Source organism: Macaca fascicularis, chromosome 6, assembly GCF_037993035.2.
Source record: "Macaca fascicularis isolate 582-1 chromosome 6, T2T-MFA8v1.1".
NCBI classification, from domain to species: domain Eukaryota; kingdom Metazoa; phylum Chordata; class Mammalia; order Primates; family Cercopithecidae; genus Macaca; species Macaca fascicularis.
The window spans coordinates 103,262,465-103,406,643 of record NC_088380.1 but is presented as its reverse complement, the minus strand read 5'-3'; the positions used below and the strand labels follow the sequence as shown (position 1 = coordinate 103,406,643).

At 49.0% G+C, this 144,179-nt stretch overlaps 2 protein-coding genes, 1 long non-coding RNA gene and 1 pseudogene across 9 annotated transcripts; 1 reads left to right on the top strand and 3 right to left on the bottom strand.

Annotated features, from left to right (window-relative positions):
- Nucleotides 1–23,550: 23,550 nt before the first annotated feature.
- Nucleotides 23,551–26,128, bottom strand: LOC102124348 (uncharacterized). The gene is made up of 2 exons (XR_010587535.2): nt 25,953–26,128; nt 23,551–24,580 (listed from the first exon to the last, which is right to left on the bottom strand). It is a non-coding gene; the product is annotated as an uncharacterized lncRNA (long non-coding RNA).
- A 45,445-nt stretch (nt 26,129–71,573) lies between these two features.
- On the bottom strand, nt 71,574–77,112 carry LOC141406874 (SH3 domain and tetratricopeptide repeat-containing protein 1-like). Of its 2 annotated transcripts, XM_065546573.2 has the most exons (4): nt 76,807–77,112; nt 75,945–76,101; nt 74,787–74,983; nt 71,574–71,973 (listed from the first exon to the last, which is right to left on the bottom strand). In XM_065546573.2, exons 1-3 carry the CDS (start codon nt 76,978–76,980, stop codon nt 74,880–74,882), a joined length of 435 nt encoding a protein of 144 aa, XP_065402645.1. In that variant the 5' UTR covers nt 76,981–77,112; the 3' UTR covers nt 71,574–71,973; nt 74,787–74,879. The 2 variants fall into 2 exon arrangements, with proteins under 2 accessions (XP_065402645.1, XP_073850074.1); XM_073993973.1 differs by having other exon boundaries at nt 74,787–76,101; nt 76,807–77,105.
- A 3,964-nt stretch (nt 77,113–81,076) lies between these two features.
- On the bottom strand, nt 81,077–123,663 carry LOC135971385 (SH3 domain and tetratricopeptide repeat-containing protein 1-like). 6 transcript variants are annotated; one of them, XM_073993975.1, is made up of 4 exons: nt 123,611–123,663; nt 97,212–97,422; nt 82,355–82,535; nt 81,077–81,178 (listed from the first exon to the last, which is right to left on the bottom strand). In XM_073993975.1, the coding sequence occupies exons 2-4, from the start codon at nt 97,258–97,260 to the stop codon at nt 81,145–81,147; spliced, it is 264 nt and encodes an 87-aa protein (XP_073850076.1). In that variant the 5' UTR covers nt 97,261–97,422; nt 123,611–123,663; the 3' UTR covers nt 81,077–81,144. The 6 variants fall into 6 exon arrangements, 5 of the variants coding, with proteins under 5 accessions (XP_073850076.1, XP_065402644.1, XP_065402647.1 ...); XM_065546572.2 differs by lacking the exon at nt 123,611–123,663 and adding an exon at nt 97,559–97,606; XM_065546575.2 differs by lacking the exon at nt 123,611–123,663 and adding an exon at nt 97,559–97,606 and having other exon boundaries at nt 97,305–97,422.
- On the top strand, nt 122,980–124,418 carry LOC135971384 (uncharacterized; annotated as a pseudogene).
- Nucleotides 124,419–144,179: the final 19,761 nt, after the last annotated feature.

Sequence of the window (144,179 nt, the reverse complement as noted above, 5' to 3'; positions counted from 1 at the left end):
AGCGAGCAGGCCAGGGTGCACTCAAAGTGCATCTCTTTCCAGAGGGCCGCCACAGAAAGTTACACATTTATTCCACGGTTTAGCGGCGCTGCACCAAACATTTCTGTAAGATTCTCTAAGCAAGCCTTTCCTTCTGCCTAAAATGGCCCAACAAACTGAAAAAGCTCTTGGAGCTGGCAAAGACTTCAGTATCTCCTTAACTACTGTCATGCGCGTCCATGTGAAGAGAGCACCAAACAGGCTTTGTGAGCGCAACATGGCTGTTTATTTCACCTGGGTGCAGGCGGGCTGAGTCTGAAAAGAGTCAGCGAAGGGACGTAAGTGTGGGGCCGTTTTATAGGATTTGGATAGGTAAAGGAAAATTACAGTCAAAGGGGGGTTGTTCTCTGGCGGGCAGGAGTGGGGGTCACAAGGTGCTCAGTGGGGGAGCTTTTTGAGCCAGGATGAGCCAGGAAAAGGAATTTCACAAAATATCATCGCTTAAGGCAAGGACTGGCCATTTTCACTTCCTTTGTGGTGGAATGTCATCAGTTGAGTCGAGGCTGGGCATTTGCACTTCTTTTGTGATTCTTCAGTTACTTCAGGCCATCTGGGCACATATACGTGCAAGTCACAGGGGATGCGATGGCTTGGCTTGGGCTCAGAGGCCTGACAATTAGAGTCTTCAGTTTTAAGGTGTGGGGTAAGATCATATAATCCCCAACTAGGCTCCTGATGTTGTGTGTGGCATCCAGCAACAGCACGTTCCATTCCTGGATTAAATTTGAGTCAAGAGTCCACAGTGAGAACGATTTCTGGTGAATGAAACACCAGGAAGGAGGGCGATTCCGCTGGGCAGCTCTTCACACACAGCCCAGGAGCTGGGGGGAGACGAAGAGGCCGACTCGCGTCCACCGTGCTCATGCCCCCTTCGAATGACCCCAACTCCTAGAGGCCAGGACCCAAGGGAAATCTGACCTGAAAATGGGCAAACCCTCACTTTGGCAGAGGGACAGGGATTCGGGGCCACACCTTGACCTCAGAGCAACACAAGTGCAGACACAGCACCCCAGAACACCCTCCCCACCCAAATTCAAGGAAGAAAACCATCGCCCCGCCCCCTTGCGGAAACCCCCAGCTGCTTGAGCAGACGCCTGCCGCGCACCGTGTGCAGCCTCTCCCGTCCACGTTCCGGTCTCAGCACCTGTGCCTCAGCCCTGGCACTGCTCGCCACACCCACAGGTGTGTCAGGAGAGGCAGGTCCGAAGGTCTCCACTACACCAAAGCCTGCAAAGCCAGGGGACCGCTCCCTCCAGCAGGAGTCCAGAAGCAGTGACTGCAATAGCATCACGGCATGAGAATTCTCCCCTCGGTCTCCGAGTCTCCAGTCTGTTGCCCACCAGGGTCTTCTGCCAACGGCGAGGCCCAAGCTGGGCGTCACATTTGGTTCTGACCATTTCCCTTGTCAAGATCAATACTGCAAATATATCCAATTCATCCTGTCACTAAAAACGAAATAATCCGCTATCTCCATCACAGATGACACAGTCAGGTTTCCATCACTGGGGTGGTTTTTTTGTTTTTTGTTTTTTTTGACATGGAGTTTCTGCTCTGTCACCCAGGGTGGAGTGCAGTGGTGCGATCTGGGCTCACTGCAACCTCTGCCTCCCGGGTACAAGTGATTCTCCTGCCTCAGCCTCCCAAGTAGCTGGGATTATAGGTGCCTGTCACCATGCCCGGCTAATTTTCATATTTTCAGTACAGACGGGGTTTCACCATGTTGTCCAGGCTGGTCTCGAACTCCTGACCTCAGGTGATCCACCTGCCTCATCCTCTCAAAGTGCTGGAATTACAGGCCTAAGCCACCATGGCCTGCCGTTACTGGTGTAATTTCTAAGCCGCTCTCTCACACCCACTCCCTTTTTTTTTTTTTTTTAAACCAGCTCTATGGCTATATTTTTTCCAAGAGAACCCGTTACCCATTTGAAGTACAAATAAGACACCATGTTTAAAAACCAAAAATGCCAATTTACGTAGAAGTCTCCAAATACCCAGTCTATTTGAGCCTTGAGAATAAGATCAAGCTGTTGGCTGAATACAACTTCCCTTTCCATCTGTCTGCCTGTTAGACACAAGGACAAAGCCACGAGCTAGGGACATAAAGGCAGCAACCACCAAGGCAGCCGAGACTCCAAATAATAGCTCGAAGGACCAACACAAAGGTACCACACCCTGCACGCCCTCCTCTCCTTCCTTTTCAGAACTTCCAGAGGATGAAACAGGGACCTCCTCAGACGTCCCACGGTGCAGGCGGCCAGAGGGGAAGGCGGCGGCAGCCTGAATGAGGCCACCGGGAAATCACATTCCACAAACAGAAATTCTCCATGTGCTTTACATCCTCTGTCTCTGAAGAACTATGCCAGTCTAACAGTCGCTAGAAAACCTTATTCAAGTGTCATTTCACATTTCAAGCAAAGAAAACAGTGGTGGGGCATGAGGGAAAAACATAGCCATGTGTTCTGGGGTATTAAAAATAAGTTTTCTTCTGTTATAAATGTATAATTATACATTCTCAGATTTCTGTATAATTGATATGCTTCCTAATTAGCAGACATAGTAATAAAAAGTGAATTCCCGAGTGTAAGATCGGAGGACCCATTCACATGGCTTCAGGTTCTGCTACTGTGTTTCAACTTAAGAAAATGGTTCTGTGTATTGGTAACAAGGTGTGAGTGTCTGTGTGGCTGTAATCAGGGTTCATGTTGGCTCCCTAGCAGAGGATGTTATACTGTTACATTATCTTCTACAAAAAATCCTGAAAAAATGAAGGCTGAATAGACATACACACCCTCCCAAAATAATCCAAATGTCCATCGATATGACAAACAGATGAATTACAGTTTCCATCATGGAATATTCCTCAGCAGTCAAAACAAAGTATAGCCACAGGTTCCAACTAGGATAAAGAAAACCTTTTAAACACGTTTAAAGTGAACTGACGAGGCGGAATTCCTCGATTACAGACATCGGCTCCAAAAGGGTACAGTTCTGAATCCTGTGATGTAGAATTAGTTAGCAACCCTGTTTAGGGACACATCTAGAAAAAAGCAAAATAATGACTACACAATTTTACATTCTTTGTAAATTATAACTACCATGAAAATTCTAAAAATGTGAAAATCTTCCCAACTTTCCTTTGACAAGCTTCAAAATAAATACCCTGGCATTGCTTGCGACACTCACAGGTGTGCCAAAATAATTGAAAATATACCCAAGTTAATAGAATCAAAACTTGAAGATGTATGAGTGGTCCCTGCCTCGCTATCTCTACATCGTGTAGAAATTTAAGAGCAGGTAGTGGCACTGCAATGCAAGGCTCAAACCAACTGGGTATTTGGAAACTTCTGTGCAAAATGACCTTTTTTGGTTTTTAAACATCGTGTTATTTGTACTTCAAACAGGTAACTGTTTGGTTCCCTTGCAAAAAATACAGCCATAAACCTGGTTTAAAAAAAAAAATACGGGAGTGGGTATGAGAGACAGTAGCTTAGAAATTTTACCAGTAACGGTAGGGAGCAGTGGTTCATGCCTGTAATCCCAGCACTTTGAGAGGCAGGACCCACAGGGTCTTTGAGGGCACCAGTCTCCTCTGTTGCCTTCCTGCCCGACTGAGCCCAGGATATTCACTGGGTTTCCATCCCTGTCTCATTCAACATCCCCCCCAAGGGTAGCCTTCATCCTCATCTGGGGCTCAACTCTGCCCAATTTCCTAAATCTCTGCCTTCAGAGCCTGAAAACACCCACGCCCAAGGTAACCCTAGGTCCACTTTTACCCTAGAGAGTCCTGATTTTATCTGTTTCCCCAGCATCACTTTAGTGATAATTTATCCTGTAAATTCCAACTGCCTTCACACCTCACTCCCGCTGTCTCCCAGCAGACCCCACTCAGACGCACCTGCCCCAGACCCCACACCCACGTCTGTGCATGCTGCCCTGCTCTGCCCCTGTGGGAACCACCTCTCTTTCTTGAGGAATCAGCTGGCGATCATCTCCTTGTGGAGGACTTCCCTGACTCCAACCCTCTCCAGCAAAGGCAGAAGCCATCCTCAGTACTTCCCCCAAAATTCAGGTCAAGTACGAAGATGGTGCAGATGCTAGCTGCGCCTGGGATGCCATGGGCAGGGTCCCCAGATGCTCTGCACATGGACCGGGGCACAGCCTGAACACAGCAAGTGCTACAGAAATAAAACCGACATGCGCTGACCTCGATAGGGCCTCCTTCACCATCTACATCTGTCTCCCCTCTGGACAGTAAAATCCACAAGACAGGGAGGGCTTGTCTCACTCATCTTCAAACTCCCAGGGTCACCCTGGCAGGTAAAGGGGACTCAAATGTCTTCTGAAGGAAGCCGCTGGTTAGCTGCCAAGTTAAAGGGCCTCTGAAAATCAGAGCTCTGCATAGGAGTCCAGCACACTTTATGATGAATGACTCCAACCACGGCAGAACTCGCCGTGGAACCAGTGCTGACCAATTCAGGGTTTGTTCACTGTTTCTCAGTTCATTAGCATAACTCACTCTAACAGAGCAGCCACGCACAGATCCTCGGACATCTACACAGAGTGGGATGATGGAGCCGAGTCACGTGAACGTCCCGTTGTAGACTGGGAGACACCGGTCAGACACGGACCCAGGGAGAGCGCAGACCTCGCGTTAAATGGGCTCCGTGTAAACAGCACTCCCTGCCAGGTCCTTTCCTATCTGCACAGCTTCTACAAATTCAACTCTCGCACCTGACACCTAAGAATACTGCATACCCCCATGTGAACCCCCCACTTACCTCCCAAAATGACCCGGCATGGCCGAGTACAAACCATTTCAACATAAGGGAACTGGAGGGCATGTGGGGCTTTCCCGAGTCCCTGCTGCCTCCTGACTGGAGGGTCCAATGCTTCAGTGAAGGGGGGGTCTCTTCGGCCCCCTCAGCGTCAAGAAAACCCATGTTCACTTTCTCAAGACCACACACAACCGAGTCACAAAGCAGGGCGGAACCTCGACTATCCGGATTCAGGTCATGTCGAGTTTACGAGCTGCTGCTGTGAACACTGCAGGAAATGATGAGCCTGATTCCGGCTTTGACCTCGAGAAAGTGAAACTAATTTCACTTTCCGGGCCCAACTTCAAAGGCCCGCAAAGCCAGAGAAGGCAGAGGAGATGGAACACACTCTCACCCCAGACCTGCTGCAAGGACGCACTTCTCAGATGTGTTCCAAGGTGCACAGCGTGTCCGGTGCCTGTTCAACTCCACTGACCTGCAGGTCTTCTATGTGGCATCAGCCTCCTGGGCACTGGGGGCAAGAGGTATAATGGCAAGTCCCCTCTGCAGCAAAGATGAGGTCCAGGAACCCAACACAATAGAACTGACCTTTTTCTGACAGTCTTAAAACAGAAGGAAAATACTGTACAGCCAACGTCCCCTCAGGCAGGTTTATTTACCTGTGACTCACAGGCCATGACAGACAATTTCAGGTTCTTACCGATTCCTATTTTCCCCATCCAGGAAGCCTTTCTTTTTCAGCTGAGGCTTGTGGCTACGGACACTAACGACACCAAAATCAGAGTACGCAGGTGCAGTCAAGTCATATGAATTCTCCACTAGAATATGCACAAATGTTCATCAGCAAATCTGATCTTTGCTTTACCTCCTCCTCCCATGATCTAAAAAGGAGTTCACCACACACACCCCACTTCGAAAACATAATTCATACTCGCATTCAGTTCTGGGCATTCGGAATAGACCTAATGGGGAATTAAACCTCTCCTCCAACCCATTACTTAGTCTTCTTAGAGGATGAAGGATTTTGCATAACACAAGGCAGCATATAAAATATCTTGTATAGAAACATACTTTCAAGTGGTCCTCATTATAATAATTCAACTAATATACAAAGGACCCAACACACAGCACAATGTCTATTAGAAGAATGATTAATTTGTTTCCCTAAAAATCCTAATATCTACACAGAGAAAATGCCCTATACACATTTTATCATTCTTTACAAGTATAGTCATACAAACAAAGGAGTATCACAAAAGCAAAAGAACACATTTGGTTTGACTTGCAGTTCTAAATTTAATATAAAATTGCTAAAACCACCAAGACAAACATGACTATGAAATATTTAACGATCTTCACCTAAATTCAAGTCATCATTCAACCACCAATACCTCTGCTCTCCTTACAGGAACTTTCCAAAAGTAAATTCTGGAATTAACAGGACAAATTTTTCTGGTGATAGAAATTAGGAATAAATTGGTTGAAGGCTGTTTCCTTGGCTGTCAAACTTTTCCTCAATATTTTGTAAAATAAAAGCATCAAACCAATCTTTACTTTAACTTACAATCTATCAAGCAATACTGGAGCAAGCTTTAAATATTAGCCACATTCTGTCAGGGCTGACTAACGTTAAATCAGCATCAGTCTCATGTTTTGCAGCATCCGCAGCTCGTCTTCTCAAAACCACTTAAGATTTCATAATTAACTCAATTAAACAATGGAATTCATCCCCTTGATCTTTGACATGAAGGGACAATTTTCCCCCAAAATAGTACCTCTTTCCTTGACATGATTTAATCTGTGGTTAGAGTATTTAACAGGATTTCTTTCCTTCTTAGAAAATAAAATATACACCTTTCCAATAGGAAAAACACTAAATTATAATGCTATATCTTAATCAGGTCCATAGTTTTGTTTTTTTTTTTTTTTCTTTTTTTTTTTTTAAGTTAAAAAAAGAACCTAACAGCATCTTTGGACCTTATGTGAGGTAGTGTCCAGGGTCACTGGGACCCCTGCTTGGTCAGTGCAGCCGGGTACCAATTAAAGACAGAAACCAAGCGTTCAAATCCACTTTCCAACGGTTCATCCTAGTGGAAGCCAAGGGCACAAAGGAATGCGGCATTCCACAGAGGGCTTTGGGGATAGGCTGCTTGAGAACATCAAAGTGGCTCATGTCCCCTGAATATGAAGCCAGTGACTGCTCCCAGCTTCAATGCAGCACCATCCACAGAAGCCAAGGTCCGGAATCACCATGGATGGAGCTGGAGGACACTGCGTTAAGCAAACGAGCCAAGCAAAGAAACGGCGCATGTTCTCACTCATAAGCAGGAGTTGAGAGCAGATCTCATGGAGGCCAAGAGTAGGTGGTCAACAGGGCCCAGCAGAGCTCACTCATAAGCAGGATGGGCAGAGGCTGGCAACGGGCACAAACACACAGCCTAATGGGAGCACAAGACCTACTATTGGTAAATCAGCAGGGGGATGGCAGTGGGTCATCTACTGTGTATTATCAAAACAGCTAGGAGAGAATAACTTGAACATTACCAGCACAAGGAAAAGAAAATATTTCAAGTGAAAGACATCCCAAGTACCCAGATTTGATTAATATAGGGATGAATCAAGATATCACATACACTCAGAAAATACGTACATATATTATGTATCAACAAAAACAAAAACCAATGACAGAACCATTTGGGAAGCACATGCAGGAGAAGAATGGGAAGCCTGACGTGGTGTGGCTGTGTGTCCCCACCCAAATCTCATGCTGAACTCTAACCCTGTGTTGGAGGTGGGCCCTGGTGGGAGGTGATTGACTTATGGGGGTGGTTTCTTATGGTTGAACACAATCCCCCAAGTGTTGTCCTCATGATAGTTCTCCTGAGATCTGGTTGTTTGGAGGTGCATGGCACCTTCCCCTTCACTCTCTCTCCTCTTCCAGCCATGTGAAGACATGCCTGCCTCCCCTTCACCTTCCACCATGATTGTAAGTTTCCCCAGATGTAGAAGCCTGTACAGCCCACAGAACTGTATGCCGATTAAACCTTTTTTCCTTATTACCCAGCCTCAGGTAGTTCTTTATAGCAGTGGAAGAACGGTACAGTCCTCAGGACCAGCAATGTTTTCCTTCTACCCAGTGGCCAACAAGGGTCCCACACCCTAGCGGGTTTTCCAACGCCTTTGCCAGAATGCTGAGGCTGTTTTGGGGATACTAACTTTCCCCATCTCTGGCAAACCAGATGGGCCATCCTATTTGCCTCTTACCTTTCTCAGAGAAACCCCACCTCTGAAACAGCCTCCGCCAGGGGCCTCCTTCAGCAGCAGCAAAGCTGAGTATTCCTTGCACTTCCCTTCTTCTGAACAACTAAACATCTTAAGCTTGTTTTTCCATCTTTCCAGCTCATTGAAAAAAAAAATATTCTTGTGCTTTCTATTTTCCTCACACACACACACATAGAAGAGAAGAGGTGTGAAGTCAGGGGCTCTTGTTTTCCCGGATCTGAGCCTGGCCCTCAAACACTAGTCGAATTCATACTAACACGATAACCAGAGGCAGAAATGCAAATATCCCCACCACTTCAAATACCCTAAGGATCTAACAGGCCGAATGGCCCATGTAAATATGGTTTGTGCTGGGCCATTCAACTGGTGTCCAAATGCCTGTCCAAGCGGGCTCTTTAATTTCGGGACTTTTCAGACAGCTGTTTTGTTGTTGTTGTTGTTCTGTTTTGTTTTTATTAAAGGGATCTATTACAGTTACAATCAAGAATATCCCAGGCCGAGTGTGGCGGCTCATGCCTGTAATCCCAGCACATTGGGAGGCCAAGGTGAGCAAATCACCTGAGGTGAGGAGTTCAAGACCAGCCTGGTCAACATGTTGAAACCCTGTCTCTACTAATAGAAAAATGAACAAGCCATGGTGGCAGGCACTTATAATCCCAGCTACTCAGGAGGCTGAGGCAGGAGAATGGTGTGAACCAGGAGGTGAGGCTGTAGTGAGCCAAGATCGTGCCACTGCATTCCAGCCTGGACAACACAGCAAGACTGTCTCAAAAAAATAAAAGTAAACCAACACGCCCACTTAGTTCTTCACCAATGTCAGATACATCAGTTAAAAGAAAAATAGTATGAAAGCATGTTTTTAAATTTCAGTGTTCAATTTAACCATATCTTTTAAGAAGATATGAAGACAGAATTTCCCCAAGGATCTGTGGAGAAAAAAGGAGTTAAGAAAATTTTAAAACCTCAGGAGAAAAACAAGTATGGGGTAAGACCTCGAGGCAAAACTTTTTCTTTGCACTTTGATTTCAAAAGAACAGAGACACCCAAAATATGAACTCTCTCATCTGCATTTTATATTCCTCTATGTCCTCTGAAAGGCTGGAGATGGGATCCCAGGTTCCAAAGTGCCTGTCCACGGCTCACATCAGGCGGCATCTTTCACAGCCTTTTACCCCCCGACTGTGTCTGGAGAGCTCTGTGGCCCAATTTACACAAATAGGTCCTAATTTACACACGTTCATCACTTTGAACAAAGTCTCAAGAAATGAGACAAATATTGACACTCCACAGAAGCAAGTATTCTCTTCCAAAAAGTCAATTGTCAGGTTCCCATGAGCCAGAAAACTTGGTTACAGAAAGCACTGGCTGATTACTGGTTTAGTGTTAAATGCGTTTAAAATGTTAAGTGATCCGGCGCCCCTCCCAGTGGGTGGGCGCGTTGAGCTGGCTGCAGTAGTGATGCACACTGACCACGTTCTTTCCTTTGGTTTTACTTCAAGCAGCGCACCCTACACTCAGGAAGAAATCATAGGATGGCATCGAGGTCTAGGACAGTTCTAAGGAGAGCTGCAGGCCAACCTCCTTGTCTGCAAATAGTCTCTCATTTCAGAGGAAATCACTCAACAGAGTTCATAACACGTGAATTTCAAAAATTTGTGTTTCCAATTTCATCCCATTAGAACTTTTGAAGAACAGATGTGCACCTGCTCCAAGTCAATGAGAGGACACTCGGACAGTCCCTCACAGGTCCCAAGGCCTCCGCCTCCCACCTAGAAAACGTCAGCTCAAGCCGATCACAGCACAGTGCGATTTTCGGTAAATAATGTGCACGCCTGCATCTGAGCTGAGATGTGAATGTCTGGAATGTACCTGCCAGACCCAGGAGAAACTGCAGCAGCTGTGGGGACACAAGCCTCTAAGCATCCGATTTGGATGGAACTCAAGGCAACTAAAACTAGTTCCACTGGTTTTTCTTGGCAAGGCTTGACCAGGCAAACTGTTGTCACTGTTGCTAATTCATGGTAATTGGGATGGGGACTTAACAGGAAGTAATTAGAGCAATTACAGAATTTGCTACTCAATTACAATGGCACAGATTCCTGAGAATGGAAGAACTGTTGCCCAGGAATAGAGCTCAACAGGTCCTCCCCATGCCCCGGGAAACATGGCATTTCCACCCACCCCCGCTTTGGTCCCCTGGCCACCACCCTCCTGATCTTGGCCATCTGATGGCATCACTCCCCACAGCTGGAAACACCTGACTTCTTGTCACCCTCCCATCTGCCCTGCCTTCCTCCAGCCCAGCACACTCAGGGATGCCCACATACAGGACCAGGAAACCAGGGTTACCCTAAACCAGTGCCTGCATTCAAAGTCCTCCACAGCAGGACAATCAGCAACGGCCAATACTCCCAGAACCTTCCACCTCAAAACGGGAGCACATTTGGATTCAAGTTGACAACACTGCATTCTCTTTGCAATGTACACACGGAGGCATGTCGGGTTCCACCTAAAGCTATCATCAGGTTCCACGCTGGCCAGGAGCCCAAGCCTAGTCACTCTGCATGATCTCAATTCACCACCCACAGAGAAGCCTGCAGTTTTCTTCTGGTGCACGGTGTGGATGGTGGATGCATTTCCCCTGAAGACTTGGAGACGGGAGCCTGGCCAAGGAGGCCAGTCAGCAAGGCCCGGACGTGCCCCTCTGCTGTCTACACACAGTACCCAAGTCTAGCAGTACTGACTCTGTGGTGGGATCCATCTGGGCCTGCAGAGGACCCGGGGCACAGAAACCATGCAGCCTGGCTGCCACCAGAGGCCTAAGGCATCCCCACAAGGCTCTCCAGCCAAGGTGTCCTCACCACAGGCAGAACCATGCAAGAGAACTGCCTGCTGAACCGGAAACGTCCCAATCTGCTCAGCCAACACAGAAAGACAACAGCCACCTACAGCTGCTGAGCCCCAAAATGTGGCCACTGGGCCTGAAGGGCTGAATCTGGAATTCAATCTGTGATGTTCTTTTCAAATGTGTTTAGCTATGTAATCAAATCTTTATTCTAATTAAATTTAAAGGATCCACTGGCTATGGGCTCCCTTGTTGGGCATCACAGCTCCAGGGAGTAAGAATGGGAAGGAGAGGCCCAGAGCCTCTCTACATTCTCCACGCTAATTCAACACGTCATCATAAGGAAAGGCACTCCAGCAGGAGAGGTGTACACGGGAAGAACTGGGTTGGCCCCGACACAAGTATGACCCCCATGGCATCACAGCTGCCTCAGCCAACAGGCAAAAGGCAATGATGCCCACCTGGACAGGCCACCGGATGTGATGACGCACCCCAAGCCCTAGTCCCACAGCAGCCAGAGACCACCCGCTGCTCATCCCAGGTAAAACAGGCAGAGCTGCCCGAGCCCTCAAAATGTGGATTAAGGGAATTCCCGTGATTCCCATGACACACATGACACTCCTCGCAGACAGACACAGGCTTTGCTGTGAAAATGCAGAGGACGGTGCAGTCCCTAGGTAGGCTGCTTCTTCCAATGATCGGGGAAGAAACCAGATCCATTTCCTTGTAGGAGAATCATTTGTACCATGATTAGACAGAAGACAGAAGGTGGCTGATGTTATCAAATCACCAAGCACCACACGGCTGCTTCTTCAAGGAGGACCTGGAAACTTGCAGCCACCCGTGTAGAGGCCGCCGTGTTTATAATGGAGACACGGGTGACTGAGGTCTGGCTTCCTCAGGGAAGCTAAATTTGAACTTTCACCACTGAGGAATCGGTTATTTACAGTCATTCATCCTCAATGCAGAAGAGGGCTCAAGAAACTGTGCCACACTTCAACACTCAGGGTTAGGGTCAGGGTCAAATTCACAAGTTTTACAAAATGTATTTACTTGGGATGTCAGAAGAGATGTAGCTTCACAAACCCCCCCAACCAAGGGATTGCTTAGCCCCTTCACCAGTGGATCTCACCAACGGATGACACATCCACACCTCGTCCATGGCAGCACAGAAAACCACTTGGAAGACAGCCACTCCCACCAAGCTTCCTGGCTTTGGTGTTTTAAATCTACATCTCATACATGAGATTACACTCCTCCAAACAACAGACATTGCGACTGTCATTTCACCCAAAAGGGCTTCAGGAAATGACACGTGGCCCAGGCGCCAGAGGTCGCCGGCCGCCTTACTCTAGCCTAATTTCTTTGTGCCTGTATGGAGGCTTCACAGATACAGCCCAGTCACATTAATGAGCCTATGAGAAGCTCAGGGCATAGACGAACTCAGTGCTGAATTTTTCCACATTTATCACTCTTTTGTTTTATCCAGAAGACAGCTGAGAAAAGCTGGGGCAGATCATCTCCTCGAGTGTAATGACTCCAGCCACTTTTCTTCACCCCAGGTCACCTCTGTCACACGCTTTTGAGAAACCAAAGCAATTCTGTTCTCTTCACTCTGGGTTCCAAGAACCAAATTCCTCCGTTTTATCAATCAGATTATCAAGCAGCCATTTGTAATCTGGAATGCAATCTGATACAAAATTTAAAATTAATTTAGGTTGCCGTAATAGCTCCTATTTACGTTATAGACAAGGCATGAATGAAAACTAATCTGTTTGTTCATAGGACCAATTTTGTAAACAAACCAATTACTCAAGCAATGATTGTCTTCAGTCAGATGCAAATTTGCTCATAAAAGATTTTCCAGTAGGAATTTTTAAATCCATGGTCTGTATTTCCTGAGCGTGTCTCTGTACCTCCCTGAGTGCACAGCAGGACTTCCCAGGGCATCCCATCAGCAGGCCCATTGAACAGAGTAAGCCCGCAGCCCCCAGCCCAGGAATCAAGTCCGAGCCCCAGCAGCCCCTCATCCAGGCGGGGCTTCCTCACCCAGCACAGCACCCAGAGGTCTTCCAGGTTTAATGCCACATGTGCATGGAAAATAGAGTCCTGGAAGGAGCACAGTGGACATTCTACAAATGCAAATTCCCTCCTGGAACAGCCCAGCAACCCTCTGTACCTTCCTCAAAGTACCCACACCAGGCAGGCGTAGAGTCTAATGAAGTGCCTAGGAATCAGCTTTTAACATGATTCTGATGAATAAAAAAGTTTGAGAGGCCGGTCAGCTAGAGGCTGCCATGGCCTCCACTCATTTGCAGGCTCTGAAGAGACACAGATTCAGGTAACAGGCCAGACAGGACAAGGATGGGGGTGGAGGGCAAATTCCATGGACCACCAACCACCCCACCATCCCCACTGAAACTGATTTAAGGAGAGGCAAAGCCACGGAGAAAAGATGGCCGCACCACGCGAGGAACTGAGATTTCACCTAAAGCGCGCAGTATGTGGCTGAGGGTGAAGGTTGGACAAGCCAGGAGCACAGAACGGGGTTCACAGGCCCAGAGGCGCCCCCCACACACAGACCCCGCGCAGATCTCCCAAGCACTGCCTGTGTCTCCTGCCTGGTTTATTTCCTGCCCCCCTTCTACTGTGTTGGTTTCTCAGCCGTCCCCTGAAATGCACGACTTCCACCCCCCACCACCACACACCCCTCTCTACAAACTTGGTGGACTGAAAACAGCAGGGGTGGGTTAAGAGGTGGGCTCTGGGGCCAATGTCCTGCCTGAGACATTAGTTCCACCCCACCCAGCTGCGATGTGAGCCCCGGAGATTTCTCAAATGAGATGGGAAGGTAACTGAACCCACTTCCCAGGGCGGCTGTGGAGACTGAGATCACATATAGCCACACCTCAGCGTCCAGCACACGTGGGACCCCAGCCGTGTTGCTCCTGATGGGACTCCCTCTATGCCCCCTCTGCTACCAGAGCCAACTCCCAGCAGTAGCTGTGGAGGGTGCGTCCTCTATTCCCACTCCACTCACCTCCCATCGCTCCACGCAGTGACCTGTCACGCAGCGGCCACCAGCAAACCTGGCCCCACTGGAAAACCGACCCCCACCCCCCCACACTTTTGGAGTCTTCCACTTGCAGTTCCAAAGCAGGCAGAGAAACTGCCCTCAAGGGCGCTCACCTGTTCCTTATTGCACGTAATGACCTGCCACGCAGGACCACCAGCAAACCTAGCTCCACCATCCAGGCTCCAGTGGATAACCGAACCCCTACCCCCCACCTTGGGGTGTCTTCCACTTGCGGTTCTGAAGGGAGCTGAGAAACCGCCCTCAAGGGCAGTCACCTATTCCTTATTGCACGTAATGACCTGCCACCCAGGGCCACCAGCAATCCTGGCTCCACCATCCAGGTTCTGGTGGGTAACTGCCCCCCTCCCCCGCTTCTTCCTGCGATGTCTGGGAGGCTCAAACTGCCCTCCAAGGGCACTCATCTGTTCCTTATTGCACTAATACCTCGTTTACAGAAATCCACTTTGACTTCCAGCACTGCAGGTGTGACAATTTAGGAATCCTGCTTGCTTGCAAGCTCCAAGAACTTGAGGTCACGTCCACCCCACCAGCATCCCAGAGACCCAGCACTGTCCCACTGTGTTTAAAATTCCAAAATACTCCTTCAAAATGCTGTTGGCATTTGGTTTGCACATAAATTGCTAAAATCCATCAAGTGAAATATCTTCAACGGTTTGATTCAATCCTAACATGTGAGTTACACATCTGTCAAGTTGTAAAGCCTCGTGCATTTATAACATTTTACGTATGGTCAAATGGTTCATTAATATAAGTTATGAGAATCTCTAAGAAACAGGTTTTTTTTCTGGCATTAGATGACCAAAGGAAAACTGGGTTCTGGCTGGCTTGCGGGCCTGTAGGGGCAGACATATCTGCTGACACAACCAAGCTCCTTCCCACTGATGTGGCCTCATCCCAGGCCCCTGACCCACATCCCCACAGCCCCCTGGAGGAGCAAGCTGACCTGCCCACATTTCTCAAATGCACAGCTGTTGCTCACGCTGCAGATGGAGCTCAAGGCACGAGCAGGCCACCACGCTAAAAATACCACGCAGCGTCCACGCCAGGTGACGGTGGTTTTCACTCCATCCCAAAGCCCCATGTATGAGTTTACAGCCGTGACTACTAAATGGATTTTTAGAACCTTAACATACTTTGTTTGCTTTTATGCAACAAAGTTAAAAGACTATCACTCAGATATAAGCTCTGAAACTGTGGAATAATTATTTGGGAACAGAGCCTCTGCCACATCAGGATAAGTACTTGGGACAACACCCTGTGACCTTGGTCCACACAAACCCATCCAGACCAGAGGCCTCCCGCACTGCTCTGGAATTTCTGGAATTTCTGTAAAGGAGGTATTAGTGCAGAAAGGAACAGATGGGTGCCCTTGGAGGGCAGTTTCTGAGCCTCCCAGCCACACGGCCACATTAAGGCTGAAGCCGCCCCACCTCCAGAAACACTGTCACTCACTGAGGTGTGCCTGGCTTCTCCCTTTTTCCAGAACTCAACAAAATCTGAAAGGACAGGTCTGTGTAGAAAAACACAAACTACTTGCGATTCCTCTTCCCAGTTCAGGCTTCAGGAAGCTCATTTCAGCTCTCACCGTGTTCTGACTGTGGCTTGGTTGACATAATAAAGTCAGAATTCTAGTCCCCGTGTCCTGGGCGGTGTGGCAGGCATACATACCTTCAGTCACATGAGGAAAGGCGAGGTGAGCTCCCTTCCTTCAGTAAAACTGCACAGTTCCCCGAACCCTGATATCATCCCCCTCACGCCACTGTGAACACCTGGACAGAGCACATTTCAATGCGTGCACCTTCCTGGGCTAGTTTTCTATTTCTCCACTAAATCACCCCAAATTTAGCGCCCTAAACACTGACTTATTTTGTCCCATTTCTGGAAGCTGGAGTCCAAAACAGGTCCCACCAGCTAACTTCGAGGTGTCGACAGGGCTGGCTCTGGGGGAGCGACTGTCTCTTTGCCTCCCATAGCCTCTAGAGTCTTCTTCATCCCCTTGTCCATAGGGCATCCACTGTCTTCAGGACCCACAGGGGCCCTGGTGACCCCTCAACAGGAAGACGCAGAAATGTCAGGAGCCCGGGCTCCAGTGCTAGGGCCAAGCCTCCCCCACCCTCCCAGCTCCTCACGCACTCCCATGCGAGCTAATATAGATTCCACTTTAGTGTCACCAGTGTAAGTGCCCAGCTGTGAACTGGTTAACCTTGCCCACACAGACCCCGGGAATAAACTCACAGGCCATGGACCATTCCACAAGCAATGACTGACCACCTGCTCGGGGACAGCCATGGCCCAGCAGAGCCCTCTGGTGCCTCCCCGTGGGCTCAAGGACCGGCGGCCAGTGTCTGCAGCACCAGAGGGCCCTGGATAAAAAAGACAGCTCCCATGTCGGGAGGCACCCGCCCGCAGTTGGGTTCCCGGTACTTTAAGTAGGCCAGGTGGACAAGCCGCGCCGCGTGCAACTCCATCACCAGAATAACGACTGCACGTGGTGAGTGCACGGGTGGCCACCCTTCAGTCCAGCTGGCCGTTCTAAGCACATCACCGCCATGATGCCCAATCAGACTCAGCTGCTGGCACAGTCCAGGCATTGGCCCCCCAAGAACATTCTGGATCACAATTCACAGTAGTGATTGTGATCAGGGCCACACGTGGCTGAATGTATTTACAAGAGGACGCCATACCAATCTGGCTGGACTAAGAGCATTTCCCACTGTATATTCTTACAACACCATTTTATTTGTACTTTATTAAATTGTTGTGGTTTTTTCTGCCTATCTACTTTATGGGAGTGTTTCTTGTTCTTATGACTGCAGTGATACTTCAAGCTACAACTCTGAATGTGTAAAATTAGTTTGGAAGGCACCTTATCGTTAAACATTTCACAAGCAAGCAGTCAGGGGCACCTAACCCGGAGGTCTGTTTTCTTCTCTGAGCCAAACCTACATTGGACTCACAGAAAATGGCAAACAGAGAGCGGCTGGATCTCCAGTACCCATTCCTAGGGGGCCTCCTGGGGAGCAGATATGGAAGGAGAAGCCCTGGGCAATGGCATCGTCATACTAAAGAAAAGTGCCTTTGGGTAAACGTAAGCACCAGACTTAAGAGATTAAGCAAACCATGAAAAGAAACCACTAACCACAGCTTCTCCAAAACAGAACTAAACTCCCTTTAGTTTCAATTGGAAAAGCAGAAGTGATGATCAGGATACAAAAAAAATGACAAAGTATGTGAACACAGGAGAATGAACAAGGAAGGGCCACTGTCTCTTCCTGTGTCAGTGGGAGCATCGAATCTAAGCTGGATTTAGAAGGTTGTTACTTTGGACTGAAAGTTATCTCCAACCCTAGTTAGTAAGCAAGTGGAGCAGAACGCTTCAATTATTTCAAAGTTTAGCAGCAAAGCTCTGCAACTCTCAAAACCTTTTTAATCGGTGTGAATTTTAAAGTGACTCAATCTGTTGGCTGGAGTATCTAATGGCTTAGCCACGGGGTCATGTTGGAAAATTATTCCAATTGCTTTTGTTTTTCCTACTGAAGATGGATTTGAACGTTCTTGTAGTTTGCAGTTGGCTCGTTCTGATGTTTGGTCCTGAGGAGGCCCAAGTACCTGGAGAAGAAGAATCTGAAACCTCAAGACACTCGAGTGCTGTCTGGGGAGATGGAGACCCCAACCCGAGGTCCACTGACAGACTCAGCACGGGCGCAGGGCCACCCGACGCAAGGGCTACGTATTTGCCACTTACAAAACAACATAAGCACCCACCCTCAGGTGTGCACACACGTTCTGTACACGCTCACGTCTGTCCGTGCCAACACCAGCACACACCCCCAGGTGTGCACACACGCTCTGTACACGCTCACGTCTGTCCGTGCCAATACCAACACACAACCCCGAGGTGTACACACACGCTCTGTACACATCTGTCCCAGCCAACACCAGCACACATCCCCAGGGGTACATACATGCTCTGTACACGCTCACGTCTGTCCATGTCAACAACAGCACACACCCCCGATGTGTGCACACATGCTCTGTACACATCTGTCCCTGCCAATGCCAGCACACACTCTGTATGCACTCACATCTATCCCTACCAATGCCAGCATACACCACCGAGGTGTGCACACACGCTCTGTACACGCTCACATCCCTCCCTGCCAATATGAGCACACACCCCCAGGGGAGCACACACGCTCTGCACATACTCATGTCTGTCCCTGCAGCCTGAGTCAAATAGTCACAGAGAGGCAGAAGAGGAGGAAGAAGGATGCGATGCGCACTGAGGTCCTGGGCCGGTTCCCCTCCCTACCTCGGGAGACACCCCTCACGTGATCCTGCCATCACTCACCCTTCCGCCTCCATCATCCCACATGGATCAGGAGGACGCCCACTGCACAGAGCTGTGATGAGCATGAACAGAAGATGGCAAGAGCTCATGCCAAGGTGCTGAGCACGGGGCCTATGGAGTGCTTCTTTCTGCTGTGGCTGACATCATCAAACAAGAGGCTGATACGGCTTCCAGACAGAAAGACACTCGCTGAGACACTGAAACGTGTGACCTAGGAGCCTGTGAAGGTCGAAGAACAAACTAACAAACCAAACGGTTTTGTTTGTTTTTCAAACACCACAGCCTGTTTTTTCTTTTTTTTTCTTTTTCTTTTTTTTTTTTTTTAGACGGAGTCTCGCTCTGTGGCCCGGGCTGGAGTGCAGTGGTCGGATCTCAGCTCACTGCAAGCCCCGCCTCCTGGGTTTACGCCATTCTCTTGCCTCAGTCTCCAGAGTAGCTGGGACTACAGTCACCCGCCACTTGCCCGGCTAGTTTTTTTTGTATTTTTTAGTAAAGGCGTGGTTTCACCGTGTTAGCCAGGATGGTCTCGATCTCCTGACCTCATGATCCGCCTGTCACGGCCTCCCAAAGTGCTGGGATTACAGGATGTAGCCACCGTGCCCGGCCCTTTTTTCTTCCAAGAGGAGGGGCTGCGCTGCCGGGAGGCAGTGCTTTGAGCTCTAATGGATGGAACACTGCTAACCAGCGAAGGTGGAGAGAGGGCACCCGTCTGAGAGGATGAAGAGGCAGCAAAGCACAGCTGGCCTCGGGGAACCGGAAGCCACAGAGACATCAGGCTGGGTGCTGCTGTCTGCGGGCCACTGTCTGGGGGACTGTACTGGGCCTGGAGGGACATCCCTGACACTCTCCACCGGATGCCAGGGGCACCCCCAGCCCCAGGTGAGAACCACGGATCCCATGGTGAATGAGGCCAGCCTGTGGGAAGTGGGGCTGGGACAGCTCTGCACAGCTTAATAGAAAAGTTGGGTTCTATTTTGTGGGGCTTTGGTGACACCAATGGCTGGTCAGTGCTGTCCGTCAGGAAGTGATTTGATGACAGGCTAGAGAAGCGGCTGCCAAGGCCAGCGGGGCACTCGCTGCCTGGGTCCAAGGAAAAGGAAATAAAGGCTGGCGATGTGACAGAGTGGGGAACACAGAGGGAAGGAACTGGTGGAGACACAGGGCTGGCCCTGCACAGGGCTACGAGCAGTTACCCGGGGGTTGTCCTATTAATTCTTCTCACGGCACCACGAGGCAGCTGTGAGGATCCCTCTCCTGAGGACAGAACTGCTCCAGAACCACACAGAGAGGATCCACAGAACCAAGATCCGGGCCAGCTCCACAGCGGGCGATCTTGACCCCTCACCCGTGGTCCTGAGGCAGGGATCAGAGCCCCCTGGACACACAGACCCTCCCAGGAATTGCAGGAAGGGGAAGCAGAAGCCCTGGACCAGCGGCAGGACCCAGGGTTTCTGCCCTCCAGGTCACATGGGGACCAGCCACTGCACAGGTGGACACACGGTGCTTTAACCTGCGCTGGGGAAAGGAGCCCTCGCTCTCAGGGTGAAGACCGCAGCTCGATCGGGCCGCCCTCCCTGCTGGGCACAGCCTGAGCCACAGGACCAAGGCCAGAGAGGATTACCAAGGTTCACCTGGCCAGCTTCCAGCAGCCCCCGACGAGGCCACTACCCTCACCTGAACAGCCCTGTCCATCACCAAGCCCCACCCTCTTCTGCCAGCCCTGCCCCCACAAGGCCCCGCCTCTCGCATGCAAGCCCCGCCCCCAAGACCCAGCTTGCCTGCAGCACCACCCCACTGGCTCCACCCCATCTCCTGCAAGCCCCGTCCCCAAGCCCCAGCTCACCTGCATCCCCACCTACTAGGCTCCACTCCTCACCTGCAAAGAGCCACCCCTCACTAAGCTCCTCCCATCACTTGCACAGCCCCGCCCAACATAGCACGCCCTTCTAGAAACCCTAGACACACTAGGGTTTCTGCGGCCAAACCTGATGATTCGCTGAGTGTGAGCACGAAGACTCAGTGCCCTGATCTGTTCAGTCAGGTTTTGCCATCAAATAGTTTGCTGTAAACTTCTGCAGAATCATTCAGTTTTCTGAGCCACTTGGGTTTCAAAATTATAAAGAAGAAATTGTGGACCTATACTTACTTGGGTTTATATTAAAATGGATTCATTTGTTTTTTGTTTTGTTATTTGCTTAAACCTTTTCCTTTTTTTTTTTTTTTTTTTTTTTTTAGCATAGTAACTAAAATGACAACACTTCACATATTTGGCCAGCTGTTGGCTCTGTGCTATGCTTGATGTTGTAGCAAGTGTAAAAGACAAACAGCTTACTGTCTAGAAAGACTGACGTCGGTGTGACTGGAGGCACATGGTGGATGCCATGCGGAGGGCCAAGGACAAGGGCGGGAGGAGGAGTGGGAGCTGCTGCTGCTGGGGGGAGAGGGAAGAGCTGGACAGGGTGGTGTGAGAAAGCAGCTGCCTCTGGGCAGGGCTCCAGAAAGGGAGCCAGGCAAGTGACTAGGGGGTTCCAGGCAAGGTCCAGGCATGGGAGTCCTGACAACAGACTTAGTGCATTTGTGAAATCCTGCAAAGGTCAGGCAAACAGACACCTGAGTTTATAGTACTGGCTACTATTAATAAGGGCCTCACCCAGAGTGGTAGATTCTTCTCCTTTATTTTTCAAATTTTATAGAAATGTACTTATTTTTGAGACTGGGACTCACCCTGTCGCCCAGGCTGGAGTGCAGTGGTGTGATCTTGGCTCACTGCAGCCTCGAACTCCTGGGCTCAAGCGATCCTCTCACCTCAGTCTCCCAAGCAACTGGGACAAGGTGCCAGCACGCCTGGCTCATTTTGTGTGTGTGTGTGTGTGTGTGTGTGTGTGTGTAGGTGTAGGCGTAGGTGTAGGTGTAGGTGTAGGTGGAAACTTTGTTGTCTAGGCTGGTCTCAAACTCCTGAGTTCAAGCAATCCTCTTGTCTTGTGTATTAGTCTAATCTCACACTGCTATGAAGAAATACCTAAGACTGGGTAATTTATAATGAATGAGCCAAAAAGTAAGGAATTTTTATTGACTCACAGTTCTGCATGGCTGGGGAAGCCTCAGGAAACTTACAATCATGGTGGAAGGCAGCTCTTCACAGGGTGGTATGGAAGAGAATGACAAGTGAAGGGGGAAGCCCCTTATAAAACCATCAGATCTCGTGAGAACATATTCACTGTCATGAGAATAACATGGGGGAACTGCCCTCATGATTCAATTACCTCCTACCAAGTCCCTCCCACAACATGTGGGGATTATGGGAACTACAATTCAAGATGAGATTTGGGTGGGGACGAGGCCAAACCATATCACCTTGGCCTTCCAAAGTGCTGGGATTAAAGGTGTGAGCCACTGTGTCCAGCCATAGAAACTTACGATAAGTCATGTTTCTTGTTTGAGAAATAGCTACCATGAACGCTATTATTATTAAAGCTATATATTATTAGAAAGCAGACATCTCACTGTATCTGCTGATTTTAAATGCATTGATCATCTGATACAAAGTACGGTAAGCTTGGAAACAAGTAATTTAACAGCGGTAGATGATGCAGGTCGTAGTGGGCCGCTTTATGCATGACTGTTGGATGGCAGACTCCCTAGATTGGGCTGAGGAGACCCGAGGTCTCACCTCTGCCAGCGACTTGCTGTGTGCGCTTGGCCAGGTGACTCATGGTACCTGGACGGAGGGGGTGGCAAGTGATGTGGTGATCACAGGGACGTGGTATGTGATTGAGGGAGAGGGCTGGGTCGGCTGGCATGACTGGAAGAGAAGACAGTTTCTTTCATACCGAGGAGTATGGACACTTACCAGGAGGCTTGCCTAAGGTAGGAGAAGACCTTCCACCCTGCCCCAGGAGTGGGGAGCCTTTCATCTTTTTGGGGGGCATTTCTATCCTCCCAGCCCCTCCAGCTGTTCTGGAAGCCCCAGCTTTGTGCTTACAGCTACCATCGAGAATCCATCCCAAACTAGGAGAAGCAAAGACTGATCCCGGACCCTCTCCCCACTGTCGCCGACTAGCCCACTCCAGCATTGCCCCTCCTGCAGGCCTGTGCTTCGCACTACAGGAGATTATATGCACAGAAACAGGAGACACACAGCTGATGTTGGAAGGGGTGCTGTGTTACTGAGGTGCAGTACACAAAAGCAGGAGGCACTCAGCAGGCGTTGGAAAGGGTGCTGTGTTATTTAGGTGCAGCACAGTACCGTGGGAAGGGCAGACACCAGGGTGAATCCTGTCTCTGATTCGGGCAGCTTGTTTCATCACCCTGAGCCTCAGTTTTTTCATCTGTAAATGAGGATGAGAATACCTCCCTCACAGGATTCTATGTGACATGATTAGAAAATGCCTAGCCAAAACAGAATAAAAAATTTAAAAATAAAAAAATGGAAAATACCTAGTCAGTAATAAGCACTCAAAAATATACATAAATACGCACACATTCTCATTTGCCTTCTTTAGGTCTTACTTTCCTTGTTTGTAGGATAAGGGACTTGGGCAGGACAGTTCTGTTCTCTCCAGCTCTGAAATACTGGCTTCCCGGTATCATCTAACTTCAGGCAGAAAAGCCAGCTTTCTCAGTGTGTCGAAGATCACCATTTCACAGGCTATTTTGTCTGCATTTAACTGCTCGTGTTTTTCTGGTTAACTCAGGTGACATCTGTTCCCGAGCTGTTCCTGACGGCCATGAAGCTCAGCCACGATGATAGAGGAGACAGGTATTTACACCTGGCCAGAGAAGACACGAATAATCTGTTCAGGTACGTGGTGCATTGTAAGAACATGGTCTTGAATGTTTTATTTAAATCAAGGATGTCCAATCTTTCGGCTTCCCTGTGCCACATTAGAAGAACAACTGTCTTAGGCCACACACTAAATACACTAACACTAAGGACAGTTGACGAGCTAAAAAAAAATAAATAGAAGACCTCAATGTTTTAAGAAAGTGTAGGGATTGTGTTGGGATGCATTCCAAGCCATCCTGAGCATGCGGACTGCAGGCTGTGGGTTAGACAAGCTTGGTTTAAAGCACTGACTGTATGTTACGTGGTTTAAATATCATCTCACTAGTATTTTTATTGACAGAACATCTTGAAAAATAAGGAAAAGCTTACACGGACTTACAATCTCATCAAAATATAATTTTATATTCTGAATCAATGATTTACATTAAAGTTGGGAAACCCTGGGTTGGAGGATTGTGGTGTCAGAATGATTTCTAGTAGCCCGAGGTGATGATGCGTCTGGGAACTGTGTCCACAGCACTAAGATGAACGTTTTGTATTCTAGTCATTCTCCTTCCCTAGCGTTCTGTTTCTCCCCGTCGCTGGCCTTCTGTTCCTTGTTCCTCCCCCTTCCTGGCGTGCCGTTCCTTCTTCCCTAGCGTGCAGTTCCGGACCACTCCCATGGACAGTACCGATGTTCCTCACATTCTTGAGCATACCATCCTTTGTGGGTCTCGGAAGTATCCGTGCAGAGACCCTTTCTTCAAAATGTTGAACCGGTCCCTCTCCACGTTCATGAACGCCTTCACAGGTAAGACCAGCATCCTGAACGGAAAACCGTGTTTGGGTTTGCCAGGCACACACACTGGAATTCAGTTAGTTTCTGAGAAGGGATGAGAGGAGTGGGCAATTAATGTTCTAGAATACTTTTTACCTCTCTCTACCTGAAGGACATTAGAAATTTCATCCTTCAGGAAAGCCACACGGTAGCGAGATTATAAAAACTAGCGTTTGAATAAAAGGTACATGAACTTTTCCCAGAAAGGTTCAAAACAATTTTCTCTTGGGATATCGCTACAATGCCAGGCCTCCAGAGTTACCACTAACATTGATGTTTGACTTTTAGTAAGACTGACGCTAATGGATGGGGTGACGATGAACAGTGCACTCTGTGAAGGAGTGACATCGAAGAGCAAGTTAAATCCATGCTGCTACAGAATGAGGTCATCTTTGTAGACCTGTGAAAGTCTCTGGAGACACTTGAGAGAGTTTAGATGTTCACTGAAGAAAGACCTGGTGCCCGTCCAGTGCAGATCCTGAGATGAGATGGGAAAGCTGGCACTCAGGGTGATGAGCTGGGACAGCTGCTGAGGTCGGGGGCCAGAGCATGGAGCCACTGCCCCATCTCAAGAATAGCTACAACTTGCTGTCCTAGGACAAAGGGGAAATGAGCCTTGAGATTCAATAATTTTAGTAGAAATCTGTTAAATTTTACAATTTCACTTTTCATTTGTAACCCAGCTAGTGATTATACTCTGTATGCATTTTCCACACAAAATCCCAAGGACTTTCAGGATCTCCTCTCAGTGTATTTGGATGCCACTTTTTCCCAGGTTTAGGTGAGCTGGATTTCTGGTATGTCATAAGTGATTAACTAGTTGATACAGACTTTAGTGTTTGAGTCACTGTCAGCTTATAATTATTTGTCCTCAGGCAAGAAGGATGGCGGCTGGAACATGAGAATCCTAGCGACCCCCAGATGCCCCTTAATGGAGTCATCTTTAATGAGTCTTTAAAGGAGACATCTTTAATGAGATGAAGGGAGCGTTTGTAAGTTTTCTTTTTTATGTTGTGTTCAGTTTACCTTACCCATGTACCGTATCATGATATAGACACATCTGGAAGATGGTTGATTTTTCTTCAATATTCTCATTATAGGTGACATGTTCTTGGATTAGCTGGGGTCAGTGCTGTGAGCAGAAGCCAGGGGGTAGCAGGGCCAGGCTGCTGTCCTTCCCAGCAAGTCTCAGACCATGTCTGACGACCCCCGTGTATGATCTACAGTGAGAGAAAAGCTATTTTCACACCACTATCAACACATTGTCTTTTTCACTCATTCTTGCCCAAGTACATGGTGTACTTTCTAGAGGCTGCGTGGTGACGTGTGTGATACACAGCAAGCTGGATACAGAGCAGATGGGGGAGTCCAGCTTCACCTCTGAGCCAGACACTACAGAGATTCGCAAAAAAGGCAACACAGCATCACTCTAAGTAGTCAGTGTTTTACTTTGTTATGAGAAGTATTTTTCAAACATATTTATATTAACATGTAATGATGGCTTACCTTAATGCATAAGTATTTTTTAATACTTTAATTTTTTAATCAACTTTAATTTAGAATATAGAAAAATTATATAAACACACACAGGTACCTACACAGGCAAAAAAAAAGCCCACATAATCAAAAGCTATTTGGGTCCTCATTAAAACCCAACTGTGCCTAGTGTTCCATTATCGGAATCCTAAGCTTGTGGGAGTCATTTATATCCTACAGCTCAAGGTTATTGCCAAGGTCTGATTTTTACAAAAAAAATTGCAACCTCAGGCATAAATGGGTTAATTTTTCAGGGTGTAAAGGAGTCTTGAGACCATTTTGGATTAAGAGCTGCTGTCCTGCGTCTGTGTCTTCATGTCCCCTTGTGACTTTGACAACCTGCCTGTGCTGGTGTCCTTGAGGCTCATGGGTGGCCTGCTCTCTGAATTCCGTAGCCCCCCTCAGCTGGTGAACTATTTCTTACCTTTTCATTCTCAATTTGGTGGTCTTTTCTTCCAAGGAGTCTTCTTGAAACTCAAGTTGGGGTGACAGCTTCTCACCACTTCCCTCGTGGCTGGTAGGCAGACCTGGTGATCCCTCCGATTTACAGCCCTCGGCTATGAGTTTGTTGCAACACACATCAAAAAGTCCATTGTTCTCAATCCTTGCGTCCTGTGCATGGGTGATGGTGATTGAATACAGTGTTAAACAATGCCTGCAGGGTGTCTTTTTTTTAAATTTTAATACCATTAGAACAGTTTTATTTGCAAAGTATTACAGGCATATGCAACAGAATGTGATCAATTGGCTATATTGTAAGTAATGTAGCGTGTGTGTATTATTCTATATGTATATATTCTTATTTATTTACTTCACATTTCAAGACAAACAATGAGAGGATATTCTCCCAGCACCTTCAAAACAGACTTCTTCCCCTCCACACGTACTCAGTGGTCTCTGGGGATGACCCACTCTGCATCCCGGAGCTTACGTGGGAGCAGCTTAAGCAATTTCATGTCACTCATTATCACCCAAGCAATGCTAGGTAATATTTTGTTGGAAAAGTTTGATGGTGGATTGTGAAAAGTTGACTTGTTTGTGTTCTTACATTTTCATGACATGGCTTCTCTCACATTTAGCGATGCTTAAGAAATGTCTAAGTGTAGGTAAAATTCTTGGCCTAAGTTTGCCTATCTTACTTGGACATTGATTTTGGACATTTACAATGATAGTCTTCAGTGGGCTCAGCATGGTGGTTACAAACACGGTGTTTAGAGAACCCCAGAGAAGGGTCCTGGTCCCCAGCTTCTTGCCTCACTTCCAGCTTTGTTGCATGGAGAGTGGGGGTGCATGGATAGTGCCCACCCCGACCCAGGGTGTGTGAAGCTTCGAGTCTGTCCTTGGCACGGAGAAGTGCTCTTCCGATAGTGGATGCAGTCACAGAACCTTAATTACATCCTCACTTTCTGATACATCGCTTGTTTCTTATGTCACTAATATAAGGTCATTATCATAATAATATAGTAATATGTATTATATAAAATACTAATAATTTCCATATAAATGCTAATGTAAAAACATATTTGCAAGATTATTTTACGTAAAAAGAATTATGAAAACTTTCAAGCATACAGAAAATTAGACTAGGATAATGAGCCCCTAAACACTTATCACATAATAGATATCCTTTTCCTTGTGAAGTTTTTGGAAGTAAATTATAAACGTCATCATCTACCCCTAAATATTTGAATTTGTGACCCTAAAACATGAGGATTATTTCTTACATGAGCTAATGCCATTTTCAGTTTTAATAGAATAAAACATACTTTCTTAAAACTGCCTATTTCTTATTCCATATTCAAATCTTCTAGTTCGCCTCAAAGTGTTTGTGGCACAGGGTCCCACAGATCGCAGCTGGTCAGCCCGGGTCTCTCCTGGGCACCCTCTCGGACGGCAGCGGAGTGTGCAGGCCGGGTTTCCTCCGGGCGCTCTCACTTTCCAGGTGACCTGGCTGCTTCTGTGTGGTGTTGGGTGCCATGTTCCTGTGTTTCCTGAGAACTGGAACTTAGATCCAAAGACTTAGTTTGAGTCAGGCTGTGCCTTTTGAAGCAGAGTCCCTCGTGGGGAGTTCTGCATAGATGGCCACATTCTACCATCCTGTGAGGCCTGCTTGCCTCCACTGGGGGGGTCTCACGCCAGCGGGGTGCATGCTGAGAGTCGGCCACTGTCTTGTGAAGATCTGCTTTCTCCCTTCAGCCACGGAGCAGCTGGTGCACTTGAGTTTCTGGTGTCCTGTGATAATGAGTTTCTCATCAACCTATTAATGGTTTTCATATTCATTGAGGATTATTGTCTGAATCATTTATTAGAGTTTGTGAAGTTTTCAAATTCTGTAATTCTTCATTCGTTTGCTGGACTTCTTCAAAGAAGAGCTCCACATCAGCTGGGGCTGTCGGGTTATCTTGAAATATGGTTCTGTGGAAAAGGCAGGGGCGGCTGCTCTCCCTGGGAAGTCCAGTTTGAGGAGGAGGGGGGTGCAGGAACTACCTCTAATGATGACAGAAGAGGCTGTCTTTTTTTTTTTTTTTTTAAAGACAGGGTCTGGTTCTGTCCCCCAGGCTGGAGTACAGTGGCATGGTCTTAGCTTACTGCAGCCTCAGCCTCCTGGGCCACCTCAGCCTCCTGAGTAGCTGGGACTACAGGTGTGCACCACCATGCCCAGCTAGTGCTTATATTTTTTTTGTAGAGACAGAGTCTCGCCGTGGTGCCCAGGCTGGTGTCGATCTCCTGAGTTCAAACAATCTGCCCACCTTGACCTCCCAAAGTGCTGAGATTACAGGCGTGAGTCATTGCGCCCAACATGGAGAAGAGAGTTCTTTCTTTTCTTCTTTTCCCCCCCCCAGTCTTTGTTTTGTTTTTTAGTACCCCTGTGACCTCACAGAAATATTTCTGTATATGTACATATTTGAGACTATGCGATCAGATGGAATTTAGTTTTATTCCCACATTTGCCACAGCTGTTGGCCCATTTTGGTCTCACTTCTTTGGTTTCTAAGCCCCCACTCCCACCTCCCTAAAGCATGCACAGCCAGGCCCTCCCTGCTCCAGAGGCTCAACTGTCTGTTTCCCAGGGAGCTCTGATTTCTGTGGCTAGTGGGGAAGGGCCTTTGGAGAGTAGCATCTGGAAACTAGGGGTGGTGATTGCTTCTGGATTCTGTCAACCCCGAGAGTGTAAAGTTTGTTTCTAAATTCTAGAATGGGAAATTTCTGAAGGTTCTTTAAGATACCAGTTCCCCAAACCTTAACCATAGCTCAGGCAACATAGTAAAGAAAAAGATAAATTCTATCATTGTAACCTTTTTCCTCTGGTTGAATAAATGTTATCTTTATTAACATGTATAACCTTGAACTTGTTGCCAAAAATTGAGTTTTGTGAAATTGTCAGTTGGATTACTCTATTACTGTACAAGGGTTATAAAGTATTTCAACAAATACCCCATTTGGTTTTTGTCACATCTCTAGATGAAGTTTAAAATGAAAGATCAATTTTTGTCTAGGTGTGGTAGCTCATGCTTGCAAATCCAAGCACTTTGGGACACCAATATGGGAGGATTGCTTGAGGCCAGGAGTTTGAGACTAGCATGGGTAACAGTGAGAACCCATCTCTAAAACTTAAAAATTAGCCCAGTGGGCATGGTAGCTCATGCCTTTAATTTCAACACTTTCGGAGGCCGAGGTGGGGAGATCATCTGAGGTTAGGAGTTCAAGACCAGCTTAACCAACATGGTGAAACTCTACCTCTACTAAAAATACAAAATTAGCTGGGCATGGTGGCAGGCACCTGCAGTCCCAGCTACTCAGGAGGCTGAGGCAGGAGAATGGAGTGAACCCGGGAGGAGGAGCTTGCAGTGAGTGGAGATTGCACCACCCGCACTTCAGCCTGGGTGACAGAGCGAGACACTGTCTCAGAAAAAAAAAAAAAAAAAAAGGCTGGACATGATACACAAGGTGACCCCAGGAGACTCCTGTGCAGAGTAAAAATGAACCCCAGCACTAAACTCAGTCCCTGAAGTCCCTGTGGGATTCGCCCCACCTCCCACCCCTGGGTCCACCTGCACCCTCCCGGAAAGAACAGTGACATCACCCCACAGCAGGAGATCACCAGCAGTGGCCACCGCACCCTGGGTAGCTGGGCCACCCCCAGGGTTTCACAGGTGGAGAGGGAGCCTGGGAACTTGCATTTCTAGCAATTTCCAGGTGACAGGGCACCACACTTAAAAATACACAATACTGGGTCCTGAAAGGACTTCTATTCACTTGCACATTGGTGGGATGGAGCCCTACATTGCGAAGGGCTTTTCTTCACGTGTCATCCTTGAGCTCAGGGGCTGGCAGCACTTGGTGGGACCTAGTAGGGCGTCCCTTGCTGACTGCACACCCACAGCCAGAGCCCTCACCGGGATAATTCTCACAGGAAGCCCGCAGAGCTCCTGACACCTCGCTGGAGGGATGAGAAAGCTGAGGCTCTGAGGGGGATAAACTGATTACTGGAAGGTAACGACCTTAGTGAAGTGGTGAAGCTGCAGTGTAAACCATAGTCTTATTTCATTTTAACTTTCAAGACTTCCTGATTTCCTCTATTACAATGCCTGTGCCTTAGAGTCACCAATGGGAACTTGAAGGAAAATAATGCCTGCTGAGGCCAGATGCTCACTTAATTGCCTGGGGGTGGAGCCTGTGTGGTTCTAAGCCCTCCTTCTGAAATTCTGAATGGTGAGGACTGCAAATCAGCTGCCTCCTGCTGGGCCCTGCAGGGTGAAACCTGAGGAAGCCCCAGGAACATTCAGTGAGGGGTTAGGTTGGAGGAGAACATGGTTGGATGAAAAGTAAGAAGGAAATGCACCAACATTTACTGGCAGGCTCTGTCACCCACAGGACAGGGAGGAAGACATGCACACTTGCAGTGCGGGCTTTCACAGCCTGGCAATGAGTGCTTTCAGCCTCACAGGTAAACGTCACCTGTTTCACCATCTCCTTAGGGCTCTCTAGAGCCCCAGCACACAGCTATTTGGGACAAAGGGCAGTTTCAGTGTCTTTCACTCCACACTCAAGCTACAGATTGTCCTTATAGCTCAGGTATCCTGGGGATAATCCATCTCGTTTCGTTTTGGCCGAATAACTTTCCTAAGGATTTCCAGGAGAAAACATCTTCCCACCAAAGAAGAACCTTACCATTTGGAAAAACACCTCTTCGTCATTTGCAAAAACCCCAGTTTTCAGGGAAGTGATAATCTTGTCATGAGAACCAAAGATAAAGTTGGAGATAACGAGGGAGTGGTTACATAGGAAATACGTGGTCATTACTCTGACCAATTATTAAATCACTTTCTTCACATGACACACTTTTTAACAGCTTCTTACTAAACCACAGTGAGGGTAAGAGAGTCACAAGACCGCTTCTTCCTTGAGTCAGAGTCATTCACGGCCCACACCAGGGTCTAGCAAGAATGACTGACGTCACCCTTATTTCCTGGCTACTTGGAGGAGCTGGATATCCCAGTTTACAAATCTCAGTTTCCTGGGATTCGGCTCTGATAAAATCTAAACTGTATTTAAAAAAAAAAAAAAAAAAAAAAAAAGGAAGAATAGGCTGGCTGCGATGGTTCATGCCTGTAATCCCAGGGCTTTGGGAGGCCAAGGCAGGCAGATCACGAGGTCAGGAGATTGAGACCATCCTGGATAACAGGGTGAAACTCATCTCTACTAAAAATACAAAGAAAATTGAGCCAGGCGTGGTGGCATGCGCCTGTAGTCCCAGCTACTTGGGAGGCTTAGGCAAGAGAATCGCTTGAACCCAGGAGGCGGAGGTTACAGTGAGCCGAGATTCCACCACTGCACTCCAGCTTGGGTAACACAGCGAGATTCCGTCTAAAAAAAAAAAAAAACCGAATAGATGAAATCTAATGAAATAATCCAGTTCTATCCTTTTACCTCCTCCGTTGTCTGGAGTAATAAAGCTCCGTGCCTCGCCCTCTCTCACAGCACTGAACTGCTTTTCCTGAATTTTCCCACACTGCTGATCACTCACTTGTTAATTTCGATGATACATTCTTTTTGAGAAATAAAGTCAGTTTGCCGACTGCTGCCACTGGTTTGTCAGAAAATTAGCTTACACTGCGCTGATCTCACTCCTGCTGCCAAAGCTCCTTCTAAGGGTCTCTCCTTTGACAATATAGGGATTATGTAGGCATGGGGAGGTGGGATACCAAGGGGGGATTCTGTCAACGTGCTCTTCCCCCCTCCCCAGCCCCACCGGTTCAAAGTTACCGAGCCGGGGGCCTCTCTGACTATCTGGACTGTGCAGACCACCGTGTCTTCCGGTAGGGTCAGGGGAAGGCTTGAGATAAATCTGTAGGGCTCTTCACTCAACCACCGGCCCACTGTCGACCTCAGGTGCTCCAAGTGCCATCGCTGCCGGGCGCTATGTGGATGCGTCGGTGACAAAATGGAAAGTTTCTGGTCTGGGCAGAGCTTGTTCTGATCAGGAGAGACCCGAAAGCAAGAAACACAGTGAACAAATGCATGATGCCCAGGGGTGGATGGCAATAAGCACTAAGGAGAAAAATAACAAGTGGGGTGGGGGTGTTAAGAGGGTGGGGAGGGGAAGGGCTGCCATTGACAAGCGGAGAGCCTGCAGACCTGCCTGAGAGTGACGTTTGGGGAAAGAAGGAAAGGGAAGAAGGGGAGGGAGGTTAGCTAAATGGACATCTGGGAAAGAGCTCAGGCAGCAGAGGGTCTGGGGCGTGGGCGCGGTGGCAGCGTGCTGCATTCCAGGGTCCTCTGCATGGCTGGGACGGAGTCGGCCCTCCCCTGCACATCCCTCAGGGCCTTCGCAGAAACACCCACACGGGGACCTTCTACATACAGGCAGGACACGCCACCCATCGCCGTGACCACACTGTCCCTCAGAGGAGCCGCTGGCCACGTGCATCCCGTCCACATGGAGATGTACTTTAAGATTCTTTACACAATGGATTTCAAAGACTTAGTATGGAAAACAGTGTAAAATATTAATAATCAACATAATAACTGATTGTTATCAAATAATGGGCTGAATATAAAAGTTTTTTTTGTTTTACTTTTTTTTTTTTTTTTAGATAGGGTCTCACTCTATTGCCCAGGCTGGAGTGAACCTGTGCAGTCACAGCTCACTGCAGCCTCCAACTCCTGGGCTCAGGCAATCCTCCCACCTCAATCTCCCATGGGGCTGGGACTGTAGGTGTGCAACGCCATATCTGACTAATTGTTTTGTATTTTTTGTAGAGACTGGATCTCTCCATGTTCCCCAGGCTGGCCTCAAACTCCTGGGCTCAAGTGATCCACTTGCCTTGGGCTCCCGAAGTGCTGGGATTACAGGCGTGAGTCATGGCACCCAGTGTCCCCCCGTCCCGGCCCGCCTTTCTTTAATGTGGCAACTAGTTCATTTAAAATTGCATATATAACACAAGCCACCCACGCAGGCCCCAATCCTGGGAGATGCTCCCGTTGGAGAAACCTCCAAGAAGGGGATCTGCTTGGATTTGCAAATGGCCCCTCTGGCCCCAGGGGGATCTACTGTGCAGAGCTGCTCTGGATTCGGCTCTTCAATACTGCCCTTGAGTGTACTGTGCACCTCTTGACTTTCGACCAGCACAAAGCTCCTTATTAAACGCTGACAATAATTCCTTCCATTCCAGGTGCCATAATGGATTCATTAATCTCCTGTTGATAGTTTTTTGCTGGTTTTCCCACTTTCTATTATTCTAAGCACTGCTATGAAGACTCTCCTTTTACCCCACCAGCCTGTGTCTGCCGCAGCTCACACGCTCTGCCTTCCGGCTGTAATAGCTGAGTGGCCATTTACCCCACGCCCTGACACACTCAAGTCCCTGGATCTCCTCGGCAGGGTGTGTCTGTGGGCACAGGGCTGCCCTGCCACATGCCCCACCCCATAAGCTTCCATCTATGGCCACTTCTTGTGCGACCCTAAACTCACTACCTCTCCTCCTGTCCTCTCCTCTCCACAGAGCCACCTTTAATCGGAGACAGTCAGTCTGCTTCCCAGTCAGTCGGCTTCCCTCCACCTGCTTCCCAGTTCCCCTAAGACAAATCCAAAGTCCTCCTCTGGGCCACCCTCCTCTACCGACTCCTCCCTCACCGTAGGGTCAGGTCAAAGGGCCCCAACCAGAGGCTCCCCTGGGCCCTTTCATAAGACTGGAGCTTTTCTTCTCAGGTCCAGCTACAGGCACATTGTACCCACGCCTCACCGCAGGAGTGAGAGCTCCAGGGGCATAAAGGACTTGGTTCTTTTGCCTAAAGCCTGCCCTGACTCACCGAAGTCGGTCGGTTAATGTGCGAAATGATTACAGAAACACAGAAATAAGGTTAGGTGTGGCGCCTCAAGCCTGTAATCCCAGCATTTTGGGAGGCCAAGGCGGGTGGATCACTTGAGGTCAGGAGTTCGAGACCAGCCTGACCAATACAGTGAAACCCCATCTCTACTGAAGATACACACACACACACACACACACACACACACACACACACAAAACCCAGGTGGGCATGGCGGCGCAAGTCTGTAATCCCAACTACTTGGGAGGCTGGGACAGGAAAATCGCTTGAACCCGGGAGGTAGAGGTTGCAGTGAGCCCAGACCAAGCCACTGCACTCCAGGCTGGGCAACAGAGGGAGACTCCATCTGAAAAAAACCCACACACACAGAAACAAAATCTTAATTGTAGTAAGACACAGCTGAAAAGATATGAAGGAAGTCCCCAAGTCTACTGCATGCCAACCTTTCAATCATTTTCCATTCAGAAAACTTCACATCAGATCATTTACATATGTACGTTAAGACAAGCGGTCCTATATTAATGAATCTTCTCCGTCAAAATCCTGGTCAAAGTCAGAAAACAATCCCACAGGACTCCTGGGAGCATCTCACGTTGGAGAAACCTGGAGAAGTGGAGAAGCTGATCTGCAGGATTTGCAAACCGCCTCACTGACCCCAGGGGGACCCGCAGCACCGGCGCCCTCCCCCTATCGGTGAGAGTCGGAGCCTCACTCAGACCCACACAGTCAGGATCTGAACCTCCGAAGGCTCCCCCAGGCAGCTCTGGGCACATGGAAGCTGGGAAGACAGCAAATGGGCCCTGGGGTTGGGGGACCCAGCACAGTCCAGCCTTTTCTCTTTTGCCTCCTGAAGACTTTCACTGTGGATGTGTGTTAGGGAAGAGGGGAGTGAAGAAAGAGACAGGGAGAGAAGACAGAGACCGAGTGATGCCTCCATTCTGCAGAGGAAAACACCGAGACCCTATCTCAGCACTCCAGACTGCAGGGCCAGGGCAGGACTTATAAGTCTCTGCCTCTCAGTGCTCTGGTCTGCCATGTGTCTGGCTCCCTCTTCCATCCTGACAAGCACAATGACTGTAATTCCAAACAAAGGACTGGGAATTGGGGGTGAAGATGGAGAGAACCGAGGAGTGGGGAGGGAAATGGCAGCCTCTGGGCAGCTACTCTCTAATATACACAAACACACCAGAAAGGGCTTGTAGAAAAGAAACACAAAACGCAACCCAACTACTGACACATGGCCCTCTGTTCCATATTCACCCGCACGTTCTTAGCAGAAAGGCAACTGTGAACGTGCAATCTGGTATCGTGACGTTTGCCCTGACCACGTTGTTACCGTATCTTCATCTTTCTAATTTTAATTGTTTCTGATGGCCCATCCGATTGGTAGAACTTATTTAAAGAGCCCTGATTCTCCCTGATAAAAGGTTGGAGTCCTGTATCAAAAGCTTTTAGTTTCTGTAACCAAGAAGGAAAACATGCTTCTTTTGAAAGATGACAAAATGTCTAGCTTCGAAGGGTCCTCCGAGTATGGCACACAAAGCGGTCTGCATTCATAGAAAATGATGCCATCACATAAATCTCCCACTGTGCCACGGGGTGACACCATCACTCATCGTCTGCCTCCCAGACCCAGTAATTTCTGCAAAATCAATTACTGCACTTTACACTGAAAAGATCCCATCAAAGAATGTGTGTGCACAGGATGGTGAGGGGCGCCGGAGCTGTGTGAGGCGAAACGGCACTGTTCTCAGTTTCCCCTTCCATCCGACTGCGCTCCGAAGCGTTGCTTCAGAGATTTCCATTTTATCTTATAATTAAATAATATGAACTCTACTGGGGGAAGAAAAGCAGCCCATCACATTGGTACTAAGCCTTGATATCATTTTTGCCATCTTGACTCCTATCGCTATAAAAAGTCATTTTCCGTTGCCCTCACAAAACCACCCAAGGAATATTGCTTCAGACACCAAAGGTGCCCATGTGGGGATCAAGCCTGGTGTCCAATAAATATGTATGTCATTGACCTAATGCATGTCCAGTCAATTGAAACCTCACACTTCTGACTTCGGTTTTAAGGTACTAATCTTGAAGTCTTAACAGTGTATATATATTGACCTGAGGATGTTGGGTACTTTTGATTAGAGAGGGTTGAATTCCTCTAAAGGACTTCATGAATGAAGAAGACAGCTAGAAGCCCTGGTTTCCTGCTCCTCACTGGAGATTCCAGGCGGGAGGCAGGCAGCAAACATTTGTGTTCCTGTCAAGCGCCAGGCGTGGTGCTGGGCACGGGAAAGTCACAGCGAAGACACAGCTACACGCAGCACTGAACATCCCTGCTGCAGCCACAGGGCCTGGCCACACCACGGAGCTCTGTGAACTCAGGGAAGCTGGAACACCTCGGGCATCCCTTGCTCATGTGTAAAGTGGGGATAAGTCAGTGCCCAGCATCACTGAGGGCCTGCCACATAACAGAGAGTCACTAAACGCTAGCTATTCTCACTAGGATTGGAAAGGTTGATACTCAATTTATATGAACTTTCTATAAATACTGTATTGATGTTCCTGTCACCACAGGCAAAAAGGACGCTGCTTTCGCATCCAGCCCACCCTAAGGATGCACCTGGACTTCCCAGTACACTCAGCTCCACCAGGCATCAGGCCCTGCAGAAGCCACAACCTGTGACTAAGACAGTGAGTCACTCTTGGTGTGTGGCACAGCGTGACGTGGCGGTGGGCACTTAGTCATGATCAGTCTGCGATCAAGAGCTGCGGAGCTTGTTTTAGGTTGAGTGAAAATCAATTTAATTTTCCAGACATGTCTTGGGACAACAGAAGATACCCAAAGAAGCAGGGGGAAACAAAAAACAAAAAATCCCACAGCCTGAGACAGAAGATACCCAAAGAAGTAGGGGGAAAAAAAAAAAAACAACAACAACAACAACCAAGCCTGAGAAATACTTTCTTCATTCAAGGCCTGGGGAGTCAGGAATACAGGAAAGAGATTTTCAATTTTATCTTATAATTAAATAATATGAACTCTACTGGGGGAAGGAAAGCAGCCCATCGCGTTGGTATTAAGCCTTAATATGATTTTTTGCCACCTTGACTCCTATCGCTATAAAAAGTTATTTTCCATTCCCCTCACAAAACCACCCAAAGAGTATCTGTGTAATTTTGAGCAAGTTGGGTTTTCTTCACTTTTGAGCATTAACTAGATTAAGGAGCTTCACCAAGAAAGTCCCATGAAAATTATGGTGGAGGCCTGACATGATGGCTCATGTCTGTAATTCCAGCTCTTTGGGAGGCCAAGGCAGGAGGCTCACTAGAGGAGGCCAGGAGTTCAAGGCCAGTCTCAGCAGCATAGTGAGATCCTGTCTCTACAGAAATCATCATCATCATCATCATCATCATAACAATTAGCTGGTCATGATGGTGCATTCCTGTCTTCCCTGCTACTCAGAAGGCTGAGGCAGGAGGATCACTTGAGCCCAGGAGTTTGAGGCTGCAGTGAGCTATGATGGCACCACTACACTCCAGCCTGGGTGACAGAGCCAGACATAAGCACTCTTCATGGTCTAAGAGAGAGTACAATATTTGGAATTAGGATCTGTTTTGCTCCTACCACAATCACGTATGCCCCTCATGCCCTTACCTAAGTTATTTTTCTTTGTGAGTCTTTCTCCCCACTTCCAAAATGAGGGCATGCCTCTCTTGGGATCATGTATCTAGGCTTGGAGATGAGAATTGTAAAGCTCCTAGTATACAAAATATTTTCAACAAATGGTAGCTATGGTCATTTTAATATATGGAATTTTACCATAATTTCACATCTGACAGATAATTCCCCTGAAATTAATACTTGAATGTGAATATGTTCTCTGATCTCTAGCTACAGGCAATAGTCTTCTATGTCAGGGAAAATCAAGTACTAATATAGAATCAGAATAAAATGGCAAAAAGAATGGGGGCACAACAGATAAATTCTCGAGGAATAACCTACTTACTGTAAGAATTTGTAAATCTGTGGCAGCTAAGACCAGGCCCTCTGAGCACATCTGGAGGTGAACTTCCTTAAAAGAAATGCGTCCAAATGCTCCAACAGGTTCAAGATCATATCTCGGAAGGGTAAAGCTCTTTAGAGTCTACAAAAAAATTGTGACTTCGGCTCTGCCAGGGAAAGAATGCCCAGGTGACCCGCCGTGGCGGGCTTCCCCAGGGACAGCCCAGGTGTGACCCATGTGGGCTCGAGGCCACCGTATTTGATGCCACCTGCAGAGCTGAGGGCAGCTGTCTCCCATTAAGCCAAGGCTGTACCAACCAAGCCACGTTCCCACATAATATTGGTTTCCAAAATACCTTTTTCCCCAGAAGAGAAGAGGCGTGGACTTACTAACCTTCAATATGTGTAACTCCTCCCGGGTGGCAAAACCAGGATGACAGAGAACACCGCGATTCTGCCAATGTATCCTAATCTCACATGCCTGTACACAAACTCCCAAGCATTTTAGCAAGCTTTTGGACATGAAGCTCAAAAGAATGACCCATCAATATTTTCCAATACATACAGCATCTTAATGTGTTTTTCTTTCGTGTTTTTTTTTTTTTTTTTTTTTGTAGACACAGAGTCTCACTATGTTGTCCAGGCTGCTCTGGAACTCCTGGGCTCAAGCGATCCTCCTGCCTTGGCCTCCCAATGCACTGGAATGACAAGCATGAGCCACCGTGCAGGAACCACAGCACCTAAATTCCAAAATAACCTTGAACCCCTGACCTTCCACCCGCCCTGGTGACTTCCAGAGATCGGTTCCTCTTCCCGTGCCAAAGGTTTCTTGTCTTTCGCGGCCCGGGTAAAGTCACTCAAGATGTTCCCTCTGCTTCTGAAGGCCTTTGACTGAGAAGCCACTCTGGGTCCTATCCCGACCCCAGGCGGTTCCACTGGTACTTGCACATCTCCGGGCCGGTTTAAGTCACGCTGGCCAGACTATTTCCACTTCACTCTGGTAATTTCTCCAATCCCAGCGTCTGCTGCATCACCTTTTCTTTCTCTGAGAATCCAACCCTACAGGAGGAATGCTGAGGCTGGGGGTCCTTTTACTAGAACGCTAACGCCAGAGCACTTCCCAGGGGCGCTGGGGGTCGGGCTGCAGGGCGGAGTCTGGCGCTGCCACTGGGGTCTCCCGCGGGGGGTGCTGGGCCTGGGGAGGCTACGCTGCGGGCTCGGGGAGTGCGTGGCAGACGGATGTCCCGGCCTGGGCGCAAGGAGACTACGGGCCCGGCATCACGTAGGCGCTCGCGGCGGGCGGGGCGGGGCCCACAGCGCCCCAACCTGCAGCACCCGCGCCCGCCCCGCGCGCTCAAGGGCGAAGGGAAGGTCACCGGGGCCGTGGGCTGGGGGCCCATCCCGGCTCCATCCTTGTTCAGTGCGCGGTCCCGAAACGGGAGGAAATCCGCCATCCGGGCCTTTCCACGCATCTGCTGCAGGAGGAACCGGGAAAATAAAAATCAAAACCCAGCTCCGGGCGCGTCGCGTCTCCAGCCCGCGCGATCGCTAAGGCTCCCAGGTAGCGTTCGCCTGGGAAGCGCGGATCTACCATCCAGCGGCTGCAAGGATCGGGACGCTCCACCGTCGGGGCACTGGCGCCCCCACGTGCACCCGGGGCCTGAGGCGCACAGTCTCCACCACCTCCGGCTCGTCAATGTTAAATGTCCTCCCGGCGCGCCCGCGTCGTGGGCCCAGACTCGGGCCCCTCCTGGAGAGCCGCTTCTACATTGCAGGGAAGGGGAAGCCCAGAGCCCGCGCCCCGGCTCCGCTGACGTCCCCGAGTCCCCGCTTCCTGGTCCTTCCCGTCCGCAGAGGCTGGCGGGGAGGGCCTGGGACCCATTTTAGTTTTCGGTATCGTCACTAGCCGAAAAGCAACTAGTGCAGGAAACCCTTTTTTTTTTTTTTTTTTTTTTTAAATCCTTTTAGGAAACCCTTTTTTAAACTCTTCCAACGGAAAAGCGACATGCTGGGGGGTGACGTGGGGCGGAGTTAGGGGGCGGGGGGCCACTTAGCAAGTGATCGCGCTGTACTCACGCTTCGGAGGGGAAGCCCGGCCCTGTCCTACAGCTCTGATGGAGAACGTCCCCCAAGGGCGCTCCAGGCGACCCCCTCTGCCAGGCTCAATTTAAAACATAAACCGGAGGGGGTGGAAACCTCACTCTCTTCCGGACGGAGGTTCCTACCGCCGTGTCCCTTCCTCCTCCGCCCCACCCGGCAAGGACCCCGGGGCTGCCTTGCCGGCTCACGCCGCCCCGCAGGTACCCCTGCCGCTCCGGGTCACGGGCTTCTCTCCAGTTCTCCCCATCGCTTCCCCGCTCGTCTCCCCGGTTCTTCCCATCGCTTCCCCACCTTTCCCCGGGTCCTCCCATCGCTTCCCTCTCTTCTGCCCCGTCGCCCCATCCACTTCGCCCTGTTCTCCCTCCTCCGTCCGTCACTCCCTCGCCGCCGGGAGGGGGGCGCGCACCTTGAGCATCCCCGCCGCTGGTCAGCACGCCGATGGCCTTGCGGGCCCCGAAGAGGTGCTCCAGGAACTTCCGCAAGGAGCCCTTGGGGGCCCGGGAGTCGTCCGCGTCCATGGCGAGAAGGCGGAGGGCAGCCCCTAGTCTGGCTGCGCCGCTGGCAATGGGAACCCTGCCGGCGCGCGCCCGACTCGGAACCGCCGCCAGGCCGGCGCCCCTGAGCGGACCCAGGGCCAATGGGCGGTGACGGGATGGACCCGAGCGCACGGGAGGGGCTGCGGGGCGGGGGCGGGGGCGCGGCTAGGGGCGGGGTCACGGCTAGGGGCTGGGGCAGGGGCTGGCGAGGGGGCGGGTGTGGGCAGGAGGACCTACGCGGGGGTCGTCCTAGGTGGGGGCCGCGCTAGCGGTGGGGGAGGCCGCAGAGGCGAGGGTAGAGCCACAGGTGGGCGGGGTCCCTGCGGGCGGGGCCGCGTTGCTGGTGCGCGAGCCTCGCGGGTGGGTTGGAGGACTCTGGTTGGGGGCTTTAGAGATGCCCCGAGCACCACAAGTGGGGACGGGGGCAGTGTCCTGGGGAGGGGAGACCGCAGCGGGGCGGGGTCACATCGTTTACCGGGCGCGCCAGAGCGGGGCGGGATAGAAAGCGGGGAGCATCTCCCGGGGGGTCGAGGGAGACCCTGAGTGTGCGGGAACGCCGGGGCGTGTGGAAACCCCTCACTTGCGGGGAGCGCCGATGCGGGGCGGGGTGGAATTGGGGCGCGGAGACCCCACCTGGACGCGGAGGCTCGCGCCCGGCCGCGCGCACAGCTTTTTGTTGCCGGCAGGATTCCTCTTGGGGCTGTGCTGGGAGCCTCGGGGCGCGGCTTCCTCGACCGCCGCCCCCAAGTTTTCTCTGCAGCCTGAGGTCGGGAAGGACGGACGGAGAGTGGATCCCCAAGGTGGTGAGAAAAGCTGATCGCGGCAGGCTTAGCTTTGCCCAAGTTGCGATTTCCGGGGCCCACGGAGGCTGTGACGCTCCTGGGCCCCCAGCCCGGCCCTTGGGGAGAAGAAGCCTTGGGGTAGAGGAGGGTATCGGGCGCGACCCTCAGAGACCCCTGGGCGCGCGAAAGTCAGAGTGGGGCAGGAGGAGGCGCAACAGGACTGGCCTGGAGGGGAGGCGGGACGACCCTTCCTCCCCACGGACAGGCGCGCTGCTGTACGCTGTGCCGACATCGGCCGGCTTCACTGGCCAACTCCACGTGCTGAAATACGCACACCCAATGGGATGTGCGGTTGCCTATCCACAGCTTAACAGCCTGGTGCCAGGTACCCTGAGATGGGAGAGGGGGCAGCCCCGACAAAAGCACGGGCTTATGGGGCCCCGGTTCCTTCAGTGCTCACCCCACGAAGAAGGGCTCCCAAACGGCCCCACTGGACGGCTTACTGGAGGATGGTCCTGCGCAGTGGGTGTTTGTTGAACAGATAAGAGACAACTAAAGAGACTAAGAAGAGGTTTGTTCTGTGAACCGGGGAAAGTGAAGCAGTCGCAAAAGAGAGTCTCACCAAAGGGCAATCCTGGGGAAAAGATGGAGAGGCATGGATTTTTCTTTCATGTGTGCCTCATCCTGGGGCTCATCCCGCTGAGCATCAAATATTCATTGCAAAAGAGGAAAAAGAAATATGCTGCAGACAATGCTGAATGGTCTGATCTCTCCATTGGCCGGAATTAACGGGGCAGTCCCTAACCCCTCGTGGTCCTCAGAATCACCTGGCCTATGCACACCCCCACTAAACCACTGAAGTCCAGTTTCTTCGAGCGCAGCCAGGGAATGTGTATTTTTAAACAAGCCATCTAGGTTACTCTGATGAATGCAAAGTCGAAGAGCGCTGCTCTCATGCACTGAGCCTGAGCTTTATTCTATTAATAAAAAAGAAGAGGAGAATCCTGGGTGTCTTAAGGTGGCAGTTGAGTGGCCTTTGCCTTTTGGCGGGTAGGAGAGCAGACCGGGGCTCTAAGCACCCGCACCCACCGCTGGGCTCAGGATCTGTGCTGGAGAATAGAAGGGCTAATTTAATTATTCATGCCTTTTTAGAGCATATTACATGTGGAGAAGGTGGGGCACGCTGAATTGTATTTTAGCCAAATACCCCTTATCTCCTTATACACTAGATATTTGTATATTGAACATTAGGGGATGGGTCATTTGTCGTCAAATTGCCTGTAATACAGAAAACGAGAGATACAACCGAACAGTTCAACCATGACGAGTTAAATAAATGATGATAAAAATAGATGCTGCAATAATATTTAATTGCTGTTACCGCTACGAGGATAAGTGTCTACTGACATGGAAATATGTTCAGGACATACAAATAAGTGAAAAGGCAGTCCTAGACACAGTGCGACCCTGTGCGTGTGTGTGTGTGTGTGTGAGTGTGTGTGAGTCTGGATACATATGTAAATGTTTCTGAGCATTTTATTTCCTTTCTTTTGCTTAGTATAGGTAATGCTATTTTTTCCTCCAATGAACAGGTATTGTTTAGGGAAAAGAAATAGTTAATTAAAAACAATAAAATTTAGAGTGTCAACACCCCCAAGGTTACGGATTATGTTGAAAAGTTTGTCTGTATGTAAGGGCTGGGGTCAGGGTGGTCACTGACAGTCCTCACACATCTGTTTTCATGAGTTTGGCCCATTGCTCAGTCAGTCAAGGAATTAGCATATATTAATATATGCCTGTAGCTAAGATGGAAGAGAATAGCTATAGCTCTTTTTTTTTTTTCTTTTTTTTTTTTTTTTTTTTTTTTTTTTTGCACGTCATGTATTTTAATGGTGCTACAACTAGAGGTATTTTTTTTTTAATCGTTAGCCTTAGCAATGAATCTTCTAATTCAAGAGGAAGATATTACATGCCGTGCTGACCGTACAGCTTCCACCCAGTAGGACCTGAGGTGTGTGTTTGTTCTTTATTGTCCCTTAACAGGTTAGTCCAAACTGTGGCCCACACCAGCACACAGTTAAACCACAGGTATGATTACTCCTTGGGCCAGGAGTGCAGGCTTCACTGGGCCCTCTGCCCCAGGGGATCTCCGCGGCTGCAGCAGGTGTCTGCCCAGGGCTGCCGTGTCTTCTGAAGGCTCAGGCTCATCAGGGGAGGAGCTGCTTCCATGCTCGCTTCTGTGTTGCTGGCAGGATTCTGTTGCTTACAAACTTGGACTGAAGGCCCCAGTCTCTCCGTGGCATCAGCTTCAGGCCGCCCTCTGCCCTGGGCAGGTGACTGGCTTTGCCAGAACTAGCACCTATCAAGAGCCAGGGGGAGAGTTCCAGTGGACGGAACCTGCAGCCCCTCCCAATCCAATCTCCGGAGAGACCGCCACCTCTTTTGCCTGGTTCTATTCATTAGAAGTGAGCCACTGAGTCCAGCCCTCTTCGAGGGTCTGGCTGTGAACACTAGGGGCAGGGGCCAAGGGGAGCCACTTGGGAGGGGAGGTGCTGCCTGGGACCTGCCTAGGACAAAGTGAAAGAGAACATGCATAGGGACAGATGCCCTTCCCACTTCCCCTCTGTGGTGAGCGCAGGAGCTGCCGATGTGCCCTAAAGGAGTTGTGGCATCCCAGGAGGGAAGCATCCTCCCAGCCATGAGGGCGCCATGACCCAGTGCCCCAGCATGTGGGGCTGCACATTCCAGGGCTACCTGAGCTGCAACCTCTTCCCCTTCCCTGCCGTCTCTGCCTGTGCATGGAGTGGGCGTCTCAAATCTGCAGGGACCGAACTGAGCTCAGGCCTCTGCACCCCCGCACAACCCCCCACCACTCAGTCTTCCTCACCTCAGCTCCTGGTGACTCCATCCTCCCAGGGACTCAGGCTGAAACCTTGCAGTGCTCCTCCACCCCGGCATCTAAGTCCCTCAGGAAAGTCCCTCTTGGCTCTTCATTGCATCTGGAGCCACAGGGGCCAAGCCACCACCTCTGACCTGGACTGGCACAGGCTCCCTCCCCATGCCCTGCTCTGCCCCCACATCCACCCCACTTCCATGCCTCGGGTGTCCTCAGCTTCAAAGTCAGGGTGCACCTATCAGGATGTAATTCAGGCATATTCTCTGCTGACTCGGAGTCACAGGCCCCACACATGGCCCACTGGCCTGTCCTTTGGTGCCATCAGATCCTGGTGCTGCCCAGAGGCCCATGCGGGTACCCAACAACCTCAGGCCCAGCCTGCTCTTTCTTGAGGCCACGCCCTCCTCTCCCTACCCATTCTGCCCACCTTCCTCAGGTCTGTCCTGAAAGGTCTCCTGCATGGTGAGGCCTCCCCCGATCACCCTCGCAGAAATTTTGGGCTCCATGCACACTCCTGTTCCCTCCCTGCTTCTCTTAAAACATCCTCCTCAGTGTCACACATGGGGCATTTCACCTATCTGCTGAGCTTCTCGACAGGTCCCCCTGCTGAACTCTGAATGCCGTGGATTCAGAGCTCTTTGACTATTCCCTGCTGCAGGCCCAGGGCAACAGCAGAGCCCAGGACAGAGTGAACCTGTCATGGGTGCTGCTGAATGAATGAATGAAGGAGTGAGTGAGTGAGTAAAGGAGTAAATGAGTGAGTAATAGACTGAATGGGTGAGTGAGTGAGTCAGTGAATGAGTGAGTGGATAAGTGAAGGAGTAAATGAGTTAGTGAGTGGGTAAATGAATGAATGAGAGAAGGTTAGTGAGTGAGTGAATTGCTGAGTGAGGGAATGAGTGAATGAATGAATGAGTGAGTGAGTGAATGGGTGAGTGAATGAGTGAGTGAATGAGTGAGTGAATGAGTGAGTGAATGAGTGAATGGCTGAGTGAGTGAATAAGGGAGTGAATGAGTGAGTGAATGGGTGAGTGAATGAGTGAGTGAATGGCTTAGTGAATGAGTGAATGAGTAAGTGAGTGAGTGAGTGAATGGGTGAGTGAATGAGTGAGTGTGTGAGTGAGTGAATGTGTTAGTGAATGAGTGAGTGAATGAGTAAATGAATGAGTGAGTGAGTAAAAGGGTGAGTGAATGAGTAAACGACTGAGTGAATGAGTGAGTGAGCGAGTGACGGAGTGAATGAGTAAGTGAGTGAATGAGTTAACGAGTGAGTGAATGAGTGAGTGAATGACTGAGTGGGTCTCTCAGAGGAGATGAGGACCGGAGCTGCCCTCTGACTGCTACAGTAGACAGGAGCTGAGGGAGGAGTCTGAAGGGTGGGATGTGCCCACTCGGTACATATACCCTGCTCGACACATCCCCAAAGAAACCTAATCTCACCAGAGTGGTCTCTTGAGAATTATTAGTAACAACCTTTTTTTCCAATATTTCACATATGCAGGATGATTTCTTACTTTCCTTTAAAACGCCAATCGTTTTTTGACTTGGAATTCTCCACTGCTGGTCCACGCCACTGTATTATCCCATAGGGGCATCCCCCGAGTTGGAGAAAGAGTCATTCCCAGGAATGGATAAAAGCCAGAAGGGCATCATCAGGTGGGGAAGCTTCTCCTATCATCCTCCCCTTCCTGCTTGGGTTACCCTGAGTGACTTTGTTTAGAGGTCTACAAAATGTGGACGCATCAAATTTGGATAAAAACCTAAGCAGTTTAAGAGGTTGCAGTGCTAGCAGGAAGGTCTTTGGCTCCCAGCACCCTCCTCCCCTCCAGTCTCTGCTGGACCCAGTACTCTGACTCCACCTTCGTCCTTGGGGGTTTCCTTCCTTCCTTCCCAGCCACTGAGCCGCCTTGGGCTAATCTGCAACCTCAGAGGCGCAGCCCTCCCCCTTTCCTCCTGCCTCTTCCTCCCTTCTCACTTTCCTTCTGCTTCTTTCGGGACTTTGGAAAGTCCAAGAATAAGCAAAACCGTAGACCAGAAAACGCTGCCTTCAGCCCATTCCCCTCCCACCAGCTTCCCTTCAGACTCCTTGATCTTTCAAAATTATTTTGCTTTGTATCTAGATGCTAAACTTTATATAGAAAACAGGTGGGGTTGGTTTCTTGGCCGGGTACAGTGGCTCACACCTATAATCCCAGCGCTTTGGAGGCCAAGGCGGAAGGATTGCTTGAGGTTACATGTTTGAGACTAGCCTGAGCAACACGGGGAGACCTCGTCTCTACAAAATTCCAAAAAAAAAATTAGCCTGGAGCGATGGCACATCTGTAGTCCCAGCTACTTGGGAGGCTGAGGCAGGAGGATCACTTGAACTCAGGAGTTTGAGATTACAGCGAGATACGATTATATCACTGCACTCCATTTCGAGCAAGAGAGTGAGACACTATCTCTTAAAAAAATAAAAATAAAAAGGGCTGGAGTCCATATCCAAGCCCACCGCCAATTGCGACATGCGGATCTTTTATTTTTATCATCCGCCTCTCTTGTCTAAGTGCCAAATGACACTCACATCGTGTGTAACTCCTTCCACCTTTGTCTGGCTTCTCTTTCCTTATGTATTAAGAATCAGGTTGCATAGAGTTCTGAGAAAATAAAATAATAAATCAGCTGTGTGCCATGCTCATGTGTATAATCTCAGTGCTTTAGGAGGCTGACACAAGGACAGCTTGAGACCAGGAGTTTGAGACCGGCTTTGGCCACATAGCGAGATCCTGTCTCTACAAAAAATAAGAAAATAAAAATAAAACACTTGCAGGACATGGTGGCACACCTGTAGTCTCTATATACACTATACAACACATATAACACAAAAAATGTGCGTTAACCGACTCTCTGCGTGATCACTGAGGCTTCCACCCAAGAATAGGCTATTAGTAAATTCTTTTTAGCGTAGTCAAAAGTTATTGTACGAATTTCAACTGTGTGGCGAGTTGGTGCCCCTAATATCTGCATTGTTCATGGGTCAATTGTATTGCTTAAGAGGTGGCCATTGGAACACTCCTTAGGGGCTTTTTTTTTTTTTTTTTTCTTTTGAGATGGAGTCTCGCTCTGTCGCCCAGGTTGGAGTGCAGTGGCCGGATCTCAGCTCACTGCAAGCTCCGCCTCCCGGGTTTACGCCATTCTCCTGGCTCAGCCTCCCGAGTAGCTGCGACTACAGTCGCCCGCCACCTCACCCAGCTAGTTTTTTGAATTTTTTTAGTAGAGACGGGGTTTGACCGTGTTAGGCAGCATGGTCTCGATCTTTTGACCTCGTGATCTGGCCGTCTCGTCCTCCCAAAGTGCTGGGATTAGAGGCTTGAGCCACCACGCCCGGCCCAAGGGGCTATTTTTTTGTTAAAAATTTTTTGCCACAATGGGCGACTCATTTAAGGCCCTAGGATTCCTCACTTCTGAGCTCCTGCTGCCATAGACCAAGTGCTGATCATTTTTGGTGCTCAACATACTTGTGGCTTCCATCCATCACAGGCCTCACTCTGACCTTCCAGGAGCTGCTCCTTCCACTGCCTGTGATCCTGAGGGTCAGCACGTCCAGCCAGGCCAAGTAGCGAGATCAGTCCTCTCCTCTGCCCCAGTTCATGGATGGGCACAGGATGCGGGTGGGGGGGGTAGTCCACCCGGTTCCTGCTAATCCCACTGGATCATCAGGTGGGGAGAGTCAGCTTGCATAGTGAAACCAAAGAGAGCTGCGAGATGGAGAGTGAGAGTGAGATGCCAAGAAAGTGGGACACACACACACACACACACACACACACACACACAAAGAAAAAAAGAAAAAGAAAGAAAGAAAGAAAGAAAGAAAGAAAGAAAGAAAGAAAGAAAGAGGGAGAGTGAGAGAGACAGAGAGAGAGACAGAAAAAGTCAGAGAAGCAGAGACACAGAGAGACATAGAAAGATGGAGAAAGAGATGAGGGGAAGAGAGAGACAGAGACACACACAGAGTCTTAAAAAGAGACAGAGAGAGACAGAGCAACCAGGAGAGAGACACAGAGAGGGAGAAACAGAGACAGACAAAGTCAGAGGCAGAGAGAGATGGAAAGAGAGATGGGGAGAGGGACAGAAAGAGAGAAGCAAAACACAACATTCCTTGAATTGCTTCTCCCTGAAGTCACCATTCTATTTCTGCACTTCCAGTTGCCACCAAGAATCTTTCTAAGTCACCTGTCCTCCTTCCTTCCCCATCTTCCTCATGCACTCTTACTGAAGCCTCCTGAAATCTGCCTTCCCAATGACAACTCCTCCTTGAAATGTCACCACTGACTTCCAAACAACCAGCAAATAAAAAAGATTTTTAAAACAATTACTTCCACCAGTTTCTCAGTTTCACTAAAAGTTATGGTGCTCTTTCTTAATACCTCTCTCGAAAATCTTTCTCTTTGTTTTTTATTTCTTTGCATGAATTAACATGAAAATAGAGCACAACATATTATAGTGAATATAGACTATAAATGATGTTTTGTGCATACCTTATTATCAGTGATAAACACTGTATAAGTAATTTATTTTTGCCATTGTTTTCTTACTATGGTTTGAAATTGTCCCCCAAATTTCAAGTGTTGGAAACTGAATCCCCCATGCAGTAGTGCTGAGGGGAGGGATCTTTAAGGAGTGATCAGGTCATGAGGGTTTCGCCCTGGTGAGTGGACTAATGTTGTTATTGGGGGAGTGGGTTCCTTATCACAAGAGTTGGTCTGTTACAAAAGTGAGTAACAATGTAGTCCAGCTCAAGACACTCTCCTGGAAAAGTTTTCAGAACACAGCCATTCCTGGGGAGCATCACAGCTTTTAGACTTCACAACAGGCACCAGAGAGCAGTCAGAAGACCATGGAATATTTTGCCTGAATTCCTTCCAGCATTGTGTTCCAGGAACCTTGAAACTCCCACCCCTGCACGCGGGTCTTAGGTTTCTCTTTCCAAACCCAAACAGACTTGTTTTTAAACAATCCCCAAGGAGACGATGTCTTACCATTACATATAATTGAATTGTAAATCTTCTAAATTCAGAAAGAAAAAGTATGGAAATAATTCAGAAGCCCTTGAGTTTTTAGCCAGAAGAATCTGCAGTGAGGGGGAGACTCTCTTTATGCTGCGAATTCCCAGCATGCTTCTTCCACACACGATCCTTGCTTGTGTCTCTCTCCAAGCCTGTCTGTAAATAACCCACTCATCCTTCCAAGCTCAACTAACACGCCATGTGAGAGAAACAGTTGCTTCAACATCCATTTCCTCCTCCGCTTCTGACCAAGGCTCTGCACTAAATGCTTCATTCCCCAGCTGTCTTTGTGCACCCACGTGGCCATGTGGGTCCATTCTGGCCTATGTGATATAAGTAGAATTGTTGAGCAGGACGTCCAAAAGGACTCCTTAAAAGGAGCCAAACTACTGAGTATGGGGTTGTTTTATTTTTTCTTTTTCCTGCTGCTTTGAATGCAGCGGTGATTGCAGGAACAAAGCTGCTATCTTGGGGCATGAGGTGATCTAGAAGATACAACCACCTTCAGTCAAAGTGCCTGAGGCAATGATAAGAGAAGCTGGGCTCTCTGATAAGATCACAGATCCAGTGCACAGGGGAGGATTGCCTGCCTTCAGATTCCTTTCATGTGAAAAGACAGACCTTTATATGTGTGAGCCTCTGTTAGCTTGAATCTTCTGTTTTATGAAGCCAAACTTAACCCTAACTGCCATACACCGTCTACTTCTATTTTATGATGCTCTCTCTAATCTCTTAGGTAATTGTGTCCCCCCAGAAACCTATGGAGAGCTGAAGGGGTTTTAGGATCATGGAATTCACCCTCCTCCTTTGGTAAAAGAAGACAAAGGCCAGAGACCTGTGTGATGGCTGAGGCATGCGATTGTAAACCAAAAGGTACCTGAGACCCATCTCAATCCATTTAAAAGTTAATTCTGCCAAGGTTAAGGACGTGCTTGGAAGGAAAAAACACAGGATCGTGAAACACTCTGTGGTCTATGCCTTCCTCCCAAGATGATTTTGAGGGCTTCAGTAGTTAAAGGGGAAGGGTGGGCTGAAGAGGAAGGGTGGGCTGGAGGGAAGGGTGGGCTGGAGGGGAAGGGTGGGCTGGAGAGGAAGGGTGGGCTGGAGGGGAAAGAGGGAATCTGTGGTGGTCCTCAGGTTGCAAGAGAAAGAGAGCAGATGGGGAATGATCAGTTATGTCTTCATCTCGCATGCGGTAAATCAGTCCTTTACATAAGATAAGGTGAACATAGACCAGCTTCCTGTGGAGGTATGTAACCCTTTATCTGAGCTATCTGCTTAGGAACAAAAGGAAAGGCAGTTTCTTGCATGATTCAGCTTCAGTTTAATGTTTTTTCCTTTTTGGCTGTAAATTGGGGTCCTGAGGCTTTATTTTTCCCTGCACACTATATTGTATGTGAAAATTGTTGTTCAGGACCTAAAGTTGTTTACTTACTCCAGCTACGTCCCTTAGCTCAATTTCCATTTAGAGTGGCTTCTGGAAGGCTGGAATTGAAATCCACCAGTGCCCATTTCAAGGTGTTCCCAACATCACCTAGGAAAAAGGAGCCCGGATATGCTTCCCTATGGATGCAGGTCAGTCATCATAATGCGCAGAAACAGCATGGACCTCAGCCTGGAGCCATTGTCCTGAAAGGGGATTCTTCCCAGCTTCGGCCTGCGACTGATCCCTGAGAAGCGACCGCTCCATCCCTGAACCCTTCCTGCTTGTGTCTCCTCACTTCCTAGTGATCACGGCATTCAGCCTCAGAATGCCGCAGGCCTATCCCACTGGAAGCTGCCGAGGTGCCTCCTGCCACACAGGACGCCCGGCACAGCAGCAGGATCAAGGGACCAGCAGGGAAGAAGCTGCAGTGATTTGGGGGAACAGCCTGAAAATCACCTGGAGCCTGGTGGCAGGTGGTCCCACCTCCTCCCCAATATTAGGTACCAGAGAAAATGACAATATGAGCAGCTCATGTCACCATTATTAGTAGAGTCTTTTTATTCTTTCCTTAATTTTTTGCCATGAAATTGAGCTCTATAGGCCCATTTCCTTTTTTCTTTTTTTTTTTTCTTTTTTTTCTTTTTTCTTTTTTTAGACAGAGTCTTGCTCTGCTGCCAGGCTGGAGTGCAGTGACGCAATCTCGGCTCACTGCAAGCTCCGCATCCCAGGTTCACGCCATTCTCCTGCCTCAGCCTCCTGAATACCTGGGACTGCAGGCGCCCTTCACTATGCCTGGCTAATTTTTTGTATTTTTAGTAGAGACGGGGTTTCACCGTGTTAGCCAGGATGGTCTCGATCTCCTGACCCCGTGATCTGCCCGCCTCGGCCTCCCAAAGTGATGAGATTACTGGCGTGAGCCTCCCCACCAGGCCTATAGGCTCATTTTCTGCTTTTAATGCCACCAATACATGAAATTCCAGAGCTGCTTCAGTAAAAAAGTTTCATTTTCATTATTCTATTATTCATTACATTAATTCTATTATTTTATTCTCTTTGTTTTTTTTAGAGGAACTTCAGCATGAGAGGGGCTATCCCTGCTGCCTTGTGGCTGCAGAAGGAGAGAGAAGGAGCCTCTCCAAAAAGGGGTTTCATGAAAGCCCTGAGGTGAGATACTCACTTCAGAAGGTTCAGGACAAGGACACTCACTTTGTTCTGTGCGGTGTGGAGACATGGGTGAGCGTTCCTCAGTGGCACCAACTGTTTCCCTCTTGTCCTCAGCTGCCAGTGCCCTGGGATATGTCATTTGGACAGAACACTTTTCCATGTCCTGCCATCCATTCCACGGAGGCAGGAGAAAGGGGTCTGGAGGCAGGAACATAAGGCCGATTCACCCTGACTTCGGAGAACTAATCAAATGGAAACTCTTGGGCTATGACAGGAAATATCCTCTCCATTTACACAGGGCGTACACTGAGTACATGACTTTGTAATTGTACTTCCTCCTCTTCATTTACATAGGGTGCACACCAAGTAACCAATGGAAACCTCTAGAGGGGATTTAAACCCCAGAAACTTCAGTAACGGGCTCCCTCTGCTCAGGCGTTCCCACCCTGTAGAGTGTGCTTTCATTTTCCATCAATCTCTGCTTTGCTGCTTCATTCTTTCCTTGCTCCATTTTTGCATTGTGTCCAAGTCTTGGTTCAAGGCACCAAGAAGCTGGACACCTTTAACCAGTAACATTATCTTAATATCTTGTTTCAAAACTGAATTCAGTTTTTCATCTGTTCACCTAGCTTTTAGAAAATTAAAGTGAAATACAAATTGGAACTTCCACAGCTTAATACGAGGGTCACTATGAGCTATACAACAGGTTTGATGTTTAAAAGTTTGTAACATTTTTTGTTGCTCTTTCATTTACAAACTACAGTAAATATTTTATTTCTTATGTTTAATTATGAAATATATGACACGTAAGAGTCTATAAAATTTGGGTGGGCACGGTGGTTCATGCCTGTAATCCCAGCACTTTCGGAGGCTGAGGCAGGTGGATCATTTGAGGTCAGGTGTTCAAGACCAGCCTGGCCAACATGGTGAAAACCGTCTCTACGAAAAAAATACAAAAAGTTGTCTGAGCATCATGGCAGACACCTGTGATCCCAGCTACTCGGGAGGCTGAGGTGAGAGAGTTGTTTGAACCCGGGAGACAGAAGTTGCAGTGAGCCGAGATCATGCCATTACACTCTAGCCTGGGCTACATGAGCAAAACTCTGCCTCAAAAACAAACAAACAAACAAAATTGAATGTATAATCCGATAGATTAATAATTGCACTGATGTCATCATCCATTAGCATCGAGTGTCTTGAAAGGCTACAATATGCCCTTCCTTGATCACCTGGGTCTCCCTTCTTCACCCAGACATAGGACTGATGTGTTAATGTTTGTCTTGCTTTTCATAAGGTTTATCATTTCTGTGTATATTATTAAGCAATGTCATACGTTATGGTTTGTGAACTGTATATGGAATAGCAGCGTATTTTTCAGTAATTTCCTTTGTTCACTGTAATTTTTCATTGTTGATACTTCTAACTGCAGTTCATTTTCACAGCTGTATCATATTCCACAATGTGACTGTGCCAGCTTTTTTCCTTGATAGAGGTGTGTTCGGATGGCTTTCAGGTGTTTTCTATTTCTTCAATCACTGCCTAAATATTCTTGCCCCGTATGTGTCTCTTGAAGACAGTGCAAGGGCATTTCTGGGGCAGACATGCCTGAGAAGGCAAGTGTGAGGCCACAGAGGGGCGTGTCTAGCTTTTTGTGAAATACAGTCTCTTAACAGGAGCAACAGCAGTGCATACTTTGCCAGCAGTTGATCTTTTCCACCTTTTGGATTTTTGTGGCTCTACTGAATGTGTTTCTTGAATTATTGGATGTATCCGCAGTACTTTGTTTACTTAAGTTTTGTAACTTTTTGCACGTGGACTTATCTTCCTTGGAATTTTATGTGGGGAGATATTTTGAGGACAGGGTTGCATTGTTTCAGCAAAGATGTTCACTCACATGGGGTAGAGGTGAAGTGAGCAGCCGCGTGGTGCCACGTCGATTTCACCCATGCTCTCAAGGTCTTCCAGCACAAACTCCTGGAGGACTGTTTCTCATCGGTTCCCAGGGTCAGTGGTTTTCCCTCCACCCAGCACCAATGCAGGGACAGCTGCTCTCCTTGCTGCTCCTGCTCTGAGGTGGGCTTTTATTTTAAGTCTAAGATGTCAGATTTTTGGCCTCATTTTGGAGAGACACACAGTTTTGTTTCTGATGCCCCATCCTCTGTGCAACTGTCTAAACCGAAAAAAAAATTCCACTTTTGTTCCCGCCAATTCTTTATTGACTGCTGTGGATTCCATCCTTCAATGCGAGCTCAGTAATGCACTTACAAAGATGCATTTTTGTAGGTTTTACCCAACATCTCAGTTTTTGTTGGGAAAGCTATTTAGTGTCCCTTATGTTGAAAGTTGGAAGTGCCTGGCTGACACCATAGGTGAGAGAGCGGCTCTTATCCCTTTTCATCATCTTCCTGCTGGGTCCAGGCCTTCTTTTCCTCTGTGATTAAGCTGCCACAATGGGCCGGGTACGGTGGCTCATGCCTGTAATCTTAGCACTTTAGGAGGGCAAGGTGGGTGAATCATCCGAGGCCAGAGGTTCAGGACCAACCTTGCCATCATTGTGAAACTCCGTCTCTACTAAAAGTACAAAAAATTAGCCCAGCATGGTGGTGCATGCCTGTAATCTCAGCTATTCGGGAGGCTGAGGCAGGAGAATTTCTTGAACCAGGACCCGGCAGCTGGAGGTTGCAGTGAGCCGAGATCATGCCACTGTACTCCAGTGCGGGCTACAGAGTGAGACTTCGTCTCAAAAAAAATAAATAAAATTTATATATACATATATATATATGTATATGTATATGTATATTTGAAGTATTATCCAATGAGAGCAGGTGTTCCGGAAGACCTTATCTAAATACAGAATCTGAATGGGGGTCCATGTCACACCTGCCATTTTTTCATCTTCGCAGCTGGGCTTTTCTCCTCTTCTCTGCTGGACTGTGCTGTTTCCCACAAGGTGTTCAGAGAGTCTGCCCTGAATCGTACAACCAGGAGATGAGAAGCACAGAGTGACACCAGCAGGAGAACATAAAGATGCGGTGACAGTTATCCTCCTCCTGCAGAGTCCAGAGCAGTGCACTCCTACCGCTGGTGCCCTAGCTAAGCCTGGGGGCCAGCATGCCCGATGATAGTCTGGGAGTGCTGCAGTCAGGGTCCCCACAATGGGCACCCAGCCTGTGCCCTTGCAGTCTGCATGAGCGTGGCCATTGTCACCTCAGAGCCCCTGGGTACAGATCAATGCATCCTACCAGAGCTGCATGTGAGGAAGGACCATGTGAGTCCCGGGAAAGAGCTGAGGCCCTGCAGGGGGAGGTGGCCATGACTGAGACCTGATGCCTGTCTGGAGAATTGTCTGTGGGTGTGAGTGGCACTGTGGGGTCAGTGCCCAGGTTCTGCTGCTCCCCCTTCTCAAAGATCAGGGCCTGAGCAGGGGCTGGGGTGTGTGTGGCACCCGGAACTGCAGGGCCACCACCCATGTGTGAGGCTGTCATGGGGACCTGAACACGGTGTCGTGTGCAGACCCCACCCATCGATTGGCCCCAATTCCTGGCCAGCTTCTGCCAAGGTGAGAGGGTGGAATTTGGAAGGTGGGTGTAAGCTGAAGCCTGTCCCCCAGTGGCTGACATACAGTGGTGACACTCTGTGTGGGGGAAAGAAAGAGAGATCAGACTGTTATTGTGTCTGTGGAGAAAGACGAAGACATAAGAAAGTCCATTTTGATCTCTGTACTAGGAAAAATTCTTCTGCCTTGAGATGCTGTTAATCTGTAACCCCAGCCCCAACCCTGTGCTCACAGAGCATGTGCTGTATTGCCTCAAGTTTTAATGGATTTAGGGCTGTGCAGGATGTGTCTTAGTAAAAATGTGTTTGCACCTCCTGGGCTCCAGGCTGCCAGCTGCCTGCCCAGGGTCTGAATGTCCTATTGTGACCTGTTTCCTCACCTGGCCCAGAGGACAGATAGGGAAGGTTTGTTTTGAGGATTGGGCAGGGTAATCCCAGTCAGCCCTCATTAGCTTGCCTATCCTCCAGGTCTTTTTGATTTCTTTTTACTCTTCTTTGTTATGAAACTCTGGAGAACTGTCCTCCAGCATGTCTTCAGCTGGGGAGGTGGAAAGGCTGGACCATGCCCTTGGCTTCAGGGCCCCTTCTGGGTGCCCTCTCCTCCTAGGGTTTTTAAAAGCATATACTTAGCAACATACCCTGTACCTTAGGGAGCTGCAGAGAATGTCCTGCGTGTCATAACCAGTTCCCTGACCCCAGGCCATCATCACACCCCAAAGCCCAAATAATTTCAGGTGGCCAGCTTCAGACGAGAGTCTGAACTCAATGCTTGTTTTCTGGGGTCTACACAGCCCCGTAAGATGGGGCTACCTCCATTCTACCCCGTGGCTGCCCCAATCCATTAGGGGCCTCAACTCCAGTGATTCCTAACTGGGAGTAAGGTTCCCCAGGCAAGGAATGCAGCCCTCCCCAGGATGCTGGCCTGGCCATGTCCCAATGGACATCAGTCCTGGAGCAAGAGGTCCAAGGCAGGGAGTTTCACCCACCATTTCAGCAGGTGTGGTGATCTTCCTGGGTTCCTAGCCTTCAAGATGGAATTTTTACACTGTGCCACAGTGGGGGTAACAGAGGCACAGGGCCGGTGAGCAGTAAAGAAAGAAAACCTCTGTGACTAGGAAACGTGTCCCTTGCCCAGCACAGCCACTCCAGGATAGCACCCTTTGGGATGTACCGCTGAGCTGTTCCTGGCACATGGCATGGCACTGGGGTGGAGGTCAGCAGCTTGTGGAGTTGGGGGAGGGGGTGCTGGCAGGAGCGGGTAATTTTGGTCCCACCATGGGGAGGAAGGGGACATTGCCCCTTTCCCCATACCTTGGGCACAGCAGCAATTTTCTTCTCTGATGTGTGTGGGCACCAATGCCTATGTGGGTGTGGGTGCGTCCTCCCGTTTTGTTGATGAAGAACCTTCTTGCAGCCATCGGTGTGGGTATGGGCACCACACGTGCCTGGCAGCAGGGTGGTGTCTGCGGAGGCTTGGCTACTATATGTCTCACTGCCACCTCCCCAGGGGAAGCAGACCCTGTGCCCTAGTGCCCCTCATAGCCAGTCCCTCACATTCTTCACTTGGCATCTCCCTGCCAGATTCTCCTAACTCAGCCCCTGCCAGGTTTCTCCAGGCCCTGTGGGCCCTGGGATGGGCTCAAAGGAGGCATCAACTGTGCTGTCTGCCTCTGCCTGAAGTCAGGGATCCCTGGCCACTACTGGCCTCTGGTGAGCAGGGTAGGTGGGGAGGTCAGGGGTCAGCTTTTCCACTCCCTAGTCTGCACTGGTGAAGTCACCACGTGTAACTGGCCTGGAGGCTGCTCTGTGTCCTCCACAGTCCCTTGATGCATTATATTGAAGCCAATCCTTGTGTGAATGACTTGACCTGTTGTTACTGCCCAGATCAAACCAGAACCGAAAGACTCTTGCACTCGGGCCCAGAGCCTGGGGCTGAGGCCGCCATGACCACCCTGTTCTCTTCCTTCTGGGGTCCCTAGGAAGCTCCCAGGACTGAATGATCCCCACAGAACACAGTGTCCAGGATGGGAGGGCTGGAGGTCAACTCCCCCCCACCTCTACCACCACAACCAAGAGGCCCCATGGAGGTTGGCCCTGAGCTGTGGGTCCCTGTCGGATGCAGGTTTCCACGGATACTTCAGGGGGTGAGCATGGGTCCTCCTGGCTGACGGGAGTCTGGTGGGCACTGGGTGTGTGGGGCCTGTGTAGGTGGGTTGGACAGCACTGGGCCTAGCCAGGGAGCCGGGGACTGGTGTGGCCAAAGTGGGCGGCAATATGTTGCCAGAACAAAACTACAGTGCAACCAGCACAGCTGATAGGGAGAAGGAGGCCTGCCTAGCAGGACCATCCACCCCTGTCCTGGCCCCAAGCCCAGACTGCCTGCCTGTACTGGACATTGCGTGGTCCAGGAGGCCTGGGCATGAGGGTCAGGTGGTGTGTCCCTGGGTTCCAGACTTTGGTGGTCTCTTGGGAGCTGAGCATCCTCTGGACAGGAGGAGGACTCGCGGTCCACTGTTTGTATCGGCCCCTGGGGGTGTGCCCCCACCCCAGCTTCTGAGCCTACACAGGGACGTGGCCAGCGCTCCTCCCCTGCTCTGTGGCTCCAGCTCTGAAGAGCTCACTGGTGACTCTGACAGCTTTCTCCCCAAAGCTTGGGTCCTCGTCTGTGGTAATGGGGTGTCCCAGGCCCCCTGCAGGCAGGAACCCACCCCCAGCTCCTCTGGTGGGCCCTCCTGGGCTTTCTTACCTACTGGCTTGTGAGACCCGGTTGACCAAACTTGGTGTCCTATTTTTATTTTGGCCTTTTTCTTAGTGTGTGTTTTCTTTAACTACTGCTGTGTAGATCTTCTATTGGAGTTTTAGGTAGAGAATCTTGCCCATCCAGAGGGCCTCCACCCCAGAGACCCTCCACTACGGCTCCCCCATCGGCTGGTCCTGCCTGTGCTCCGCTTGGTGTGAATATTAAGTGTGATGGAACCACACGGCTGCTTGACCCTGCATCTCCTTACTTCTTGTTGCTGAGGCCAGTTCTGTTCTCTCTTTCAATAATGTTATCCTCTACCCCCGGCTATTAGGAATAACATCATAGAGGGGTGTACACTTTCTTCGATGTTAGGAGTAATATCCTCTCCCCGCCGGATATCAGGAACAAGTCTATTAATTACTAATATTAATAAATATAATAAAAATTAATAATAATCATCAATATTAATAATCATAATAAAGACAGTAAAAATTAATATTGCTTAAAAATGTAAACGATTAGTATTAATAATGAATAGTAATATCACTATTAATAATAAAATAATGATATCGGCAATTAATGTTGTTTAAGTCAATACTAAGAGATGTTGGTAATAAAAAAAGATTAATATTAAGAATTAATAATATTGTTAAATGACATTAATATTAATAATTAATTTTAAATGTGCATAATCCTATATGTGAAATAATTATCCATAATTAATAATGTATCCTATTAATTAAGTGTCATTAATAATTATTAAAATCGATCATTGATGTTTAATAATTAACCATATTATTACTCCTAATACCACAAGGGGTGTACACCTACCTGTGATGTCGTTCCTAATATCCAGGGACAGAGAGCATGATATTAGTTTTAATATCGTAGCTGGTGTACACTCCCGCTGTGACACTGATCCTGATATCTAGGGGGATAGAATATGACATGACTCCCAACATAGCAACGAATGGACAGCCACCTGGTGATATTGCTCCTAATATTCACGGAAGAAGCGTATGATATCACTCCCCATATCGCAGGGAGGGTACAGCTCTTCTGTGATATGGATCCTAGTATCCGGAGGGGGAGAGGATGATAATAATTCCAGTATCGCAGGCTGTGTTCACCCGCCCTGTGATAGTGTTATTAATATCCTGGAAGGGAGAGGATGATATGACTCCCCATAGAGCAGGAAGCGTACACCCAGCCTGGGATATTGTTCCCAATATGCATGGAGGGGAGAGGCTGATATTACTCCCAATGTGGCAGGGGGTGTACATCCACCCTGTGATATTCTTCTTAATATCTCAAAGCCGAGAGTTTCATATTACTCCCAGTATGGCAGACACTGTACACTCCCGCGTGATACCCTTCCTGATATCAGGAAGAGGAGAAGATGGTATTAATCCCCATATCGCAGGAGGTGAACACCCACTTGTGATATCTTTCCTAATTTGCAGGGGGAGAGAGGATCATTTCATTCCCAATATTGCAAAAGATGTACACGCTCACCGCGTGATATTGTCATTAATATACCAAGGCACAGAAGATTATGTTACTCCAAATATCGCAGAAAGTGTACACCCCCCAGTGATGTTGTTCCCATGATCCGGGAGGGAAGAGGATGATATTACTTTCAATGTCGCGAGGGTGTACATGCCACCGGTGATACTGTTCCTAATTTCCACCTGGGAGAGGATGATATTACTCAGATATCTCAGGGGTTATAAACACTCCTTTGATATGGTTCCTAATATCCAGGCGGGAAGTGGATGATATTCCTCCCTACATTGGAGAGGGTGAACACCCGTCTACGATACTGCTCGTAATGTCTACAGGGGGAGATGACATTACTCGCAAAATCTTAAACACGCTGTGTGTCCATCGTGGATCCTAATACACAGGAATAGATATAACACCTCAAGTCGCGGGGAGTGTCTACCCTGACTGTCACATTGTATCCTATACCTAGTGAGGAGAGGATGATTTGGCCACCAATATCCAGGAAGTTAACACGCCCCCTGTGATATGGTTCCTAATATCCACGTTGGCAGAGGATGATAATACTGTCAATATGAAAGGGGTTGTCCAACTCGCCTGAGATATTTTCTCTACTATCCAGAAGAAGAGAGAATGATAATACTCCCAATAGTGCTGGGTGTATCTTCCGCCATGTGACATTGTTCTCAACAGCTAAAGTGAGAGAAGATAATAACATGCATTGTACTGCAGGGGGTGTAAAAAACCAGTGACATTGTCAGGGGTGTGAGCCACCCCCCGCGAGGTGGGGACCAATAGCCACCCCCTCTCCCCCCCTTTGGCTATTGGGAGCCACCTCGCAGGGGGGTGAGCCACCCCCCGCGAGGTGGGGACCAATAGCCACCCCCTCTCCCCCCCTTTGGCTATTGGGAGCCACCTCGCAGGGGGGTGAGCCACCCCCCGCGAGGTGGGGACCAATAGCCACCCCCTCTCCCCCCCTTTGGCTATTGGGAGCCACCTCGCAGGGGGGTGAGCCACCCCCCGCGAGGTGGGGACCAATAGCCACCCCCTCTCCCCCCCTTTGGCTATTGGGAGCCACCTCGCAGGGGGGTGAGCCACCCCCCGCGAGGTGGGGACCAATAGCCACCCCCTCTCCCCCCCTTTGGCTATTGGGAGCCACCTCGCAGGGGGGTGAGCCACCCCCCGCGAGGTGGGGACCAATAGCCACCCCCTGTCCCCCCCTTTGGCTATTGGGAGCCACCTCGCAGGGGGGTGAGCCACCCCCCGCGAGGTGGGGACCAATAGCCACCCCCTGTCCCCCCCTTTGGCTATTGGGAGCCACCTCGCAGGGGGGTGAGCCACCCCCCGCGAGGTGGGGACCAATAGCCACCCCCTGTCCCCCCCTTTGGCTATTGGGAGCCACCTCGCAGGGGGGTGAGCCACCCCCCGCGAGGTGGGGACCAATAGCCACCCCCTGTCCCCCCCTTTGGCTATTGGGAGCCACCTCGCAGGGGGGTGAGCCACCCCCCGCGAGGTGGGGACCAATAGCCACCCCCTGTGCCCCCCTTTGGCTATTGGGAGCCACCTCGCAGGGGGGTGAGCCACCCCCCGCGAGGTGGGGACCAATAGCCACCCCCTGTGCCCCCCTTTGGCTATTGGGAGCCACCTCGCAGGGGGGTGAGCCACCCCCCGCGAGGTGGGGACCAATAGCCACCCCCTGTGCCCCCCTTTGGCTATTGGGAGCCACCTCGCAGGGGGGTGAGCCACCCCCCGCGAGGTGGGGACCAATAGCCACCCCCTGTGCCCCCCTTTGGCTATTGGGAGCCACCTCGCAGGGGGGTGAGCCACCCCCCGCGAGGTGGGGACCAATAGCCACCCCCTGTGCCCCCCTTTGGCTATTGGGAGCCACCTCGCAGGGGGGTGAGCCACCCCCCGCGAGGTGGGGACCAATAGCCACCCCCTGTGCCCCCCTTTGGCTATTGGGAGCCACCTCGCAGGGGGGTGAGCCACCCCCCGCGAGGTGGGGACCAATAGCCACCCCCTGTGCCCCCCTTTGGCTATTGGGAGCCACCTCGCAGGGGGGTGAGCCACCCCCCGCGAGGTGGGGACCAATAGCCACCCCCTGTGCCCCCCTTTGGCTATTGGGAGCCACCTCGCAGGGGGGTGAGCCACCCCCCGCGAGGTGGGGACCAATAGCCACCCCCTGTGCCCCCCTTTGGCTATTGGGAGCCACCTCGCAGGGGGGTGAGCCACCCCCCGCGAGGTGGGGACCAATAGCCACCCCCTGTCCCCCCCTTTGGCTATTGGGAGCCACCTCGCAGGGGGGTGAGCCACCCCCCGCGAGGTGGGGACCAATAGCCACCCCCTGTCCCCCCCTTTGGCTATTGGGAGCCACCTCGCAGGGGGGTGAGCCACCCCCCGCGAGGTGGGGACCAATAGCCACCCCCTGTCCCCCCCTTTGGCTATTGGGAGCCACCTCGCAGGGGGGTGAGCCACCCCCCGCGAGGTGGGGACCAATAGCCACCCCCTGTCCCCCCCTTTGGCTATTGGGAGCCACCTCGCAGGGGGGTGAGCCACCCCCCGCGAGGTGGGGACCAATAGCCACCCCCTGTCCCCCCCTTTGGCTATTGGGAGCCACCTCGCAGGGGGGTGAGCCACCCCCCGCGAGGTGGGGACCAATAGCCACCCCCTGTCCCCCCCTTTGGCTATTGGGAGCCACCTCGCAGGGGGGTGAGCCACCCCCCGCGAGGTGGGGACCAATAGCCACCCCCTGTCCCCCCCTTTGGCTATTGGGAGCCACCTCGCAGGGGGGTGAGCCACCCCCCGCGAGGTGGGGACCAATAGCCACCCCCTGTCCCCCCCTTTGGCTATTGGGAGCCACCTCGCAGGGGGGTGAGCCACCCCCCGCGAGGTGGGGACCAATAGCCACCCCCTGTCCCCCCCTTTGGCTATTGGGAGCCACCTCGCAGGGGGGTGAGCCACCCCCCGCGAGGTGGGGACCAATAGCCACCCCCTGTCCCCCCCTTTGGCTATTGGGAGCCACCTCGCAGGGGGGTGAGCCACCCCCCGCGAGGTGGGGACCAATAGCCACCCCCTGTCCCCCCCTTTGGCTATTGGGAGCCACCTCGCAGGGGGGTGAGCCACCCCCCGCGAGGTGGGGACCAATAGCCACCCCCTGTCCCCCCCCTTGGCTATTGGGAGCCACCTCGCAGGGGGGTGAGCCACCCCCCGCGAGGTGGGGACCAATAGCCACCCCCTCTCCCCCCCCTTGGCTATTGGGAGCCACCTCGCAGGGGGGTGAGCCACCCCCCGCGAGGTGGGGACCAATAGCCACCCCCTCTCCCCCCCCTTGGCTATTGGGAGCCACCTCGCAGGGGGGTGAGCCACCCCCCGCGAGGTGGGGACCAATAGCCACCCCCTCTCCCCCCCCTTGGCTATTGGGAGCCACCTCGCAGGGGGGTGAGCCACCCCCCGCGAGGTGGGGACCAATAGCCACCCCCTCTCCCCCCCCTTGGCTATTGGGAGCCACCTCGCAGGGGGGTGAGCCACCCCCCGCGAGGTGGGGACCAATAGCCACCCCCTCTCCCCCCCCTTGGCTATTGGGAGCCACCTCGCAGGGGGGTGAGCCACCCCCCGCGAGGTGGGGACCAATAGCCACCCCCTCTCCCCCCCCTTGGCTATTGGGAGCCACCTCGCAGGGGGGTGAGCCACCCCCCGCGAGGTGGGGACCAATAGCCACCCCCTCTCCCCCCCCTTGGCTATTGGGAGCCACCTCGCAGGGGGGTGAGCCACCCCCCGCGAGGTGGGGACCAATAGCCACCCCCTCTCCCCCCCCTTGGCTATTGGGAGCCACCTCGCAGGGGGGTGAGCCACCCCCCGCGAGGTGGGGACCAAGAGCCACCCCCTCTCCCCCCCCTTGGCTATTGGGAGCCACCTCGCAGGGGGGTGAGCCACCCCCCGCGAGGTGGGGACCAAGAGCCACCCCCTCTCCCCCCCCTTGGCTATTGGGAGCCACCTCGCAGGGGGGTGAGCCACCCCCCGCGAGGTGGGGACCAAGAGCCACCCCCTCTCCCCCCCCTTGGCTATTGGGAGCCACCTCGCAGGGGGGTGAGCCACCCCCCGCGAGGTGGGGACCAAGAGCCACCCCCTCTCCCCCCCCTTGGCTATTGGGAGCCACCTCGCAGGGGGGTGAGCCACCCCCCGCGAGGTGGGGACCAAGAGCCACCCCCTCTCCCCCCCCTTGGCTATTGGGAGCCACCTCGCAGGGGGGTGAGCCACCCCCCGCGAGGTGGGGACCAAGAGCCACCCCCTCTTCCCCCCCTTGGCTATTGGGAGCCACCTCGCAGGGGGGTGAGCCACCCCCCGCGAGGTGGGGACCAAGAGCCACCCCCTCTCCCCCCCCTTGGCTATTGGGAGCCACCTCGCAGGGGGGTGAGCCACCCCCCGCGAGGTGGGGACCAAGAGCCACCCCCTCTCCCCCCCCTTGGCTATTGGGAGCCACCTCGCAGGGGGGTGAGCCACCCCCCGCGAGGTGGGGACCAAGAGCCACCCCCTCTCCCCCCCCTTGGCTATTGGGAGCCACCTCGCAGGGGGGTGAGCCACCCCCCGCGAGGTGGGGACCAAGAGCCACCCCCTCTCCCCCCCCTTGGCTATTGGGAGCCACCTCGCAGGGGGGTGAGCCACCCCCCGCGAGGTGGGGACCAAGAGCCACCCCCTCTCCCCCCCCTTGGCTATTGGGAGCCACCTCGCAGGGGGGTGAGCCACCCCCCGCGAGGTGGGGACCAAGAGCCACCCCCTCTCCCCCCCCTTGGCTATTGGGAGCCACCTCGCAGGGGGGTGAGCCACCCCCCGCGAGGTGGGGACCAAGAGCCACCCCCTCTCCCCCCCCTTGGCTATTGGGAGCCACCTCGCAGGGGGGTGAGCCACCCCCCGCGAGGTGGGGACCAAGAGCCACCCCCTCTCCCCCCCCTTGGCTATTGGGAGCCACCTCGCAGGGGGGTGAGCCACCCCCCGCGAGGTGGGGACCAAGAGCCACCCCCTCTCCCCCCCCTTGGCTATTGGGAGCCACCTCGCAGGGGGGTGAGCCACCCCCCGCGAGGTGGGGACCAAGAGCCACCCCCTCTCCCCCCCCTTGGCTATTGGGAGCCACCTCGCAGGGGGGTGAGCCACCCCCCGCGAGGTGGGGACCAAGAGCCACCCCCTCTCCCCCCCCTTGGCTATTGGGAGCCACCTCGCAGGGGGGTGAGCCACCCCCCGCGAGGTGGGGACCAAGAGCCACCCCCTCTCCCCCCCCTTGGCTATTGGGAGCCACCTCGCAGGGGGGTGAGCCACCCCCCGCGAGGTGGGGACCAAGAGCCACCCCCTCTCCCCCCCCTTGGCTATTGGGAGCCACCTCGCAGGGGGGTGAGCCACCCCCCGCGAGGTGGGGACCAAGAGCCACCCCCTCTCCCCCCCCTTGGCTATTGGGAGCCACCTCGCAGGGGGGTGAGCCACCCCCCGCGAGGTGGGGACCAAGAGCCACCCCCTCTCCCCCCCCTTGGCTATTGGGAGCCACCTCGCAGGGGGGTGAGCCACCCCCCGCGAGGTGGGGACCAAGAGCCACCCCCTCTCCCCCCCCTTGGCTATTGGGAGCCACCTCGCAGGGGGGTGAGCCACCCCCCGCGAGGTGGGGACCAAGAGCCACCCCCTCTCCCCCCCCTTGGCTATTGGGAGCCACCTCGCAGGGGGGTGAGCCACCCCCCGCGAGGTGGGGACCAAGAGCCACCCCCTCTCCCCCCCCTTGGCTATTGGGAGCCACCTCGCAGGGGGGTGAGCCACCCCCCGCGAGGTGGGGACCAAGAGCCACCCCCTCTCCCCCCCCTTGGCTATTGGGAGCCACCTCGCAGGGGGGTGAGCCACCCCCCGCGAGGTGGGGACCAAGAGCCACCCCCTCTCCCCCCCCTTGGCTATTGGGAGCCACCTCGCAGGGGGGTGAGCCACCCCCCGCGAGGTGGGGACCAAGAGCCACCCCCTCTCCCCCCCCTTGGCTATTGGGAGCCACCTCGCAGGGGGGTGAGCCACCCCCCGCGAGGTGGGGACCAAGAGCCACCCCCTCTCCCCCCCCTTGGCTATTGGGAGCCACCTCGCAGGGGGGTGAGCCACCCCCCGCGAGGTGGGGACCAAGAGCCACCCCCTCTCCCCCCCCTTGGCTATTGGGAGCCACCTCGCAGGGGGGTGAGCCACCCCCCGCGAGGTGGGGACCAATAGCCACCCCCTCTCCCCCCCTTGGCTATTGGGAGCCACCTCGCAGGGGGGTGAGCCACCCCCCGCGAGGTGGGGACCAATAGCCACCCCCTCTCCCCCCCTTTGGCTATTGGGAGCCATGGTGGACTCACAGCCTGGTTTCTATATTTTGAGTAGTATCATCTGCCTCTCTGGAAACAATGTACTGTTTCACAGACGGGTGTACACCCTCAGTGTATTGCTCTAGGAGCAATAATATAATTAATTATTATGCATCAATGATCGATTTTAATAATTATCAGTAATACTATCAATTAATAATTTTCTATTAATTACTGATAATTGTTTGAAATAGATTATGATCTACTCCAAGAATTATTGTTTAATATTAATGTCATTTATCAATATTATTATTTCTTAATATTAATTATTAATTTTTTGCCTACATCCCTTAGTATTGATTTAAGTCACATTAGTTGTTGATATCATTATTTTATTATTAATTGTGTTAATATTATTAATTATTAATACCAATCGTTAACATTTTTCACCAGTGTTTATAGTATCTTAATTGTGATTTTAAATATCTGTGATTAATATTAATTTTTATATTTATTAATATTAATAATTAATAATCTTGTTTCTGATATCCTGCCAGGAGAGGATTATATTACTCCCAGTGTCGCAGAAATTGTAAACCCCTCTATGATGTTATTCCTAGTAGCCAGGGGGTAAAGCATGACATTATTGAAACTACCGCAGTGTGTGTACATGCCGTCGGTCAGCTTTTTCCTTCTATCCAGGGTGGGAGAGGTTTATATGACTCCCAATATCACCGTGGGCGTGGACCGCCACCGTGTTATTTTCCCTGACATCCAAATGTGGAGAGGGTGATGTTTCTTCCGATTTCGCTTGGGTTGTACACCACCCCTGTTATATGATTCCTACTATCCAGCTGGCGAGAGGATGATATCAGTCTCAATATTGCAGGAGGTGTACACTCCTTGGTGATATTGTTCCTAATATCCAGGGACGGAGAGGATGATATCACTCCCATTAAAGCAGGGGGTGTACACCTCTTCTGTGACATTGTTCCTAATAGCCAGCCAGGGAGAGGAAGATATTACCGCCAATATCGCAGGGGTGTACACCCCCTTATGATATTGTTCCTTATATCCTGGGAGAGAGACGATGATACTAGTGGCAATGTCGCAGGGGTTGTACACACCCACTGTGCTATTGTTCCGAATAACACGATATGACTCCCAATATCACAGGGGGGAGGTACCTCCTCCTGTGATATTGTTTCTTATATTCAGGGGGAGAGGATGATATGACTCCCAATATCACAGGGGTTGTACACACCTCCTGCAATATTGTTCCTAATATCCCGAAGGGGAGAGCATAATATTACTCTCAATATCTCAGGGGGTGTACACCTCCTTTGTAATATTTTTCTTCATATCCATGATAGGAGAGGATGATAAGACTCCCAGTATGGCAAGAAGTGTACAGCCGGCCGTGATATAGTTCCTTACATCCAGGTAGGGAGAGGATGTTGTTACTGCCCATATCGTACAAAGTGTAAAACCCCTTCGATATTTTGCCTACAATCCTGAGGGGAGAGGATGATATTACTCCCAAAATCGAAGAAGGTGTACACCCCCCTGGGACACTGCACCCAATATTCACGTTGGGAGACGATGACAATATGCCCAATATCGCAGGGGATGTACACCCACCCTAGGATATTGTTCCTATATCGAGTGTGGGAGAAGACGCTATTACTCCCAATAACGGAGGGGCTGTGGCTGTACACCCCTCCTGTGATATTGTTCTTTATATCCTAGGGAAAAGAGGATGATATTACACCCAATACCGCAGGGGGTGTACACCCACTCAGTGATGTTGTTCTTAATGTACTCCACCTCCCACCACCAGGGATATCGTTCCTAATATCCAGGGGAAGAGAGGATAACATTATGCCCAATATTGCTGGGGAGTATACACAACCTCTGTGATGTTGTTCCTAGGATCCAAAGGTAGAGACGATGATATTACTGGCCATATTGCAGGGGGTGTACACCCTTCTGTGATATCGTTTTTGACATTCAGTTGGGGGAGACGATCACATTAATCCCAATATCGCAGAAGGTGTACAGACCCCTGTGATGTGGTTCCTAATGTACAGGGGAAAGAGAAGAATATTATTCTCAATATCGCAGGGTGTGTAACCACCCTGTCCCCTGTATATTGTCCCTAATATGCAGAGGGGTGGAGGCTGACAGTACTCCCAATATCCCAGAAGGTGCACACACACCTGTGATATAGTTTCTAATATCCAGCGGGAAAGAGGCTGATTTTACTTTCGATATCACAGTGGGTGTACACCGCCCCCAACCCCGGGGTATCGTTCCTAATATCCAGGCGGGAAGAAGATGACATTGCTGACAATATCGAAGGGGGTGGACAACTCTTCTGTGATATGGTTCCTGATATCCAGGGGGTGAGTGGATGATGTGTACACCCCGCCTGTGATATGAATCCTAAAACCTAGAAGAAGAGAGAATGACATTGCTTCCAAAAACACACGGGGTGTACACACCCCGGTGTGATATTGTTCCTCATAACTTCTAGGGGAGAGCGTGATATTACTTCCAATATGACAGTGGCTTGACACCCAGTCTGTGATATTGGTTCTGCACACCAACTCTGTGCCCCTCTTTTCCATGCGTTCTCTCCTCACTGTTGGAACCTCGGGGGAGGCTTTATCTCTGGTTACAGATGAAGAGACGAGGGGTCTGAGAGGTTAAGCAAGTTTGTTACTGGAAAGGGGTCCCGATCCAGACTCCAAGAGAGGTTTCTTGGATCTCACAGAAGAAAGAATTCGGGGCGAGTCCATCAAGTGAAAGCAACTTTATGAGGAAAGAAAAGGAATAAAAGAATGGCTACTCTGGCCGGGCGCAGCGGCTCACTCCTGTAATCCTAGAACTTTGGGATGCCGAGGCAGGTGGATCACCTGAGGTGAGAAGTTCGAGACCAGCCTGGTCCAACATGGCAAAACCCTGTCTCCACTAAAATACAAAACATTAACGGTGTGGTGGCAGGTGCCTGTAATCCCAGCTACTAGGAAGGCTGAGGCAGGAGAATCGCTTAACCCAGGAGGCGGAGGTTGTAGTGAGCCAAGATCATGCCATTGCATTCTAGTTCGGCCAACAGAGCAAGACTCCATCTCAAAAAAAAAAAAAAGAAAAAAAAAGAATGGCTGCTCCACAGGCAGAGTGGCCTCAAAAGCTGCTGGTTGCCCATTTTCATGGTTATTTCTTGATCATACGCTAAACAAGGGTTGGACGATTCATGAGTGTTCCAGGAAAGGGGTGGGCAATTCCCAGAACTGAGAGTTTCTGCCTTCCCTTCTGAGACCGTGTAGGGTAACCTCCAGATGTTGCCATGGCATCTGTAAACTGTCGTGGCGCTGGTGGGAGTGTCTTGTAGCAGTTAAGGCATTATAATTAGCACATAATGAGCTGTGAGGGCAATCAGAGGTCACTCTCGTGGCCATCTTGGGTTTGGGGCTTTGGCCAACTTCTTTATTGCAACCTGCTTTATCAGCAAGGTCTTTATGACCTGTATCTTGTGGGGACCTCCTATCTCATCCTGTGACGAAGAATGCCTAGCCTACTGGGAATGCGGCCCAGCAGGTCTCAGCCTCCCTTTACCCAGCCCCCATTCAAGATGGAGTCGCTCTGGTTCACGTGCCTCTGACAAGCTGGCCTGGGTTGAGTGTCCCCTAGTGTGTGGTTGTTGGAGCTGTTCCTAGGAGTAAGCGGGATTGTCAGTAGGAAACAGGCCTCGGTTAGCCCTGGGGCTGGCACTCTGCCCCAGTATGTCGGTCTCATTTTAGTGGTGACAAAACTGGGGCTCAGAGACATCAACTCCCTCACCCCGAACCCCCAGACTGTGCGTGGTGGGCTGGGGTTTGAATGTGGGGCTTGAAGACCCATCATCTCCTCTGGTCCCCCAGTCTCTGCTGTCCAGGAGAAACAGGATCCCAGGATCCAGGCCCCTCATGGCACCAGCCAGGGTGGGTGGAGATGGGAAGGCACAGTTCCAAAGCCCCCCGGATTCTGAGGCAGTTCGGGGGCCGAGAGCAACCCGGACCTGCGACCCCACCCCGAGAAGAATGGCTGCAGGCCCGGCCCAGCGGGCAGGAGGTCTGTGTCCTCAGTCAACGTGACGGCGCTTCCCGCTCCTCCAGCCAGGCCGTGCCGTCTTCACGTTTCCAGTCATGCGGCCTCCTCTCCAATTCCCAAGCCCAACCCACAGAGACAGCGATCTGGGGTCAACGTGAGGTTTGTCAGCAGCTCTGAGCTGCTGCTTCCCGCCAGCCCCGCGGCCCGTTCTGGAAAGCTCTCTGCTGTCCCCTGGTGGGGAGGCTCGGGGCAGGGCTCTGGTTGCAAGCATGGGGTCCCAGAACCTCCTGGCTCTGTCACCTCTGCTGGGTGGCAAACCAACCCAGGACTGAACCAGTGACACCTGTGGCGCTCCCAGAACCTCCTGGCTCTGTCACCTCTGCTCGGTGGAACACCAACCCAGGACTGAAGCAGCAGATGGGTGCCTGATTCCTTATTATCAGAGCTCCGCCCACTGGCAAGTCCCTCTCTGGGCCTCAGTTTCCCCTTCCATTAAACAAGGGGCTTGGGGGATACAAAGGAGAGGTAACAGCTTAGTGAGGATGGGAGGTTTCTTCTGGGGAGATGAATACATTTATGAAACTTGATGGCGTGAGTGGTTGCACAGGACTGTGAATGCACAAATGCCACATTATTTGCGTTGAAATAGTTCATTGCATGCGATGTGAAAGTTACCTCATTTAAAGTGTTTAAAAGAGCGGCCTGGGAGAGTGCAGTGTATGTGAGAATCACGTGGGACACCCACAGTCTCTAACCTCGGTTTCCTTGCCGTAAACTGGCAGAGACCGTGTGAGCTGTGTTCCTTGGGCCCAGAGATTCCAAGAAGGAAAACCTGGGTTTCCAGGGACTGGGATGAGGGCCGGAGGCTGGAAGGGGAGGGGTATGTGGGGACGGCTGGGGGGCAGCCCAGATAAGGCTTTCAATACTGGGTAGCAGCATCTACACAGGCAGAGATCCCCGCATCTCACTTCCCGCAGGGCTGACCGGTGGTCAGAGGTGGGACTGGCCAGGCCCGGCCCAACCAAGCCTAGGAGCAGAGGACACTGAGTGAGGGATCCCTGGGGCCACCCTCACTGGCTTGTGGCTCTCCTGACACCACAAGAGAGGTCCAGGAGCTGACCTTGGGTCCTAATGGGGGACATCTTCCTGGCTGCAGGCTGGCAGGGTGGTGTGGTGGTCAGTGTACTGGGCTCTGCATCTCCGCCCCTACCTGCTGTGTGACGGTGGGCCAGACACCTAACCTCTCTGTGCCTCTATTTCTTCAATGGCGAACAGGGACACTAGCAGCCCCCACATCCAGGCACAGTGGCCTGAAGGTTAAAGGCAAGGGCGGCACGAGACCTACAGCAAGAGCTCTGAGCAGGGAGAGCAAGGAGCTGCCCAGAGTTCCACCACCATCTCCCCTCTGGCCGCCGAGGAAACCGAGGCTCATGATGACCTGGCCCAGGTCTGTTGGACTCACAGTTGTTCTCATCCCCAAGATCAGCGGGCTGCCACCAGGGAAGGAGATGGCCCCCAGACACAGCCCAGGAAGCACACAGGGAAGGATGCCCTGGGGACTTCGGTATGTTATTGTAAAAAAAAACCATTTATTGCTATTTGAACCCTGCTTTCATGCCTCCATTTCCCAGAAAATGAGCCACGGGAGACACCAGGAGAGGGAGGAGACCATCCTCCTTGCACAAAACCCACTCCCTCGGATGCTGTCCTCAGCGAGGGTGGCTGGGGGCCAACCAGGGGGCCCACCCGCAGAGTGGCAGAGGAGGCAGGTTGACCCTGTGGACGTTGAGCTCTGTGGCGAAGGTCCTGGCCTTCTGGTAGAAGAAGAGCGACTTCTCACGGTCCAGGAGGAAGTTGTGGGAGATGGTGGCCGGCCGCGTGTAGATCTTCAGCTGTGCCTTCTTGTTGCCCAGGTCCACGGCGGCTGCCAGTGCCAGCTGGTAGTACCTGGCTGCATCAAACGGGTCCTGAAGGGGACAGGTCATGCTCAGCAAAAGGGGGACTCGGAGCCCGTCTTCCCAGAGGCCGTTCCTGTCTCCAGGTCATTCCACATGTCCAGCCAATGCTGGCTCACCCCATGAACCCTGAAGCCTGTGACACTGCTGTGGTCTCAGCTGCAGGAGTTGGGGATGACCCTGACACCCCTGGAAGCCTTCCTGACTGCCCCTACGCCCCACTCACCCCAAGTCTCCTGCCCCAGTGCCACCCTCTCTGCAGGCAGTGGCTGCTTTCCCCATGGGCTGAGGTCAGGGCAGATCCTGCCTGCTCTGAGAGTTCCATGCAGGGCCCGTGGCTCCAAGCCACAGCAGGGGCACAGCGTTGAGTGACCCAGGCTCCCCTCTGGCCCCTGTCCATGCTGACCATTTCCAGGCCCTCCACGGGACAGGCCAGGTACAAAACCATCTCACAGGTGTTCTCTCTGGCAATGTTCCCTGAAATATTGACGGAGTGTGACTCCCCAGACATCCACTCCCATTTTCAATGCATCTTTGGCTCAAATTCACCATCCCTGGGTTGGGATGCCATCTCCCAGACCTCCTCCTTGACCCTCCCATCCCCCACCCGGCTTCTCCCCAGGCGCCTCCTCCACATGGGGTCACCCAAGGGACCTCTCTAAGACCCATGCCTAGCCTGTCCCTCTTTACCATCTCAAGATGACTCCCAGGGCCAAGGACAAAGTCCAAGATGCAGCAGTCCATTCCCCCACTGCCCCGCCCCACACACGGCGCAGGGGCGTGAGAAGGCCCCGAGTCACCGCCACTGCTCATCCAATGCCCCTCGGCCCAGCCGAACACTGGACTCTGTGCTGGGTACGTGGCTGAGCCTAATGTCCTTGCTCCCAGTCTGAGGGACCTGGGAGTGAACACTGACCACACAGGGTGGCCCGGGCTGTGGCAGAGGGAAGCCCAGGAGCCTGTGGGGGGCCCAGGAGGCCCCAGACTCAGCCGGGGGTGGAAGGCAAAGGCTTCCTGAAGGGGTGGGGGCATCCCAACTAAACAGGAAGGAGCCAGCCAATGCATATGTCTCTGCGTGTGCCTGTGCATGTGTCTGTGCATATTTGGGTGCCTGTGTGTCTGTGCGTGTTTGTGTGCCTGTGTGCATGCCTGTGTGTGTGTGCGTGTCTGTGTGTGCGTGTGCCTGTGCCCGTGTGCATTTGCGTGTGCATTTCCATGTGCCTGTAGTGTGTGCAGCAGCTAGTGAGTGGCAGGCTGAGCCAGGACACACCTAATCCTACCTATTCCAGGGCTCGCTCTCACGTGTAGACTAAAGGGGACCCCTTTTTAGAGGCAATCGGCAAAGATGCCCATTTACCCCTGCCTCTCTGCCAGCCTTCCAGGCCCCATGCAGCCCGGCTTTTTCTCCTACTCCTCTGGGCCCTGGGTCCAGAGCCTACTACACAAGGAGGAGGGTGTAGCCTTGGAAAGACAGCCGCCCTTGGGGAATTCCAAGGGGGTCTCCCTGTGGGAAGCTGGCCTGCGCTGACAGCATAGTCACAATGAGGCCCAGAGGGCTGTGCATGGGAAGGAAGACTGTGCATGGGAAGGAGGGCTGTGCATGGGAAGGAGGTGAAGGAGGCCTCTGCCCCTCAACCCCAACCATGGACTTTGGCCTCTCAGGTACTACTTGGCCCTTTCCTTCCTCCTGGGCAGGCGGAGTGGGCGGCAGGCTTGACCAAAACAGAGAAAGGCCTCTTCTGGGAGGCCCGTCCCCCTGGGTCCCAGGTGAGCCCCTGAGCGGTGAGCAGCGTCCCTCTAGGTCTGACACTTGGCACCTCCCTGTCTGGCTGGGACTTGGGAGGCCACAGGGACCACTTCTGACCACCAGGTGTCGTCAGCACTGGGCGGGGGCCTTCCCGGCAGCCCCAGGCCTGCGGTGGGGGATACGGGGCGGGGTCTTAGGGCTGCCCCAGCTCCTCATGTTGTTCTAAGGCCCCCAAGATCTCGGCCGCAGGACTGGAGTGCCCTGGCCCCTCAGCCCATAAGGAGCACTGACGCGGTGCCGGTGCGATGCTGAGGAGGGGCGGTGCCTGCTGGGCAGAGGGGTGGAGACACCCCAGGTCTGAGTCTGACAGTCCCAGCTCTCCACCCCTGCAGGGCTGGGGGCAGAGGGAGCACAGCACCTCCCCTCGAGACAGACCCGACCCAGCAAGGCCTCAGCCTGGCTGGCTGGGGCCCCGCCCCACCGCACCTGCCCTGAGCTGGGGTTTCCCTGTCTGTGAACCCAATGGTAAGACACTGGTCCCACCCCACCCTTCCTGGGTGATGTGAAAATTCAAGGTGTCTCGGAACTCCAGGAAGGAGTTGCTCAGTGCAGGCTGGCACCCTGGGCAGGCTTCCTAGACGAGGCGCCAGGATTTGGGTTGGATCTTGCAACGTTGATTCAATGCGAGGATGATGCCGTCCTCCGAAATGTCCTTCTCCCGACCCTGTTTTCTTTGTTAAATGCAACTTGACACTTGACTGTCAAGAATCAGCTTTGGTGTCATCTCCTCCAGGAGGGCCCCCCGACTGCAATCCTCCTTCTTTATCCAGAGGACACCATTGCCCACTCATGTGTCAGCCTCCCTGGCTGAGACTGAGTTCTTGAGGGTGGGGCCTGGCCAGCTTGGGAGCTGGGTTGTATCTGCTGACCTTGCCGGCTCCTCCAGCCACGTGCAGAGCTCCAGGGAGGCCACTGGGCCATTCCTAAGGAAGGCTGGAACCCAGGCCTCTGGGGTCTGGGTGGAGATCCCACTCCAAGGGGGCCGGGAACACCCCAAGCCCTGCCCCTCCCCACCCACCTTCAGGTCGTAGAAGATGATGTCACCGAGCACCAGGTACACATTCACGTAGTGGAGGGTCTCCTCGTCGAACTCCAGCGGCGAGTTGCAGAGCTACAGGGCCTTGAGGTAGAAGTGCTCCGCCAGCTTGCCATGACCCAGCTGATGGTGCAGGGCGGCCAGCCGGTGGTAGGCCATGCGCTCATTCAGCTGGTCCCCTGGGGTGGAGGCCAAAGGGGCAGGTGTGAGGATGTGGCTCCCTGGGGCAGGGAGGGCACAGGCCCCTCTGGAGCAGGCATGCAGACCCCAGGCAGCACACCTGGCTTGCCTCCAGGCACCTGCGGTCACCTGGGCAGCTCTGGCCAGTCCCTTCTGGGTTCCCAGACTCACTTTCCCATCTGCAAAGCAGAATTAATAAGGCCTGCCCCGTCTACTGTGAGGCTTTGGCAAAGTCGGACTTGGATGGCCCAGCTCTGTGCCTACACATAGCCACCTGCCTATGCTCACTGGTTTTAACCAGGGGAGCCCAAAAGCCATGCAGTCCAGGTGCTCCCAGGCACCCCGGCTCCAGGCAACCCACAGACATAACATCCGACTCCTCCTGGGTGTGTCACAATCGGAGCCCCCTACTTTGGGGAGTCAGCTGCACACCTACTGTGTACTGGGCCACAGGGCACAAGGCGCTGGGGCATGCGGCCTGCCTAGGGTTCCCTGTCTCTGGAGGGGGACAGACGACCCTGGCACAGCACCAGGGGATGCCCGGCCTTAAGGGGCAGACTGTTGGAAGGGGAATTGGGATTTTATCAGCCAGAGAGCTGGGTGGTTGATGAGGGTGGGAAGGGTACAAGAGAAAGGGAATATGCCACTCAGCCTGGCACATACAGGGACCAACGAGATGCCTGGCATGTCTGGAAGGCAGAGGGCACACTGGGCGGCCCTTGTGGTCAGCAGCGGGAACAGGCAGAGGAAACAGAGCTCAGTCAGGCAGGGAGCTCTGCACTGCGTGAGAGACCTTGGGCTGTGCCGCACAGCCGGACGGGGAAGCCAGTTGGGCAGATCTGCCTGCCTGGACAGGAGACCAGGAAAATCCAGCAGCTGTTTCAGCTCCTGCCCTGCAGTCCTGGAGGCTGGGCTCTGGCACAGTGTGGGTCCTGGCAGGGTGGGGCTCAGGGGACTTACCCAGAGTGATGCTGAGTGCTAGGGCCACGTAGGCAAACTCCAAGCACTCCTGGGGATTTTCCAGTGTGGCCAGCAGTGCCACCAGCTTGTTGCACAGCTGTAGCTGCAGCTCCGCCTTGCGGTTGCCTGTAGTCATTGCCAGGGCCAGGACCCGGTCCTACCACACAGGCAGGTGGGGTCAGGTTTCCCGTAGCACCCACCTTGCCCAGCGCCCTCCTCAGAGCTCAAACATGTGCTTGGAGCTTCCCACACCCCAGCTACACCTGCACCTCCACACAGCTCTGTGCTCTGGGATAACACACAGTTCAGACACCCAAGTTGGGGGCTGAAGAGTCACCTGAGGCCCATCCAGCTACACCCGGCAGCCTCAGACCCGTCTCTCCCACCTGGCCACCGGGGGTCTGACTCGGGGGAGCCAGCACTCCTCTCTGCTCTAAAAACACCACATTTATCTGTGCCCAGGACTGAGCCACACCGTGAGCTCAGAGGAAGGGAGAAGCCGTCCCACTTCGGGGTGCATGCAGACCCGGGCCTCCCAGTGACATGCTGTGTGTCCTCTGACATGTCCCTGTGCCTCTCTGAGCCTCAGTTTCCTCATCTGAAAGATGGGGACAGAACTTCCCGCTCATGGTTGCTTGAGATCATCAGGTACAAGGGTAGAGCCATTGTCACATCCAGGCCCCGAGTGTTTGTCCCAGGCAGGGGCACGGTCAATATCATGCCCGGTGAGACCACTTGGAAACTAGCATGTGCATGGGTGGCCCTGCCTCCAGGTGGGAGGCCTCTGCCCTGCCACACCTGTGCCTCAGCCCTCCAGGTGCCCCCCTGAGGCCCACCCACATCAGCCCACAGGCCAGCTCACCCGGTAGAAGGACACAGCTTTCTCCCGCTCCCAGGCCCCACTGAAGAAGATGTCTCCAGCTGCCTCAAACAGCTCCGGCCCCAGGTTGGGGTCGCCTGTGTACAGGACCACATTCTGTGCCACCTGAAAGGAGACAGAAGTTCCCTCAAGACCCACACCTGGTGAGGTGGCCATGCCCACCTTTTCCAGCCTCCTTCCTCTCACACACTACAGGTACACCTGAGCATTTTTCAGACCCTGTGCATTAGGGCTGCCCCCACCACTGGCATGAGGACAATGAACTGATGCACCTGAGTGCCAGGAGATAACTGAGCAGCTGCAGCCCAGGAGCCCGACACCTGTGAATCCTACCACCAGGGCTAGCCCTAGCCCACTCCCCCTGCACTCACACCAGTCTCCGTGGCCCCCAGATTGCTGGGAGCCCATCCCCTGGCTCCTTTCTGCGTTGCCACATCCCTGCCACATCAACAGTGTTTGTGGGTGGGCCTGGTCCCCTCTTGGCCATGAGCTCTTGATCCCTCTCCTCAGCTCAAGGAGGTATACAGCAGGTGCTCAGTAATGAAAGCTTCACCAGGCTCGTGGGCTTCACAATTTGTTCCGGACCACACTGTGTTTGGGAAAGCCTCTGAAAACAGCCACTATGATAGATTCATTTTGTAAGGAGATGTGCCACGTGTTGCTTGGAGCAAGTTCTTCTGTGTGTTAACTGAGTGGTCACATTATTTGAGCATGTGCTGTATTTGAGCAGGTGCTGGGCACTGTGAGGGGCTGCGCCTCTGCCCTCAGGGAGAAGATGCTGGCCACTGGGGGAGGATATGAGGGAACCAGTTGGAGGGAGGAAAAAGGCACACAACAGGTGCTCAGCAGTAGCTTAGGAATGAGTGGATGGATGGATGAATGGATGAGGAGATGTAGACACATGGATGGATGGATGAGTGTGTGGATAGATTAATGCTGGGATGGATGGATGGACGGATGGATGGATGGATGGATGGATGGATGGATGGACGGACGGACGGACGGACGGACGGGTGGGTGGATGGGTGGATGGATGGGTGGATGGGTGGATGGGTGGGTGGATGGGTGGATGGGTGGATGGGTGGATGGGTGGATGGGTGGGTGGGTGGGTGGATGGATGGATGGATGGATGGATGGATGGATGGATGGATGGGTGGAATGATGTGTGTATGTCTGTATGTATGTATGGGTGGGTAGATAATGTATGGATGGGTGGAGGGTAGATGATGTATGTGCATATGGATGGATAGATGGTGGATGAATGTATGGATAAACAAATTGACAGATAGATGAATGGAGGGATGGATTAATAGGTAGATTGGTGGGTGGATGGATGAATGATGGATGGATGGACGAACAGTGAATGGATGGATGGGAGAAAGGATGGATGGAAGGATGGATGGATGGATGAATGGATGGGTGAATGGATGATGGATGGATGGAAGGATGAACAGGTGGATGGATGGATGATGGAAGCATGGATGGATGATGGAAGCATGGATGGATGATGGATGGATGGATGAATGGATAAAAGGATATGTGGATGGATGATGGACGGATGGAAGGATAAACTGGTGATTGGATGGATGATGGAAGGATGAACGGACAGATGGATGGAACAACAGGTGAATGGATGGATAGACGGGTGAATGGATGGATAAAAGGGTGGGTGAATGATGGATGGGTGAATGATGGATGGGTGAATGGACAGATGGATGAATGGACAGATGGATGGATGAATGGACAGATGGATGAATGGACAGATGGATGGATGAATGGACATATGGATGATGGATGGATGGATGGATGGATGGATGGATGGATGGATGGATAATGGATGGATGATGGATGGATGGATGAAGAGATGAATGGATGGATAATGGAAGGATGGATGAATGGATAAATGGATAGATGGATGAATGATGGATGGATGGATGAACAGGAGGTGAGTGGATGGTTGATGGAAGGATGGATGGATGACAGATGGATATATGGATGAATGGATAAATGGATGAATGGATAAATGGATGAATGGATGAATGATGGATGGATGAATGGTGGATGGATGAATGGTAGATGGATGGAAGGATGAACAGGTGGATGGATGGAAGGATGGAAGGATGAACAGGTGAATGGATGGTTGATGGAAGGATGAATGGACGGATGGATGGATGAACAGGTGAATGGATGGATAGACGGGTGAATGGATGGATGATAAATGGATGTATGATAAAAGGATGGATGATAAAAGGATGGATGGATGAATGGACAGATGGATGGATGAATGGACAGATGGATGATGGATGGATGGATGGATGGATGGATGGATGGATGATGGATGGATGAACAGATGAATGGATGGATGATGGAAGGATGGATGGATGAATGGATAAATGGATAGATGGATGAATGATGGATAGATGGATGAACAGGAGGTGAGTGGATGGTTGATGGAAGGATGGATGGATGACAGATGGATATATGGATGAATGGATAAATGGATGAATGGATGAATGGATGAATGATGGATGGATGAATGGTGGATGGATGAATGGTAGATGGATGGAAGGATGAACAGGTGGATGGATGGAAGGATGGAAGGATGAACAGGTGAATGGATGGTTGATGGAAGGATGAATGGACGGATGGATGGATGAACAGGTGAATGGATGGATAGACGGGTGAATGCATGGATGATAAATGGATGTATGATAAAAGGATGGATGATAAAAGGATGGATGGATGAATGGACAGATGGATGGATGATGGCTGGATGGATAAATGGATGGATGGATGGATGATGGATAGATGGAAGGATGAACAGATGAATGGATGGATGATGGAAGGATAGATGATGGAAAGATGGGTGGATGATGGAAGGATGGATGGATGGATGAATGGATAAATGGATGGATGGAAGGATGAACAGGAGGTGAGTGGATGGATGATGGAAGGATAGATGGATGATAGATGGATGGATGGATAAATGGATGAATGGATAAAATGGATGGATGGATGGATGAATGATGGATGGATGGAAGGATGAACAGGTGAATGGATGGATGATGGAAGGATGGATGGATGAATGGACGAACAGGTGGATGGATGGTGGCTGAAAGAATGGATGATAAAAGAATGGATGAATGATGGATGGATGAATGGATGGATGGATGGACGATAGATGGATGAATGGAAGGATGAACAGGTGAATAGATGTATGATAGATGGATGGATGGATGGATGGATGGATGGATGGATGGATGGAAGGAAGGATGAGCAGGCGAGTGGATGAATGATGGAAGGATGGATGGATGATGGATGGATGGAAGAATGAACAGGTGAATGGATGATGGAAGGATGGAAGAATGGACAGAGAGATGGATGAACAGGTCAATGGATGGATGGATGATAAAAGGATGGATGATGAATGAATGGATGGATGGATGGACAGCTGAATGAAAGCATCATGGATGGATGGAAGATGGTTGGATGGATAATGGAAAGATGGATGGAAGGATGGATGGAAGGATGGATGGAAGGATGGACGAACAGGTGAATGGATGGACGAAGAGGTGAACAGAAACATGATGGATGGATGGATGGATAGAAGGATGAACAGTTGGATGGATGATGGAAAGATAGATGGAAGGATGGATGGATGGACGAACAGGTGAATGGATGGATGGACAGGAGAATGGATGGATGATAAAAGGATGGATGGATGATAGATGGATGGATGGACGGAGGGATGGATGGATGGACAGAGGGATGGATGATGGATGGATGGATGGATGGATGCGTGGAAAGACAAACAGGTGAATGGATGGATGATGGAAGGATGGAAGGATGGATGATAGATGGATAGATGGAAGGACCCACAGGTATATGGGAAGATGATGGAAGAATGGATGGATGATGGATGGATGGATGGAAGGATGAGCAGGTAAACAGATAGATGATGGAAGGATGAATGGATGGGTGGATGGACAGGTGAATGGATGGATAGATGGGTGAATAGATGGATGAGAAAAGGATGGATGAATGATGGATGGATGGATGCACAGATGGATGGATGGATGGATGGATGGATGGATGGATGGATGGATGGATGAACAGGTAAATAGATGATGGAAGAATGAATGGATGGGTGGATGGACAGAAAGTGAACAGCACAGGGGTCCTCCTGCATCCCTTGCCACTCACCTGGATGTACAAGTCCACCAGCTCGCTCTGCTGCAGGCTGTAATAGATCTTCCCTGCTTGCAGCCAGGCACGCGCCTCCTTCTCTTTCTTCTGAAGATCAATGAAAATCCCCAGACTTCATTTAGTGTAGTCCAGAGTGGATTTGTAGGCCCTGGAATCAGACACAGGTGTCAGAACAAGGGCTTTCATCCTCCTGGAACCAGTCTGCCTCCTCCTGTGGGTCTGGTGACAGATGAATCTGGAATGTGCGGACTGGGAACGGCCCCCTTGTGTGTGCAGTGTTCTGCCCTTCCCAGGGTGCTGGGAGGGCCAGGGTGAACACACACAGCATGGAAAAGATGAAGGACATCCTTCTGAGGGAATTGGGCATCATGCTGCCCTGTGGCAGGAGGAATGTGCTAGTCCATCTCCCCTGCCTCCCAGACATGGCCTGTGTCTTCTCCAGACGCACCAGGAGCCGTTAGTGTTCAGAGGCTATCTGGGCCGATGGTTCTCAAGGTGTGCAGGTATCACAGTCACCCGGAGGCCTGTCCCTATAGCTTGCTGGCCCTGCCCACAGAGCTTCCGGCTCCACAGGCCTGGGGCAGGCCCTAGAACTCCCACTTGCCACAGGCTCCTAGGTGACATGGATGCTGCTCTGCTGGTCCAGGGACTACACTTTGAGAAGCATGGCTCTAGCACACTGGCCCATTTTCCTTTTGTGAACCTGAGGCCAAGACTGGAGCCAGTCTCCCAGGTCCCCATGGAATCTGGCTCCTTCCCTGCTCTCTCAGTAAGTCTGACACTCCAGGGGGTGTGACTGCAGCAATGTCACTGGGCCCTGTGGGTGGGGTGGCCAGGGCCATGGTTACCCCACCAGGTCAGGATGCTTGGGGGAAGCCGAGTAGGCCACATATGGGATGTGAGACCTTGAAACCCTGCCCCAGGGAAGCAGGTGACACAACTGGCTCTGTCTTCTGTGGGAGAGAAGCCACAGGTGGCTGCTGTGGTCACATTTAAGGGGACAGATGAAGGCCAGGAGTGAAGATTCGGGGCAGTCAGAGGTCAGATGACAAAAGCCACCATAGTAGGAAGAACAGCCCAGAGAGCACGTACTGCCTCTGCTGGGGTGGAGATGACCTTTGACCCAACAAGGGAGGCTCAAGCTGGGACTCACGGGCCAGCAGCAGCCCTGGAACGACCCCAGGCCCACCAGCTCAAAGCATCTGATGCCAAGGAACCAAATGATCAAAAGGAGAGGGGCTGCTGGGGTCCTGGGCCAGCTTTCTTGTGCCCCGCTCCTTGCCCTGCCCATCCCCACCTCCACCACTGCAAAGCCAGCCCTTACCGCTCGGTACCCAGGGACAGGTAGAGCTGACTGATGGTCTCCAGGAGCTGCCCCTCCAGCACCTTGTCGGCCACCTTGCGGGCCAGGGAGAGCTGGAGCTCATGGTAGATGACACGCTGGGCCTCACTGGGCATGACGGTGCCGTAGAAGTAGCACAGCCGCTGGACGGACCGCAGCTGGCCTGGGCAGAAGACAAAATGGAAGACATTAGTCTCCCAGCATCGAAGCGAGGCTGGCTGGGCTCGGAGGCCCCTGAGCCATGCTTGCCTCTTTCACACCTCTGTGAGCCTGGGCCCCATAGGTGGGGAGACTGAGCACAGACAGGCCATGCACCCATTTCAGGACAGATTCCGAACACACAGTCACATGGGCACACTTTGGTGCAGATGCTCATGGTAGAGGCCGGCCTTCTTTACAACTCCCAGGGCTGAGGTCCTGGCCAGGCTCGGCCCCTGCACCAGGCCATCTATTTCTGCTTCACAAAGCCTCTCTGGCCAGGACCAGGGCCGCCTTCAGCCTGAGCTGATGAGGCCAGGGGCACAAGTAGCCCCTGTCGCAGATGGAACCCTGAGAGAGCAAAGCCAAGCGTCATGTCTGCCACATACGGCATCATGTTGGGGGAACGGGGTTCAAAGCTGGGCCCTGGCGTTCCCACACATGCTTCTCTCATGCAACCAGGCTCCCAAGCCACAGGCTCACTGACCTCTCCCAAAGCCAGGGCGCTGGGAACGGTGGAAAGCTTCTGATTTTCTAGTGCCAGAAACATTCCGGAGATTAACACAGGAAACCAGGTACGCCAAATGGACAGCTGTTACACACACCACCCAACAACAGCTGAATACACAGTCCTCTCGAGCACCCATGGGACATTCCCCATGACAGACCATGTGCCAGGCCACAAAATGAGCCTCAGGGAATGGAGAAGGTCTGAGACCAAAGCAGAGGTGTTCTTCAGCTGTACTGGCACGAAACTGGAAATCAACAGTGAAGGAAATGTGAGAAATTCAAAAATATGTGGAAATTACACACTCCTAAACAACCAGTGAGTCAAAGAGACCATCAGGGAAACTGAAAACTAATTTGAGAAGAATGCAAACAAATGCACAGCCCGGGCCAGCGCGGTGGCTCACGCCTGTCATCCCAGCACTGTGGGAGGCCGAGGCGGGAGGATCGCTTGAGTACAGGAGTTTGAGAACAGCCTGGGAAACATGGTGAAATCCCGTCTCTATAAAAAAGTAAAATATAAAAATTAGCCGGGTAGGGTGGTGCATGTCTGTAATCCCAGCTACTCGGGAGGCTGAGGCATGAGAATGGCTTGAACCTGGGTAGAAGTTGCAGTGAGCCAAGATTACACCACTGCACCCCACCCTGGGCAATAGAGCAAAACTCTGTCTTTAAAAAAAAAAAAAAATAGCACAGTGTATCAAAAATTCCAACATGCAGCTAAGGCAGTGCTGAAAGGGAAATTTATAACTGTAAATGTCTACATTCAAAGACAGAAGAAAAATCTCAAAAACCTAACCTTCCACCTTGAGAAACTAGAAAAAGAATGAACTAAACCCAAAGCAAATAAAAGGAAGAAAATAATAAATATGAGAGTGGAAATGGGAAGTAAAAATACAGAGAATGGAAAAACAGAGATAATCAACAGAACCAAAAGTGGGTTTTTTGAAAATAATAACAAAATTGACAAATCTTTCACCAGACTGACCAAGAAAAGAAAGAGGGACACAAATGACGGAAATCAGAGACTGAGCACCATGGCTCACGCCTGTCATCCCAGCGCTTTGTGAGGCCGAGGTGGAAGGATCGCTGAGGCCAGCATTCAAGACTAGCCTGGGGGAACATGATGAGACCCCATCTCTAATAAAAAGAAATAAATAAAAAATTAAAAACCCAAGTTTCTAAAATGAGAAATGAAAGAGGAAACATTATTGCCAACCTGACAGAAATAAAAGGATTCCATGAAAACACTACGAACAACTCTACACCAACAAATCAGACCATCTAGACACAACAGCCAAACTCCTAAAATGACACAAACTACCAAAAGTGACTCAAAAATGACCCCAAGTAAGCATGTGGGGTATCAGCGCCGCCCTCGGTCTCCTTGACCATTCAGGGCAGGGTGGGGAGATAGGGAGGCATGATCCCCGTTCCCTGGCCTGCATTTCCAAGTCTGAATCCCCCAGCACCCTGGGGACAGGCTATTGTGCCAGGAGCCACGGGAGGCTGCAGTGGGGGTTGGGGCGCTGGATTCCTGGAGGGTCTCCTTCCAGTCAGAGAATGCCCCTGGGGAAGAAGCCTGGGTCTGAACCCCCCACCCCTCCTTGGGCAGATATGTGGGACCGGGGCCCCTTCACATGGTCCTTCCCAAAATCTCATCCCTCCTAGGGCCAGGAGTGGGTGCCAGGCCTGTGCTGGGAAATGGGCAGATTTGGCCACAGCCCCTGGGGCTCTGGTCCAGGCCACAGGAGGCAGCTCTGAGTGCTCTCACTATGCCATGACAAAGCACTGCAAGGCAGAGGGGACCCACAACAGTATCCCTTGTCTCGGCCATTTCCCTGGACTCAACTTCCTCATCTATCCTCTGCGGCCTAGATTTCGGACAGCCCTGCCCACCTACTGTCCATTCACTGCTCAGTCTGCAGTGACTGTTGGATAGCACTCCATGGCTCCCCAGTGCTCTTGGGGAAAAGGCCAAGCCACAGCCTGAGGCCCCAGGCCCTGCTTAGCTCTCCAGAAGAGCTTCTCACCATCCAGCACCCAACCCACGCACTCCTAACTCTGCACCTCCCTGCATAAGCCCTGCTCACTCACCCCCGCTCACACCCCACTTATCCCCGCTCACACTTCCGCTCACTCACCCCAATCACACCTCCGCTCACTCACCCCCACTCAGTCATCCCCGCTCACACTCCCACTCACTCACCCCATCACACCTCCGCTCACTCACCCCCACTCACTCATCTCCACTCACACTCCCGCTCACTCATCCCCACTCACTCACCACCGCACCCCACTCATCCCGGCTCACACTCCTGATCACTCACTCCCATCACACCTCTGCTCACTCACCCCCACTCATCCCCGCTCACTGACCATCACACCTCCGCTCACTCACCACCACTCACTCATCCCCGCTCACTCACCCCCACTCAATCACCCCCACTCACTCACTGCCCCTCACACCCCCTTCGTCCCCGCTCACTCACCCCCACTCGCTCACCCCTGCTCACACCCCACTCATCCCCGCTCACACTCCCACTCACCCCCATCACACCTCCACTCACTCACCCCCACTCACTCATCCCCGCTCACTCACCCCCACTCACTCACCACCACTCACCCCCACTAGCTTATCCCTGGTCCTTCACACAGGCTACACCACCAGCCCCTCCACCACCACCTATTACTTGATTAAATCCTCTCAACCCTCTGGTCCCAGACTAAGAGGCTTCCCTAACCCGGGGCCAAGTGCTGCCCCGCCATCACGCCACTCACCCTTTTGTGGCTTCTCTGGCCTAAAACTCACATTCCCATGCTCAGTCCCTGCCACCCGAGGACCCCACAAGCCCTATTTATGCGTGGGGCTGGCACACACTGCACAACGAGCTGCTTTTGCATGAACTGCTCTGCGGCTTCGGGCAATCACCCGCCCCGTGTCCTTTGTGAAGTGGGATGACAGGTGCGCAGCCTGCCAACACACCAAGCAGATAAGACGGGCACAAGAACCGGCGTTCAGGGCCTGGCTCATGGAGGGGCCCCAAGTCCCAGCTCAGCAGAGCCTGTCTTGATCCCAGGGTTATGGCTAGGGATTCCCAGCACGCAGGACTTTCCGTGCTCAAGGCAGCATGGTCCCTGGGCAAACTGGGAAGAGCTGGTTGCCCCAGTAGGGCAGAGGGCCTGGCCTTGCATGGGAACCGCCTGTCTCCAGGGCGCTTGCCAACATCTGCTGCTGGCCATGACTCAGCACTTTCGATGGTGGAAAAACCACCACTTGTTTCTGAATCACAAACCCCAGGTGTGCCCTGATGCGAGTGGCCCCGGAAGGTGAACAGGAGGAACCGGGGCACTCACTCTCCACATGGCCCATCTCCACAGCGACTGGAAGGGCCCACTCATAGTAGCCCTTGCCCTGCTGGGCCGGACCCTGGTGGGTGCAGAGGTGGCCCAGCTGCAGGAGCACGTGGGTGAAGTCCCGGCCACACTCCCTGCAGGGCAGCCTTGAGAACAGCCGCACGGCCTCCAGGAGGTGGTGCTGGGCCAGCCTGCTGGCACCCGCGTGCAGGCACAGGGTCCCGAAGTTGGCCAGCACCACTGCCTGGTTCCTCCGCTGGCCCAGGTCCTGAGCCGCCCGCAGGGTGCGGTAGTAGCCCTAGGCTGCCTGTCTCATCCGGCCCAGCAGGGCAAGGGCTACTATGCCTTCAGAGCCACGTCTCTCTCTTGTCATCTAACCCATTTAAACTCTCCTTTCAAACTATATGCCAGACCTAACCACTTCTCACCTTTCTCATCATTTCCAACCAGGTCCAGCCCTCATCACAGCGCTCTGGGTTACTGCAAAAGCCTCCCAATCGCCAGGCACAGTGGCTCATGCTTGTAATCCCAGTACTTTGGTAGGCCAAGGCAGGTGGATCATCAGAGGTCAGGAGTTCAAGACCAGCCTGGCCAACATGGTGAAACCCCTCTACTAAAAATACAAAAAATTAGCCAAGCATGGTGGTGGGTGCCTGTAATCCCAGCTATTCGGGAGGCTGAAGCAGGAGAATCACTTGAACACAGAAGGCAGAGGTTACAGTGAGCCGAGATCGTGCCATTGCACTCCAGCCTGGGTGACAAGAGCGAAACTCCATCTCAGAAGGTTTAAAAAAAAAAAAAAAAAGCCTCCCAACCTACCTCTCTCCTTCCACCTTTCACCCTACCCTGCATTCTACCTTCCACTCTCAAACATTTCAGAAAAAAAAAAAATTATATCCACAGAGAGAGAAAGAGAAAGTACAAATGGGGTGAAATGTTTGGGGAATCTGAGGGAAGAGTATATGGGAATTCTCTGTACTATTTTTGCAACTTTTCCATAAGTCTGGATTATTTTGAATTCAAGAGTTAAACAAAGAAAAAACAAAAACCAAAACAAAAACAAAACACTATCTCCATTTGTGAATCCATCCTGTCTTTCCCCTGGCAACTGAAGGATGCTCTCAACTAAGCACATCTATTTTTTCATGAACACTAAAAGAATCCTTGCCTAGTTTTGACTTTCTGTGCTTGGCAGTAGAATTTCATATATGTGTGTGTGTACATATATGTGTGTGGTGTGTGTGTGTATATACAGAAAGGGAGAAATATATATGTGTGTATATATATAAATATATTGTAAATTTATACTGGTAATGTGTATATATATAAATATATGTGTGTGTTTAGATATATATAATACATACCCCATAGGCTGTCCTTAACCAGTTCTAAACTTAGTCGGAAAAACACATACCTAAGCAGAGAATTTCAAAATAATAAGATGAATATTTTGATAGAGGGATGTGTTGCTATGGAACATGCTGCTAAGACACAAAACCTCCTAGATGGGGCAAAGAATGAACGAAGTTTTGCACCTATAGGCACCCCCTCTGATATCCCCTCAAACGTTTATATTTATATGCATTTGCTTCCCCCAGGACCCCCGTTTCATAAGGGTTAGTCCTAGAGCCTAGCAAGTTCCTACTACAGCTGGCACACATATGCCATTCAAGAAACAGTGGCTGAGTGAATGACGAGTTAAGAACCATTTGTCAGCCAGTGCTCAGTAATACAAAATGCACTGGTATGCAAACTATATTTTTGTTGAAAGCAAGGGCAGGATCACAAATTATCTTTCCAGAGAAAGCAAACCTCAAAAGCTTCTTTACCCTACTAAAGCACGTTATAAGACGCTCCCCTTATATAAAAGAAAACCTCCTCATTCGTTATCAATGGCATGGAAACCTAATAAGCCTTCACCTCTGATGACATCTCTTCCATCCCCAGGGCTAGAAGAAGGAGGTTCTGGAAACCCTGGTAGTTGTGAAGGTGGCTCCCAGCTCTGACAGTCTTGAACCCTGCGGGTGCGGAGGTCACACAGCAGAAGAACAACAGAGGGAAGCATCATCAGGCTTTGAATATGTTTGAACCAGAGATGGCAAATAGGCTGCAGCCAACTGAAAACACCAGAGATTCATGGTGGCCACCTGAGGGGTTGTGCTCTTAAAAAACAAAAATAAAAATTAAAAATTAAAAAATTAAAAAAGGAAGGGGTCAAGAATCCATCAGGTCTGACTGAGATGTGTATCAGTGACTAACACCTCATATGGCAAAAGTACTCCGGTGCGCTTTGGGTACTCACAGCTTCAGCAGTATTCAAAGGCGTGTGCTTCCCTAAGACTAAGCCACGGGAATACCCCCAGCAACAATGCCAGGAGAAACGTCTAACATGGATTTGGCTAGAAATACAGTTGTCTTTAACAAATTAACACTGAATAAATCCTGACTTACTAGAGCCTGCGAGAATGACATTCTCAATAACAGTTATCACTACAATCTCCAAACATCTGCAATCCTGCAAGGAGGAACTGTGACAGCGCAGGCCACGTGTCCAGACGGCTTCCCAGACTGCCTGTCACAGAATAAAAGAAATGAAACCCCCCCTAAGAATGTCTTCACTCACATTTAGCCAGTTGTTCCTTTGTGTGCATCTCTTTGCTAAAATGGCCATTCTTCCCCACAGCCTGAAGTCATACGCTAAAATAAATGAGACTCACATGAAGCCAGAAACGTGCAGATGCCAAGGAAACCAACACAAACGAAATGGGCTGGAGAGTGTGGCCAGGAGGATGGTACTTCCCAGGAAGCAATTACTTCATCTCTGCCCATGAAGCAGGCAGCTGTCACTGTCCCCCAGGCCCACGCCAGCCACTCGAAGTAGGTTCTAACCAAACTACCTCCAACAATCAACATAAATACACCACACAATTGGCTTCTGAAAGGACACCTTGCAACCAACAAGAAACTGCTAGCACAGCTTTGAAAAACTGTGCAACTAAAATCCTTGGAAAGGGATCAACACTGCCACATTTTGACTCAAATACTGTTTCGTGGTAGCACTGCAATAATTCACTGAAACAAAAGAATGAATGAGGAACATTATATAAATGAATATAAAAGAATGAATGAAGAATGAACATTATATAAATGAATGTTTATATAGGAATCAGAGGAAGCATGACTAATCATTTAAAGAAATAGGTCAAGAAACTGCTAGGTTCAGATGCTACCGTGAGACACTGTCAGGGCCTTAGGCAAATTCACTTCTCTTGGTCCTGTTTCTAGGTTCATCAAAAATCAGCTTCGGATTAGGGAATCTGTTGCTTTCCAATGCCTTCCTTCTGCGATTCCAGCCCAGATTTTAGGACTGCTCTCCCACTTGGTATATGAAAGCACTTTCTATGTACAATAGCAAGAGTACATTTCTGTGTTGAATGCGGTTTGGGACCTACTCTATGAGGCAGAATATCATCATGTAATTTTAAGCATGACAACAAGGCACACTCTAGATAAGGATAACACATAAGGCATGGCCATACACCTGTGTGTGCCTGGCAGGGAGACGGGGAAGTCTCATTTAATGAAGCCGGGGTGCCTGTTGCACCTTAACATCCTCAGTCCACATCAAGTTCACAACGTCCTTCTGACATCAAACCACAGGTATCACATACTTTTCCATACTTTCCACCCAAGATTAAAATATGCAGAGCACACCGTGATAAAGACGCCTCCATCCCCAGCATGTGGGCTCACATTCTGTAGAATTACATACTTTCAGGGCAAAATGGTGACCAGGTTGTAGTGGCAAGCAAGACTGGGCTCCGTGGGGACAGCAGGCCCTGCAGCAGCCACCACTCCAGTTGCCACAGTCTGATGCAGCTGCAGAGAAGCTGTGGCTGAGGCCATTCACTTTGTGAGAGAACCGCACAGGAGGGAAAAGGTAGGGAAGGTAGGGAAGAGGGCAATGTCAGGCTTCTGAGCCCAAGCCAAGCCATCGCATCCCCTGTGACTTGCACATATATGCCCAGATGGCCTGAAGTAACTGAAGAATCACAAAAGAAGTGCAAATGCCCTGTCCGGCCTTAACTGATGACATTCCACCACAAAAGAAGTGAAAATGGCCGGTTCTTGCCTTAAGTGATGATATTATCTTGTGAAATTCCTTTTCCTGGCTCATCCTGGCTCAAAAAGCTCCCACACTGAGCACCTTGTGACCCCCACTCCTGCCCACCAGAGAACAACCCCCCTTTGACTGTAATTTTCCTTTACCTACCCAAATCCTATAAAATGGCCCCACCCTTATCTCCCTCCACTGACTCTCTTTTAGGACTCAGCCCGCCTGCACCCAGGTGATTAAAAAGCTTTATTGCTCACACAAAGCCTGTTTGGTGGTCTCTTCACACGGACGTACATGACAGGCAGGTGCAGAGCCAGGGAAGGATCTGTGATGAGAACAGAAAGGAATGCGCCTCCCTGTACACACACTCGGAGTTTATGACAATGTGGGTAGGGGGCTGAACTGGATGCCTGAGAACATTCCTCCAAGTTCCTTTGCTGATTTTCTAAATATTGGTGTAAACTCTGAACTCAGAAAATTTTTTTAAATCACTTCAATCAACATCTTTGTCTGGTGCTCAGCATCATCATGTCTACATGATTATCTAGAAAACCAACTTCGGTTCTAAGGCTCACGTCCTCCTACAGTGTCCCAGGGATTTTACAAGGGAATGCACCTCTCATTCGCATCAAGAACACACACAACTACCATTAAATAAATGCTTAATTTGCTTACACAATTTTTTAAACACCCAGATTTGAAATACAATAGAGAAGACAACTTTTTGATAGCTCTGCTTGCCAACTGGAGAAAATAACCTGCCATGATTTCTAACCAGTCAACCACCTGTCTTCCCTGGCTGCAGTAGGAGCAATCTTTCTGAGCTCAGGATTAAAAAGAACCTAGCTGGTTAAGGGACAGATAATCATCAGTTCTCAGCAGGCCTCCTGGGTCCCAAATCCCCATGTGATACGTGGAAGTAAAAAGCTATCAATGACCAAGCATCTGGACGCTTATCCCACCTTGCCATCTGCTTCTCCTGCCATGCAAATATAAAATTAATAAGCCTGCTATTAGAGAACAGAGTTGGTGCTGCATCTGTCTTCCTAAAATTACGGATAATTACCAGCCCACAATGGCTTCTAATCAGATTTGAGTGGTCCCTTAGACAGGAAGCTAAAGTGCCTCAGCCCTAAACTGAGAAGAAAACAGAAACTGGAATGTTCTAGGTTTGATTTTTTTCCCCCTTGTTCTAAAGTTGCTGTCCCCAAATCTCCTTCTACTGTCTTGTTTATAAAATGTATGAGAAACAGGGAAATTTAAAGACACTATAGAAATGGCCACTTTTTCTAGGTACAAACTTCGTCAACATGATTTTCAGCTGCTGGGCTTTTTCTCCACAAACTGTGAGCCTGGAGTACATTTTTCTCCCTCGTGGTTACACATTCAGAGTCAGGGAAAGTGGCTTTAGCAGTAAAGAGGGGAGTGCAGTGAGAAGTGACCGGGCACTGAGAAGGGCAGACAGGGACTCTACCTCGGTGGCCTGCAGCATTCCTGGGCCTCGGCCTTTACTTTTCTATCTGTACAAGGGATCTAAAGGCCCGTGATTCTAGGCCACGACAGCTCTTCATACACACATACGCAAATATCACACGCCTATGTGAAAAGCTGTGACACTTGGCTGATTTCCTGAAGAAGTTATCTTGTATCATTTCTACTCAAGTACTCCACCTCCTTCCAGACAAGTATCTGAGGATGATGGGCGATCCCACAGCAATGTGTGTAACCTCTCCTGCTTATGATCCCTGTTCACATAGCATTTTCCAAAAGCATTTGGTGTGAAGTGCCAGAAGAAAGAAGAAGAAGGTTCTTTTAGCCCATTCATTCATTCATTCATTCATTCAACAAATATTGACTGACTAACTACGTGCCAGGCACTGGTGATATAACAAGGAACATACATATTTTTGTAGGTAGAGACAGACAACCAAAAAGTATGTTAAAGAGTGATCAATGCTGTAGAGGAAAATACACCAGGAAACAGGAAAGAAGAATACCCCTAGCCACCCTACACTGGGGTGATGCTAGCGTTACAAAATGGAAACAGCGGCCGGGCACGGTGGCTCACACCTGTAATCTCAGCTCTTTGGGAGACTGAGGCAGGCAGATCATCTGAGTTCAGGAGTTCAAGATCAGCCTGACCAATACGGCGAAACTCTGTCTCTACTAAAAACATAAAAATTAGCTGGACGTGGTGGCACACACCTGTAATCCCAGTTACTCAGGAAGATGAGGCACAAGAATCACTTGAACCTGGGAGGCAGAGGTTGGAGTGAGCCGAGGTCGTGCCACTGCACTCCAGCCTGGGTGACAGAGCAAGACTCTGTCTCAAAAAAAGTAAAAATAAAAATAAAATGTAAACAGAGAATAAGATACCAAAAGAAAGAACGTGAACGATTAATTGTAACAAAAGCCTTTGTAAGCTGATACTTTCCTTCCTGGATCCTTTTACCTTACAAATGGAAAAAAACGGTGGGTAGGGGTAGCATCAAAATTATGGTGATGTTTTAAGATGGCTTTGGGTTTCAGATATCTGACAGCCATACTCATGTACTTCAAGGAGAAAGCTCTAGCTCTGTAAGCCATCTGGGCAATGGTTTAATGTCTTTTTTTTTTTTTTTTTCCCCAGAGGATTTTTAAAGTACAGGAAAACGTGTGTGTTTATTTGGCTGCTCTGTGCCCGCACACGTGCAAACTGTGCTAACAGGTTTTTCCATGTTTTGCTGAATTTGCCAGCTTGCCATAAACAGGCTTCCATGTCTTAATTGTCTATAAATAGCACGAACACACAAAAATGCAAATCAAGACAAGCTGTCCCTTCAACTGCTGCTGCCATGATGACAGCGAGCGACAATTGGCCAAATCAATACATGGAGACTGAAGCTGTCCGGCAGAGAGCACAGGGCCGACTGCTTTTCCCATAGCATTTAAAGAAACAAGCGGAAACAGCTCTCCACACAGGACAGACACGTCCTTTGTTCTTTGAATAAATGCTGCCAATGCCCAAAATACTTTCTCCATCACACTATCTATATGGAATTCAAGTTCCTTCCAATACCATGAGTAACACCAGTGATAGACTATGTTTAGCCATAATGACCCATTAGCATTCTTTTTCCTCTAAAATGTTGAAATAATAACATTGAGTGTGCACTCACGAGGTGCCAGGCTCTGAGTTTGATCTCGTTTAGTTCTCATTGAAATCCGGTAAGATCAGTACCATATTCTCTCATTTTTCATAGATGAGGAAACTGAGTCATAGAAAGGCTAAGTAAGTTGTCCATGGTCACAGGTTATTTAGGAACTTTTCTCCAAACTTTCAAAAGTTAACTACTGCCACTATTACTAATGGGTTTCTGTTTGTTTGTTTTTCTTTTTTTTTTTTTTGAGACAGGGTCTTGCTCTGACCAGACTGGAGTGCAGTGGCGTAATGATGTTTCACTGCAGCCTCGACTTCCCGGGCTCAAGTGATTCTCGCACCTCAGCCTCTCCAGTAGCTGGGATTACAGGCATGAGCCACCACACCTGGCTAATTTTTTAATTTTTATTTTTTGTAGGGATGGGGTTTCACCATGTTGCCCAGACTGGTTCCGAACTCTGGGCTCAAGAGATCCTCCCAGGTCGGCCTCCCAAAGTGCTGGGATTACAGGTGTAAACCACTGTGCACAGCCCTACAAATGCGACTTGTACAAAGTCAGAGCAGTGAGCAGGAAGAGAACAGAGACTTCAGTGAGTCTCCTGGCTGTTGCAACACCATATCCCTCCTCCATACCGTAATGTGTCTACACCCACCAAGCTCCTAGATGTTGAAGGCAGGCCAGCTCAGAGCCGAAACAGCAGTAAAGAAAGAGAAGATGCAGACATGCGTCTTGATTTCAGTTCGAGCGTGCGTCTCTCCCCTGCAGCTGCACAGGCAGAAACCAGGGGCCTGAGTCTGAGGCAGTGTGTTTGGTTCCTGGCAGGTAATCTTTTGGGAGACCATCCCATACAATTAGTGTTACACTTCTCAAAAAGGAAGTGAGACTTTTATAGAAAAATCGATTCCATTTGGGAGAAAGGTCTAATAAAACTACAAAAGGATAATTCAACAACAAATTAAATTCATCTGTCCAAACTGAAATCCCAAAGCCCTCTGGGCACACAGCTGCTTTTCTGAGCTGAAATTCAGCTCCAGCTAAGAAACAGGTCAACTTTTCTAAAAAGATTCTTTTTCACAAGCCTTCAATAAAAATTCCTTTCCCTCACTTGTCATTTTCCAGATTTAATGGCTCCGTTGGCCTTCCTCTTATTTAGGCCATGAGCACTGACTGCATGTCTGCTACGGCTGGGACTCCAAGGGAGGCACCCTAGGGAACACAGATGACGGCAGCACAGCGACACCCTCAAGGAGCACACACGGGGAAGGCAAGATGATACCATGGCAGCCTTCAAACAGAAAAGAACTTGGCCTCCATACCCCGTCTCATTTCTAGAAAACAACGATGCTGAGTCAGTAACATTTACCGAACAGCCTGCAGTGTGAAGGCAGGCACGAGGGGGCTCCATGCGGGGAAGAGCACCTTCAGAAGGGGGCATGCAAGCAACGTGCAGGCAGGAGACACTCCCACTCACAAGGGCCAGCCTGGGGGCCTGCAGAAATGCCCATGCATCTGGGAGGAGGGAGAGAGGACAAGATACTTAAATGCTCCAAAATGAATAGAAGCATCCCAAGAACCTCCCCCAAAATGGGGCAGGGATTTACGAAAGACCAAACCGAGCATGCGCAGTTACCTGAGCATAGCGCCACCAGAGCGAGCTATCAAGGAAGAAACAGGGTCACTAGAAGCCTGAGCCTCTACTCCCAGCTCTGCAACTCATTCACCCTATGACCTTGGTGAAGGCTCTTAGCTTCTGTGAGCCACAAGAGAATCACGGGAAAACAGAAGATATGAAAACTGCTCTGCCTTTTTCACAGAACTGCTGAGGGAATAAAATCAGATAATGGATTTTTAAATTCTCTGTGAATTACGAAGCAAAATACAAACGTATGAAATCATTCTTACCATTAATAACAGCACTGTAAAATTAAGAGCAGAGTTAAGACAACAGCATTTTCCACCCCCCGACTCCCGAGAGAAATAGTGAGTCCAGCTGATGTATTTGGGCAACCCCAGTATCTAGGCTTTGAGAGCCTCAAACAGCTCAGGAACTCTGACAGTATCACTCCAGCCCAGTGCTCATTAAGTTCTCCAAGACAGCCACTGACATAAAATACTACAGCTTTTTCAGCTGGGCTTGAAGCCCTCCTCCAAGCTCACAGCACAGCTAAACAATGAAGAAGAGGTTTTCTGCTACTAGGCTCAAAAGCTGGCTTTTGTAGATTCCCATAGAAAGAACATTCAAGGCCAGGCGTGGTGGCTCATGCCTGTAATCCCAGCAATTTGGGAAGCCGAGGCAAGAGGATCACCTGAGGTCAGAAGATCAAGAACAGCCTGGCCAATATGGCGAAGCCCCGTCTGTACTAAAAATACAAAAATTAGCCGGGCATGCTGGCGGGCACCTGTAATCCCAGCTACTCGGGAGGCTGAGGCAGGAAAATCGCTTGAACTCAGGAGGCCGAGGTTGCAGTGAGCTGAGATCACGCCACTGCACTCCAGCCTGAGGGACAAGAGCGAAACTCCATCTCTAAGAAAAAAAAAATAAAGAAAGAGCATTCTTTTTTGCTGATGTTTAATTTCCTGTGCTTAATACAGAGAAATCATACAACACTGAAATCCTGAAAAACATATCATAAAAAGCATTTAGTGACTGAAAAGACATTCAATATAACCTGTAACAGTGAGTTCCCCTCCTCTTTCCAGCGAGCTCCACTAATGCTGTGACCCTTAACAATGCTTTCACTAACACAGAGAAAATTTAATAGGACCGCTTACCCCTCTCAGCTGACAGCTAAACCAGTGCTTCTCCCTGGGCTCACTAAAGATTGCCTTTACCTAAAACCAGGCTGCAATGACCCTGTAGATGTTGACTAACAATTTCAAAATTCCCATATTCTTTGTCCACTCCTAAGGAAGGTGAACTGAAGCCAGGTGTCTCCAAGTCAGAACTAACAGAGGCCGTAAACATCAATGGCCCATCCCCTTCTTTGACAACCAGGGGATCTAAAGCTGAGATTATGGAAGAAAACAGCCTGCTTAGGAACAAAGCGGAAACCAAAGCCTAGTCACTTAACCTCTGGTCCAGAAATCCTGTGACAATCCAGCACCCATATAGGATGAGTCTCCCTAACCAGAAACTCCGAAATCCACAACTTTTTGAGTGCCGACGTGACGCTCAAAGAAATGTTGATTGGAGCAGCTCAGATTCTGGATTTTTGAATTCAGGATGCTCAACCAGCAAGTGCAATACAAATATTCAAAAATCCAAAAATGCAAAAAAATCTGAGACACTTCTGATTCCAAGCAGTTTGGATGAGGGATATTCAACCTGCATTTTTTTTTTTCCTCTAATGAAGGAAATTAAAAATGAGGACCGAGCAAAGTCATTCAATCCATACTAAAGTCATTCAATAGTTTAATTAGTACCCATTTAAAGTTAAGTGCTACCCGCAGATATTTAAAAGGATGAACACATACATGCCTATAATCCCAGAACTTTGGAAGGCCGAGATGGGAGGATCACCTGATGTCAGGAGTTCAAGACCAGCACGGCTAGCATGGTGAAACTCCATCTCTACTAAAAATGCAAAAATTAACCAGGCATGGTGGTGCACACCTGTTATCCCAGCTACTCGGGGGGCTGAAGCACGAGAATCGCTTGAACCTGGGGGGAGCACGTTGCAGTGAGCCAAGATCACACCACTGTACTCCAGCCTGGATGACAAAGCAAGACTCTGTCTCAAAAAAAAAAAAAAAGAAAAAAGAAAATTAATTTAAATTGTGTTTTCACATGCAGCCCATGTTCCCATAACACAAGCCCTGCTCTGTGCTCCAAGGGCACACAGGGTGCCCCTTTATCTTAATACTCACCATATTCCATGGCAGCCATTGGCACATGTCTGTCCATCACACTAGACTTCCTGTGCATGAGGCAGGGATCATATATTATTACCTTTCTGTCCCCAATGTCTGGCCTAGAAGACACTCAGTAAATGATTACTGAACTAAGTCAGTTACTAAGACATGTTAAACTTGTATTAACAAAAATGTCTGGCCTAGAAGACACTCAGTAAATGATTACTGAACTGAGTCAGTTACTGAGACATGTTAAACTTGTATTAACAAAAATGTCTGGCCTAGAAGACACTCAGTAAATGATTACTGAACTAAGTCAGTTACTAAGACATGTTAAACTTGTATTAACAAAATTAATTCAATAAGTTTGCCAATGCAGCGTTCATACCACACAGCTTAAATCTCAACCTGCGGATTTATCTTGTGTTCTGCTAGATTATCACCTATTAACATTCAGGAGGCACCTAGTATGTGCTAGGCATTACTAATTGCTGGGGACCTAGCAGTGACAAAACAACATTCCTTGTTCGAAGAGGAGTTCTAATAGAAAGAGGAATAGAAGGAACAGGCTAGATTGATGAGAGAGCTAAGAAAAGGACAGGCTGCCATGGGAAGCACCTGGTCTTGTCTGGATGGTACATAGTTAACGAAGTCTGAGTGCTTCATATGGCATAAGATCATCTCCTCCAAAGAAGCGAATGAAGCTTTGATTCCCCAGTACCGGAAGTCACCATAAAGATGCACACAGCCACATGCTTAGTGTAGGAAGTGAAACCAACCAACCAAACAAAGCTCCAACTTCCAGAGGCAACAGTCCAATTATGAAATCCTCTGGCTACGTTCAATTGAAATTCAAGGTATTCAAGAGGCTAATATTTAAGTGATAAATTAACCCAACCACTTAAAACTAAACTAGTCTTTGGTTCAAGGCGTAAGGGTATATACTACCTTTACAAATTTATTAGCTCTTAATATTTACATTTAAATATGATGATGATGGTGTAATAATAACTTTACTGAGTAGTTACTATGTGTTAGGCACCAAACTAAGCACTTTACACACACATTTGCACAATCCTGTGAGATGATAATGACTCCTTGTCATCCCATTTCATAGCTGAAAGTCAGGTTTATATAAGCTTAAAAACTTGCCCCAGATGACACAGCTAGTTAGCAAGACGCAGGCAGCCTGACTCCATAGGCCTTGTTTAAAGAAGGAATATTTATAAACTGTCCAGCACAGCAGTGGTACAAACAAGAGTTCAATAAATGCCTAAAGAGTACTTCATACCCAAAATTGTTTCCCGCCAATCAAACTACACTTACTCTGGTTCTGCATAACCAACTGTCAAATCATTGTTCCATGAAGAAAAGGTGGAACGGGTAGAGATCAGAATAGAGTGAATAACTGGTAAATATACTTCATGGCAGGTAGTAACAGGAGGTGGCATTTAGGCTATTTCCACATTTGTTTGCATAACACTTTTTTTCACAGTTCTAAAGCACAAGAACCATTCTAAGCTGGTGAAAGCATAAGGCATGTCTATGATCCAGGACTCCAATTCACTGTGGATCAGTGGATCTCAACCTTTATGGTATATCGGTTTTTAACAGCACTATAGCTGCCCAGGCTCCATTCCTGCAGATTCTATTTCAACTGGTCTGGAGTAAGCACGCATGCTTTTTTCACAGCCCCCCAGATGCAGCTAGGTTTGCAAACCACTATCCAAGATGTTCTCACACTTCCGCTCAGTTCAACACACACTCACTGAGATTCTAAGCACTACGAATCGGGCTAAGTTAACAAGTCAGGCTCGACTCCCTAATAATATTGGCAAAGAAACCAATATCAGAGATTTATTCCAGTCCAAACCAAATAAATTGCCGGGTGAAAAAAATGCCCAGGCAAAGTTTGCCACACAAAACAACTTCCTGTATCTTCCCGGTCCGTAGCCTAGAGACTGACTCTGAGCCATGAGAATTCAGAATCAGGGGAAAATGCCAGTCTGAGGCATCTGCCACACTCCTAACACACCCCCAAAAGCGCCCAGCTACATTTCACATCCACTGTCCTAACAGGGGTCGAAATAGGGAAGAGCAGTGCAATACAGAAAACAGAGCCTGCTGGGTGCCAAAAGGCTGGGGAATTCCAGTCCTAGCCCTGCTACCAATCGGTCTGGTCACTTCTCTCTGGTCCTGGTGTGGCCAACAGTTACGCGAGAGGGTGAGGCATAAAACCACAGATGTCAGGCAAGCTCCAGAATCCAAAATACATAGAAATTAAAAAGCATTAAGGTGATATCAAGGAATATATGCCATCAACCAGAAAAGTAACTGAAGTATTCCTTTTCCCATTCATAAGAAATCAAATGTGGAAGCAGAAAACTGAGCAATCAGCCTACCAAGTTGACTGGGGCAACAGAATACACTCAGGGATTCTGTTCAAAACAGCGGGGGTGACAGGCCAAAAGGAGAATGGCAGAGCGTCCCTCTCTCCTCTGTCCACCCATGCCACCAGCACGTGAGTGCGTCCACACGCAGCGCCCAGTCTCCTGTTCCACTGACGCCAGCGTCCACTCATCGCAAGCCTACTAAGTGCCACATCTGCTATGATGCTCCCTCATCTCATCACCATAGACATCCCTGCTGGAGGTGAGTATGTGACAGACGAAAATCACGGAGGCCTAGGGAGGTTGAGACCTGCATTCCCACTGCGGTGAGGGCGTGCTTGAGAGGGACCCCACGGCTGGGCTCTCCATGCTGCTCTCCTCAGTAACCACTCCCAGAGCAGAGCAGCGAGGGGGAATTTTCTTCCTCTCACTATTTTCAGCCCCTTGGCTGACCCAGCATTCCCCAGAAAGCTATCGAGTCCTGACAGCTCTGAGGCCACAAAGCCATAAACGCAGGGGACACACAGCCCATCTGTCTCTAACGGGTCTTTTACTTGTCATGCTGGTCATTTCTAAGAGCAGATGGGTTAAGAAAGACGTGGCAGGTTACCACGAAATGACCCCTCCACTCCTCCGTGGGGGAAGGCTGACTAGCGAGCAGTCAGGCCGGCTTTCTCCCCCCCCACTCCCTGCATTCCTGTCCCTAAGGAACCACAGACAATTCCACCAAATATAGGCAGGAGACAGCCACCTCCTTCCTACAGCTGGAGGGGGGAAGGGTCCTCTCGGGCCTTTCTAACTGCATGAAAACCAAACTGTGAGCCGTACTGACCCGGGCCTCACTCATGTTGCAGGCATGTACAACACAGGTGCCCAGTGGTATCATCAGGCAGAAATATGAATGTGCTTTCCATCGTTTTCATACAGTGATTCCAGAACCGCTATTCACACAGCTCCACTTCTCACACATATAACGGGCTTCATGGATTACACAGCATTTTCACCAAGCCCCTCATCCGCTCCTCCCAGCAGCCTTGTGTGATCCCTTCAGTAAGCTTCCTCATCTCCATTTCTTAAGAAATGGAGTTTCTGAGGTTATGAAACCAAAACTTTCCCAAGAACATCCAGCTGGTGTTAGAACCAGGATATGAGGGCTTCTGATTCTACAACCAGTATTTGTGCCAATATTCCACATGGGCCCCTCCAGGGATTTCTGCCTGATCTTAAAATGCAGACAGCAAATCCGTCTCTCTAGAGTTCTGGGGTTCCCTATAGACAAGAAGTAAAACTTCTAACAGAAAGCTTATACTTATTTGGAAGGCTACGTGGGATATTCCTTTAAGTTAGTTTGTTCATGTTTTGGAAAGATTGTTCCAATGACAATGCGGGGCATCAAGTGTAGAAAGGATTCCATGATGAGGCAGAGAAACAATTCAGTGGCTCTTACAATAGTTCAAATGAGGCATGAGGCGCAACCAGAAAGGACAGAGGGAAAATGCATTGGAAAGAAATGCAAAATGAAGTCCACTCAGACCCAGGATGGAAAAAAGGGGATTAAGCATGATAGTGGTTTCTAGTTTGAAAGACTGATGAACAACGATGTCATTAACTACTGCAGAGTGGTATCTGGGGCCTGGGTGCACCAGTTTGTTTAACCATTCACCTGCTGAGCAGTTTCCAGGCTGTTTCCAGTTTCTAGCCTTTATAAATAATGCTGCTATGAACAGATACATAAAGGCTTTTGTGTGAACATAAGTCTTCATTTCTCTGGGATAACTGCCCATGAATGTGACTGCTGCATCCTATGGCAATTGCACATTTAGTTTTTTCAGAAACTGTCAGCTGTTTTCCAGAATGGCTGTACCATCTTCCATTCCCACCAGCCAAGTGTGAGTGATCCCATTTCCTTGCATCCTCACCAGCATTGGTCTTGTTACTACCTTTTATTTTAGGCATTCTGATAGGTGTATAGTGATGTGGCTTTAGTGTGCATTTTTCTGATGGCTCATGATGTTGAACATCTTTTCCTGTGCTTATATGTTATCTGAAATGCCTCTTCAGGTCTTTTATTCATTTTCAAAGTAGATGATTTGGTTTCACTGCTGAATTTTGATAGTTCTTTATATATTATAGATATGAGTCCTTTATCAGACATCTGGTTTGCAAATAGTTTCTCCCAGTCTCTAGCTCCTCTTTTCATCTTTATTTTGCACTGTACATTTTAGTCCATGATCCATTTTGAGTTAATTTTTGTACGAGGTATAAGGTTTAGATCAGAGTTCAGGTTTTTTTCCTATGAATAATCAGGTAGCCATTAACTTTTTTTAAGAGACAAGGTCTCACTCTGTCACCCAGGCTGGAATGCAATGACAAGAACAGAGCTCACTGCAGCTTTGACTCCTGGGCTCAAGTTATCCTCCTGCCTCAGCCTCCTGGAGTAGCTGGGACCACAGGCAGGTACCACCACGACCAGTTAATTTTTTTAGTTCTTGTAGAGACAGGGTCTTGAGCCATGTTCCCAGGCTGGTGTGGAACTCCTAGGCTAAAGTCATCATCCCACTTATATGCGGCCAGGCAGTGGCACATGACTGTAATCACAACACTTTGGGAGAATGAAGCAGGAGAATCACTTGAACCCAGGAATTCCAGACCAGCCTGAGCAACAGAGGGAGGCCCTGTCTCTGCAAAAAATTTTAAACATTAGCTGGGCATGGTGTTGTACACCTGTGGTCCCAGCTACTTGAGAGGCTGAGGTGGGAGGATCTCTCGAGCCTATGAGGCTGAGGCTGTAGTGAGCCATGATTGCACCACTACATTCCAGTCTGGGAGAAAGTGAGACACTGTCTCCAAAAAAAAAAAAAAAACAAAACAAAACAAAAGAAAAGAAAGAAACAAACAAACAAAACATGCTAGAGCATCACCCATATGAGACAGGTATTGTCTTTCTGAAAATTTAATTACAGTTATATAATAGACATGTAAAATGTCCACTTTGAAAGCTTGAAAAATATATAACTCTAAGTATTCTTACCTTAAAATTCTGATTCCTACCTAAGATATCACATACTGTTTACATAAGTATCACAATGCCTGGACAACAACTAAAAATGTGTACGAGGGAGAAAAATGAGCATGTATGCCTATTAATTAAGGTATATTTCCCCCTCATTACACAAAAAGTCATCACGGCAAACCCCTGTGACTGTATCTAAAGCAAGCCTACAGTTTTACTTCTCTGTATAATAAAATGCAAGGCTAAAATTCAAATACTAAACATTTCCTGAAGCCAAGGGTAGTTTACTTAAAATAAATGCCCCGGGTCTATATCAAAAATATGAAAAAGCTAACTACTTAGCCATTGCAATCTAAGTTCAGCTTTTTCTTTTTAAATTGACACATAATTGTGCACTCTACATATGTATGGAGTACACATAGTGATGTTATATTACATGTAATTTATGTGATCAGCGTAATTAGCATATCCACCATCTCAAACATTTATCATTTCTTTGTGTTGGTAACGTTCAATACCCTTCCTCCAATTATCTGGAACTATATATTCTTTTTTTTTTTTTTTTTTTTTTTTGTGAGACAAAGTCTTGCTCTGTTGCCCAGGCTGGAGTGCAGTGGTGTGATCTCAGCTTACTGCAACATCTGCTTCCCAGGTTCAAGCTATTCTCCTGCCTCGGCCTCCCTGGTAGCTGGGGTTACAGGCACCCACCACTATGCCCGGCTAATTTTTGTATTTTTAGTAGAGATGGGGTTTCACCACATTGGCCAGGCTGCTCTCAAACTCCTGACTTCAGGTGATCCACCCATCTCAGCCTCCCAAAGTGCTAGGATTACATACATGAGCCATGGTGCCCAGCCTGAAACTATATATTCTTGTTAACTATAGTCGTCCTATGTTATAAAACACTAGAACTTACTCCTATCCAGCTCTAATTTTGCATCCTTTAACAAATTTCTCCCTATCTCCCTCTTCCCCCACCCTTCCAACGCTCTAGGATCCTCTGTCTACTTTCAACTTCCATGAGATCCACTCCTTTTGCCTTCCACATAAGAGAATATATGCTGTGTAACTTTCTGTCCCTGGCTTATTTCACATAATATCTTCCAGTTCCATCCACATTGTTGAGAATAACAGGACTTCATCCTGTGTTATGGCTGACTAGTACTCCACTGTGTATAAAGACCACATTTTCTCTATCCATCATCTGCTGTTGGACACCGAGGCTGATTCCATACCTTGGCTATGGTGAACAGTGCTGCAGGAAACACAGAGGTGTGGATGCCCCTCCAACACTGATTTCCTTTTCTTTGGGTATCTACACTGTAGTGGGACTGCTGGATCACACTGTAATTTCATTTGCAGTTTTCTGAGGGACTTCCATACTGTTTGCCATAGTGGGTGCCCTAGCTTACTCTTACTCTTTTTCATTTTTCTCTTTGAGACAGAGTCTCACTGTTGCCCAAGCTGGAGTATAGTGGTGCAATCTCGGCTCGCTCACTGTAGCATCCGCCTCCCGGGTTCCAGTGGTTCTCATGCCTCGGCCTCCTGAGTAGCGGGGATTACAGGCGCCTGCCACTGCACCTGGCAAATTTTTGTATTTTTTAGTAGAGATGCGGTTTCACCACGTTGGCCAGGCTGGTCTTGAACTCCTGGCCTCAAGTGATCCGCCCACCTCAGTCGCCCAACAGTGCTGGGATTACAGGTGTGATCCACCATGCCCAGATAATTTTTGTGTTTTTAGTAGAGACGGGGTTTCACCATGTTGGCCAAGCTGGTTTCAAACTCCTGACATCAGGTGATCTGCCCATCTCGGCCTCCCAAAGTGCTGGGATGTCCGCGTGCACCCCGCGCCCAGCCAGCTGCTCTAGTTTACACCCCCCTACACCCTGTAAGAGCTCCCTTGTCTCCATATCCTTGCCAGCACTTGTTATTTTTTGTCTTTTTGATAATACCCATCCTAATCGGTGAGATGATACCTCACTGCGGTTTTGATTTGCATTTCTCTGATTGTAAGTGATACTGAACATTTTTTTCACATATTTTTTGGCCATTTGTATGTCTTCTTTCAAGAAATGTCTGTTCGGTTGGGTGTGGTGACACCAACCTGTAAGCCCAGCACTCAGAACGCTAAGGCAGGAGGACAGCTTGAGCCTAGACCAGCCTAGGCAGCAGAGCAAAACCCTAGCTCAAAAAGAAAAAAAAAAAAAAAAAAAAAAGAAATATCTGTGTCTGTTCAGCTTTTTGACCTCCAAAAATTAAGAGCCCATTTTGGAATCGGACGACCTGCCTGATTCAGAGACAATCTGTGTTTGGTTCTACTCTGCTACTTCCTATGTGACTTTGGGAAGTTCCCTTAGCCACTTTGAGCTCAACTTCCTCAACATTAACCAGGAATAAGTACCACCTGCCTCTGCTGGTTAACGCTGAGGACTGAAAGGAGAACCTCAACGCCACTTGACGATGCTGCCTGGCGGAAGCCCCTCAATGCGGGACTGGTAGGATCATCTGAAGCTAAGTACAACTTTCCTTTCCACTGTCCTAGGCTCACTCTGCATGCGATTAGAAAGGAATAGCGAATAAAGGAAACCAAAATAATTGCTTAATTTTTAATAAGAAATTTTTAAAAAGTGGGGGTGGTGGCAAAATAGGAGGGAGAGGAGGGGAAGGAAAAAGCAGCCAGTCCCAAATTCTAGTCCAGGGCTCATCCCCGGCCTCCTCACTCAGGCAATCACCAGTCCCCACCTCCTGGGGAGGGGTACTTTCTCCGCTGGATTCACCTACAGGGAAGGCACTGCCACAGGTGTTCAGAAACCAGGAGCACCTTGAAATGGGCAATGTGCTTTGGGTAGGAGACCTACAATTTACCCAAAGAAACCACGGCACAAAAGTGACCCACATAGGAGGGACCAATGGCTGTAAATACTTGGTGGCAAAAACTGATGTCATACCGTCTGTAAAGGAGACACACACCCAAATAAAATTTGCCAAAATAGCATGAAAAAAATTCAGCAGACATCCAGTGCCATTCTGTTACTGAAATATGTATATCCCAAAGCCAGGGACCTCTCTGGAACACTGTCTTTATTTCCACGTTTCATGGAAGATGTTTGAGTGCACTCACGTGTGTCTCAACAAACCTCCAGTCCCTGCTCTAAACCCTGTGACTCCTCAGCAAAACCCAAAAACAAGTATCAGTTTTCCTTCCAAATGGGAAATTTCCTGACCTAGCGAAACCAGCATCAAATCCACTTATTATGAGATAGCTGATTACAGGCAAAGCCCTCTAGTCCAGGATGACTCCCCTCCTGCAGGAGCGGGAAGGATGGGCATAGCACTGGCCTTCCAGACCACATCTCCAGGCAGTTTGAAACCATGGCTGCTCAGGTGAGCCATGATAAAAATCAAAACCAAGTATCTCTGAAAAGTGTGCATGTCAAGACCCAGACCTCGGACCAGACTCAGCAGAAATGGATGTTGCAAGGTTTGTTCAGAGACCTCCTCTCCATACCCCCTCTCCCCGGGACCTCCCTCCTTGCACTAGCGGTCCAGGGCCAATGGACCGCTCCCTTACCTCTAGCCCAGTGCATTTTCAGGACCAGCTCCCAGACTGTACCAGACCCTGAAATGTATTCGCTGAATGCACTATTTCTTGAAATGATCATAAATCACCTGATTATAGCAACAATTGTTTTAAAAGTGTTCTCTCTCTCTCAGGAATCATGCCATGAGTTTGAGCAAGCAGCTTTGCTTCTCTCTACTGCAATTCTATCATTTGCAAAATGTTAACAATTACTGTGTTCACCCATAGCATTGTTGTAAAAAGCCTTAAGACCCACTTCATGTAGCCTGCCCGGAGCACAGACCCTGTCACATGGTAAATGCCCACTGAAGGTGAGTTATCTGTAGCTATTATTACCTGCCCCTCCAGCGAACAAAAGGAGTCGATCAGGTCTCATCGTATCACCATGAAAGGATGTCCATGTAGACTGTGCAGTGGGAGTAGGGGAACTCAATGTTTATCAGGTACTATTTTGTTTTTTACAAAGTGTACATATGTATTTGTAGGTACACTGGAAAAGATCTGGAAGGAAATACACCCAGTGTTAATAGTGACTACCCCAAAGACACATTCATCCAAACACACAACAGAAAAACACTCACTATCTTTCTGTCTTCCATATCATTTGAACTATTTTCAATAAGCATCTATGGCTTTTGTAAAGTTTTTGAAAGCAATTTATTGCATTTTTTTCTGGAGAAACAAGCAGGAGCACGAAAAAGGTGGAAACAGAAGGTAAAATGGAATGGGACTCAATGGAATTGAGTCCCAGCCAGGCTCAGCAGGCACACGAACCACACACCTCTCACTACAACTCAACACCAGCTCTCTCTTCTCTTGGTCCAATGGCCCAAGACTTAGAGATAAAATGTTTATTGTGATCACATCAATCACACCAAGGAACTTGGAACCACCCTTTCAAACTCCTCTCGTTGTGTGTACCTGCCCAGGGCTGTTAGCTTTCCTCCTGTGTCTTTGGCTGGCCTGTAATCCCCTAGCAGTGGAAATGCATCCTGACACTTAGCCATCATCCCCACAACACTCAGCACCGCATAGAGACCAGGGCAGTGATGCCCACTCGGACTGCGATTCACTTATAAAGCAAAGGACCAGGGGCCAGATGCGACTTGTCTTTGGTAACTCACCAGCTGTTGCTTGAACCAGAACAAAGCCAGGTCTCCTGATGCCCAGAAAAGAGCTAGTGCCTGTACCGCTAGAAAAGTGGTGAAAATGTTTTGCTTGCTGTGAAAAGACGCACTACTGGAGAAGATGGGTGCAACTTCTCATGGAGCCACTCAGCCCAGATCACCAGGAAACAGGGCTGCCGGATGACACACTAAGCCCAGATCACCAGGAAACAGGACTGCCATATGAGACACTAAGCCCATCCACTGGAAAGGAAATCTGGCTGGGCAGTAGAAGGAAATTCACACAGGTTACCCCAGCCCAACGGCAGGAACAACATGAAGAAAACAAAAAATAACTGACTGGAAAGCCATAGCCTGGCTAGCAAATTCAAAACAGAGCCACAATCCTAGCAGCACATATCACTGCAACACAGAGCTTCAGTCAGTGTGCTCACACTTTAAGTAGAAAGGTAAAATGTCCATGTTTTTGGAACAAAGGGCTATTTTTATGTGTGTGTGTGATGTCAGAACAAACTGTTGGCAAGGAAATAGAAATAGGCGCCCTTACACATTGACAGTGAGATAACAGTATGGCCCTAACAGAAGGGAATCGAGCAACACCCATCAACATTTAAAATGTGCAGAACCCTGAATCCCACAATTCCATTTCTAGCAATGCATCCTATGAACATATTGATGCAAATATGGAAGAATTACGTACAACTCAGCATTGATTAATCCAAACGGTTGGGAATAACCTAAATATTTACCAGTGGGGAACTGATGGAGAACACTGTTTATCTTATGCCAACATCTGTGTTTTAAAAAGAAGATACATAGGCTGGGTGCAGTCGCTCACACATGTAATCCCAGCACCTTGAGAGGCTGAGGCAGGTGGATCAAGAAGCCAAGATATCCAGACCATCCTGGCCAACACGGTGAAACCCCGTCTCTACTAAAAATACAAAAATAATCTGGGCATAGTGGCGCGCGCCTGTAGTCCCAGCCACTCAGGAGGTTGAGGCAGGAGAATCGCTTGAACCCAGGAGGTGGAGGTTGCAGTGAGCTGAGATCACGCCAGCCTGGTGACAGAGCAAGACTCCATCTTGGAAAAACAAACAAGCAAACAAACAAACAAAACTGGCAACAGTGGTCACAGAGCAGTGATGGGAGTAGGACTGCCTTTCACTCTCCAGGACCTTTTGAATGTCGCTCATATTACATACTCAAAATATATGACTACAGTAAATATTTTCAGAGTAACTATGAAAAACTGGGGAAATAATAATATCTAACACACAGGACTGCTGCATAATTAAAGGATGAAAAACATTAATCACTATCAGAGTTCAAAGGAAGAAAGATTAATTCTAGCTTGGATGTCAGAGCGGGGATCATGTAAAGGAAGTGAGTATTTCAAGTCTTGAAGGATGGAGAAGATTTAAAGAGGCAGAAGTGTGGAGATGATGTCCCAGATGGAGATAAGAACATAGGCGAAGACGATGTCCCAGACGGAAATAAGAACACAGGTGAAGACGATGTCCCAGATGGAGATAAGTACATAGGCAAAGACGATGTCCCAGACGGAAATAAGAACACAGGTGAAGACGATGTCCCAGATGGAGATAAGTACATAGGCAAAGACGATGTCCCAGACGGAAATAAGAACACAGGTGAAGACGATGTCCCAGATGGAGATAAGAACATAGGCAAAGAAGATGAAGAGATGAGAAGGTATAAATTCTAAATGCAGCTCTCAGGCTGGGCTTCAGAACAGCGCTTAGGCAACAAGTTGGAATGCAAGGCTGATGGCGGGAATGGAAACACTGCAACCCAACTTGCATATCACGCCCAGATCATGAGCCTTGAATGCCAAGCCAGGGAACCCGTCCTTGATCTTAACAACAAAAAATCACTGGGCTGGGCGTGTGGCTCACGCCTGTAATCCAGTGCTTTGAGAGGCTGAGGTGAGAGGACTGCTTGAGGCCAGGAGTTTGAAACCACTCTGGACAACACAGCAAGACTCTGACCTTACAAAAAATTTAAAAATTAGCTAGGCAGTGCTGGGATTACAGGTGTGAGCCACCACACCCGGCCTGGTTTCTCTACTTCTAAGGGCACTAATCCTGTCAGACCAGGGCCCACGCTCATGACCTCATCTAACCCTAATCACCTCTCAAAGGTCCTATCCCCTAATACCATCACACTGGCAGTTAGGGTTCCAGTACAAGAATCTGGAGGGGACATTAACATTCAGTTTATAACAATGTCTTTTCAATCCTGTTGAAAAAAACAACCAAATGAGTAGGCAAAGAAGTACCTTATATGTAAACAAGTCAGAACTTTTCATATTTCTGCGAACACATTAAGGTCAATTTAAAATGTCTGATAACAAGAGTCAGAAGCAGAGATAAATGAAAGTTAGTTACTCTGCATTTTAGGCCCACCTTGAGTTGTCTTCCAATGACATTGTGGCACAAAGAACACTGCTTTCTATTCCTGGTTTTGCCACCAAAGAAGCTGGAACATTTCCCTGTATTTCTGTTTATCTTGAAAATCACTGGGCTGACCTAGCAGACCTCCAAGGTCCCTTCCATTCACAAATTCCACAAATAACTTCCTACCAACAGAGGCTACACAAATAAACTACACTGACGAAGGGGAAAGCTAACACTAGCAAACAATGAGATGCACACAAGACAAGACGTATAGAGAAGTGGATCAACCACAAACTGGTGGACGATGAGCCGGCGGGGGATAAAAACACATTCCCTAACGATGGACAGACAGGAAATGGCGCTGAGGTAGTATTGTTGAAGATTTCCTATTTTACAACTTCAAGATAAATGGCCCAATTGTTTATATTCATTCTGATTAAATGTGAACGTGAAAACTTCCTCCAGGGGACACAGACATCTAAAAAGTTCCCAATGTATCCAATTTGTCATTTGATATTTTTACTGACAAGAAAAATGAGGGACTGAATATACAAACAGAACATGCCTGATCATATGTATAAAGACAGAACTCAGACCACAACCTGTAGCTGCCCACCCAGGAAACCAATCCCCTATCTACAGTAAACAGCTAGGAGGCCAGCCAGGCTAGCACATGAGACAGGAAGCCAGACTGCTCTCTCTCCACAACCCAGAAACTAAACCACGATTCTGTCCGTGGCCAGGACTTGACTCAAAACTGACAGCCACCCTAATTTTGGCCCCTATTTCCATTTAGGATAATTCAAAGAAAGCCAAATACACCCCTAACGAATCACATAGGACACCCCACTTCTGCACAGCCGCCTCCAGCCCCCACAACAGCCTCCACTGAGAGCCATTCTTTTCCATCCTGAAGCTTCCCCACTCCTCATCTGCCACTCACTTGCATGTCAGTCTCTGCCACACGCAAGTGATGGTGCCGACTCCCTTGCCACAGCAGCTCTGAGAAAGTCATCTCTGCCTGTCTCATGTGGGCGGCCTTCCTTTATTTCCCCCAAAGAATAAGTCTTAAATGAGGGGCTTCTCTCTCTATGGCCCAGCTACACAATTCAGAAGCCCAGCATGGCAATTCCAAGCCTGGAAAGACCATACACCCCTCAGGTCTTCTTTCCACAAAACACAACTTCCTTGAGTTCTTCAGTCACTCCCCACTAACCGGGGAAGGAACCATGTGTTATGGAAAGATCAAGGGCTTTGAAGTCAAACTTCTGAGTTCATCAAGTACTTCATCTTTCCACTTAAATTACATGGCCCTGCCCAGGCGTGGTGGCTCACACCTGTAATCCCAGCACTTTGGGAGGCCGAGTTGGGCGGATCACCCAAGGTTGGGAGTTCAAGACCAGCCTAACCAACATGGAAAAACCCCGTCCCTACTAAAAATATGAAATCAGCCTGGTGTGGTGGCTCATGCCTGTCATCCCAGCTACTCGGGAGGCTGAGGCAGGAGAATCACTTGAACTTGGGAAGCAGAGGTTGTGGTGAGCCAAGATCACGCCATTGCACTCCAGCCTAGACAAGAAGAGCAAAACTCTGTCTCAAAAAAAAAAAAAAAAAAAAAACAAAACAAATGACGTGACCTTGAACAATTTTCTTAACTTCTCTAAGCTTCTATCTTCATCTTCAATAAAATAATTTTACCTCTAAGATTGCATTAAATGGAATCCCACATGTAAAACAGCTGACAAATATTAGGGACCCAACAGCTGTGTGCTCCTACTGCTGCCCCACTTTACCCCAAGGGAGAAGTGCAAGATGTCCAGAAAAAGCCTGTTGATCCCTACACCTCAGCATCCTGTGTTCACACAAGGCGCAGTGGCATCCAGACTTACCTGGGTCACCCAAAGACAAGCCATGTTTTGATTTGTCAACTTAGGTACACATGGCTTCTAATGTTCACCATATATGATCCATAATTTAGAAGAGATTTTCCTACACTACCCCGCGGTTCTATTTTAGCAGACTTAGATGTGCCATAATAGCTCACTCTCTTAAGCCCTCTTCAGTATCAAAAACAAAACTTTAATCTGTAACACAGTTATCAGCCGTGAAAGTGGAAAAGGTACCTATGAGTCAAAATGACCCTCTGCCCCGCTCCACCCCACCCTACAAAAAGCTGTTCAGGAGTATTTGGGCTGCTTATGAGAATGCTGTCTGTATTCCCAGGAACAGACAAACGCCTACCCTGGTTAGAAGCTGCACTGCTCAGCCTCCAGGGTAGAAAGCTCCCCACACCCTCTACCCAAGGAGAAGAGAAGCAAATGGGGTGGCCAGGCTCCAGGACGTGGACTGTTTAGTGTGGTTTCTGCAGTCCAGGTCACCGCCATGGGTGAAGCTTTTCCTTCCTTCTTTTCCAACCAAGTGGCCAAGGTCCTACGGCTGCTGTAGGGCCTCTTCCCCAGGATGAGACAGCCCAGCCATTCCCCTTCCCTCTTTTTTTTTTTTTTTTTTTTTTTGAGATGGAGTCTCACTCTGTCACCCAATCTGCACTGCAGTGGTGCAATCTTAGCTCACTGCCACCTCTGCCTCCCGGGTTCAAACAATTCTGCCTCAGCCTCCCTGGTAGCTGGAGTTACAGGCGCCCAGCACCACGCCCAGTTAATTTTTATATTTTTAGTACAGATGGAGTTTCAACTTGTTGGCCAGGCTGCTCTCGAACTCCCGACCTCAGGTGATCCACCTGCCTCGGCCTCCCAAAGTGCTGGGATTACAGGCATGAGCCACCGCATCTGGCCGAGTCAGCCCAGAAATCTTGACTTTTTGTTCTGGCAAAATTACTCTCTTCCACGTCTGCCTTCCAAGTAGCTAAATCAGAGATCTGGCCTTGGGGCAGGCTTGAAGAACCCCTGTTTTTTGGTCCTCAAGAGCTCCTACCAGGGTCTGGGACAATTCCAAGACTTGTGTTCTTAAAGAGGAAAGAAACCTCACATACACGGCTCTCGCAGAGCTCAGGCAGAGCTCAGGCAAGGCTTGGGAGGTGGCCCTAAGGTTTGGGTGTGCCATCTATGATAACAGCTAAGAGATCTGAAGCCAGCTGTCTGGGTTCCAACCTCAATTCCAACAGCACTGGCTGTGTGATGTTAGACAACGTCCCCAGCCTCTCTGTGGTTCAGTTTCCTCACTGTAAAAGGGACACAACAATAGAGCTTCTCTAAAAATTAAGTCAATTGGTGCATATAAGGTATTCAGAACAATGCTTGGCACATGGGGGAGTTCAATAGACACGTAATGAACAGAGTAACTTAGCAATTAGTAAATATACTCATCCAGGACAGGCACGGTGGCTCACGCCTGTAATTCCAAAACTTTGGGAGGCTGAGGCGAGAGGATCACTTGAGCCCAGGAGTTTGAGACTAGCATGGGCAACACAGCAATATTCCATCTCTAAAAATGTGTTTCTGTAACATATATGTCTATATAGACTCATATATTCACAGTGTATTTATAATACACAAAATAGCGGAATACAGACTTAACTATTCACAATGGTTACTTCTAGAGAAGGGGAAATGCAAATTTCAGCTTTTTATGCTACACATATATTCTTGTATCATCTGAAATATTTAAGCAAATTGTATGTATAAATTTGCCCCAAAACACATAGCAGAACAATGTAGTTTTGACTCAAAAATCTTCAAATCATGATGGAATTGTCCTGTGAAAGTAAAGTTATAGAGATGAAAAGTCTCCCTCCAGCCTAAATGCTCTTTCATATGACCTATATTACACACACCAATGCAGACGCCCCAATCCTTTCCCCACGGTCATAAGAATTTTTCAGTGAACTGTATTCCCCTTTACAAACTAGATGATAGTTAGAGTTACCAGGCAAGAACGTGGATCCAGTTCTGCTTTTTCAAAGCCCAATGTTCCTCACATAATAGCAATGCATTCTTCAACCGGTCAACTGCCCCCAACACCTGAGCTCTCTGTTGTACACAACTCAGCGAGGCCTGGGAGAAAGCAGGTGCAAATTTCACTTACTCAGTAACAACACATCCCACCTGATTCCTCTGCTGGGCTAGTTCTCAAGTCATCTTTTTCTAAGCTTTCATTCGGCTCTACCACATGTACCTAGGCTGGGTAAAATACTTTACCAGGTTTTTTTTTTTTTGAGATGGAGTTTCACTCTCTAGCCCAGGCTGGAGTGCAGTGACACCATCTCGGCTCACTGTAACCTCCACCTCCCGGGTTCAAACGATTCTCCTGCTTCAGCCTCTCAAGTAGCTGGGACTACAGGCACACCCAGGACTACCACCACACCCAGCTAATTTTTGTATTTTTAGCAAAGATGGGGTTTCACCATATTGGCCAGGCTGGTCTCAAACTCCTGACCTCATGATCCGTCCGCCTTGGCCTCCCAAAGTGCTGGGAATACAGGCGTAAGTCACCGCACCTGGCCTACTTTACCAGTTTTATTCCTGAATTAAACCTGTTATTACTATCAATAACGTCAATCAGTGCCATTTCATTCACCGTATGACACACACACACAAAGCACTCCATACTCGCTCCACCTATCTGCTTTTCTGCAATGGCCACAGTGTTCCCCATCTTACATGAGAGGCACACACAAAGACAATGACTTCTCCAAGGTTTTGTAATTCACAATCAGTGGCAGAACCAACATGACCAACCACGTCTGGCCAAGGCCTGTGTTTCAGCCACACCATCTGGTTGCTGCCCCAAGGCTCAATGGGCAAGTAACAGATCACTCCGATTGCAGAGGCTTCAGAAATGCCTTCCACCATGGTACAATGGACGGTTCGCTCTCAGAAGGGGAGGCAGGGGTGGAATCAGCACACAGTTCTGCTAGGTTTCTCATGCAGGGCACAGACTATGTGTATTTTGTGCCTTGCTTTGCAGTTGAAATGTCTCCTGCCCCCTGTACAACAGCTTTCTTTGTCCTCTCCACATAAAAGTACAACTGAGGTCCTCAGGGGAAGGCAGTGATCACTGCCCTGTGCCACACCTGACTGATGTCCAAACAAGTGGACACACAGGCTCTTCTCTTATGGCCCAGGCTGCCCCCATCTGCTAAGCATCAACAACTACACATAGGATTTGCAGAACATGAATGACATGGAGGTGACTGCTTTATCTCTGTTGAAAACTTACTGCACTCTCTTAAAAAAGGGAATTCAGGAAAAACTGAACATTTGAGGCTGGCTGGCTGTAATCTTCAGCTGCTGAGAAAGCCTCAGCTGCTCGGTTCCACTGTGGAAATCCAACTCCTCCCTCAAAGTCCAACTCAAGTACACCTCCTCTGCGGTGACTGCCCCTTCCTCCCTTTCACAAGCATGTGTTCTCTCTGCAGTCCCAGAGCATTCTATCGCCACCTCTGGAGCCACACTGTCCCAGCCTACAGCCAGCTCAGCGCACAGCTGCCTCTCCCTTTGTGTACCTGCAGGCCCCACCTGGGCTGGAAGGCTGCCTCCTTCTCCTCCGCACAGAGGCGGCACTCAGGAACTACTGAATGAGGGAGGGAGTGGATGAGCAAGATCAGCCAAGGGCTACAGGGAGTGACCTGCAGCTCCCAGCAGGAACAGCCCCTGCCCTGCCAATCCGGAGGTGCTGGCTCTGTTCTCAGCAGGGCCGCTAAAAGCTCCCTTATAACAGCTCTAGGACACGACGGTCAACTTGGTGTCAGGCCCTAGAGACACCGAAACTCCTAACAAATAAAGAGGCCGCGTATGCAGCATGCTCGTTAAAAGCACAGGCTTCGGAGTCAGAGCTTGAATTCCGCTTATTATGTGACCTTGAGCAAGTTACTCAATGCATCAGTCTCATTTTGTCACCGGCAAAATGAGGACATTATCTGCCACACAGTGTTGCTGAAAAAGTAAGAGAGGTGACAGACGCAAAGTGCTTGGCACTTACTTACTCTTATTGGTTTATTACAAAGAAGAGAACACGGGAACAGCCAAATGCAAGAGAGGCACAGGGCACACCACGGGGCAGAGAGGTCGAGGCTCCCATGCCTGGAAGTGCCACCTCCCCAGCACCAAATGAGTTCACCAAACCAGAAGCTCCCCAAACCCAGTATTTAGAGGGTTTTATGGAGTTTTAATAACATCAACATGATTAAGTCACTGGCTACCCGTGACTAGCTCAATCTCCAGCCTGTCTCATCTCCCCTCCCAGAGGTAGGTGTGGGGCTGACATGTCCAACTCTATAATCATGACTCATCTTTCTGGCAACCAGCCCTGATCCTGAACCTGTCTAGGGGCCGAAGCCCCCTGTCATCTCATTATCATACAAAAGACACTCCTATCGCCCCAGAGATTCCCAAAGTCTTAGAAGCTCTTGTGTCAGGTATTGAAACCTAAGACCAAATATTATAACCAATGATGTTCCTATCACTCAGGAAATTACAAGGGTTTTAGAAGCTGTGGGCCAAAAACCAGGAAGAATACTAAATATATACACTATTATACTATGTATCCCACTATCACAATAATTTTTTTTGAGACAGAGTCTACCTCTGTTGCCCAGGTTGGAGTGCAGTGGTGCAATCTCAGCTTATGGTGCGATCTCAGCTCACTGCAACCTCCACCTCTCAGGTTCAAGCAATTCTTGTGCCTTATCCTCCTGAGTAGCTGGAACTACAGGTGTGCAACACTACAACTGACTAATTTTTGTATTTTTTAGTAGAGACGGGGTTTCACTGTGTTGGCCAGGCTGGCCTTCAACTCCTGGCCTCAAGTGATCTGCCCACCTCGGCCTCCCAAAAATCTGGGATAAGTCACGAGCCACCGTGCCTGGCCTCACTAGCACAATAATTATACTGAGAGGATGGGGGAGAAAAACGTGGGCAACAGGAGGAGCGGGGAAGGTAAGCAGCCTGAATCCTTGTCTTCCATAGTAGGACACCTCCCTGTCTTTCACACAATCTAGAAGAACGAGCTAAAACATAAACACAGTAACCTCCAAGGAGCAGGGATCAGAGTGGAGAAGGGTAAGGTGGGGGATTGCTGGGTTTTGTCCTAAGCCTTGTTAATTTCTGACTCTTAGAACTGTAGGCCTGTACAACTTTGCTAAAAATGAGTATTTACCTGTAATCCCAGCACTTTGGGAAGCCAACGTGGGCGGATCACGAGGTCAGGAGATCGAGACCATCCTGGCTAACACGGTGAAACCCCGTCTCTACTAAAAATACAAAATACTAGCCAGGCGTGCTGGCAGGCGCCTGTAGTCCCAGCTACTCAGGAGGTTGAGGCAGGAGAATGGTGTGAACCCAGGAGGCGGAGCTTGCAGTGAGCTGAGACTATGCCACTGCACTCCAGCCTGGGCGACAGAGCGAGACTCCATCTCAAAAAAAAAAAAAAAGAGTATTTAGTTTTTAAACAAAATCTGATATTTGACCAACAACAATAGTATATTAAGTGATATGGTTTTTTGTTTTTGTTTGAGAGAGGGTCTTGCTCTGTTGCCTGGGCTGGAGTGCGGTGGTATAATTCTAACTTACTACAGCCTCAAATTATTGGGATCAGGTGATCAACCTCTCGAGCAGCTAGAACCACAGGTGTGCACCACCATGCCCAGCATTCTTTCTCTCTTTTTTTTTTTTTTTTTGGTAGAGGTGGAGGTCTTGCTATGTTGCTGGTCTTAAATTGCTGACCTCAGTGGATCCTACTGCCTCAGCCTCCCTAAGTTCTGGGATTACAGGTGTGAGCCACCACACCAGGCCAAAGTGGTGTATAATAAAATTTTTTGGAATCCAACCACTTTGAAAAAGTATGGAGAGCTATAAATCATCTCCCCATAAACACACATGGATGCAGATACACAAAATTGTTGCACAGGATTTTGGGGACTTCATAAAGTCCTGAAAGCCAGGTTAAAAACCTTAGGACTATACATTCTGGTTTCTTTTTTTTTCTTTTTTTTTTTTTTTTGAGACAGTCTTGCTTTGTCATTCAGGCTGGAGTGCAGTGGCGTGATCTCCGCTCACTGCAAGGTCTGCCTCCCAGGTTCACGCCATTCTCCTGCCTCAGCCTCCCGAGTACCTGGGACTACAGGCGCCCGCCACCATGCCCGGCTAATTTTTTGTATTTTTAGTAGAGGCAGGGTTTCACCATAGCCAGGATGGTCTCAATCTCCTGACCTCGTGATCCACCCTCCTCGGTCTCCCAAAGTCTGGGATTACAGGCGTGAACCACCGCGCCCGGCCCTAGATTCTGGTTTATTAAAGGAAATGCATTTCAAGTCAGAGTTTGTCATTTATTGCACAGGAAAATAAAAACTTAGTTAAGAAAATCAAAAACACCCACATGATAAAATGAGGTCCTACTTGGTTTTAAACTACTTGGTGACCACCATCAGTTGTTTGCTTGACCACAGGATGCACCTAATTCCTAACTATGAATAAAGGTACAAACATTGTTTATTGGGCTTTTGGCTTCAGCCTTGAAACAATCAGATTCTCTCAAACTCAGGAATGTGAATCGCTGTTGGGTTGATGCAGCTGTTTCCATTCTAGAAATGGACCTGGAATCATGTACTTTTCGCCCATGAAGAGTCCTTTGTGCAAAACTTGAAAAGGGAAGGTCCCAAATTCCCCATATGGTATTTCTTCCAGTAGAGGAATTACTCTAATGACTTCTTAGCAAAACTTACATGATCAGGGCAGGCCATCAAAATACTCCAGAAAACAAAGTTTAGCTCCATTTCTGATGGACCTGTCTCCACTGCTATCAGTCTCACCAACAGCCTCACATCAAGTCAGAGGAACGGTTTTTTCATTTAAGAAGGATCTTCATGGCTGGGTGTGGTCGCTCACGCCTGTAATCCCAGCACTTTGGGAGGCCAAGTTGGGTGGATCACGAGGTCAGGATTTTGTGACCAGCCTGGCCAACATACTGAAACCCCGTCTGTACTAAAAATACAAAAATTAGCCAGGCTTGGTGGCACGTGCCTGTGGTCCCAGCTACTTAGGAGGCTGAGGCAGGAGAACTGCTTGAACCTGGGAGGTGGAAGTTGTGGTGAGCCAAGACTGCACCACTGCACTTCAGCCCGGGCAAGAGAATGAGACTCCGTCTCAAAAGAAAAAAAAAAAAAAAAAAAAAAAGGGACCTTCATGTTCCTGCCAACTTGCAAAAAAATTAAATAAATAAATAAATAAATAATTGATATCTGTTAACCAGAGGTGACAAAAAGCACCTCCCAGGCTGCTGTAGTAAGTGGATCCGTAACTGTGGTGGGAGATTCCAACCCCCGAGACCTGTGACTATGTCGTGCAGCAAAAGGGCTTGGCCACAGGCCTTAGGAAGAGTATCCTGGGCTATCCAGGGAGGTCCAATCTAATCCCATGAGCCTCTAAGAGCATAGAACTGGCCAGGCGCGGTGGCTCACACCCGTAATCTCCACACTTTGGAAGGCTAAGGCAGGCAGATCACGAGATCAAGAGATGGAGACCATCCTGGCTAAAATGGTGAAACCCATCTCTACTAAAAATACAAAAATTAGTTGGGTGTCATCGCGGGCAACTGTAGTCCCAGCTACTCAGGAGGCTGAAGCAGGGGAATCACTTGAACCCAGGAGGTAGAGGTTGCAGTGAGCTGAGATCATGCTACTGCACTCCAGCCTGGGCAACAGTGCGAGATTCCATCTCAAAAAAATATTTTAAAATAGGGAATAGAACTTTCTCCGAGTGCAAGAAGAGAAATGCACAAAGGGGAACGGGAGAGCCTGACCAGGTCCCTGGCCTACCTAGTCCTGAGCTGATGGGACCACGTACAAAGACCAGATAGAGGCCTCAGGAGCTGAGGGCAGCTCCCAACAGATGGAGAGCAAGGGAACAGACACCTCAGTCCTGCAACCACAAGGAACTATATTTGGCCAAAAGCACTTGGAAACAATTCTCCAGTGAGGAATGCAGCCCAGCCCACATGGTGATTTTTGCCCAGTCACATCCACGTCAGTCTTCTGCCCCATAGAACTGTGAGATGATACAATTTCAATTGTTTTAAGCCACTAAATTTGTGGAAATGTGGTAAAGCAGCAACAGAAATGAATACAGTGATTCACGTGGAAACCCCTAGAAGAGTTCCTGGCACAGTGTTGACACCTGACAAGCGTTTCCTGATTTCCTTACATCGCAAGGCAGGGCTGGCCACACTCCATCCAAAACAATAAATGATAGACTTGTTCTGACAAAACAGATTCAGTGAATTATAAATGGCCCAGAACACCTACAAATTTTAGGTTTCAGGTAAGTGATTGCCTTTCTTTTCACTTAGAAGCCTCCCAATGCTCATCTTACTGATAAACTCTAAGTACCAGGCAGGAGACTAAACACCAGACAAACCCAGCCCCAGATGCCCCAAGGGAGCCCATCCCAGCACTCACTCTCCGCTGCACTGAAATGATGTCCAGGTCAGTTTATCCCACTAGACCAAGAACTCCAGCTCTCCACGTGTGAGTCACCAGTGCTGCCTCTGCATCTCTGCTTCTAGGATGGTGCTTCTGCACTTCACAGGAAATCTGTATCAATGTTTGTCAACACTATATATGACAGTGTCACTTAATATCTGCACAGAAAACATAAATTCTTTGAGGACCAGGGCTGGGTTTATTAGCCTTTGTAATCCCACTGCCACTGTCTGAGACATCAGAGGCACTCGGTAGAAGTTGGTGAAGAGAAAGAAAAGGCAGAGGAGAGACAGGAAAGCAGGACCAACACCGCAGACACAGATTCTGAGGTGGCCGGAGGAGAGGCAGGGCAGAGAAACTTCCTGGATGCTGGAATGGGGTTCACTGTGATATCTGCTGCTGGATTTCAAATGTCAAAGGTGACGCTTTGCTGACCTTGACCTCTGACTGCCCTTTAGCTTTCCCAACCTCAACACAGGGCACTTAGAAACTGCAATGTCAAGAAATTATGCTTCATTAAAGCATGGGAATGTTATTTACATGGACGTTCATTACTGAATTTTTTACATGGGAATGTAAATAATTGAAGAGATTGTTAAAGATTAAATCATGCACATTCAATAACTTTGTAAAATATTAATGATAACTGAAACACAAATTTTGATGTTCCCCAAAAATGCTAAAATATAAAAAAATACTGGCCAATTAAAGATAGAAAACAATCCTAATGCAGCTCCCCAACAGACACATTAAAACTTCTCTATACATTAAATATTTCGGATTTCAAAGGAAAACCCAGATTCATTCCATTCTTAATATGGCGTTAAAAAAAAAAATCTTAGGTAATACAATATTTCATTTAAAATTTACAAAATTCCATTACATTCATTATTTCATTTGATCCTCAAAACAATCTCCTGAGTTAGGCAGAACAGGTATTATTAACAACTAACTCCATTTTACAGGTAAGGGAACTGAAGTTCAGCAAGTACTTGGGCTTAACAAAAGCTTTAATAGGGCCACATATCAAAACCAAATCCTCTGCTCAAAAGAACTAGAATAAGTTATCTTTTACATATTATTCATACTTATATCCTGTCAATATCCAAAAATGTTTTGAGGTAGCCTGCAATAATAGACACCTATCCAATAAAAACATTAAAACGAAAAACAGGGGGAAAAAAAAACAGCAGGTGACATGGGAGACAGACGAAGGTAGATAGCAAAGACTGAGACTTATAATCTAAGAAAACTTCATCTCTGACCTTCCAGTTCCAGGGAGATAACGCTAAGGAAACAAGATGGTTTATAGACTCATAAACTGACAAAAGAGAGGTTGCATCAGTTCTTAACTCTGAAACACTCCTAGCAGCCACAGCAAATCTCTAGGACAACATACCAATGGCATCAAAGCAAGAGTATACTTCGGGATAGAGTGAATTAAGTTCCCTGTTTGGGACCCAGGCCAGGGCTAGAGAAAAGAACTCTGAAATGTAGAGCTCAAAAATACATCCTCTGTCGGCCAGGCGCAGTGGCTCACACCTGTAATCCCCAGCACTCTGGAAGGCCGAGGCGGGCAGATCACGAAGTCAGGAGATGGAGACCATCCTGCCTAGCACAGTGAAATCCTGTTTCTACTAAAAATACAAAAAATTAGCCGGGCATGGTGGCAGGCGCCTATAGTCCCAGCTGCTTGGGAGGCTGAGGTAGGAGAATGGAGTGAAGCCAGGAGGCGGAGCTTGCAGTGGGCCAAGATCCTGCCACTGCACTCCAGCATGGGCAACAGAGCAAAACTCCGTCACCAAAAAAAAAAAAAAAAAAAAAAAAAAACATATATATATATATATATATACCCTCTGTCTTCTCCATACCCATGTGTCCCCTTCTGTGAGAGACTTCCTTACACCATTGCGGGGAAGAGAATTTTTCTCTGCTATATTTGCTTGAAAGAATTAAAGGTGTAGGGCAAAAATTCTTGGAAATTATGTAGTTTACGATCCTCAAAAGTGAGAAAAATGAAGCCCAGAAGAGAAGGCCTTCCAGGAAAATTCCAGAGCCAGAGGTAGACCCAGTACATTGTTTTTGTTTTTGTTTTGAGAGGAAGTCTCACTCTATGGCCCAGGCTGGAGTGCAGTGCAGCCATTTCACTCACTGCCACCTCCGCCTCCTGGGTTCAAGCTATTCTCCTGCCTCAGCCTCCTGAGGAGCTGCGATTACAGGCGCCCACCACCACACCCAACTAATTTTTGTATTTTTAGTAGAGACAGGGTTTCACCATGTTGGCCAGGTTGGTCTCCAACTCCTGACCTCAAGTGATCCGCCTGCCTAGACCTCCCAAAGTCCTCGGATTACAGGCGTGAGCCACCGTACCAGGCAGACCTGTTAAGTTTTAATCAAGTACTCTGAACTATGCAACAAACGCTAGGAAGTAATAGAAAAAAAATTAATCTAAAAACCCTCTGGAGAGTCAAGGAATTGCAGATTTAAAATAGCACGAATACTTGGATTCACGGTATTGAAAAAGGACCTCGCATTTACCCACGCGCGCGGGTCCACGCAGCCACCTATATAGGTGACAAAACACTCAGGAAGCCCTCATGCGGGGCCGGGAAAGAGCCCCCACGCAGAGTCACGGACTCCCTCGTCCGAAGGTCCGCGCAGTCCCCTCGGTGAGTCTAGGGAAGCAGTCTCGCTGCGAGGGAGGGCGAGGAGGGCGGCGGAGTCTCCCTCTCGCGGTGGCCCGGACCCCGCCCCACGAGTGGGCCCTCGCAGGGCCCCCTCTGCTGCACGCGGGGACCAGCCACGCTGCGGGGAACCGGGCAGAAGCCAGCGCCTGGGTCCATGCAGTCCCCTCCGCGGCAGACGCGGGGAGCCGGGGAGCAGTAGGGACCGGCCCTCACCCGCAGGGCGACCAGGACACCCCGCGGGCCCACGAGGTACCGCAGCAGGCGCTAAGCCCCCGGTGCCGCCCAAGGCCGAGACAAAGCCCTGGAGCAAGGACCCCGGATCCCAACCTCAGACCCTGCGGAGCCCAGCTCGGAGCCGCCAGGCGCGGGGCAGAGACCCCCGCCCGGTCCGGAGACCCCGTCGCCCGTCGCGCCCTCTCACCTCAGGCTGCCGCCTCGCAGCGCTCGCTCCTCGCCGCGGCGCCTGGGCCGACTGGAGCGCAGCTGAGCAGCCGACAGAGCCGCGGCAGCCTCAACAATGGAGCCCCGGGGCGGGGCCGCCGCCGCCGCTTCAGCCCGTGTTCCCCGCTCAGGATCCGGCTCGGATCAACGAGCTGCAGCTGGCGCGGGGTTGCGGCCGGGAAACACACCGCGCAGGTGCACACGGCCCAGCCCGCCGCCCGCAGCCCCGCCCCCAGCGGAGCCGGGCGCCCAGGGCCCGCCCCCCGGGCAATGGGGAGCGAGCTGCGCGGAGAGGGCGGGGCCTGGGGGAACAAAGGCAGGTTGGGCGGGGCGGCGCTGGGACTGGGCGTGCGGTGTCCCGCGGGAGGACCGGACCCAAGAGCTGGCCGGATCCTGGCCTCCTAGAAGACCCAGCTCAACGTCCACCTGCAGTCTGCCCTACAGGACGCGCTCATCTCAAGCCCAGAACTCAGGCTTTTAGGGCAGAGAGCGAGAGACAGGCTTGCTTTACAAAAAAGGAAACTGAGGTTCAAGGAATAGGATTGCCTGCTGCCCGAAGTCACGTAGTCCCATTCACTCGTTCACCTTGTCATTCAGCAAACATTTGGAAGCACGTATGGTGGGCGTTAGGAGTGAAGTAGGGCCAGGCGCGGTGGCTCGCTCCTGTAATCCCAGCAGTTTGTGGGACGGAGGCAGGTGGATCACTTGAGGCCAGGAGTTCGAAACCAGCCTGGCCAACAAGATGAAACCCCATCTCTGCTAAAAATAAAAAAACTTAGCCGATCGTGGTGACGCGTCCCTATGGTCCCAGTTACTGGGAAGACTGAGGCAGGAGAATCGTTTGAGCCCGGGAGGTGGAGGTTGCAGTGAGCTGAGATGGTGCCACTGCATGCGCTCCAGCCTGGGCGACAGAATGAGACTCTGTCTCCAAAAAAAAAAAAAAAAAAATTAATAGAGGGGAAGTAAAAACGAACTTAGGCCTTCCCTGAAGGAGCTCGGCCAAGGAGTACCTGAAATGTCTCTGCATCTCTTTAAGGTCTGATAAAGGAACCAGGAGCAAGCGCTAATCACTTCCCTTTCCTACCTCAGAACTTTCATGTGTTTGCTGTTCCCAGCCTGAAATGCCAAGTACCAATGGTATTTATTTATTTATTTATTTATAGAAATGAGGTCTCCCTATGTTGCCCAGGCTGGTCTCAAACTCCTGGCCTCAAGCTATCCTCTCGTCTCAGCCTCCCAAAGTATTGGGATTGCAGGCATGAACCACTGTCCCAGCCCTGATCGTCTTTAAAACGTCTTTCCTCATCTTATTTGAGTTTCCTGCTCCATGTGACCCCACACCCTTGGTTTCCCTGTACTTCCATAGCTGCTCCTCGGTGGGTCCTGGGGACCCACCCCCTTCTCTGCCCAACTTGTATATGTCTGGACTCAGGCCAAATGCCCTTCCATTTGCAGTGGGCACTGCCACAAGAAATCTCATGCCTTTCCAGGCTTCACAAACCATCCACATGCTCTGCTGCCTGCCAGAGACATCCATCCCAGTCAGATGCCCAGCCCTGACCTTTCCCAAAGGCCCAGCTGGACACAGGGAAACATCTCAAATTTTCCGCGGGCCAAACAGAGTGCTTTATTAGTGCCCTAACCTGCTCATCCACATTCTTGTGATTCTCAGTGAACAGCCCCTCCATCCACCCAGCTGCTCAGGTGAAAATCTCAAATCCTCCTCCAGTCCTTCCTCCTGGAACCTCTCATGCAGCCCTCTGCCTTCCTAGGACACTGAGCACGCCTCACTCCCAGTGCCAGCTGGGGTGCTGTCTGAGTGGCTGCCACCCACTTGGCATGAAGTGTGACCTCTCGCCCGGTGTGGTGGCTTATGCCTGTAGTCACAGCACTTTGGGAGGCTGATGTGGGCAGATCGCTTGAGGCCAGGAGACTGGGACCAGCCGGGCCAATATGGTGAAACTAAAATACAACAATTAGCCAGGCATGGTAATGTATGCCTATCATCCCAGCTACCCTACCCAGGAGGCTGAGGCAGGAAAATTGCTTGAACCTGGGAGGCAGAGGTTGCAGTGAGCCAAGGTCACACCACAGCACTCCAGCCTGGGCAACAGAGCGGGACTCTGTCACAAATTTTAAAAAAGAAGAAGGAGGAGAAGAAGAAGAAGGAGAAGAAGTGTGACCTCTCTAAGGCAAGGCAGTGTCCCACTCTGATTCACTTCCATGTGTAAAACAGGACCTGCGCCCTGAAGGCACTCACTCAGGAAGGCTGCTGGGATGGGTGGATGCACAGTTCAGGTCTTCATGGTGGCTGGGGCTGACCCCATCCCCATCGCTCTTCGCACACACACCTGCACACTCATCACTCCCACGCTCACACCCACCACTGAAAGCCTGGCCCCTAATCTGATTTGCCTAACAAGGTCCCTGGATGAACAACACATGCTTCCCTACCTCTCCCCTGCTAGGGCCCCACCGTGTTCTGGGATGTACTCAGGGATCAGGAGAACAAAACCTCAGGGAGTGAAAGGACATGCCAGGGTGCAGGCCTCTGCATCCCCCTCCATGCCCTCACCCCTGCCTGACACACCCTCACCCCTGTACCTGGCCAGCTCCTACCAACCCTTAAAGTCTCACCAAGTTCAGTGGTGGCAGCCACACCCTAAAGTGACTGACCCCCCAATGACCTATGCCGTTGCATAGTCTTCCTGACCTTGGGTACGAGCAAAACCGGTGACTGGCTTCTAACCCATAGAGCCTGGCAAAAGCAATGGGATGTCATTGTCACAGTGCATCACCTTCGCACACTAGAGAGAAAGGTTCCGCCTGCAGGCGCTACAGGAGGGAGATGCTGTGCTGTGCTGAGAAAGGACCTTCGGAGGGGCCCTGTAGGCAAGGAAGCAAAAAACTGGGTCCTTGCCAAGCGGGTCCGAGGAAATGAATTATGCCAGTAACCTCGGCGGACCTGGAAATGGATTCTGCCCTGGTGGAGCCTCAGATGAGGATGCAGCCCAGCTGCTTAGCGTGAGATCCCAAGCACAGGACCCGCTAAAATGAGCTCAACTCCTAGCTTGCCAAAATTGGCTTAAAGGTGTGTGTTGTTTTAAGCTTCTAAGTGTTTAGTTATTGCCTATGAAAGTGGTAAAATATGAGACAATAACTTAGGTCCCCTCCCCATCACACACATTCTTCTTTCTGGCATTCATCACAATTATACTTATTGATTTAAAATCTCCCTTTTGACTGGGTGCAGTGGCTCAGGATTTCCAGACCAGCCTGGCCAACATGGTGAATCCCCATCTCTACTAAAAATACAAAAATTAGCTAGATGTGGTGGTGCAATCCTGTAATCCCAGCTACTCAGAAGGCTGAGGCAGGAGAATTGCTTGAATCCAGGAGGCAGAGGTTGCAGTGAGCCGAGATTACACCATTGCACTACAGCCTGAGTGACAAGAACAAAACTGTCTCAAAAAAAAAAAAAAAAGAATTGTCTCTTGCCACTAGCATGAAGGTCCCATGAGAAGAAAAATGGAAACTCTTGCTCATAACAGTGCCCCAAATGCCCAGCACGGTGTAGCTCTAGGGCAGTTAGTCGATGGTGGACGCTGCTGGTTGGAGGGCCCTGCTGGCCCTCCCAACTGCCTTCTCTCTGGTCACATTCCATTATAGAGAACAGAATAGTTTCTTGCCTTTCCAGAGTCCCTCTTAGTGGGGATTGGCCAAGTGACATTGTCCTGCCCCGGGAGACATAAGTGGAAGTTGGCCGAAAGGTTTCTAGCCTTGGTGTGCTGGGACAATTTGAACCAGGACATGACAGCTGACCGTCCATTGTTCGGGAATTCTGCAAGTTGGTTGTTCAACACATTCGGTACTTCAAAATATTAAATAATATAAACTTGCAAATTAAAAAATGCATTAGACCAGATGCAGTGGCCCACGTCTAACACATGGGAAGCCTGAAGCAGGGAGATCACTTGAGCCCAGGAGTTCAAGACCAGCTTAGGCAAAAAAGGAAGACCCTGTCTCTACAAAAAATTTTAAAATTAGCTAGGCATGGTGGTGTGTGCATGCAATCCTAGCCACTCAGGAGGCTGAGGTGGGAGGATCGCTTGAGCCATCTGTTCAAGGCTCCAATGAGCTATGATAGTGTCACTGCACTCCAGCCTGGGTGACAGAGCCAGACCCTGTCTCAGAAATAAATATATTTCATATATTAATAAATTTATAATAAATGTATATATATACACATTTATGTATTATAATTATATATTTTGACATAAATATCTATTTCTTGTTTTATTTATTTATTTATTTATTTTGAGATGGAGTTTAACCCTTGTCACCCAGGCTGGAGTGCAATGACACAATCTGGGCTCACCGCAACCTCCACCTCCTGGGTTCAAGTGATTTTCCTGCTTCAATCTCCTGAGTAGCTGGGATTACAGGCACGCACCACCACGCCTGGCTAATTTTTGTATCTATAGTAGAGATGGGATTTCTCCAAGTTGGTCAGTCTAGTCTCGAACTCCTGACCTCAGGTGATCTGCCACCTCAGCCTCCCAAATTGCTGGGATTACAGGTGTAAGCCACTGTGCACAGCCTATATGATATATTTATATATTATAATTATGTATATTAATTTTATATAATATATACAAATATAAATATGAAAACTTTCCTTGCCTTCTCTTGTTTCTATCTACAGTCAGTCCCATGACTTCAAATACTATCTACATGTAATAATTTTAAATGTATATTTTATATATATTTATAATTTTGTTGTTGTTGTTGTTGTTGTTGAGACGGAGTCTCGCCCTGTCGCCAGGCTGGAGTGCAATGGCACAGTCTCAGTTCACTACAACCTCTGACTCCCAAGTTCAAGCGATTCTCCTGCTTCAGCCTCCCAAGTAGCTGGGCTTATAAGCGCCCACCACCACGTCCAGCTAATTTTTGTATTTTTAGTAGAGACACGGTTTTGCCATGTTGGTTAGGTTGGTTTCGAACTCCTGATCTTAACTGATCGCCCACCTCAGCCACCTAAAGCTCTGGGAATACAGGCGTGAGCCACCGTGGCCAAACTATTTTTCTGTTTCCAAACATTTTACATGAGAGGAAAGCAGAGAATAAATCATCTAACACTCTACTGTAAAAAAAATCTTTGTGCCTCTCTTCTTTTCATCTTTCCTAAGTGTACATATTACCAAAATGTCTTTAGGTTGAGGTCCCCCCGTGAAAACTCTACAGGGTGTTGTGTCCTCAGCCACCCTCCTGTCTTTTCCTAGTCCTGGCATTTTAGAACTGTCTGGGGATGACCCAGGATACGCATTGTGGCCATGTCTATTGGAGGGTCTAGTGAGTATCAGCCCCGGGATCATCTCATCCCCAAGGACAGCCTGAGGTAGGGGGTAGTGTCTCTCAGGAGAGCAGCTGGATGCTCTTGGCCTTAGAGGAATCTCCTGGTATAGTTTCATCTAAAATGGTGACCCCTTAGGGTTATTAAAATTTTAGGACATTAAAATGAATGGACAATACAACGTAATGTCATTAAAGCTAGGTCATTAAAACTGTTCCTCCAGCCGGAGCTTTTATTCCTCGGAGACACATTGACGGTCTGCCAATGGAATACTGATATTGAGAGGAAAAGGCAGAAATGATTTCAGCTCTCTAGATTGTCTCAGACTTGTGAAGAGAGAAAAACTGTCCCAAAGAACAAGGAAAACCCACCCCAGAGAGGATGTGCAAGAACCTGAACATGAAGATGCTTTTAAGGCACACAGGAGGACAAAGAGCAGTGCCAGTGCCTCCTAGGTGGTGACTGAGTGCTTTACTGAACAGGATGGGTGTCCCGAGGGATAGAATGGAATGCCGTGACACTTAGAAAGGTCTGTGTTGGGGTCAGCACTGCCTCTCCCTGAGTTTGTTATCTTGAAAAGGCTTGTCCGCTTATTTGAGTTTCAGTTTTTCATTGACTGTAAGATACATTTTGTCAGTACAGCTTGAAAGATAAAAATACTATTTCCAAAGAGGCAAGCTAAAATGATGCATTTTATTTGCTAAAAATTCATATTTATTTCTTCCTCAGAGTGAGTGTAGTAGGTTTTAAAGGTCTGTTCTTTTTAAGGGTAATTTCAAACGGAATTGTAGGACTTAGCTTTGTCAATGCTACTGGTGAAATAAAAGTGTGATAGACAAATTGATGATTTACAAAGATTCACCAAAATGTCAGTTCCCCTCTTGTAGCATGGTGAAGAATTTATGAAAGTGGACACATCTGCATCCTTTATCTGGATATCTGGGGTTTTCGTTTGTTTGTTTGTTTTTTTGGAGACACTGTCTTGCTCTGTAGCCCGGCTGGAGTGCAGTGGCGCCATCTCTGCTTACTGCAACCTCTGCCTCCCGGGTTCAAGTGATTCTCCTGTGTCAGCCTCAGAGTTACTGGGATTATAGGCCCACCACCACACCCAGCTAATTTTTGTATTTTTAGTAAACACGGGGTTTTAGGCCTGGCACGGTGGCTCATTCCTGTAATCCCAGCACTTTGGGAGGCCAAGGTGGGTGGATCACAAGGTCAGGAGTTCCAGAGCTGCCTGGCCAACACGGTGAAAAACTGTCTCTACCACAAATACAAAAAAATTAGCTGAGCCTGGTGGCAGGCACCTGTAATCCCAGCTACTCGGGAGGCTGAGGCAAGAGAATTGCTTGAACCAGGGAGGTGAAGTTTGCAGTGAGCCAAGATCTTGCCACTGCACCCCAGCCCAAACGACAATGGAAGACTTCATCTCAAAAAACAAACAACAGCAAAAAGGCGGGGTTTTGCCATGTTGGCCAGGCTGGTCTCAACCTCCGGACCTCAGGTGATCACCCGTCTCAGCCTCCCAAGGTGCTGGGATTACAGGCCTGAGCCACCACGCCTGGCCCACTCTATTTTCTTTTTAGTCCCTAAATTTTAACATGTTTGAGTTTGTCTGTTCCTTTATCACTGTTTTCTTACACAAAAGAAATTCTGCCTAATCCTTCGTAAAAAAAAAAAATCTTCCTGTGACTTCTGAAAGTGTTCTGGTTTTGTCTTTCATATTTGAATATATAATAAGTTGATTATGGTTCATGGAATAGAGAAGAATGCAATGCATTTTCCCAAGTAGATGCCAGCCTGGTTTGCCTCATATTTTAAAGTGCATGTGATTTCTTTTTCTATTCTACAGTGCCTAGTCTATCATTCATCAACTTTCCATATAAATGCTGGGTCATTAAGACTTTTCTTCCCCTTGGTCTGCTTGCTCATCTCTCTGCTAATACTGTGCTGTCCTGAGTATTTTCATTTGAAAATCTTAGAAGTATGTTAGACAAGCTATCACTCTTTTTTTAAGTGACAAAAAAGCATTAGATATTTGTCATTTTTACTACGTATGAAAAAGTAGTTTTTCTTGCCTAAAACAACCTGATTTGGGAATTTATGTGATTTCATAGGAATAGCATCTGGAAGTGGTGACATTAATGTCATTTTAAAAACCATGTGTCATATTTCCTCTTATTCCTTTCTGCCTTGACATTGTGCAATAGAAATTTTAAAAATTGTTGTATTAATGTTGTTAAATACCAATTATTGGTTTTATTTATTACTCAATTAAATTTAATAAGCATACTCTGTCTTGGTGTAATCACATGGAATGGGCTCAACTCCCCAGTTAACAAGTGACAGCACATGTAAAATATTGTCTACCAGGGAAACTCATTGAACACTTAGTGTTCAGACTGTGTTTTGGTGTCTGGTTCCCTAAGCACCACTGCAGTGACACAAAATAATAGACCTTCAGCAGAAAAAGTTTTGGCAAATATATTGCATAAGCCATTTAGATGCAGTGGGTCATTCTTATTACTTGGGTTGGTGGAATCCCTTTCAAAATGTAAGTTACTAATACAAAGATGGAACTTTGCCAGCAGGTGTTTTTAAGAATCAGTAGTCTCAGGACTGATAATATTAACTCCCTTATGCACATCAGGTAGGACTTTATTATGACAGATACTAGAAATGTACAAAGTGAAGTTAAAAGGTAACTCCTAGCAGCACATCTTACTCCCTGGATTCTCTAATGAGATGGGTGTTTCTACTTTGCTGTTACCTTTTTGAATAGTTCAATTCCAGCATTAATACTGCTGTGTGGGAGGGAGTATGTGTGAACAGAGTAAGAGTTGTGACAATCACGTCATAGAAGAAATGCTTGAAAATTTTAGAATCATGTAAAGAGCTTATGGATTGAGTATAAATTCCCAGTGCTGTCAGTCTCACCCGTCCTTCTATCCACATGTGTGGAATGTTCTAGGACTCCATGGCTTTTGAGGATGTGGCTGTAAACTTTACCCAGGAGGAATGGGCTTTCTTAAATTCTTCTCAGAAGAATCTCTAGAGAGAAGTGATGCAGGAAACCTGCAGGAACCTGGCTTCTGTAGGTAAGAATGACAACACATTTCACTTAATTACAGAAGTATTTCCCTATCATCAGTGCTATTTGTGATTTGGAATGTGGCAAGGGAATGATTTGGTGAAGAAATCAGGCATGGGCACTGTGTACAATGAACATAAATCTAGTAACGTTTCTATAGTTTTTAATAATTCGTGATAATTTTGTGGGTCTGCATTTTAGGAAACTAATGGAAAGACCAGAATATTGAAGATCACTTTGAAAAACCTGGGAAAGATATAAGATAACTTGCACTGAGAAGAGGAAATAAAGTCCTTTGAAGGAATCTTAGCAAGTCATATGAACTTAAAAACAAGTAATCAAAACAAATAAGAGTCACTTGAAATTTATTTTGTTTTAGAAAAATTTCACCCAAATGTAACGTACTTCAGTGTAGCAGTCAGTGTTTGGAAAACAGTTTACTTGAAAATAGCGCTACAAAATTGTGTATGTGAATGTTACTAATTTCGTCATAGTCACGTAGGTGGTAGCTGTGTTTTCAGTGGTAACCCATTTACTTTCAAATAATTCAATCATGGCCAAAAAAAAATAATAATAATGCATTTTCCTTGGTATTGGTAGCAGCGTAAGTCCAAGACCTATTAATAAGTATAAAGTTATTAAACCAACCAATAATAATGTGCTTGTCATTTTTTTTTTTACAGAAATCATGTGTTACAGAGACTGTGTGAAAGCAAAAAAGGTAGACAGTATGGACAAGTTGTCAGCCAAATTCCAAATCTTGATCTGAATGAGAACGTTTCTACTGGATTAAAACAACGTGAATGCAGTGTTTGTGGAAAAGTCTTTATATATCATTCCCTCCTTAATAGGCACATCCTAGCTCACTCAGGATACAAACCATATGGAGAGAAGCAATATAAATGTGAACAATGTGGGAAATTCTTCGTTTCTGTTCCAGGTGTTAGAAGACACATGATAATGCACAGTGGAAATCCAGTTATAAATGTACGATATGTGAGAAAGCGTTTTATTTTCTCAATTCATTTGAAAGACATCAGAGAACTCACACAGGAGACAAACCCTGTAAATGTAAAGAATGTGGTGAAGCGTTCACTGTTTCCAGTTGTTGTGTAATACATGAACGAACTCACACTGGAGAGAAATCCTAGGAATGTAAGGAATGTGGGAAAACATTCAGATTTTCTTGTTATTTTAAGACGCGTGAAAGGACTCACACTGGAGAAAGACCCTATAAAGGTACCAAATGTGATAAAGCCTTTGGCTGTTCCACTTCCCTTCGTTGTCATGGAAGCATTCATACTGGAGAGAAACCCTATGAATGTAAACATTGTGGCAAAGTCTTTAGTCCTTTGAGTTCCCTTTGTAACCATACTGGAGAGAAACCCTATGAATGTAAACAATGTGACCAAGCCTTCAGTCGTCTCAGTTCCCTTCACCTCCACGAAAGAATTCATACTGGAGAAAAACCCTATGAATGTAAGAGATGCGGTAAAGGCTACACTCGTTCCAGTCACCTTACTCACCATGAAAGAAGTCATGATATAGAGGCTGGGTGTAGTGACTCAGCCTATAATCCCAGCACTTTGGGAGGCAAAAGTGTGTGTATTGCTTGAGCCCAGGAGTTCATAACTAGCCCGGATTAAAACAATGTGAAACAACCTGGGCAACATGGTGAAACCCTGTCTCTAGAAAAATAAAATAATGCCGGGCACGTTGGCTTACGCCAGCTACTCGGGAGGCTGAGGCAGGAGAAGGGTGTGAACCTGGGAGGCGGAGCTTGCAGTGAGCTGAGATAGCCCCACTGCATGCCAGCCTGGGCGACAGAGCGAGACTCCATCTCAAAAAAAAAAAAAAAAAAAAAAAAGAAAATAATTAACTGGGCATGGTGGCACATTTCAGTTGTCTTAGTTCTTTTTCAAGGACATAAAAAGCCACGGGGGATTGGGGGAAAGCCCTGTGCATGCGGATCACAAAGTCAGGAGATCGAGACCATCCTGGCCAACATGGTGAAACTTCGTCTCTACTAAAAATACAAAAATTAGCTGGGTGTGGTAGCATATGGTTGTAATCCTAGCTACTCAGGAGACTGAGGCAGGAGAATCGCTTGAACCCAGGACGTGGAAGTTGCAGTGAGCCGAGATTGTGCCACTACACTCCAGCCTGGTGACAGAGTGAGACTCCCTCTCAAAATTAAAGAAAATAAACAAACAAATAAATAAAGCCCCTTGAATGTAAGAAATGTGGTAAAACATTTACTCTTTCCCATTCCCTCATAAACATGAAAAGGCTCACACTGCATAGAAACCATAAGAATGTTAGGAAATGTGGTCAAGCCTTCAGATTTTCCTGTTTTTGAAGATTTGGGAGGACTCAGAGTGGAGAAAAGCCTTTTGAATCTAAATTTGTAGTAAGGCCTTCAGTTGTGTTAGTTCCATTTGAAGACATCAGCTCATTCCTGAGAAAAACCCTATGAATGTCCAGAATGTGGGAATGTTTCATTGCTCTCATACCCACTCAAGGACATATGAAAATGCACACTGTAGCTCCCTGGACCTTGTAAATACAAGAACGTACACAGGATTAAAACTCTAATAGTTTAGAAACTGCAAGAATATTTTCAGTTTTAACATTTATTTGAAAAGTCATGTTAAAATTCCCACAGGAAAGAAGTTCTGTAAGTGAAGCTTTTCTAATTTGAAAAGCCTGATGCAAATTAATTATGGTGCAGTGCTTGAAAAAAATGTATGAAATGTTACACAAGTTACAAGTATATTGTTTTTATCAGTGGCTCATTCTTAAAGAGTCTTGAGTATGCATTTCACCTTGTTTTGCAGGGAAACCTTGAGGTGAGAGTTCTGTAAATGCTCTTTAAGCAGTAGTACTTGAGTTTCATAGATAATGATACTAAGTTTGTTGGTAGAATTTTTGTCTATTCATTTGATAATGTGCTGGATTCATGGTTGAATTTTAATGTTTTTCTAAAATGTAGGTAAGTTTAATTTTTTTTATTTCATTATTATTATTATTTTTTTTGAGATGGAATCTCACTCTGTTGCCCAGGCTGGAGTGCAGTGGTGCAATCTCGGCTCACTGCAACCTCCGCCTCCTGGGTTTAAGTGATCCTCCTGCCTGAGCCTCCCGTGTAGCTGGGACTACAGGTGCCCACCACTACGTCCAGCTAATTCTTTGTATTTTTAGTAGAGACAGGTTTCGCCATGTTGGCTAGGCTGGTCTTGAACTCCTGGCCTCATGATTTGCCCACCTCAGCCTCCCAACGTGCTGGGATTACAGACATGAGCCACTGCACGCGGTCAGTAAGTTTCATTTGTATGTATTGTCCTGTGATTAACTGACCAGTGAATAATGATTGTGAATTGTTGGGATTGTCTTACTAGCCTCATTTGGCAAATTTTGATTATCCCTTGTTCATTATACACATTCCACCTTTCTTTATTAAAGGAAAAACTACTCTTGATATAAAGATGTTTACTTTTTGCTAATAATGAGTTGGTATTAATTCCTAAGTACATAAATTTTACCATAGAGTATCATCTCGTGAGTTCTTTGCATTTGTTGCCTTTATTCTTTATTATTTCTGTCTATTATTTGGATCATTCACTTTGAATGAAAGAGAGAGGACTGTGATAGGACAATATGTTGTAACTAATCTGAGGGAGGAAGCATTCAATCTCTCAGTCACGTATGATAGCGTTGGGCTTTTCATCGATGCCTTTCTTATTGTAGTAGATAGTATTGCACCATTATGATATGATAGCTTATATATTGTATTTTAGAGTATTACAGTCTTACCACTCAGTGTCACATGATTCAGTTCCCTACCAGCCAATAGACAAACCAATCACATACTCCTGTAGGAATAAAGGAACATCCTGGGCCGGGTGCAGTGGATCACGCCTGTAATCCCAGCACTTAGGGTGGCCGAGGCCGGTGAATCATGAGGTCGGGAGATCGAGACCATCCTGGCTAACACCGTGAAACCCCATCTCTACTAAAAATACAAAAAATTAGCCACGCGTGGTGGTGGGTGCCAGTAGTCCCAGCTTCTAGAGAGGCTGAGGCAGGAGAATGGTGTGAACCCGGGAGATGGAGCCTGCAGTGAGCCAAAATCACACCACTGCACTCCAGGAAGGGTGACAGAGCGAGATTCTGTCTCAAAAAAAAAAAAAAAAAAAAAAAAAAAAGGAACATCCTCACCTTTTTAATGCTATACCACTCTCTGCTCCTAAATTAATCCCTGTTTGGGCCTGTGGGAGCTTACACCATCCTCCTATATGTAATTAATAACTGATGTCTGGCTTATCTGTTTAGTAATAGATGTTGTGTGTTTCACGGTGCCAGTAAACGTAGGGTGCTCATTCCTTCCTTACCAGTGGGCTGCATGAGACGCTATTGAAACAATTGGCAACACAAGTGGAATGGACCAACCCTCATGAAGGACACCTGCTCAACTTGACCTACCTGCTGTCGGCTGACGGTTCCGTAACACATTAGCAGCCGCCTGAGTCAGAACCGTGAGCTGACGATGGGCCTTCCCTTTGGTCTACACAACGTTTTGTGGTCTTCAGGTGTTGTCATCTTCTCCCACACTAAACTGCTCTCATCTCCTACACATGAATATTTACTTGCACCCCCGCATGACATTTGGCCTGTGCTTAGCAGGCAGTTTTGAGGCCCTGGCTTATTAATGCACAAAAGGGCAGCACATAAGCCGACACTTAAGTCCTAATTAGCAAGGATCAGGCTGTATCTCTGTAGTCCCTGCATCTACTCTGGTCACCATCTCTGTATGCTCAGGGCAGCCATGTGAACATTATTAATTATTGTACACTCCAAGACAATAGTTATTATGTAGGCAGAAGTAGTGGCCTTGTCTGTTTCTTGTGCTGCTGCTCCCCTTGCCACTGTCCCCTACACCCTCCTGATGAGGTGTACATCTATGGTGCCTCATGGTTCAGTCACGGATGAGTAAAGAAAATGGGAAGAAAGAGTTTGATATTAGCCCCTATCAAAGCAGATGAAGAAGAGTCTCAGCTGCTCTCATTGAAAAACTCCTAGCGAGTGTGTGGGCTTCTCTTATCACTGCTGCTTATCAGCATGTCAAAAGTCGAATCTTCGGACTGCAAGTCTTGCCGGCCTTAGACATAATGCCCTTACTGCATGTGGAGCTAACCCCAGGAAGATGGAGTGACAGTCTCTGGAGGATTAGGTGGTCTCCTCCAATGTGGCTTGATGGGCTCCTGAACTCTTTCCTGTAACCATGCAGAGAGTCTACACTGCCAGCGATCCTGTGCCTCAACTCTGTAGATGTAGAAACTCAAAATATTCAAAATATTCTGAAACAGTTTCCATTGAAAGGAAAGAGAAAGGCAGTTAGGTGCCATGCTCCATTCAAGAGAACTAGTAGATGGCTCACAAGAACACTCTGTCGCTACTGTCTGTGCTTCTGTCACAACAAATATCCTGATCCTTCAATTTTAAGGGTGCAGGGCCATTTTCCTCCCTTTCTTACTGGTAGTTCTCAAGATAACTGTATGATATGCTGGGAAGGCAATATCCTGATAATCAGGTGACATTGGTCAGAACAGCCCAGGCTCTGTTATAATCCCTGCTCGAAACAGAATGGCCTTTAACGCTTGTGTCTAGCAAACCACATCGTGGGCTGCTTTCTGGGGTCCCTCAGTTGTAGTGCAAGTGTAGCGTTTACATCAAAACTCCATCCATCTGCTCTGGGTAGCCTTCCTGATCTTGGGGTAGCGGTTCATATTGAATCCTAGACTTCTGTTGTCTTTTGTTTGCTATTTGTAAGTAATAAATTCACTTCATGGAATTTATGTATGAATGTGTTTGGTCTCATTGTACTCAGAAAAGTTGGTAGCCATTGCACAGTGAACCCGCTTCATAATTGGTGAAAACACCTATGCCCCCCTTGTAACACAGCAAGGAGGTTCATTCAGCCAAACATCAACTTCATGTGTGTAAAACCCTGTAGCACAATTATTACCATGTGGGAGGCCTTTAACAATGGTGATGCTGATTTGAAGAACTCTGAAGGAAGAAATTTACACAAATGGGTTGGGTACACAGGAGTCCCTCCTAACTTAAATCAACCCTTACTCCCCTCTGCCTAAAAAGAGTGGAGAGGCCAGGCACGGTGGCTCAGGCCTATAATCCGAGCACTCTGGGAGGCTGAGGTGGGCAGATCACAATGTCAGGGGTTCAAGACCAGCCTGACCAACATGGGGAAGCCACATCTCTACTAAAACTACAAAAATTAGCCGGGCATGGTAGTGGGCACCTGTAATCCCAGCCACTTGGGAGGCTGATGCAGGAGAATTGCTTGAACCTGGGAGGCAAAGGTTGAAGTGAGTCAAGACCATGCCACTGCACTCCAGCCTGGGTGACAGGGCAAGACTCCGTCTCAGGGGGAAAAAAAAAAAGTGGATAAGAACTGAAACAGGTTTAAAATTTCACCTAATTGGAAATGCAAAGTTTACAAAAATAATATTTAAAATAAAATGCTAAATGAGGGCTCATTGAATTTTATGCCTTCACAAAGTAGGTTGTGAATTACCTTCCACATCTGTTGAAAGCCACCAAAGTTCGGCAGCCTCCGTGTCTGAAATTCACATGTGGCTCAAATAAGAATTGTATCTAGGGATACCCCAAAGTTTAAATATGGTATCCCCTGCGATATTATGAGGAATTACTGTACATAAAACAAGTTGTCTTCCTTTAAATCTGAAAATAATATTATCTTGCCTACATTCTCCAAAACGCATCGCTCTGCAGTATCCTATAGTGGACATAGGTTTCCAGACCAATGAGCACTAAAAGTAAGTGTGTGCGACTCACCTATGTTCTTATCAAAATGGAAATCCCTGAATCCCACCAGTTAGAACAACATGACAGAATGTCAGATTTTTGGAATATACAGGTTTTCTCTAAGGTTATTAGGTATTGATTTCATTTTTAAAATAGATATCATTGTATTTAGATTACCTATTTCTCCTCTGTTTTAGTATTAATAGATTGTGTCTTTTAATTCATCCAGTTGGTCTAAGTTACCAAGTTTATGGGTTATGGAGATTGTAATATTCTTTATTATTTTATCATCCATGGGCTCTCTAACATAAAGGCCTCTTTTAATTCTTCTATTATTAGGTTGGTGCCAAAGTAATTGTGGTTTTGGACTGTGAATTTTAAATTTTTATAATTAGACTGCAACACATCTTTATTAATCAAAATAGAACCCATTACAATGGACTGGGCACAGTGGCTCACACTTGTAATCTCAGCACTTTGGGAGGCTGAGGTGGGTGAATCAGGAGGTCGGGAGTTTGAGACCAGCCTGACCAACATGGTGAGATCCCATCTCTACTAAAAATACAAAAAGTAGCCAAGTGTGGTATCATGTGCCTGTAATCCCAGCTACTCAAGAGGCTGAGGCAGGAGAATCTCTTGAACCCAGGAGGCAGAGGTTGCAGTGAGTCGAGATTGTACCTTTGCACTCTGGCCTGGGCGACAGAGTGAGACTCAGTCTTAAAAAACAAAAGGAAACCATTACATTGAACACATTTTTGCCAATGAGAAATAAACCTGTTTATTCCATGCTTTCAGGGTTCGATGAATTCTTGGAAAGCATTTTCTGCATTCTGCTGGTTGTGTAAGTGTTTTCTCTGCAAAAAGTTGTGAAGATGCTTAAGTGGTAGTTGGTTGGTGAGAGGTCAGATGAATATGGCAGATGAGACAAAACTTCATAGCCCAGTTTATTCAACTTTTAAAGCCCTGGTTGTAGGACATGTAGTCATGCACTGTGGAGAACTGGGCCCTTCATGATGACCAGTGCCGGTTCCCAGTGCTGCAGTTTTCCATGCGTCTCATCGATTAACTTGGCATACTTCTCAGATGTAATGATTTCACCAGGATTCAAAAACTGTAGTGGATCAGAAGACCGGCAGCTGAGCACCAAACAGTGATCGTGACCTTTTTTGGTACAAGTTTGACTTTGGGAAGTGGTTTGGAGCTTCTTCTCTGTCCAACCAGTGAGCTGGCTATTGTATGAAATCCACTTTTCGTGGCATGTCACAATCTGATCAAGAAATGGTTCAATGTTGTTTCATAGAATAAGAGAAGATGACACTTCAAAAGGATGCTTTTTAAAATATTTGGTCAGCTCATGAGGCACCCACTTATCAAGATTTTTCAGCTTTCCAATTGGCTTCAAATGCTGGTTGACCATAGAATGGTCGACATTCAGTTCTTCACCAACTTCTCGTGTATCTGTAAGAGGATCGAATTCAGTGGTTGCTCTCAATTGGTCGTTATCAACTTCTGGCCCAGAGCCTGGGGCTGAGGCTGCCATGACCACCCTGTTCTCTACCTTCTGTTGCACTTGGGCCCAGAGCCTGGGGCTGAGGCTACCATGACCACCCTGTTCTCTTCCTTCTGGGGTCCCCAGGAAGCTCCCAGGACTGAACGATCACCACAAAATACAGTGGCCAGGATGGGAGGGCTGGAGCTCAACTACCCCCCACAACTGCCACCACGACCAAGACCCCATGGAGGTTGGCCCTGAGCTGTGGGTCCCTGTGGGATGCAGGCTCCCACGGAAACTTCAGGGGATGAGCATGGGTCCTCCTGGCTGACAGAGCCTAGTGGGCACTGGGTATGTGGGGCCTGTGTAGGTAGGTTGGACAGCACTGGGCCTAGCCAGGGAGCTGGGGACTGGTGTGGCCAAAGTGGGCAAAAATATGTTGCCAGAACCAAAACTACAGTGCAACCAGCCCAGCTGGTAGGGAGAAGGAGGTCTGCCTAGCAGGACCATACACCCCTGTCCTGGCCCCAAGTCCAGACTGCCTGCCTGTACTGGACATTGCCTGGTCCAGGAGGCCTGGGCATGATGGTCAGGTCGTACGTCCCTGGGTTCCAGGCCTTGGTGGTCCCTTGGGAGCTAAGCATCCTCTAGGCAGAAGGAGGGCCCGCGGTCCACTGTTTGCATTGGCCGCTGGGGGTATGACCCCACCCCAGCTTCTCAGTGCACACGGGGACGTGGCCAGGGCTCCTCACCTGCTCTGTGGCTCCAGCTCTGAACAGCTCACTGGGTGACTCTGACAGCTTCCTTCCCAAAGCTTGGGTCCTCATCTGTGGGAATGGGGTGTCCAAGGCCCCCTGCAGGCAGGAACCCACCCCCAGCTCCTCTGGTGGGCCCTCCTGGGCTTTCTTACCTACTGGCTTGTGAGACCCGGTTGGCCAAACTTTGTGTCCTATTTTTATTTTGGCATTTTTCTTAGTGTGTGTTTTCTGTAACTACTGCTGTGTAGATCTTCTATTTGAGTTTTTGGTAGAGAATCTTGCCCACCGAGAGGCCCCCCACCCCAGAGAGCCTCCACTTCGTGCCCCCACCCCCCGGGCTGGTCCTGCCTGTGCTCCGCTTGGTGTGAATGTTAAGTGTGATGGATCCACACGGCTGCTTGACCCTGCATCTCCTTCCTTCTTGTTGCTGAGGCCGGTTCTGCTCTCTCTTTCTCCACCTGCACTGCGCTTGAAGCCAAGATGAAGAATGAGAAGTGGTTGCTACGAAGGACCCTCCTGCAGCGAATCTGCTGTGAGGAGGCTGCGCTGGCCCAGCCTGTCATTTCCTTCTCTAAGCTCATTCCAGAGGTTTTCAAGGGGCGGCCTGTCCCCGCCTACTCTTGTGGCTCATGAATCAAGAATGGATTTTACATTTCCAAATGGTTGAACAAATAAAAAAATAACACTTCATGACACTGAGAAGTTTCCATCCATAAGTAGAGTTTTATGGGGGTGCAGTCATGCCCATCTCTTCACAGGCCACCTGCAGAAGGTTGCGCTGGTGTAGCCATTGGCAGAGTTGCATCCTTGAGACAAAGATCAGTTGGCAAAGCTGAGAATACTGACTCCTGGCTCTTTAGGGAAACGGTTTCCAGTCCCTGGTTTAAGGGCTGCATGGCAGAACCCCAGGATCTTGGTCAGCTTGTTCCTCACTCAGGGCCTGCTGTGGCCTTCGCTAGTATGTCTGCAAAGTCTGCGTGCTATGGTGTCTCTCATGGGGACGTTGAGCTCTGTCGTGCTAGATTTCAGGGTATCTGCCTCATGGTCATCTGTCTCACCAACAGAGACCCTGTGGCCAGATTCAATCTAGCAGGAACAGTTGGTCTTTGGCAGCAGGGATATCTTCAAGCTGAGCTGCCACCCACCCTGAGGTGGTCCCAGGACACCCACTGTCTCGGTCAAGGTTGGGGCAGGGCTGGTGTCCTGAACCGCCCTGCGATGTGGATCGTAATAGCCAGGGGGGAGAGGGGGTTGCTATTACTCCCCATATCATGGGGAGTGCCTCACCCCCTGCGATGTGGATCGTAATAGCCAATTACTCCCCCCTGCAATATGTGTCCATTATTAGCAGTCTCTTTTGTTCAGGATATTAGGAACAATTTCACAGGTTGTGTGTAAACAGCCTGCGACAGGAGAACGAATACCATCCTCTGCACCTCCGGATATTAGCAACCATATCACACAATGGGTGTACACTTTTTGGGAGATTTGGGATAATGTCATCCTGTGTTTCCCTGAATATTCGAAGGAATATCACAGGGTGGCTGTACACCCACTACTCTCTTGGCAGGAACATCATACTTTACCTACTGGAAATTAGGAGCAATATCACAGACTGGGTGTCAAGCCACTGTCATACTGGAAGTAATATCATGCTCTCCCCCACAAGTTATGAGGAACAATATCACAGGGGTGTGTGTACCTTCTCCGGTACTGGGAGTAGTATCATCATCTCTTCCTTTAGATGACAGGAACAATATCACAGGGTGGGTGTACAACCCGTGTGTTTTTGGAAGCAATTTCATTCTCTTCTTCTAGGTTTTATGATTCATATCACAGGTGGGGTGTACATCCCTTGTTATATTGGATGGAATCTCATCCTCTTTCAACCTGTATCTTTAGAACAATATCACATGGGGGCTGTCCATCCCTTCAATATTGGTACTAATACCATCTTCTCCTTTCATGGATATGAGAAACCATATCACAGGAGGATGTACGCTCCTTGCAATATTGGTAGTAATATCACCTCTCCCCTGTGGTTATTAAGGACAAAATCCCAGGGTGGCTGTACGGTTCCTACTTTATTGGGAGTAATATCATCCACTCACCCTCTGGATATCAGGAACCATATCAGAGAAGAGGTGTCCACCACCTTCGAAATTGTCAGCCATATCATCTTCTTCCCGCCTGGGTATTAGGAATGATACCCCGGGGTTGCGGGCGGTGTACACCCACTGTGATATCGAAAGTAAAATCAGCCTCTTTCCCGCTAGATATTAGGAACTATATCACAGGTGTGTGTGCACCTTCTGGGATATTGGTAGTACTCTCAGCCTCCACCTCGCTGCATATTAGGAACAATATACGGGAGGCAGGGTGGTTACACCCCCTGCAATATTGAGAGCAATATTCTTCTCTTTCCCCTGTACATTAGGAACCACATCACAGGTCTGTATGCCTTGTGCAATATTGGGATTAATGTTATCCTGTCCCTCACTGAATGTCAAAAACAATATCACAAAAGGGTGTACACCCCCTGCGATATGGCCAGTAACATCATCGTATCTACCTTTGGATACTAGGAACAACATCACAGAGGGTGTGTACACTCCCCTGTGATATTGGGCATAATGTTATCGTCTCTTCCCCTGGATATTAGGAACGATATCCCTGGTGGTGGGAGGTGGAGCATATTAAGAACAACATCACTGGGTGGGTGTACACCCCCTGCGATATTGGGTGTAGCATCATCCTCTCTTCCCTAGGATATTAAGAACAATAACACAGGAGGGGTGTACAGCCCCAGCGCCTGCATTATTGGGAGTAATAGCATCTTCTCCCCCTCTCGATATAAGGAACAAAATCCCAAGGTGGGTGTACATCCCCTGGGATATTGGGCGTAATGTCATTGTCTCCCAACGTGGATATTGGGCATAGTGTCACAGGGGGGTGTACGCATTCTTCGATATTGGGAGTAATATCATCCTCTCCCCTCAGGATCATAGGCAA

Bases quoted from the DNA above. Each gene is read 5' to 3' on its own strand.
- LOC141406874 (XM_073993973.1), bottom strand. From the start codon at position 76,980: ATGGCCACCTCACCAGGTGTGGGTCTTGAGGGAACTTCTGTCTCCTTT. The intron at 76,102-76,806 runs GTGAGCTGGCCT...CCTGTGTGGTAG, and splicing joins AAGCTGTGTCCTTCTACCGG to GACCGGGTCCTGGCCCTGGC.
- LOC135971385 (XM_065546572.2), bottom strand. From the start codon at position 97,585: ATGTGCCAATGGCTGCCATGGAATATG. The intron at 97,423-97,558 runs GTGAGTATTAAG...TTTTTGAGACAG, and splicing joins AATGGCTGCCATGGAATATG to AGTCTTGCTTTGTCATCCAG. The intron at 81,179-82,354 runs GTAAGGGCTGGC...GTCTGATTCCAG, and splicing joins CTGTCCCTGGGTACCGAGCG to GGCCTACAAATCCACTCTGG.